Raw genomic sequence first — 119,612 nt, 5'->3', positions numbered from 1 at the left:
AGCGTGGTTCATTGGAAAGAGCACAGGCTGAGGAGTCAGAGGTCATGGGTTCAAATCCCATGTGTGCAGAGCACTATACTAAGTGCTTGGAAGAGTATAAGATAATATAACAGACACATTGCCTCCCCACAATGAGCTTACAGTTTAAATCACTGACCTAAGTGCTTGGGACAGTACACCAGCTGCAAAACACACATTCTTTGCCCTCAAGGTGCTTACAATCAAATGGGGGGGGAGACAGATGGACACACACTGCATAGCGGATAGAGCACAGGCCTGGGAGTCAGAAGGTCATGGGTTCTAATCCTCCTCCAGGAGGCCTTCCCCGATTGAGTCCTCCCTTTCCTTCTGCTCCTCCTCCCCTCCTCTTTGTTCTACCCCCTTCCCCTCCACACAGCACTTGTATATATTTGTACATATTTATGACTCTATTACTCTATTATTATTACTCTATTACTCTATTTTATTAATGATGTATATAGATTTATGATTCTACTTATCTATTTTAATGGTACTGATGCCTATCTACTTGTTTTGTCTTGTTTTGTCATCTGTCTCCCCCTTCTAGACTGTGAGCCCGTTGTTGGGTAGGGATTGTCTCTATCTGTTGCCGAATTATACTTTCCAAGCGCTTAGTACAGTGCTCTGCACACAGTAAGCGCTCAATAAATATGATTGAATGAAGGAATGAATAATCCTGACTCCACCACTTGTCTGCTGTGTGACCTTGGGGAAGTTGCTTCACTTCTCTGGGTCTCTGTTACCTCACCTGTAAAATGGGGATTGAGACAGCGAGCTCCACCTGGGACAAGGATTGTGTCCGACCCGATTTGCTTGTATCCATCCCAGTGTTTAGAATAGTGTCTGGCACATAGAAAGTGCTTAACAAATACCATAATTATTATTATTCTTTACAAACACTGAAGAGGGAGGGGATTATAATAGGTAAATGGTACAACTATGCCAGGATGAGCTACACCATCAATGGTATTTATTGGCCACTTACTGTGTGCAGAGCACTGTACTAAATGCTACATGAATAAATGTGGAGTATAGTTTGTATCGCATACTTTTTAACCCATTTGTTAAGCGCTTACTGTGTGCTAGGCACTACATTAAGCACTGGGGTAAATGCAAGCAAATTAGGTTATAAGCTAATCAGGTTGAATACAGTCCATATGCCATGTGGGGCTCAAAGTCTTAATCTCCTTTTTACAGATGAGGTAACTGAGGCCCAGCGAAGTTAACTGATATGCCTGAGGTCACACAGCAGGCAAGTGGAGGAGCCAGAATTAGAACCCAGGCCCTTTTGACTCCCAGGCCCATGCTCTATCCACTAGGCCACACCGCTTCTCTATACAAAACTACTAATAATGATGGCATTTGTTAAGTGCCTACTATGTGCAATGTCCTGTTCTAAGCGCTGGAGATGATACAAGATGATTAGGTTGTCCCACATGGGGCTCACAGTCTTAGTGGCCATTTTCCAGATGAGGTAACTGAGCCACAGAGAAGTTAAGTGACTCGCCCAAAGTCACACAGGGGACAAGTGGCAGAGCCGGGATTTGAACCCATGACCTCTGACTCCCCAGCCTGTGTTCTTTCCACCGAACCATGCTGCTTAAATGCCAAAGGTGGTTATACTTCAAGTTCAGCCACCGCATGATGCATTTCCCTTAGGGATATAGCTGGTATTGTTTGGTACTTACACCAGGTTACAACCAACCTACAGTACATATTCATTCAGTCATTCAATAGTATTTATTGAGCACTTACTATGTGCAAAGCACTGTACTAAGCACTTGGAATATAACCTGAGAAAACTGTATTCGGAGCTCTGCATACAGTAAGTGCTCAATAAATACCATCAGCTGGTTGATACGGCCGGTATTGTTTGAGGCCTTAACCTTCACAAAAGCTGACCACCCGTAATGCGCCAGTCGCGCACTACAGGGAAGTCAATCCCTCTCCACATGCAGGCCTAGCGGATAGGCCACAGGCCTGGGAGTCAGAAGGTCATGGGTTCTAATCCCGGCTCCGCCACTTGTCTGCTATGGGACCTTAGTTAAGTCACCTAACTTCTCTGTGCCTCAGTGACCTCATCTATGAAATGGGGATTAAAACTGCGAGTCCAGGGAATGGCAGGGCCTGTGTCCAACCCGATTTGCTTGTATTCTCCCCCAGCTTTTAGTACAGTGTCTGGTTCGTAGCAAGTGCTTAACTAATACTATTATTACTACTATGATTATTAGCTGTCAATGAGCTAATTGCATCTCATTCAAGGGAATCGGGGTCCAAAGAGGATCTTTCGAACCTGGACAATTCGGCGAGTCCACCATTGTTTAATGCCTAAATGGATGCCTAAATAGTTACAGTTTGGGGTTGAAGAAGTCTTGCCATAGTTCCCAAGAAAATAGATGAATTTACAAAGATGATTGAAGACAACCGTGATGAGGAGAAGAGTTCAAAGGGGCTCAGGGGTATTCGGAAGCAGTTGGCCTGTTCCGAGGTACTTGAAGAACAGAGAGTTATTTTCCAACTTAAGTAGAACAGATTCTTCCCTAAAATAAAATAAAAAACCCCACTCCCTCCACAGTCAGCAAAACAAGCTTCTACTTCCCCCCACCTCCTGCAAGCACTCATTTTCATATTAGAATTAGTCATTTGATTAATGTTGTGGTGTTGTCTTTCGAATTACTTGAACAAAGATTAAAGAGTAATCTAGAGAAGCAGCATGGCTCAGTGGAAAGAACCTAGGCTTGGGAGTCAGAGGTCATGGGTTCGAATCCCTGCTCTGCCACTTAGCTGTGTGGCTGTGGGCAAGTCACTTAACTTCTCAGTGCCTCAGTTCCTCATCTGTAAAAGGGGGAATTAACTGGAACCCTCATATGGGACAACCTGATTATGCTGAATCTACCCCAGCGCTTAGAACAATGCTCTGCACATAGTAAGCGCTTAACAAATACCAACATTATTATTATTGTTACAGTAAATAGCTGTAAAGGAATTGTTTATAATTTTTCCAAAGGTTTTGGAAAAGAATCTAATTTATATCATGTCAACCTATGGGAAATTGTGCCACATGATGCAGTCATTCTGGATAAAACCATATATTCAAGAAACATAATCCCACAGTAGCATAGGCTACAGTCTCTAGATTGAAGCTTGTTATGAGCAGGGGTGCACATCTATCAACTCTGTTACACTACACTCTCTCAGGCGCTTAGTACAGTTCTCTGCACACAGGAAACACTCAATAAATACAACTGATTGCATCGATGCAAAGCGTGGCGATTGGGTTGCTGTTATTTGTCAAATTGGGAATGCATGGGGAAGACTTCCTGGAGAAGGTGGGATCTTTAAGAAAGGCTTTGAGGTTGGGGAAAGCTGTGGTCCGGCAGATATGAATGGGGAGAGAGTTCCGGGCCCTGGGGAATAGTGTGGACAAGGGGTCGGAGTCAAGATGGCTGAGAGAGGAGTAAAAATCGAGAAAGAAAAGCCCACAAGAGAACAACCATCTCCAGAAGGGAGATGGACTCTTTGTAGGACTCTCCCTCCAGCTGATGTCATGACTCTTCTCACTCCGAGGACTCTCAGAAAGGGGGACCCCTCAATGTGGGGGGAGCAGATGATAGCAATGGGCCATACTCTAGACTTCTAAGAGCCTTATAGACTGTAAGGTCATTATGGGCAGGAAATGAGCCTGTTTACTGTTATATTGTACCTCCCAAGCGCTTAGTACAGGGCTCTGCACACAATAAGTGCTCAGTAAACATGAATCAATAAATGAAGCTCAGGTTGGCTTAGTGGAAAGGGCATGGGCTTGAGATCCAGAGGTCATGGGTTTTAATCCCGGCTCCGCCATTTATCAGCTATGTGACTTTGGGAAAGTCACTTAACTTCTCTGTGCCTCAGTTACCTCATCTGTAAAATGACGATTAAGTCTGTGAGCCCCACATGGGTCAACCCGATTACCTTCTATCTATCCCAGTGCTTATAACAGTGCTTGGTACATAGAAAGCACTTAACAAATACCATCATCTTCATTGTGGGCAGATAAGTCTACCAACTCTGTTCTATTGTACTCTCCCAAGCACTTAGTACAGTGCTCCACACACAGTAAGCGCTCAATAAATACCACTGATTGATAAGACGATGGATTCGAGTGGGTTGGGGGGGGAACTCAGGTTACGGCACATGGTGAAAGCAGTGATACAGGGCTAGCCTCAGGGAAGTGCTGGAGACCTGATTTAGCTTGGAAGCAGGAGTCCGAGACCTCCTCACCATTGGCTTTAAAGCAGTCCATCACCTTGCCCTCTCTTACCTCACCTCACTTCTCTCCTTCTACAACCCAGTCTGAACACTTCGCTCTTCTGGTGCTCACCTTCTCACTGGGCCTTGATCTTGCCTGTCTCACCGCTGACCCCCGGCTCACGTCCTGCCTCTGGCCTGGAATGCCCTCCCGCCTCAAATCTGACAGGCAATTACTCTTCCCCCCTTCAAAGCCTTATTGAAGGCACATTTCCTCCAAGAGGCCTTCCCAGACAAGTCCCACTTTTCCTCATCTCCCACTCCCTTCTGCATCACCCCGACTTGCTCCCTTTGCTCTTCCCCCATCCTCCCAGTCTCACAGCACTTATGTATAGATCTGCAATTTTATTTATTTGTACTGATGTCTGTCTCCCCCCTTTAATAATAATAATAATCTTGATATTTCTTAAGCACTTACTATGTGTCAGGCACTGTTCTAAGCACTGGGCTAGATACAGGATAATAGGGTTGGACTCGGTTCCTGTCCCACATAGGGCTCACAGTCTTAATCCCCATTTTACAGATGAGGGAACCGAGGCACAGAGAAGTGAAGTGACTTGCCCAAGGTCACACAGCAGGCAAGCGGCGGCGTCGGAATTAGAACCCATGACCTTCTGACTCCCAGGCCCGTGCTCTATCCACTTTCTAGACAGTGAGCTTGTTGTGGGCAGGGGTTGTCACTGCTTATTGTTGCATTGTTCTTTCCCAAGTGCTTAATACAGAGCTCTGAGCATAGTAAGCACTTAATAAATGCAACTGAGTGAATGAATGAATGAATGACATAGGCACCATTCAATGAGCAGAGAATGTGACTACCCACTCTGTTCTATTGTGCTCTCCCAGGCACTCAGTACAGTGCTCTGCACACAGTAAGCACTCAATAAATGTGATTGACTGGGCTGCCTGGTGCCCGCACAGACCCCCAGAGGCAACGAAGAGAGTCTCCATGGAGGGCTCAATCAACTGTCAGTGCAGAGAAATGGGTGAGACCCATGAGACACCGAGGACCTTTGGGATCGGGGAAGCTTGCAGCAGAAGGGGGAGAAGCAGCGTGGCTTAGTGGCAAGAGCCTGGGCTTGGGAGTCAGAGGACACGGATTCTAATTCCTGCTCCCCCACTTGTCTGCTGTGTGACCTTGGGCAAGCCATTTCACTTCTATGTCTCAGATACCTCATCTGTAAAATGGGGATTAAGGCCATTAGTTACACGTGGGACAACCTGATTACCTGGTATCTACCCCAGCGCTCAGACCAGTGCTTGGCACATAAGTAGTTAACAAAAACCATGATTATTACTGTTGTTGTTATTACTTTCATTCATTCATTCAATAGTATTTATTGAGCGCTTACTATGTGCAGAGCACTGTACTAAGCACTTGGAATGCACAAATCAGCAACAGATAGAGACAGTCCCTGCCCTTTGATGGGCTTACAGTCTAATCGGGGGAGACGGGCAGACAAGAACAATGGCAATAAATAGAGTCAAGGGGAAGAACATCTCATAAAAACAATGGCAAATAAATAGAATCAGGGTGATGTACATCTCATTAAACAAAATAAATAGGGTGATGAAGATATATACAGTTGAGCGGACGAGTACAGTGCTGAGGGGGTGGGACGGGAGAGGGGGAGGAGGAGAGGGAAAGGGGGGAAAAGAGGGTTTACCTGCGGAGAGGTGAAGGGGGGAGAAGAGGGAAAAAGGGGGAGCTCAGTCTGGGAAGGCCTCTTGGAGGAGGTGAGTTTTAAGTAGGGTTTTGAAGAGGGGAAGAGAATTAGATTACTTGATCCCCCGTGCTCCTGCTCACCTGGCAAAGACCCTAAGAAAAGCAGTGGAGCAACATTTAAAGAAGAAATAGGGGAAGTCACAGAGAAGCAGTGTGGCTTAGCGGATAGAGCACAGGCCTCAGAGTCAGAAGGACCTAGCTTCTAATTCTGGCTCTGCCACTTGCCTGCTGTGTGATCTTGGGCAAATCCCTTCACTTCTCTGAGCCTCAGTTACCTCATCTGTAAAATGGGGATTAAGACTGAGAGCCCCAAATGGGACATGGACTGTGTCTAACTTGATTACTTTGTACCTTCTCCAGTGCTTTATTACAGGGCCTGGCATGTAGTAAGCACTCAACAAATACCATGAAAAGGAAAAAACCTGTAGAAAAGTACCAAGCTGGGATTGACATGGCCCGGGGTGGCGGGGGGAAATGGCTCGGGGAAGCAGTGAAAGGTCCCGAGGGAATCAAATAAGGCATTTGAAGAAGATAAAGATAGTGTGGCCGACTGCCCATTGGACAGGAAAGTTGGCTGCTAGGAAGCTGGATACGTGGAAGTTGGCCAAGGAACAGAGCCAAAATACACAAATGTTTCCACACTAACACTAGAAACTGAAACGGGAAACAGAAGAATCCAAATTGGAATAGTTGATGCCCATTGAGATCCCTCACATAAAAGAGGTTTGGGGGAGGGAAAGAAAACCAATAGAATTCAGGGATGCTACCCAGACTTGCTCATCTCACGTCTCTGGCAGTCAATCAGTCAATCATAAAAATGAATTTATTGAGCAATTACTGTGTGCAGAGAACTGTACTAAGAGCTTGGGAGTGTACAATTCAACAAGAGTTGATAGACACATTCCCTGCCCACAGCAAGCTCACAGTCTAGATCTGAGAGTTTCCCATCAGGTCTATAAAAGGTCTGAAAATGGTGGCTTTCTGTCAGTCAGTCAATCGTATTTATTGAGCGATTACTGTGTGCAGAGCACTGTACTAAGCACTTGGGAGAGCACAATACAACATTAAACAGAAACATTCCCTGCCCACGGAGAGCTGTGTCTCTCTTTGAAGCCTTCTTCTTTCAATCTTCATCCTTCGGCCACTCCCCAAATCCCTGTCCTCTTTTTCACCCCCACAGCTCCAAATGAAAAGTTGGCCCCTCTGGTGGTCCGGCCAGAAACTCCACAGGGTGGACGGGATGGGCTCCTGGAGGTGTGGCATTTTATTGAGCAGCAACATAAATAAACAGCCATAACAAAAACCTTTTGACTGAGAAGAGGACTGTCCTGGAATCCCTTTGCATAGAATTTCCAAACAAACGATAAGGGAGACCTCCCCATCAGGATAAGAAAAGTGATCAAGAAATCTTCGATGAGAATGGGGAAGCTGTAAACAGAGAGTCGGTAGTACGGAGAGACATCATTCAACCATTCTCACTTTTTCAGCAGAAAAGCAGAGAACTGGAGACAAGGTTTAGGGATAGACTGAATGACTGTTTTCTGAATAACTAATTCTAGAACAGGTAAGGAAAGACTCTCTAGACCGTAAGTCTGTTGTGGGCAAGGATCTAGTCTATCAACTTTATTGCAGTGGACTCTTCCAATTGCTTGGAATAGTGGTCTGTACACAATAAGCACTCAGTAAATACCACTGATTGATTGTACTCTCCAAAGCACCTACAGTGCTCTCCTTACAGTAAGTGCTCAACGAATATCTTTTTATTGATTGATTGATTGATTCTACTGTCCCGAGTGCATAGTACAGAGCTCTGCACACAGTAAGTGCTCAATAAATACCACTGATTGATTGGGTCAAATAGGATTTAATTCCAAAGAGTGGAAGGGTGTTGGTCCAGGAGGGTATATGTAGCAGTGATTGCAACTCTACATTTAGGCAACAGAAAACAAAAAAACAAGAATCCCCAAAACAGGGCTATTGAATTTTAGAACAGGGAACTCTGATAAAACGGGAATCTTAAGAAGGAGCTGAAGCTACAAAAATGTGAAATCTGCAAGGAGGCTGTTTAAAATCACTATATTGGTGATGATGATGATGATGATGATGATGAAGAGAAGCAGCATGGCTTAGTGGAAAAAGCACAGGCTTGGAAGTCAGAGGTTGTGAGTTCTAATGCGGCCTCTGCCACTCGTCAGCTGTGTGACTTTAGACAAGTCACTTAACTTCTCTGTGCCTCAGTTACTTCATCTGTAAAATGGGGATGAAGCTTGTGAGCCCCACGTGGGACAACCTGATTATCTTGTATCTATTCCAGTGCTTAGAACAGAGGTTGGCATATAGGAAGTGCTTAACAAATACCATAATTATTCTTATTAGTATCATCAACAATGGATGAGTCTCAATCAAGTCACAGAGATTTTTGGACAAAGAACCTGCCCAGAAGAACTGATTCTAATGACCTGTGTAATCCCCTCTTCTGTTCTCTCATTCCCATCTAACACCTACCTGCTGAGGCAGTGGACCCAGTAAAAATAATACATATGGAATTGGTTAATCGCTTACTATATGATAATAATAATGTTGGTATTTGTTAAGCACTTACTATGTGCATAGCACTATTCTAAGTGCTGTGGTGGATATAGGGTCATCAGGTTGTCCCACGTGAGGCTCACAGTCTTCATCCCCATTTTACAGATGAGGTAACTGAGGCACAGAGAAGTTAAGTGACTTGCCCACGGTCACACAGCTGACAAATAATAATAATAATAATGTTGGTATTTGTTAAGCACTTACTATGTATCGAGCACTGTTCTAAGCGCTGGGGTAGACACAGGGTAATCAGGTTGTCCCATGTGAGGCTCATAGTCTTAATCTCCATTTGACCAATGAGGTAACTGAGGCACAGAGAAGTTAAGTGACTTGCTCACAGTCACACAGCTGACAAGTGGCGGAGCCGGGATTCAAAGTCATGCTCTTTCCACTGAGCCACGCTGCTTCCCATCTGCTTCCCACCCCATCTTTATGTCAAGCACTGTTCTGAGCATCAGAGCAGACATAAGCTCAGCAGTTGGATACAGGTCCTGTCCCACTTGGAGTTCATAGTCTAAGTAGGAGGGAGAGCAGGTACTGAATCTCCATTTTACAGATGAGGAAACCCAGGCCCAGAGAAGTGATTCTAAAAAGTAAGCTCGTTGTGGGCAGGGAGTGTGTCTACCAACTCTGTTGTATTGTACAGAGAAGCAGCGTGGCTCAGTGGAAAGAGCATGGGCTTTGGAGTCAGGGCTCATGAGTTCAAATCCCAGCTCTGCCACTTGTCGGCTGTGTGACTGTGGGCAAGTCACTTAACTTCTCTGTGCCTCAGTTCCCTCATCTGTAAAATGGGGATCAAGACTGTGAGCCCCACGTGGGACAACCTGATTCCCCTATGTCTACCCCAGCGCTTAGAACAGTGCTCGGCACATAGTAAGCGCTTAACAAATACCAACATTATTATTATTATTATTACTCTCCCAAGTAGTACAGCCCTTAGTACAGGGCTCTGCACACAGTAAATACTCAATAAATACCATTATTTGATTGATTGATTGATTGAAGTGATACATGAGAAGGTGGGCAGGGATGCAACAAATGGCAAAGTGTCAGAAATAATTTTATATACAAATCTCAGTGTCATTCAAAATGCCCACAGCACAATACCAGTGCTGTGCCATGATGCCAAGATGAGCAGAGATTTGACAGGGGAACTGGTTGTGATCATCTCCCCAATATTATATAGAGATGATGATGATGGTATTTGTTAAGCGCTTACTATGTGCCAAGCACTGTTCTAAGCGCTGGAGTAGTTACAAGATAATCACGGTGTCCCATGTGGGGCTCACAGTCTTCATCCCCATTTTACAGATGAGGTAAATGAGGCACAGAGAAGTTAAGTGACTTGCCCAAGGTCACACTGCAGACATGTGGCAGAGCAGGGATTAGAACCCACGACCTCTGACTCCCAAGCCAGTGTTCTTTCCACTGAACCACACTGCTTCTCAGATATTTTTTAGGATCCCTACTAAATCTGTCTGCCACACCAGATACCTTGATTATTTTGAATTTATCCAGTGTTTACTTAGATGAGTGCTGGGCACATAGTATGTGCTAAAAAGCCCTACTGTTTATTATTATATTATCATTATCATTCTTTGGTTAGAAGCCTTGCCACTGGTGGCATAGTCCCAACAGACATTCCTCTACTCCTGGCTGTTTTACCCTTTTATTCATTCATTCAGTAATATTTACTGAACACTTACCGTGTGCAGAGTACTGTACTAAGCGAATGGCAATTGAGAGAGTACAATATAACAATAAACAGATACATTCTTTGCCCACAATGAGCTTAGTGTCTAGAGGGAGAGACAGACATTAATATAATTAAATAAATTACAGATATGTACATAAATGCTGTGGGGCTGGGAGGGGGAATGAATAAAGGAAGCAAGTCAGGGCAACACAGAAGGGAGTGGGAGAAGATTAAAGGAGGGCTGGATGAGACTGGGTGTGTGGATGGATGGGGGTTATGTGTTATAATGTAGTGAAATGTGTGCCAGAAAGCCAAAAAGGACTTTGGTGAACAAACAGGTTAACTGGCAGAGTAAAAGAGGGCATCAGAGGAAAACAACTTTTCAGTGAAAAGTGCGAATCCAAAGAGTAGCCAACCTATGAAAAGGAAATTATTCAGACAAAAAAGTAGCTTGAAGAGCACCTGGCCTGGGTGAAATCAAATGTTTTTTAACTATATCAAAAACAAGAAGCCAAATAGGGAATCAGAAGGTCCTCTTCATGATCAGGTTGCAAAATGTACATTCTGAGATATAAGGGTTACAATGATATTTGTTACGTGCTAACTGTGTGCCAGACACTGTATTAAGCACTGGGGTGGATTCAAGATAAGCAGGTTGGACACAGTCCCTCCCATCTAGGGCTCGCAGTTTTAATCCCCATGTTACAGATGAGATAACTGAGGCTCAGAGAAGCAAAGTGACTTGCCCAAGGTCACACAGCAGACCAGTGGCAGAGCCGGGATTAGAGCCTAAGTCTTCTGACTCTCAGGCCCAAAAATCTCAATGAGACTCAATGTATTCTTTGGTTCAGTCATCGTTACGAAAGAAGGTAGGGTGAGCCCCATACCTAAATTATTTTCCTAGGCGTAAAAACTAGAGGAACTCAATCGCACAGTGATGACCTCTAAACTGTGAGCTTGTTTTGGTCAGGGAATGTGTCTACCAACTCTATTATTCTGTATCTCCCAAGTGCTTACTACAGTGCTCTGTACATATTGAGGGCTCAATTAATACCATTGATTGATTGATTGACCACAAAGGATATGTTAGGCCAATTGATAAGCTAGATGTTAATAAATCTCAGAGTCTGAATAGCATCCAGCCAAGAGTTCTGAAAAAAATTTAGAGAGGAAGTTGTAGAAGTCTCGCAATGACATGTAAACAATCATTACAATTGGCCACTGGATTGGAGAGCTGGCCACTTGGATTGGAGAGCTGGAGGCTTGCCATCATATCTCCTATTTACTCATTCAATCGTATTTATTGAGCACTTACTATGAGTAAATCTCGGAACTAAATGCTTATATACATATCCATCTGTAATCTATTTCCACGTCTGTCTCTCCCCCTAATGTGTGAGCTCCTTGTAGGCAGGAATCATGTCTACCAGATCTGTTACATTGTGCACATCCAATAAATACCATTGATTGATTGAAGTGATAGAAGAGAAGGTGGGTAGAGATGCAGCAAACTGCAAAATGCATGAAATAATTTTACATGCAATTCCCACCTAAAACCATCATACCAACAGTACAATACCAATGCTGTGCCATAATGCCAAGGTGAGCAGGGAGTGGATTGCGTAGCTGCCTTGATAGCCACTGTGATCGTCACCTCAGTGTTGCCCAGATATTTTTCAGTGCTAAGTATAGTGCTCTGCATATAATAAATATTTAATGAATATCACTGATTGAGTGATTGATAAAAAGGGATTCAAAGAAGATCCTCCTCTTGTAGACTGTAAGCTTGTTGTGAGCAGGGAAAGTGCCTATTCAGTATATTGAACTTTCCCAAGTGCTTAGTAGACTGCTCTGCATACAATAAGCACTCAATAAATACAACTGATTGCTAAATTATAGACCAGTGATTTTCACTTCTATAACTGATGTATTGATAGAATCTATAATTGAACTTAGTCATCCTTGCGGACTTAGAAAAGCAACCCGTAGGGAAAAAAACACATGATTTTTTAATGGAAAATCATGCCTCATTAATATATGGGAGGTCTTTGAAGAAGTCAGCAAGCATCAGGATCATAAGGATCAGACAGAACACATCACTTCCTTCCTAAAAACATCTCCTAGGCTCCCCCCAGGATATAGAAACTCTTCACTACTGTCTTCAAAGTTCTTTTTTTTTAAAAAAAAAAAGCATTTGTTCACTGCTTACTATCTATCAGGTGCTGTACTAAGTGCTGGGGTAGGAACAAGCTAATCAGGTTGGACACAGTCCATGTCCCACATAGGGCTCACAGTTGTAATCCCTGTTCTACAGCCGAGGGAACTGAGGCCCAGAGAAGTGAAGTGACTTGCCCAAGGTCACTCAGCAGACAAGTGGTGGAGCTGGGATTAGAACCTAGGTCCTCTGACTCCCAGGTCTGTGCTTTATCCAGTAGGCCATGCTGTTTTGCTGTTGCTCTGTTCTCTCACTACACCTCAACTCACACTCTTTGCTCTTCCCAAATCAATCTTCTAATTGTCCCTCTCTTTTAACTTACCTGGTTCCAACCCATTCGTTGCTCACGACTTTGCCTCAGCAGGAAACATCGTCATCCCTCAGAATCAACAGACCTCATCCTGGTTCACCTCTTGGCTCAAAAGTCAGCTTTTCCAGGTGACCCCATGACCCTGATTATTTAACCCCATCAGCCCAACCAGCAGTCCTGTATTTATCTGTATTGATTTTTCATTTATGCTCTTCTGCCTTCTATTTTCCCCTCTCAAGGTCACACCTGGAGAGTTTCCCGTACTCTACCAGTTTCAACTATGGGAGGGAGAGTCAAGCAGAGGCCTACCTATTCCATTCTTAGTTTGGGCAGTGGCTGGCTCATGGAAGGCAATCTGCTACAGGTCAAAACTCATCTGTGCTGGGCAGCAGCAGCATGGGAGAGAGTAGAGGGCAGAGACTCAAGTTTACTGCTCAGAAAGAGGCAATGGTAAACCACTTCTGTGTTTTTTACCAAGAAAACTCTATGGATGTACTACCAGAATGATTGCAGATGGAAGTGGGGCATTCTGGGAGAGACAACTTCACAGCAAAAGACAAGACAAGCCTTCTATTTATATCCAGTCTCTCTTTCTTAACTCCCAGCCAATTTATTCACTCTGTTTGTTCTCATTTCTCAATCAACTGTATTCACTGATCACTTACTACATGCAGAACACTGTACTAATTGCTTGGGAAAGTACAATATAACAGAGTGGGCAGACACAGTCCCCACTCTCAAGGACTCACAGTCTACAGGTGGAAAAAAACATTAAAATAAATTTCAATAGGAGAAATGGGAGCGTATAAAGATATAATAATAATAATGGTATTTGTTAAGCGCTTACTATTTACCAGGTAATGTACTAAGTGCTGGGGTGGATACAAGCAAATCAGCTTGGATGGTCCCTGAACCACATGAGACTCACAGTGTTAATCTCCATTTTACAGTGAGGGAACTGAGGCCTAGAGAAGTGAAGTGACTTGCCCAAGGTCACACAGCGGACAAGCAGTGGAATCGGGACTAGAACAAATGAACTTCTGACTCCTAGACCCGTGCTCTACCCGCTGTGCCATAGAAGTGCTGTGGAATTGGGGGTAGGATGACTTTCAGGTGTCCCACAACACTTATGAAGCGGCGTGGCCCAGTGGTTTGAGAAGTAGCATGGCTCAGTGGAAAGAGCCTGGGCTTGGAAGTCAGATCATGAGTTTGAATTCTGCCTCTACCTCTTGTCAGCTGTGTGACTGTGGGCAAGTCACTTAACTTCTCTGTGTCTCAGGTCCCTCATCTGTAAAATGGGGATTAAGACTGTGAGCCTCACGTGGGACAACCTGATTACCCTGTATCTATCCCAGCGCTTAGAACAGTGCTCTGCACATAGTAAGCGCTTAACAAATACCAACATTATTGTTATTATTATTATTATTATTATTGTTATGTATATAAGTAGCCACACCGACGGCTACCCTGGTGATTTGGTGATAGATTGAATATTTGGGTTGAATGAGAGAGATGAGTCAATCAATCAATCAGTCATATTTATTGAGCATATCCTGAGCGCTGAACTAAGCGTTTGGGAAAGTACAATATAACGGAGTTGGTAAACATGTTCCCTGCCCACAATGAGCTTACAGTCAAGAATAATGCCAAGATTATGGGTTTATGAGATAAGGAGGATAGTGGTGTTTCCTACAGTGATGGGAAAGGCAAGAGGAGGACAGTATGGCAGTGATGTTGGTGGTTGTGAATGCAGAAGTGTTAAGATGATAGGTTATGACCTCCGGGAAAGAAAATTAATCAGAGAAAACAGACTTTCCTCTATTAATTTTTGGACCTTTCCAGCAGCATGACAAAGTAGACAGAGTCTGAGTCTGGAAGTCAGAAGGTCGTGGGTTCTAATTCTTGCTCTGTCGCTTATCTGCTGTGTGACCTTGGGCAAGTCACTTTACTTCTCTGGGCCTCAGTTACCTCATCTGTAAAATGGGAATTGAGACTCTGAGCCCCACGTGGGACAAGGCCTGTGTCCAACCCAGTTATCTTGTACCCAACCCAGTGCTTAGTACAGTGCTTGGCACATAGTAAGCACTTAACCAGTACCATAAAAAAAACTCTGTCTCGCCTCTCCTGCCGTCGACCCCTGGCCCATATCCTGCCTCTGGCCTGGAATGTCCTTCCTCCTCACATCTGCCAAACTAGCTCTCTTCCCCACTTCAAAGCCCTACTGAGAGCTCACCTCCTCCAGGAGGCCTTCCCAGACTGAGCCCTTCCTTTCCTTCCGCTCCTCCTCTCCTCCCCATCGCCCCTACTCCCTCCCTCTGCTCTACCCCCTTGCCTGCCCCACAGCACTTGTGTATATTTGTACATATGTATTATTCCATTTATTTTATTAATGATGGGTATATGTCTATAATTCTATTTATCTATTTTGATGGTATTGATGCCTGTCTCCTTGTTTTGTTTTGTTGTCTGCCTCCCCCTTCTAGGCTGTGAGCCCATTGTTGAGTAGGGATTGTCTCTATCTGTTGCTGAATTGTACTTTCCAAGCGCTTCGTACAGTGCTCTGCAGACAGTAAGTGCTCAATAGATATGATTGAATGAATGAATGAATTAACAAATACTATTATTATTATTATTATTTCAGTACTCTACACCAAGCAGGTACTTTATGAATACAATAGAATGAATGACCGAAAGACAGAAAAATCCCATCAGTGGATCATTTCGACAGTGGAAAAGCCCCATGGATCTGTTTTATCTTGGAGGTTCTGGGATTACTCCCTCATCATCTCATATTTGAGCTCAGTTGTGCATTTAGTAGAAATGGACTAATGTGATTTAACTCATTCCACATTCAGAATGTTATTTTGATGCACTGAGATTCCAAATTATAAGTTCACCTAGACAGTTTCAAGCTAAGCAGTAGGCTGGTAACAGTGAATTCCTTTGGAATTAGAAGTAGGCTCTTATCTACCAGCATTTGCAATGTAGATAACTTTCTTGGTCTAACTTCTTCAGCTTTATTTATTCAGTCTTGGTCCTCATTCATTCATTCAACAGTATTTATTGAGCACTTACTATGTGCAGAGCACTGTACTAAGCCCTCAGAATGTACAATTCGGCAACAGATAGACACAATCCCTGTCCTCCTTGCCCCCACCCCCACACATAGGCTCACGCTTACACAGTCACATACATACCCACCCATACACTCTGCAACACTGAAGGAGATAAACAGGAAGCTAAATTACAGGTAGAGGGAAGCCACAGACTATGGTGAGTGTGGGGTTTTGAGGGTATGAATCACCAATAATAATAATAATAACAATAATGGTATTTGTTAAGCTCTTACTATGTGCCAGGAACTGTACTAAGCACTGAGGTGGATACAAGCAAAACAGGTTGGACACGGTCCCCGTCCCCCATGGGGCTCACAGTCTCAATCCCCATTTTACACCATGTGGGACATGGACTGTGTCCAACCTGACTACCTTTTATCTAACCCAGTGCTTAACAAATACCATAAAAAAGTCAGTCATACTTATTGAATGCTTATAGATTCATTCAATAGTATTTATTGAGCGCTTACTGAGTGGCAAGCACTGTACTAAGCGCTTGGAATGTACAATTGGGCAACAGATAGAGACAATCCCTGCCCAATAACGGGCTCACAGTCTAAACGGGGGAGACAGACAGCAAAGCAAAACAGGACAAAACAAAACAACATCATTAAAACAAAACATCATACAGAACAAAACAACATCATAGTCTGAGCAGAGTACTGTACTAAGTTCTCGAGAGAGTACAATATAGCAAAGTAACAGACATATTCCCAAGCTAATGTGGCCGTGGGGACATGGAAGTGCTGAAATAGTAGTTGGGGGTGGGGGAATAGGGTGGAGAGATGAGAGACTGATCAGGCCTCCTGGAAGAGATGGAAATTTTAATGGGTTTTGAAGAGGCGGGGAGAAGTGGTCTGCCAGATGAGGAGGAAGAGGTTTCAGACAGAAGGGAAGCATGAACAAGAGATCAGTGACCAGGGCCGCCTACTCCACCCTAATTCTTTTCGACCTCTTCGCTGCCTTCAACACTGTGGGCCACCCTCTTCTCTTGGAAATATGATTTGACCTGGGCTTCACTGAAACTGTCCTCTCCTGGTTCTCATCTCTCTCTGGTCATTACTTATGAGTCTCTTTCGCTGGCTTCTTTTCTGCTTCCTACCTTCTGATTAAAGGGGTTCCTCAAGGCTCAGTTCTGGGTCCCCTTTTATTCTCCACCTGCGCCCTCTCCCTAAGAGAATTCATTCACTCCCACAGCTTCAGCTACCATCTGGGTGGATGATTCCCAACTCTACCTCTCCAGCCCTGATCTCTCACCTTCTCTGCATTTCCTCCTGTATTCTGGATATCTCCACTTGGATGTCCCACCAATACCTTGAACTTAAGATGTCCAAAACAGAGCTCCTCATCTTCCCACCCGAACCCTGTCTTCCTGTCATTACCATTGCTATAGACAACATCACCATCCTCCCTGCATCACAAGCTTGGCATTATCTTCGACTTATCTTATTCAGCCAACATATTCAATCCGTTGCCAAATCCTGTCAGTTCTACCTTTGCAACATCTCTAGAATCAACCCTTTCTTCTCCAACCAAAGTGTTCCTACACTGATCTAAGAAGTTCTTATTTTATCCTTCCTTGACTACTGCATCAGCCTCCTCGTTGACCTACCTGCCTCCTTACTCTCCCTGCTCAGTCTATACTTCACTCTGTTGCACTGATCACTCTCCCCTGCTTCAAAGCCTTATTGAAGGCACATCTCCTCCAAGAAACTTTCCCTGACTAAACCCTCATTTCCTCATCTCCCACTCCCAAGTGCCCTGGTACTTGGACTTGCTGTCTTTAGTCACCCCTCCCTCAACCCCACAGCACTTATGTAATATCCTCAATTTATTTAATAATAATAATGTTGGTATTTGTTAAGCGCTTACTATGTGCAGAGCATTGTTCTAAGCACTGGGGTAGATACAGGGTAATCAGGTTGCCCCACGTGAGGCTCACAGTTAATCCCCATTTTACAGATGAGGTAACTGAAGCACAGAGAAGTGAAGTGACCTGCCCACAGTCACACAGCTGACAAATGGCAGAGCCGGGATTCGAACCCATGACCTCTCTAACTCCCAAGCCCGGGTTCTTTCCACGGAGCCATGCTGCATTTATTTATATTAATGCCTGTCTCTCCCTCTAGACTGTACGTTCATTGTGGGCAGGGAATGTATCTACCAGCTATGTTATATTGTACTGTCCCAAGTGCTTAGTACGGTACTTTGCACCCACTAAGTGCTTAATAAATACAACTGAGTGACTGATTCAGCTGGCAGTTTAGTAGAATGAGGTCCTTAGCAGGGCCATTCATTCATTCATTCATTCATTCATTCATTCATTCATTCATTCATTCATTCGTATTTATTGAGTGCTTACTGTGTGCAGAGCACTAAGGCCAGAGGAGGATACTTTAGGGCAGAGGCATGGCCCTTTAGCCTGGAAAAATTTCATTCTCCTCCAGGATCCTTCTCTCCCAGGACCTCTCGGGCAGATGGTTAGTTTTAAATAAGGATAGAAAGGAAAGCTCTTTCAATCACAGCATGAGGGATTTGGTTAAAACTACAAAAGAGTTTTCTGCCATACCACTCTGCCCTCAAGGAGCTGGTGTAGATTAGAGTTCAGCAGAATGGACTCTGCCAGGCAGCGGTGGGCACACCAGTGCTGCTCTGAGCTACCCCTTTTCCCTCCCAGACTGAGGTACCCCTTTTCCCTCTGCTCCCTCTGCTCCCTCTCTGCTTCCCGTCCACCCTCTGCTCCCACTCCCTTACCCCTTCACCTCCTCTCAGATAGGCCCCCTTTCCCTCTGTTCCTCCCCCTCTCCCTTCCCCTCCCCTCAACACTGTGCTCATTTGTATATATTTTGATTACCCTATTTATTTTGTTAATGAGGTGTACAGTCCCTTGATTCTATTCATCGTAATTATGTTGTCTTGTTTTTATCTGTCTCCCCCGATTAGACTGTGAGCCCGTCACTGGGCAGGGATTGTCTCTATCTGTTGCTGAATTATACATTCCAAGCACTTAGTACAGTGCTCTGCACATAGTAAGCGCTCAATAAATACTATTGAATGAATGAATGCTCCTGGGGAGGTGTGGGGTTGGACAAGGTCCAGAGGCATTCTGGGAGTGCTTGAGATTCAGACTTCTTGCCGCCTTGGGGGCTGGATGGGTCCCCTGGAATGAAGTCAGACAGCGGATGAGGAAGAGGCAGGGAAGGGTGAGGGGGTTCTGGGTGTGGAAAGAGTGAGACTGATAATCCCATTGCCCCTAATTGGGGTCCTGACCCCACCTGGAAGCACAACCCACATGGCCCGGTTTGCTCGAGGCTGACGGGAAAAGTTACTGGAATCCCTGCATCTTAGTGATTAATGATAGGATAATTTGCCCCTGGAATTCTGGTTCACGACTTGGTACAGAAGGGCTAGAAGGGTTTCAAACTGGGCAATGCTGGCAGGTTAGTTTTGAGGTGGAACTGTGTCCTGGAGATTGATTGATTGATTGATTAATTGATTGATTGGCTCCTCTTCCCCACTAGCAGCAGCAATCCAGGCTCTGAAAATGGCCCAGGGGCCCCACGGGGGCACTGAGGGAAGAGACGAGACTTGAGGAGTGAAAATCTACACGGGTGTGGAGAGGCTGACATCCACACTCTGGGATGGCCAAGAGATAATAATAATAACTGTGGTATTTGTTAAGGGCTTAACATGTGCCAGGCACTGTACTAAACGCTGGGGTGGGTATGAGCTAAGCTAGTTGGACACATGGGGCTCACCGTCTCAAGAGTAGGTGAGTGGCTTAGGGCTCCAGAAACGGTGACCTGATCTACACAGCAGGATTGCCTGGCACGTAGTAAGTGCTTAACAAATGTCATTATCATTATTATTATTATCATTATTATTATCATCCCTGTCTATGCTAGGTTGGTGCTATAAACTGAATTTCCTTCAGTGAATTTGTCTCCCGAAAGCAGATGTGGCAGAAGGCAGGTGACATGGGGTGAGTGAAGCCTGTCAGCTCCTACTGACTCAAATGTGCCGGTCCCATCCTGGATCCTCTCTTGGCAGTTGGACATGTCAAAGAGGAGGGGAAGGACTGGGGGAGGGGCCCTGAGTGAAAGGAATTCTGGAAATTTTCCTACGGGTATTCATCAAACCAAAAGCCTCAAGGCCACTCAAGCCTCTTTTGAAAAGGGGACGTCATATGGTCCAATAATTTCCTGGCATCTGCCCTGTTGGTTTTGATTGTTTGGAGAATTGGCACTAATGTTTAGTGGCACAAATGTTATCATAATTTTGGTGGTTATATTCAGCAAGACTGCAAACTCAGAGGGCAGTATCTTGTGCTCAGGTTACAAGGGAAAAAAGTTTTCATTCCTTAAACAAAATTGGAGGTGAGCTCAGTAACAGTCTTACGGAAGACAGTTGAAAGCTTCATTTCACTAGGCCCAAGTCATGATGTGAAACTGAGACTGAGTTGTGAGGCCTGGTGGGTAGAGCACAGGTCTGGGAGTCAGAAGGACCCGGATTCTAATCTTGGCTCTGCCACTTGTCTGCTGTGTGACCTTGGCCAAGTCACTTCACTTCTCTGGGTCTCAGTTACCTCATCAGTAAAATAGGGATGAAGACTTGAGCCCTGTGTGGGACAGGGACTGGGTCCAACCGGATTAGTTTTTATCAACCCCAGTGCTTAGTACAGTGCCTGGCACATAGTAAGCTCTTAACAAATACCACTACAGTAGTTCAAATAATAATGTTGGTATTTGTATTTGTTAAGTGCTTACTATGTGCAGAGCACTGTTCTAAGCGCTGGGGTAGACATAGGGGAATCAGGTTGTCCCACATGGGGCTCACAGTCTTAATCCCCAATTTACAGAGGAGGGAAATGAGGCCCAGAGAAGTTAAGTGACTTGCCGAAGTGGCTAGTACAGTGCTACCCTTAATGAAGAGCCTCATTATGGTGATGGGAAGAGGAAGGAGGGGAAAAGAAGTTAAAGGAGAAAGAATAATAATAATAATAATGTTGGTATTTGTTAAGCGCTTACTATGTGCAGAGCACTGTTCTAAGCGCTGGGGGAGATACAGGCTGATCAGGTTGTCCCACGTGGGGCTCACAGTTTTAAATCCCCAATTTACAGAGGATGGAACTGAGGCACAGAGAAGTTAAGTGACTTGCCCACAGTCACACAACTGACAAGTGGCAGAGCAGAGATTCGAACCCATGACCTCTGACTCCAAAGCCCGTGCTGTTTCCACTGAGCCATGCTGCTTCTCTAAAGAAGAAGTTAGAAGCAGCATGGTATAGTGGAAAGAACATTGACATGGGAGGCAGAGGATCTAGGTTCTAATCCCACTCCACCTAATATCTGCTGTGTGACGTTGGGCGAGTCACTAAATTTCTCTGATCCTCAGTTACCTCAACTGAAAAATGGGGATTAAGACTAGGAGCCCTATGGGAGACATGGACTGTTTTGTCTTGTCTAATGCGGCTGAGTCATCTCTGACCTACAGCGACTCCAAGGACACATCTCTCCCAGAACGCCCCACCTCCACCTGCGATCGTTCTAATAGTGGATCCATAGAGTTTTCTCGGTGAAAATACTGAAGTGGTTTACCATTGCCTCCTTCCGCACAGTAAACCTAAGTCTCCGCCCTCAACTCTCTCCCAAGCGGCTGCTGCCCAGCACAGATGAGTTTTGACTTGTAACAGACTGCCTTCCACTTGCTAGCCATGGGCCAAACTAGAAATGGAAGGGGTAGGCCTCTGCTTGACTCTCCCTCTCGTAGCCGAGACTGGTAGAGTACTGGAAACTCTCCAGGCTCAGTCCTGAGAAGGGATGGATTGTCTACAATCTGATTATCTTGTATATGCCCCATCGCTTAATACAGAGCCTGACGCACAATAAGCGCTCGACAAATATCATTAGAAAAAAGAAGCGGAGGAAGGAGAAGGAGGAGAGGAGGGAGAAGGTACACGAGTGAGGCGACCACTTCAGTGCCAAAGGGGCGGAGGAGATGGGTTGGTAGCCCAGGTGCCACATCAGGGGAGCCCCAGGTCGTGAGTGCGATGTCAGAGGGCAACGGCACTGCCATAGTGTCAGGGCTGTAGTGGTTAAAAATTTCAAAGTGCCCAGACCGAGCCAGAAGCTGGATCCGGGGTCCTGGGAGGGGAATGTGATGGATCTGCAACAATGGAAGAGGATCAGAAAACGTTCTAGTTTGGGTGTTCCGACGGAAGGCTGTGGGCCGTCGGCATGTTACACTGTGGGCGCTCACAGTGTGATGTAATGGCGTCAAACCGAGGGGGCGGGGAATTTTTCTCTGCTTTAGGACAGCAGAGTGTCTGAAGCTGACTCTGGGAAGAGGAAGGAGTGGAGGAGGGGGAGGAGAAAGAAGAGAGGGAAGAAGAAGAGGAATCAATCAATCAGTGGCATTTAATAATTAATAATAATAACTGTGGTATTTGTTAAGCGCTTACTGTGTGCCAGGCACTGTACTTATCACTGGGTTGGATACGAGCAAAGCGGGTTGAACACAGTCCCTGACCCACAGGAGGTTCACAGTCTCAATCCCCATTTTACAAATGAGGTAACTGAGGCACAGAGAAGTAAAGTGACTTTCCCAAGGTCAAAGAGCAGACAAGTAGCAGAGCTAGAATTAGAGCCCACGATCTTCTGATTCCCAGGCCTATGCTCTCGAGTGCTTACTATGTGCAGGGCACTGTGCCAAGCTCTTGAGAGAGTACAGTACAATAGAGTCGGTAGGCACGTTCCTTGCTGAGATCACTTCTCAAGGACAAAAACACGTCCACCAGTAAATCCTTAATTAAGCCCCGATTAAGCCCTCTTTTCACTGGTTTGCTCTCCCTTCTGTGTCATCGATGCACTTGAATCTGTGACCTTTGGACATCTGATATTCGCCCCACCCCCAGCCCCGCAGCACTTGTGTACATTCCTTTAAATTACATATCATAAATGATTTATTTATATTAATGTCAGGAATTTACAGGCTAGAAGAAGGGGAGGATGAAGAAGAGAAGGAAAAGGAGAATTGTGTAAAATTGTTAAAAGGCTGGTTTGGGCTGGGTTGAGGGTGACAACAGGTTCCTGGGCTTAGAAGTGGCCCTACCTTTCGCCATCCCAGAGTTATGTGGGTGCTGTGTGGGTGTCGATGGTAACCACCCGAATCTGCAGTCCCCCACCCTTCCTGCTCCCCAGGCCATCGCCCAACAAGCATCCTTTCATTCATTCATTTTCCTTCAAAGCTATCCTGGGTGAAAGGAGTCTAAAATGTAATGGGGGACACAGGAAGCTGCAATTTATTTACAAGTAGTTGGAGCAGGAGGAAGAGCGAGGATATAAATAAGTAGCTGCAATTTTGCAGCAGGATGAAATGGCTGAGTGGGCATTAGCTGTGCATATATAGCTAACTGCTAATGCTATAGGTAATGAGAAGCAACGTGGCCTCGTGGAAAGAGCACAGACCTGGGAGGTGAAGGACCTGGATTCTACAGATGAAAGAACTGAGGCACAGAGAAGTTAAGTGAGAAGCAGCATGGCTTAGTGGATAGAGCACAGGCCTGGGAGTCAGAAGGACCTGGACCTGCCATGTGACCTGGGGCAAGTCACTTCACTTCTCGGAACCTCAGTTACCTCATCTGTAAAATGGGGATTAAGACTGGGAGCCCCATGCAGGACAGGGACTGTGTCCACCTGGACAACTTTGTATCTACCCCAGGGTTTAGAACAGTGCCTGGCACATAGTAAGTGCTTAACAAATACCATAAATTTTTTTTTAAGCTAAATGATTTGCCCAAGGTCACACAGCAGACAAGTGGCAGTGTTGGGTTTAGAACCCAGGTTCTTATAATAATAATTAATAATAATTATGGTATTTGTTAAGCACTTACTATGTACCAAGTACTGTTCTAAGTGCTGCGGTAGATAAAAGCTCATCAGGTTGGACACATTTCCTGTCCCATAGGGGACTCAAGGTCTTAATCCCCATTTTACAGATGAGGCCACTAAGGCACAGAGAAGTGAAGTGACTTGCCCAAGGTCACACAGCAGACAAGTGGCAGAGTCAGGATTAGAACCCACTTCTTAATGACTCCCAGGCCCATGGTCTATCCACTAGGCCATGCTGCTTCCTTGATTGATTGATTGATACTGAGTTTACCCTCTTGTATCAAGAAAGTGGTCCCTGAGAAGACTGGGAGGCAGGAATGGGGAGGATGTCTGGACTGAGACCCCACACACATCACCACTGGGCGCACAGCTCCCCTTGATGTCCAGGCCCTAACCCAACAGTTGTTCCTGGGAGAATGAATATTTCAGATCTCCAAGGAGAAATATCTCTCTCCTTCTGCAATCTCCTATTTCCTCCCCCGTCACCTCAAACTTAACATGTCCAAAACAGTGCTCCTTACCTCTGCGCCCAAACCCTGCCCTCCCCTTGACTTTCCATCACTGTAGATAACATCACCATCCTTCTTATCTCACAAGCCCGTAACCTTGGTGTTATCCTTGACTCCTTTCTGATTCAATCCACATATTCAATCCATCACTAAATCCTGTCAGTTCAACCTTTGCGACGTCACTTAAATCCATCCCTTCTTCTCCCTTCTAACCACTACCACCAAACACTTATCCTATCCTGCCTTGATTAATGCATCAGGCTCTATGCTGACTTTCCTGCCTCCTGTCTCTCCCCATTACAGTCTACACATCACCCTGCTGCTGGAATCATTTTTTTACAATAATGTTCAGTCCATGTTTCCTCATTCTTCAAAAACTTCCAGTGGTATCCCATCTACTTCCACAACCAACAGAATCTCCTTACCATTGGATTAAAAGCACTTAATCATCTTGCCCCCTTCTACCTCACCTAACTGTTCTCCTACTCAACCCAGCCTGCACACTTTGCTCCTCAAATGCCAACCTTCTCACTGTGCCTCAATCTTGTTTATCTCGTCACCGACATCTCACCCACATTCTGCCTCTGACCCAGAACATCTTCCTTCTTCATGTCTGAGAGACGATCACTCTCCTTCAGTTCAAAACCTTATTGAAGGTGCACCTCCTCCAAGAGGCCCTTCCCTGACTAAGCCCTCATTCTCTTTTCTTCCACTCCCTTCTGCGTCGACCTGATTTTCCCCCACCCTCAGCCCTACAGCACTTAAGTGTATAGCTGTAATTTATTTGTATTAATGTCTGCCCCCCCCCCCAGGTTGTAAGCTCATTGTGGGGAGGGAATGTGTCTGTTCCCAGTTAATAAAGTGCTTTGCATACAGTATGCACCCAATAAATACTATTGATTGAATGATGAAGTAATGTCTCCAGGCAATACTTCACAGCGTGGGGGCCTCCATAGGAGATTACCCCAGCTCTACCCTTCAGTAGTCTGTCCAGGAATCCAATCTGTTTGGCTCCACAACCACTGGGAATTCACTACTGCAAGCTGGTCAAATAGCAATAATAACAATAATAATAATGTTAGCATTTGTTAAGCACTTTTGATATGTTAAGAGTTGGGGTAGATGCAAGATAATCAGGTCCCACATAGGGATCATGGTGTAAGGAGGAGGGAGAACAAGTACTGAATCCCCTTTTTGCAGATGAGGGAACTGAGGCCCTGAACTGAAATGACTTGCCCTAGGTCACCCAGCAGACAAGTGGCAGAGCTGGGATTAGAACCCAGATCCTCTGACTCCAACTCCACAAGGCCATACTGCTCCCTGAGCCCCAATCCCGGGTCCTAGACGTAATCCTCTAATTATAGTCCTAGACCTTTCATCTACCTCTGAGTCACTGGTCACTCATTTCAAGAGCTGTGCTCTGAGAGGCCTCCATTCACAGCATTGGTCCACAGCAGGGGCCAGCCAATTCCAAATGAGGCTGGGGCCACCCTGGGGATGCCCAGATTTTTATAGAAAGATGATACAAATGATCTGGGCATCACAGTGAAGTATGGACTAGAGTCAGGAGGCGGGAAGGTAAGCAAGGACACCGATGGAGTAATAGTAGAAATAGGGAAATTGCAGGATAAAAGGGGAAATAGTAGAGTTGTGTTTTTCAAGCTTTTCTTCTGTCCACCCTGTTTACAGTTTCCTCCATTTCAGCTCACTTTTCCAAGGACTGTGCCCCTGCCCACATACATGGTCATTCAGTGGGAGAAGTAGGGTGGCCTAGTGGGAAGAGCTCAGGTCTGGGAGTCAGAAGGATCTGGATTCTAATCCCTCTTCCACCACTTGTCTGCTGTGTGGCCTTGGGCAAGTTACTTCACTTCTCTTTGCCTCAGTTTCCTCATCTGCAAAATGAGGAATAAGAGTGTGAGCCCCATGTGGGACAGGGACAGTGTCCAACCTGATTATCTTGTATCTACCCCAACGCTTAGTACAGTGCCTGGCACATGGTAAGAACTTAACAAATACCACAGTTATTATTAACACAACTGTCAGGAGCAGGAGTGAATTGGGTGCTAAGCAAGCCATTAGTACTATAATTAATTCCTTTCTGCGGGATCTTGGTCCTGAATGAATATAATTACTGCTACTACCATTGACTGGTTAACTGAGAAGCAGCGTGGCCTAGTGGATAGAATATGACCTTGGGAGTCAGAAGGATCTGGGTTCTAATCCCAGCTCTGCCACTTGACTGATGTGTGACTTTAGGCAAGTCACCTAAGTCCCCTGTGCCTCAATTCCCTCATCTGAAAAAAATGGGGGTTAAGACCGTGACACCCATGTGGGACAGGGACTGTGTCCAACCTGACTAGCTTGTATCTACCCCAGAGCTTAGTACAGTGGCTGGCACAAAGTAAGTGCTTAACAAATACCATAAAGGGAAAATAAGAAGATGACCATGAGGTGCATTTTATGAAGTGTTGGAGGTAGGGAGGGTCTAGTTTGACGCATTTGAAGCAGGGAGGGGATTCTAGGAAGAGGGAGTGAGCAATGGGTTGGACACAAGAGAGCTGAAGTGAGAAAAAGCTAGCACGTTGGTTGAGAGGACTAAAGTGTAAGATCTGGAGCTGGAGGGATAGTGGGGAAAGAGAGTGGAAAGCAAGAAAGGAGACTGGTGGTGGAGAGGCCTGAATCCATGGGAAATATAATAATAATAATGTTGGTATTTGTTAAGCACTTACTATGTGCCTAGCACTGTTCTAAGCGCTGGGGTAGACATAGGGGAATCAGGTTGTCCCACATGGGGCTCACGGTCTTAATCCCCATTTTACAGATGAGGGAACTGAGGCACAGAGAAGTTAAGTGACTTGCCCACAGTCACACAGCCGACAAGTGGCAGAGCTGGGATTCGAACTCATGAGCCCTGACTCCAAAGCCCGTACTCTTTCCACTGAGCCACGAATATGACACCTGGCCCCTGACTTGCTGGTCCACCTGTTGGCAGAAATTAAACTTGATTAATTAATTAATTGAAGAATACCTTGATTTTTTAAAATAAACTGCTATTTTTCCCCCCAAGCACTTTATCTCAGTTTTGGCTTCATAACCTCTCTGTGGAATAAGGAAAGGTAGATAGTATTATCCTCATTTTACAGATGCGGAGACTGAGGCATGGAGAGGTGAAGTGATTTGTCCAAAGCCATGAGGCAGGCCAGCGTGGCAGAGCTGAGACTAGAACCCGGGTCTCCTGACTTCCATTCCCATGCCCTTTCTGTGGTCCCACTTGGCGAACCTGCCAGGTAGCCGGCAGCCCATGTTTGGACTTTGTAACTGGAACCTTGGCAATTACCTGAAGCCCGGAGCCTGGAGACTCTTCCTTGGGCTGGTTAGACTCTCTCCGTGTAGGGAGAGAGGCCACCAGGGACCCTCACTGCAACCGCAAGTATGGGAGTCTAGTTCAATGGTTTGGGAGAAGATTTTTCCCTCGGAGCCTGTTTAGAGTCCAATGGGAAGACAAGGGATTGGATTTTCCTTCCTGCCTCCTGCCCCGCTCTGGCATGGGAAATAAAGCTAGAACAGGGGAATGAAGAGCCCAGGCAGTGTCCCTCCTCTCGCTCGCAGTTCACAGCCACGACCTTATTAGGGCAAGAGAAAAGCGGTTCCTTCTACTCTGACACTTTTGTCAAGTGTTCATCCCCATGGGGAAAGAGAGGGAGAGAGGCAGAAGCACGGAGTCGGAGACTTTTCCCTCCCCCTTATGCTTAGGCCCGCACATACAGACAAAGGGACCCGCTCGGACACATGTACATTCACTCACACAAATACATACGAACACACATAAGTATATGCACTCACATGTGATGTTCCACACACACAAACCAGCACATGCACGCACCTACACACAGGCATCCACAGGTGTGTAGGCATCCAGCTACACTTATGAACATATGAGTGAATGCATGAACACATGGACATGCTACATGCATAGAGCATTTGTGTGATGCCTGGACACGCAGCCTCAGATCCACATGAGGCATGGCCAAACATCAGATGTGCTACATGCATGCATGCATGTGTACCCACATGCACAGACATTCATTTATTGGCAGGAACATTAACATGCATACACAGATGTACACACAAGCATACTTGTGCACCCAGGCATGCCCCATACCAAATGCAAAATGTGTACACACAAAAAGCAGAGTTACACATGTGCAGACATAATAATAATGATGGTAGTTGTTAAGCGCTTACTATGTGCTGAGCACTGTTCTAAGCGCTGCGGTAAATACAGGGTAATCAGATTTTCCCACGTGGGGCTCACATTTTTTAATCCCCATTTTTATAGATGAGGTAACTGAGGCACAGAGAAGTTTGCCCAAGGTCACACAGCAGACAAGTGGTGGAGCCAGCGTTAGAACCCACAACCTCTGACTCCCAAGCCCGTGCTCTTTCCACTAAGCCAGGCTGCAGACATACACACACACCAACATGCCCATCGTCACAAATACACATAGGTACACACTCACAATTTCTCAGCGTAGAAAAAGTGACCGTCAAAGCTGAGGTCTGCAGGCCAGGTAACAATTAGTTCCATCCCACTCTCCCACTGTCCTGCTTTGAGTTTGCCAGCTCAGGTCAGCTCCAGTTTTCCAACTAGAACAGACAAGGGCCCAGCTGACTGCTCCACTCTCCACAGAGGGCAACAGTGTACTCTCCCAAGCTCTTAGTACAGTACTCTGCACACAATAAGTGCTCAATAAATATGATTGAATAAATGAATGAATAAAGCACACCTAGTGTGGCCCAATCCGTTCCTTCCCTTGGAAACTGTAAGCTGGTCCTCTAGACTGTAAACTCCTTGTGAAGGGGGAACGTGCCTGCCAACTCTATTTTACTGTAATAATAATAATAATAATAATAATGATGGCATTTGTTAAGTGCTTACTATGTGAAAAGCACTATTCTAAGCGCTGGGAGGATACAAGGCTATCAGGTTGTCCCACATGGGGCTCACAGTCTTAAAGCCCATTTTACAGTTGAGGTAACTGAGGCACAGAGAAGTTAAGTGACTTGCCCAAAGTCACACAGCTGACAAACAGTGGAGCTGGGATTTGAACCCATGATCTCCAACTCCCCAGCCCGTGCTCTTTCCATTGAATCATGCTGATTCTCTACTCGCCCAAGTGCTTAGTACAATGCACTGCACACAATAAACATGCAATAAATACCACGGATCGATTGAAATGGCCAGAAAATGCCCAGAAAGGCCCAGCACACTCAGGTCATCAAGCCTCTTCTCCCTTTTGGGAAGAACAGGGACTAGACTGTAAGCTTATTGTGGGCAGGGAATGTGTCTACTGTTCTATTGCACTCTCCCAAGCACTTAGTACAGTGCTCTGTATACAGTAAGCGTTCAATAAATAGGATTGACTGACTGACAGCTCTGATTGGCTGAACCTGCACCTCACCCTTCCCAGACCAGGCCCTAGGCCCTTGTCTGGAAGCCAGGCAGTGGTATTGGGTGGGGCTCCAGCAGTGCCTCTGTCCCTGAGGCTCCCGGGCTGACTGGAGAGGCCCCAAGAGAGAGGCCACAGCCTCAGCTTTGGGTTGGGTGGGGGCAAGTCTCCCAGTTCTGACCTCAGCATGCCCCTGGCAGACAGCCCCCTGCCTTATTTGGAATCAAGTGGGCAGTAAAATCCCAGAGGCATTCAGGTCCGTGGGCTCCATGAGCTGTCCTCTTCTGCTTTCCCATCACCGTAGACGGCACAACTATCCTTCCCGACTCACAAGCCCGTAACCTTGGCGGTATCCTTTACTCCGCTCTCTCATTCAACCCACATATTCAATCCATCACCAAATCCTGTCGGTCCCACCTTCACAACATCGCTAAAATCTGCCCTTTCCTCTCCATCCAAACTGTTAGCACGTTAGTACAGTCACTCATCCTATCCCACCTAGATTATTGAATCAGCCTCCTTTCTGACCTCCCAACCCTCTGCCTCTCCCCACTATAGAACATACGTCACTCTGCTGCCCAGATTACCTTTCTACAGAAATGCTCTGGGCATATCACCCCCCTCCTCAAAAATCTCCAGTGGTTGCCTATCAACCTCCGTATCAAGTAAAAGCTCCTCAATATTAGCTTCAAAGCTCTCCAGTACCTGGCCCCCTCCTACCGCACCTCCCTTCTTTCCTTCTACAAACCAGTCCTCACATTCCACTCCTCTGCCGCTAAACTCCTCACGGTCCCTCGTTCGCGCTGTCCCGCCGTCGACCCGTGGCTCTCTTCCCCTCTTCAAAGCCCTACTGAGCGCTCACCTCCTACAGGAGCCCTTCCCAGACTGAGTCCTCCCTTTCCCTCTGCTCCTCCTCTCCTCCCCATTCCCCCTTCTCCCTTCCTCTGCTCTCCCCCCTTCCCCTCCCCACAGCACAGTGCATATTTGTATATATTATTTATTACTCCATTTATTTTGTTAATGATGTATATATACCTATTATTCTATTTATCTTGATGATATTTATGGCAGACTACTCATTTTGTTTTGTTCTGTTTTGTTGTCTGTCTCCCCCCTTTAGACTGTGAGCCCATGGTTGGGCAGGGATTGTCTGTCTGTTGCCAAATTGTACATGTACATTCCAAGCACTTAGTACAGTGCTCTTCACATAGTGAGCGCTAAATAAATATGATTGAATGAATGACTCAATCAATGAATGAATGGAATATCACACGTGTTGGTCTTCTTAATTTGTGTGACTTCAAGCGGGACTGAATCCTCTTGGTTGGCCGGGAGGTGGGCGGGGATGAGGAAGAGAGATTCCCTGAGCAAAATCGCAGTCCATACAGACAGAGAGCCCAGGTCCGGGACTGCCAGCGTGTATGGAATGAGAACTCAGCCCTGGAGTGCCAACCTGTGTAGGCAGAATATCCACAGCCCTAATGTGGCAGCCTGTACAGACACACAGCAGCAGTGGTGCCAGTCTCTTGGTCCAAGGCTCCCCTCCACCACCTTGGCCTGGAGCTCCTACCCTAAGGCAATAGTGGGGGCAAGGAGAACACACCGGCCTGTGGAATTGTCACCTGTGCCCGGCCAAAGAACCCGTGGGGCTGGGCTAAGATCCCTTGGGGTTGGCAGAAACCCCTCAATCTGGAAGCGGTGTGGGAGGAGGAGTCATCTCCACCATGGGGGACTCAGGATGAAGGGATGAAGGGACATGAAGGGATGAAGGGACTCAGGATGAAGGGATGAAGGGAGATGCCCTGGGAATCTCCCTTTAGGAACAGAGAGGGCTGGACTGCAGCATGGCTTAGGGGCTAGAGCACAGAATCAGAAGGAACAGGGTTCTAAGCCCAGCTCTGCCACTTGTCTACTGTGTGACTTGGTGCAAGTGACTTAACTTTTCTGTGCCTCAGTGCCCTCATCTGTAAAATGGGGATTAAGATTGTGAGCCCTTTGAGGGACAGGGATTGTGTCCAACCTAATTATCTTATATTTACCCCATTGCTTAAAACATTGCTTGGCATAAAGTAAGTGTTTAAACTAACTCTCTTCCCCTCTTCAAAGCCCTACTGAATGCTCACCTCCTCCAGGAGGCCTTCCCAGACTGAGTCCCCCCTTTTCTCTCTGCTCCCCTTCCCCCCCATCCTCTGCTCTTCCCCCTTTCCCTCCCCTCAGCACTGTGCTCATTTGTATATATTATTTATTAATTGATTTATTTTGTTAATGAGGTGTATATCTCCTTGATTCTATTTATCTTGATGATGTTGTCTTGTTTTTGTTTTGTTCTGTTGCTTTGCTGTCTGTCTTCCCCATTTAGACTATGAGCCTGTCACTGGGCAGGGATTGTCTCTATCTGTTGCCATATTGTATATTCCAAGCACTTAGTACAGTGCTCTGCACATAGTAAACGCTCAATAAATACTATTGAATGAATGAATGAAATATCACAATTATTTTTATTAGAGTGGGGGGGAGTGGAAGGTTCACAGTTGGATGAAGCCCTTATTATTCACCCTTATTATTCACCCCACCCTCTTCCCTACAGCACTTGCATACATAAGCAGTGTGGCCTAGTGAAAAGAGCCTGGGCAGAGGAACTGTGTTCTAATCCCAACTCTTCTAGTGGTCTGCTGTGTGACCTTGGACAGGACACTCACTTTTCTGTGACTCAGTTACCTCATCTGTAAAATGGGGATTAAGACTGTGAGACCCATGTAGGAAAGGGACTGTGTCCAATCTGATTAGTTTGTGTGTAACCAGTGCTTAGTACAGTGTCTGGCACATAGAAAGCACATAACAAATACCATAAAAACATCAGTCATTTCTTTATATTAATGTCTGTCTCATTTATTCATTCATTCATTCAATCATATTTACTGAGCACTTGCTGTGTGCAGAGCACTGTACTAAGCGTTTGGAAAGTACAACCGGGCAACAAATAGAAACAATCCCTGCCCACAACGGGCTCAGAGTCTAGAAGGCTGGCTCACAATCTTCTCCTCTAGACTGTAAGCTCTTTAGTGGGCAGGGAATGTGTCTACAAACTCTGTTATATTGTACTCTCTCAAGCATTTAGTACTGTGCTCTGCACATAGTAAGTGCTCAAAAAATAGAGTGACTGATTGAGACCACAGCCTCAGGGGGAGAGGAAGACCTGTTGACGGGCCTGGAGGCTTGAAGTGCTTTCATGTTTGGCTCTAGAACTGGAATATCATAGAAATAGTGTGCCCAGGTGAAAGATGTCTAGCCACCACACAGAATCCCAACCCCCCAGAAAATAGGATTGGTAGGTGTAGGAGGTTGAGAAATGAATCAGAAGTGCTCCTGAGGAGATATGATTTTAGTAGGGCTTTGAAGATGGGGAGAGTAGTGATGTGCTGGATATGAAGGGGGAGGGACGGAGCCCGTCACTGGGCAGGGATTGTCTCTATCTGTTGCCGAATTGTACATTCCAAGTGCTTAGTACAGTGTTCTGCACATAGTAATCGCTCAATAAATACTATTGGATGAATTGAATGAATGAATGATTGATTGACACCACAACTTCAGAGCAGCAAGAAGGCCTGTGGTTTGCTGTCTCTCAGGGCCTGGAGGCTTGAAGGACTGTCAGGTCCTAGAACTGGAATATCTCAGAAATAGTGTGCCCAGTTGAAGGAAGTCCAGCCTCCTGCTCCACCTCAGGGCAGGGCAATACCTCCTGGCCAGGCGCTCTCTGCCCCAGGACCATTAACCAATTCGCTCTGCGTCGCTTTCTGTCTTGGATCGATGGTGGAGGAAAGATGGGCTTTTCCTAAGGAAAACCAAGAAGAGGCTCTTCCCAGTCTGAGTCTCATCACTTAAAGTAAGAGGGTGGGAATGCCCCCGCCAGTGCCAGCCCCTCCACCCCGGCAGGCTCCTTATGTCGTGTCCTGGGAGGCAGGGAGCAGATCTGAGATTTGGATCTGGGATTCCAATCTGGGATTGAGCCCCATCCTCCTCCAGTCAAGAGGGGCTGGGGAGAAGGCCTCGGGCTTCTCCTGAGAAGCTCTAAAAAGCCCATGCTGAGTCCCAAGACCCTGGTCCTATCTCTCAGGAGAGCTCGTGCCCAAGAGGGTGACAACCTTAGCCAGCATTCAGACCACCCCAGCATTTCCAGATTTCACCGGAAATCTGCCGGTCCAAGGAGTGAAAACCCCAGATACACTTTTATTACGCGTGGCCTAGTGGGAAGAGCACAGGACTAGGAGTCAGAGGACCTGGGTTTTGATCCCGGCATCTTCATGTTCCAGCTGTGTAAACTTGTGCAAGTCACTTTACTTCTCTATGTCTCAGTTACCTCATCTGTAAATTGAGGATTCAGTACCTGTTCTCCTCCCTACTTAGATTGGGAGCACTTGTGTGGGACAGGAACTATGTCCAACCTGATTATCCTGGATCTTCCCCCATGCTTAGACCAGTGAGTGACACATAGTGAGAACTTAACAGATACCACAGTTATTATTATTATTATTATTATTATTATTAACATGCCAGGAGACCGGCATGGCTCTTCTCTGCTTGGCCCTAACGGGTAGCATTTCCCAGAGGGCAACTTTGCCAGACCAGACGGGAATGCGCTGGAAATAAGATTTCTCCATTTCCGAGAAAGGTTGGCAATGCTGCAGCCTGAGGAGAGGAAATGGCGTACCCCAGGGCGGGGGGCTGAGATTCAGGAGTCCTCTTTATGGGACAGGTGCCTGGCCAGGGAGGGATCCGAAACTGATCGTCTGCCTCCTCTCTGGGGGCTTGAGGTTGATAAGGCCAACTTGGGGGCCGTCCACTGATGAGGTATCACAGTGGCCAGCCAGTGCCCCTTCTTCCTGCACAATAGCCCCAACCCTCTATTCATGAGAAGCAGCACGGTGTAGTAGTTAGAGACCTGATCTGGGATTCAGAAGGTCCTGGGTTCTAATCCCAGCTCCTCCACTTGTTTTCTGTGTGACCTTGGGCTTCTCTGTGCCTCAGGTACCTCATCTGTAAATGGGGATTGAGACTGTGAGCCCCACATGGGACAAGGACTGTGTCCAACCTGATTTACTTGTATCCACTCCAGTGCTTGGTACAATGCCTGGCACATAGTAAGTGCTTAACAAATACCATTATTATTATTATTATTAAAAATAATAATTCAATCATATTTATTAAGCTCTTACTGTGTACTAAGAGCTTGGGAGAGTGTAATGTACCAACAGACACATTCCCTGCCCCCAATGAGCTCTCAGTCTAGAGGGGGAGAAAGACATTATTATAATGTCCCCGCTCGGCCACTTGTCAGCTGTGTGACTTTGGGCAAGTCACTTAACTTCTCTGTGCCTCAGTTCCCTCATCTGTAAAATGGGGATTAAGACTGTGAGCCCCACGTGGGACAACCTGATTCCCCTGTGTCTACCCCAGCGCTTAGAACAGTGCTCGGCCCATAGTAAGCGCTTAACAAATACCAACATTATTATTATTATTATTATTATTATTAATAATAAATAAATTACAGATATATACATTAAGTGCTTAGGGCCTGGGAGGGAATAAATTTAATAATAATAATAATAATGTTGGTATTTGTTAAGCGCTTACTATGTGCAGAGCACTGTTCTAAGCGTTGGGGTAGATACAGGGGAATCAGGTTGTCCCATGTGAGGCTCACAGTTAATCCCCAGTTTACAGATGAGGGAACTGAGGCACAGAGATGTTAAGTGACTTGCCCACAGTCACACAGCTGACAAGTGGCAGAGCTGGGATTCGAACTTATGACCTCTGACTCCCAAGCCCGGGCTCTTTCCACTGAGCCACGTTGCTCCTCCAGCCACGCTGAGAGAGAAAGGGTGATGCAGAAGGAAGAGGAAGAAGAGGAAAGATGGGGTTAGGCAGGGAAGGCCTCTTGGATGAGATGGGCTTTGAAGGTGAGAGTGTAATTGTCTGTTAGATTTGAGGAGGGAGTGCATTCTAGGCCAGAGGAATGACGTGGCTTAGGGGTCAGTGGTGACGTAAATGAGATCGAGGTACAGTGAGAAGATTAGCATTAAAGGAATGGTGTGTGGGCTGGGTTGTAGCAGGAGAATAAGAGGTGAGGTAGGACAGGCCAAAGTGATTGAATACTTTAAAGCCAATGGAGAGGAGTTTTTGTTTGTAGCAGAGGAGCAACTCCTGGAACTTTTTGAGGAGTGGGGAAACATGGCCTGAACGCTTTTGTAAAAAAATGATTCAGGAAGGATGATCCAGGCAGCAGAGTGAAACATGGACTGGAGTGGAGAGAGACAAGAGGCTGGGAGGGCAGCAAGGAGGCTGATACAGTAATCAAGGCAGGACAGGATAAGTGATTGCATTAAGGTTGTAGCAGTTTGGATGGAGAGGAAAGGGTGGATTTCAGCAATGTTGTGAAGGTGGAATACAGCTAAAATCCACGATGTTAGAGGTGTGGGGCTGGCCCGGCCCCGGGCGGGGACTGACACAGAAGCAGCAACCGCCTTACCAGGTTGCAGAGATGTGAAGAGAAAGAGTGTCCCAGGCTGTCCAGTTGCTGGCTGTCTGGCTAGCCAGCGGGCACGAGAATCCGGAGTTATTTTTGCAATGCCTCATTCTTTCTGGTCTCAGTTCCATTTCCTCTCCACTATTGTTAAGGATCCCATTGTTTGCTCCAAGTAACGGCCCTTCTGCGGACTCCTTGGGCTGGCAGGAAGACCAGGGGAACAGTAGGCAGTTAACTGCCATTCATCCTGCACAATGAGGGGCTTGGCTGCCATTGCTGGGGAAGGTGGGAGCCGAGACTGGGAGCCAGGGACCTGCTGGCTGTTGCTGGCAGGGAGGAGAGACGAAAAGGGAAGGAGGACCCCCAGGGGAAGCCTTTTCTGAGGAAGTGTGGGCGGAGGGAGGGGCAGGAAGGCCTGAGGCCCACAACCAAAGACAATTCTTTTCGATTTCAACTGTCCAGTTTCTGAGCCTCCTCACACCAGGAGAAATGGTCAGCAAGGCAGAACCCGGCCCCCAGCCCACCCCACCCTCAGCCCCCACGCCCAGCCCGGATTCAACAATTAGAGGCTAAAAGCTGAAGCGAGACAGTTCCCTACCCCAGTTGGACACATGCTAATCGGGCTGGCCTGGTGTCCCACAGAGTCTCTTCAGAGGTGACCGCCCCCGTTGGCAACTGGGGAAACTCAGAGGAGGCCTCCTCAAGCCCCAACAGCAGGATACTGGGAGCCAGGAGAAGCAGGATCCAGTCGAAGAGGGATAATTAGAAAGCGAACACCCCAATCATCCCCTGGAAATGCTTCAGGAAAGCAGGGATCCCTCTCAACTGGACCCGATCCTCATGAGAAAGGCCCAGGACCACCACCAGTGCCAGGAACAGGCAAGAGAAGCCAATTGTCGGGAGCGGCGGTGGTGTTCAGAGACCAGCAAGGACGGGAGCCTCCCTCAGGACACCGATCACGGCCCAGGCGAGAGGGGAAAGGATCCTGGGGCGTGTGAGGGGGTGAGTTTGCCTCAGTGTCTAGGAGCCTGACTGGCTGTGAAGTTCATAGCTCTGGGAAACAAACAACAACTAGCAACAACTAGCAACAAATAAATCCTCCTCAGCTTTGACTTTGATGGTTACCTGCTGAAATAATATTAATAATAATAATAATAATAATGATCATAATTCCAGTGCGTGGAGCCCTTGGGTAAGGAGGGAGGAAATGGGTCACTGCCAGGCAGGGAATTCTCCTGGCTAATGGCCAAGGCAATGATGCCTTTTTCAACTCACCCTGAACACTGCATTCATCTAATGCCAGCCTACTCACTGTACCTCGATCTTGTATATTTCACCGCCGATCCCTTACCCAAGTCCTGCCTCTGGACTGAAACTCCCTCCTGCTTCATATAAGAGACCATGACTCTCCCTGTCTTTAAAGCCTTATTCAAATCCCATCTCCTCCAAGAGACCTTCTCCATCTAAGCCCTCATTTCCCCTTCTCCCTCTCCCTTCTGTGTCGCCTCTGCTCTTCTATTTGTCCCTCTTAAGCTCTTGATATTCACTCTACCCTCAGTACCACAGCACTTAAGTATGTATCAATAATTTATTTTAATGTCTGTCATCCGTCTCCCTGTCTTGATTATAAACTCCTTATGGGAAGGGAACATGTCTACCAACTCTGTTGTACTCACCCAAGTGCTTAGTATAGTGCTCTGCACACAGTAAGCGCTCAATAAATATGACTGATTGACTGATCAGTTAATCACACCATCCCTGCGAGTTAGGTAGATGGCAAGTAATGTTGTCCCCAAGATAATGCCATGGGGGAACAAGAATTTTTACTCTCCCTGCTGCCACGCTCCTAGCTCTGGGCTCATACCAAACTGCCCCCAGCTCAGCTCAACTAAGAACTATGGGAGGTGAGCAGAGAATTGGACAAGTGGAGAATGGGGTTGGGGAGAAGTGGTCAGGGAATGGGACACAGAAAGCAGAAGGCGGAGGGGAGGGGTTAAGCGTAGAGAGCAAGGTATGGAGACTGGGGCAAGGTAGAGCTCTGAGGTAACCCAGAAGTCAGGGAAGATTGACTACTTATCACCTGTCATAATCTACAGCTCAACTACCAGAGGAAACTCACTCTAACTAAACCAACATGGCACAAGGGAAATGAACAGTGTCTCCAGGCAGTCTTCCTGGTGCCTGGGGCAAGGAGGGACCGGTGGATTCGAGATGCTAGAAGGCGGAACCATGTTGGAATCGGAGTCCCAGCTGAGAAACCGGTGGGTATGGGTCAGACAGAGTCAAGGCCTGCTTCAGAGAGTTTTGCGCCTTGAGGAGAGAGTTCAGAGGGCCATGCCACCTCTCCTCGTGACACATGATGCAACCAAGAATGCATGATGACACCATGTGGTGGCCCTTGGATATCATCTAAATAGTCTGTCTAGTCTCTCACTCTGACTCTTAGCCTTCTTCCCTCAGTCTTCCCTTTGCACTAAATTGTTAACCTAGAGGTCAAAGGGTTGAGCTGACAGCATGGCTGCAGGGGCAGGCCTCTCCCTGGGATGAGGCTGAGAGCAGTGAATGCCAGGGATGGAAGGAAACCAGATCTCCAGGTGAGCCCTACAATGGGGCTGAGCAGCAAGGGAAAAACTGTCCCAAAATGGCACCATAGACCCCTCTCCGGACCCCTTAGCGGCTCAACTGTCCACACGCCCAGCCCCCAAAAGCTGCCTGCTCCACTACCTCTGGGCCAAAGGGGAGTGGAGATCCCAGGTTTAGCCAGGCCCTAGATTCCACTCTGTGTGACCCTGCGGCCCCCTACACACTCCTCCTGCCCACCTTCCCCAAGGTGAGAGAGGTCATTCATTTATTCATTCATTCAGTTGTATTCATTAAGCACTTACTATGTGGAGAACGCTGTACTAAGCGCTTGGGAAAGTACAAATCAACAATAAACAGTGATATTCCCTGCCCACAACAAAGAGTCTAGAGGTGGAGAGACAGACATCAATTCAAATAAATAAAATTGCAGATATATACATAAGTGCTGTGTGGCTGGGGGGCGGGGGGAGAGCAAAGGGAGCAAGCCAGGGTGATGTAGAAAGGAATGGGAGATGAGGAAAAGTGGGGCTTAGTCTGGGAAGGCCTCTTGGAGGAGGTGTACCTTCAATAAGGCTTTGAAGGTAGAGAGAGTAATTGTTGGATTTGAGGGAGGGCTTTCCAGGCTTGAGGCAGGATGAGGGCCAAAGGGTCTGGGGTGAGCCAGGCAATAGTAAGGCACAGTGAGAAGGCTAGAACTAGAAGAGTGAAGTATGCGGGCTGGGTGGTAGAAGGAAAGAAAGTGAGGTGAAGTAGTAGGGGGCAAGATGATGAGAAATGAACCCTGCCTCAGCCCCAGCCCCAGAGCACTTATTTACAAATCCATAAATTATTTATTTATATTAATGTCTGGCTCCCCGTCTAGACCGTAAGTTCTTTGTGGGAGGGAAATGCGTCAGTTAAATTGTTGGGTTGAACTCTCCCAAGCACTTAGTACAATGCTCTGCACACAATAAGTGCTCAATAAATACTAATAATAATAATGTTGGTATTTGTTAAGCGCTTACTATGTGCCGAGCACTGTTCTAAGCGCTGGGGTAGACATAGGGGAATTAGGTTGTCCCACGTGGGGCTCACAGTCTTAATCCCCATTTTACAGATGAGGGAACTGAGGCACAGAGAAGTTAAGTGACTTGCCCACAGTCACACAGCCAACAAGTGGCAGAGCTGGGATTCGAACTCATGAGCCCTGACTCCAAAGCCCAGGCTCTTTCCACTGAGCCACGCTGCTTCTCTACTATCTCTACTATCTCTACTATTGATTGATTGATAGAACCCAGATCTCTGGACCGCCCACCCACCCTCCTTTCCCAGATTGGGGAGAGCAAACTGCTCATGGTTCAGAGTTGCTCAAGTTACACTGCTTCCTGCCATTGTGCAGCTTCCTGGTGCTAATCAATCAATCAATCTATCAGTGAAATTTACTGAGCCCTTACTTTATGTAGCACATTGTACCAAGCAGTTGGGAGTGTAACTAAGTTAATGACAAATAATAATAAAGAAAATATAAATGTTGAACAAAGCCAAAATCTTTTTGAGCAGATTCCTTTTTTACTTCATGGGGTGGGAGGGGGAAGGTTGTTAGGGATGGTTGAGAAGAGAGAGGATCTTCCCATTGAAAAAACTAAGACTGGCTTCCAGGCATATGACACAGGGAGATAGGGTGGCATGAATAGCCATCTTGATGAGATCTCTGTGTGTTTGTGGTGGCTATCCTAATGAGCGTTTAGTACAGTGTCCAGCATTTAATACTGTGCTGGAACAGAGTAAATACTTAACAAATTGAGACGCAGCATGGCCTAATAGAGCAAGGGCCTGGGAATCAGAAGGACCTGGGTTCTAATCCTGGCTCTGACACTTGTCTGCTGTGTGATCTTGGGCAAGTCACTTCACTTCTCTGTACCTCAGTTACTTCATCCGCAAAATGGGGAGAAGATTAGCACTAGAGGAGCGAAGCGTGTGGGCTGGGCTGTAGAAGGAGAGTAGCAAGGGAAGGTAGGAGGGGAAAGGTGGTGGACTGCTTTATAGCCAATGGTGAGGAGTTTCTGCTTTGTTTGATGAGAAAGTGGATTGGCAACCACCAGAGGCAGGACCAGTCCAGATAGGTTATGCCTGCTTAAGATGTTGAGGCCCAAAAGGTGGCAGCCAGAAAACCTGAGCACCTGGCCCAGCCTGGGCCCAGCTCCAGCGCCTGGACCTGGACATTTCTGTCAAACAATCTCTCAGGGCTGGTGTGGTCACAGGCTAGACTGTAAGCTGGTTGTGGGCAGGCAGTGTGTTTGCTTATTGAGAGAAGCAGCATGGCTTAGTGGAAAGAGCACAGACATGGGAGTCCGAGGTCGTGGGTTCTAGTCCTGACTCCGCCACTTGTCAGCTATGTGACTTAGGGCAGGTCGCTTCACTTCTCTGGGCTTCAGTTGCCTCATCTGTATAGTGGGAATTAAGAATATGAGCCTCAAGTGAGACAACCTAATTACTCTGTATCTATCCCAGAGCTTAGAACAGTGCTTGGCACATATTAAGCACTTAACAAATACATAACATTATTATTATTGGTCTATTGTACTCTACCAAGCGCTTAGTACAGTACTCTGCACAAAGTAAGCGCTCAATAAATACGAATGACTAGCAGACTACCCTCACCACTGTTTGCTGGCTCTCTTTGTGACAAGTGACCCGTTGACCTTGACCTGCTCTTTCTGGGGCATTTGCTGTAATAACATCAGGCAGTGCACAGCCGATCCACTCCTCACGAGCACTAGGGCACAAACTCAATCTTTGCACTCAGCATAGCTAGGGGGCTTTTCTTGGGGTGAAAGCAAGGCTTTAACACTACAGTCTTGTTTTGTCTTATGCTGCTGAGTCATCTCCCACTCATAGTGAAACCATGGATACATCCCTCCCAGAACTCCCCACCTCCATCTGCAATCGTTCTGGTAGTGTAATCACAGAGTTTTCCTGGTAAAAATATGGAAGTGGTTTACCACTGCCACCTTCCACGCAGTAAATTTGAGTCTCCACCCTTGACTCTCTCCCATGCTGCTGCTGCCCAGCGCAGGTGATTGTTGACTCATAGCAGATTGCCTTCCACTCACTAGCCAGTGGCCAAGCTAGAAATAGAATGGGTAGGCCTCTGCTTGACTCTCCCTCCTGTAGTCAAGACTGGTAGAGTACTGGAAACTCTTCAGATGCGACCTTGGGAGGGGTAACATCAAGGTAGGAACAGAAATACATTTTGCAAAGGGAAGGAAATATAGATAGAGTGAAAGCTGGTGTGTGAGCCTCTCCTTTGAATTCCAACTCCTAGTTTTGATGGAGCTGGGAAGATCAAGGTTCCCACAGAAGCTCAGTTACTCTGGGGAAAGGCCCGGCTTCAGACATTTGGCCACTTCGAGGTGGGGAAAAAGTTGCCTTGCCCCCGTTCTATTCAAACTGTGAACCTCAAGCATCAAGGATAGGGTTAGAGTTGGGTTCAGGTTAGGCTTAGGGTTAGGGTTAGAGTTGGGGTTTGGGTAAGGGTCAGGGTTAGGGTTAGAGTTAGAGTTGGGATTCAGGTATAGGATTAAGGTTAGGGTTAAGGGTTAGTACAGTAATCACTTAACAAATACCATTTTTTTAAAAAAAATGGGGAGCACAGGGCCCTGGCTGGGTGGACATGGGAAAGGAATGAGGAGATTCCAGTTATGGTTTCCTGCAGTAGGTCTGCTCAGAGCTGGGGCAACTGGTTCTATTGCCCTGCCCTCTCTCCTTCTCTGTGGCCTTGCATTTCTTCCTGCCTTCAGGATATTTCTCCTTGGATGTCCTGCCAACCATCCAAGGCTTACTCCAGAGTCAAATCCTCCCCAATCCCCTTCCCACACTTACTGGTTCCAGTTCGGGCTGGACAACCTGTTTTTTTGAACCACCAGCCCCCACATCATGTGCTGTCTTCTGAGGGTGTCAGTCAGTCAGTTATATTTATTAAACACATTGTGTGTAGAGCACTCTACTAAGCACCTGGGAAGAGTACAGCATAACAATAAACAAACACATTCCCTGTCCACAACAAGCTTACAGTCTAGAGAGGGAGACGGACCCATAATATAAATAAATAAATTACAGATATGGACATAAGTGCTGTGGAGCTGGAAGGGGGTAATGAATAAAGGGAGCAAGTCAGGACGATGCAGAAGGGAATGGGAGGAGAGGAAAGGAGGACTTAGTCAGGGAAGGCCTCTGGGGAGGAAATGTGTCTTCAATAAGGTTTTGAAGAATGGGAAAATAATTGTCGGATATGAGGAGTAAGGGTGTTCCATCCCAGAGGCTGGACAAAGGCAAGAGGTTGACAGTAGGCAAGTGAGGTAGGAAGGGGCAAGGTGATTGCCTGCTTTAAAGCCAATCGTGAGCAGTGTTTGTTTGATGTGGAGCCACCATTGCAAGATCTTGAGGAGAGTGTGTGCCTCAAAGTGCTTGCCTCAAGTGCTTCCTATCGGAAGCCGGCCCCTACAGTGCAGGACGAACCACCGGAGGAGTAGATCACCTTAAGTTGGCAGTCACTAGCCAGTTCGGCATGCTTTATTCATCTGCTCAGGGAATCCCGGCTGCTAAGAGAGGCGGTGGGGACAAGGGGATTTGAAAGGGGAAGGGAGTTAACAGTAATTGTGGCATTTGTTAAACACTTACTATGTGCCAAGCATTGTACTCAGCACTGGCTACGAGATAATCAGGTTGAACATAGCCCCTGTCCCACATGGGGCTTACAGTCTAAGTAAGAGAGAGAACAGGTATTGAATCCCCATTTTACAGATGAGGAAACTGAGTCATGGAAAATTTAAGTGACATACCCAAGGTCACACAGTAGACAAGTGGCTGAGCCAGTTTTAGAACCCAGTTCCTCTAATTCCAGGCCCTTGCCCTTTCCATTAAGCCATGCTGCTGCACAAAGGGGAAGTTCAAGGCAGTGAGAAATGAGGTTAGATGAGGGAGAAACCAGCTGGAGCACAAGGGTTAGCTTGAGGGGAGTGAAGAGTGCTGTTCTCCAGCAGGATAAGGTATGTAAGAAGGACAGAGCTAGTGTCTCCAATCAGCTTGAAGCCAATAGCCAGGAGTTCGCACTTGATGCTCATTGTGGGCAGGGAATGTGTCTGTTTATTGTTCTAGTGTACTTTACCAAGCACTTAGAACAGTGCTCTACACACAGTAAGCACTCAATAAATACTACTGCATAATGAAATGAATGAAAGTAGGAATGGGCAGCTACTGAAGATATGGAGGAAGGGTCAGATGTAATAGTAACTATAATAATTATAGTATTTGTTAAGCTCTTAACTATGTGCCAGGTACTGTACTAAGCGGTAGAGTGCCCACAAGCAGATCGGGTTGGACACAGTCCCTGTCCCATGTGGGGCTCAAAGTCTCAATCCCCAATTTAAGGATGAGGTAACTGAGGCCCAGAGAAGTGAAGTGACTTGCCCGAGGGCCACAGCATGGTGCACAGACTGATGAAGGGTGAGGCCGAAGGCTGGGAGACCAATGAGGAGGCCCAAAGAGTCATCCAGTTGGGAGGTGACAAAGTCTTGGACCAGGGTAGTGGCCATTTGGGTGAAGAGGAAGGGGCGGATCTGGGAAATGTTATGGAGGAAGAACTGCCGGAATTTAGCAACAGACTGAATGTCGGTGGGGGAGGTAGAGGACTGACCCCTCCCTGAGTCACAATGAGCCATGCAGTCACTCAGGACAGGAAATGAGGTTTCCGGTAGTATGCCCTTCCTCCTTTCTGAGGGTGGAGCTGTGGAAGGGAAGGGATTCAGGGCAGTTGCAAGGGGAGCTGTTGTGGCTGTGGAGGGAGCTGTTGTAGCTGTGAAGGGAGTTCTTGTGGTTACGGAGGGAGTTGGTGAGTCTGTGGCGGAACTGGTGAAGACAGATCTCCTGCTTTCTCTAAAAATCCATCCCCTCCACCTGCACCTCCGATCCCATCCCTTCACACCTAATCAAACCCTGAAAGCAGTGGGGAACAAGTCATTGGAGAATGAACAGTTGAAGATGGCAGCTAGGGAGGGAAGAAGGAAGGGGGCAGGTGTATATACCCATGATTCTATTTATCTTGACGGTATTGATGCTTGACTACTTGTTTTGTTTTGCTGTCTGTCTCCCTCTTTTAGACTGTGAGCCCGCTGTTGGGCAGGGATTGTCTCTATCTGTTGCTGAACTGTACATTCCAAGCACTTAGTAATAATAATAATCATAATGTTGGTATTCGTTAAGTGCTTACTATGTGCAAAGCACTGTTCTAAGTGCTGGGGGGATACAAGGTGATCAGGTTGTCCCTCATGGGGCTCACAGTCTTCATCTCCATTTTACAGATGAGGTAACTGAGGCCCAGAGAAGTTAAGTGACTTGCCCAAAGTCACACAGCTGACAAGCAGCGTGGAGAAGCAGCGTGGCTCAGTGGAAAGAGCACGGGCTTTGGAGTCAGGGCTCATGAGTTCGAATCCCAGCTCTGTCACTTGTTGGCTGTGTGACTGTGGGCAAGTCACTTAACTTCTCTGTGCCTCAGTTCCCTCATCTGTAAAATGGGGATTAAGACTGTGAGCCCCACGTGGAACAACCTGATTCCCCTATGTCTACCCCAGCGCTTAGAACAGTGCTCGGCGCATAGTAAGCGCTTAACAAATACCAACATTATTAAGTGACGGAGCTGGGATTAGAACCCATGACCTCTGACTCCCAAGCCCGTGCTCTTTCCACTGAGCTACGCTGCTTCTCTACAGTGCTCTGCACACAGTAAGCGCTCAATAAATACGATTAAAGGAATGAATGAAGCATGACCATGTCTCTCCATCCTAAAGAACCTCCTCTCTTGACCCCAGGACTCCCTCCCGTTATTGCCCCATCTCCCCCCACCTTACCTCTCCAAACTCCTTGAGTGAGTTGTCTACAACTGCTGTCTCCTGTTCTTCTCCTTTGATTCTCTCCTTGTCCTCTTCCAATCTGGCTTCTGTCCCCTTCACTACCAAGAAATCATCCTCTCAAAGCTCACAAATGTTCTCCTTCTTGCTAAATCCAATGGCCTCTACCCCATCCTAATCCTTCTCGTCTTCTCTGCTGCCTTCAACACTGCTGACCATCCCTTTCTCCTGAAAACATTATCCAACCTGGGCTTCACTGACATTGTCCTCCCTGGTTCTCTTCTTATCTCTCTGGCTGCTCATTCTCAGTTTATAGGCTCATCCTCTGCCTCCCATCCTCTAAATATGGGAGTTCCTCAAGATTCTGGGTCCCCTTCTATTCTCCATCTACACCCACTCCCTTGGAGAACTCATCTGCTCCCATGGCCTTAACTACTACCTCTATGCAGATAATTCTCAAATCCACATCTCCAGTCCTGATATCTCTCCGTCTCTATAGTCTTGCATTTCCTCCTGCCTTCAAGATATCACTACTTGGTTGTCCTTCCATCACCTCAAACTTAATATGTCAAAAACAGAATCTCTTATCTTCCCCGCTAAACCTTGTACTTCCCCTGACTTTCCCATCACTGTAGTCAGAACTGCCATCCTTCTTGTCTCACAAGTCCATTCCCTTGGTATTATCCTTGACTCATCTCTCTCACTCAAGCCACATGTTCAATCCACCACTAAATCCTGTCGGTCCTACCTTCACAACATTGCTAGAATCATCCCTTTCTTCTCCATCCGATCTACTACTTTGTTAATCCAATCACTATCTTGCCTTGATTACTGCATCAGCCTCCTTTCTGACCCCCCTGCCTCCTGCCGCTCCCCTCTCTAGTCTATACTTCATTCTACTGCCTGGATCATTTTTCTACAAAAACGTTCAGTCCATGTTTCTCCACTCTTCAAGAACCTCCAGTCGTTGCCCATCCACTTCCACATCAAACAGAAACTCCTTACCATCCACTTAATCACCTTGCCCCTCTTATTTCACCTAGCTACTCTCCTACTATATCTCCTACTAGAACCCAGTCTACACTTCACTTCTCTAATTCTATCCTTCTCACTGTACCTTGATCTCATCTCTCTCACCTCCAACCTCTCACCCACATCCTGTCTCAGGCCTGGAGTGCCCTCTCTCTTCATATAGGCCAGACAATTACTCTCTTCCTCTTCAAAGCCTTATTGAAGGCATGTCTCCTCTAAGAGGACCTTCCCTATCTAAGCCCCTCTTTTCCTTTTTCTTCCAGTCCCTTCTGCGCCATGCTGACATTATTCATCCCCTCCTTCCCTGCCCCACAGCACTTACATATCTGTAATTTACTATTTATATTAATGTCTATCTCCCCTTCTATAATGTAAATTCCTTGTGGGCAGAGAATATACCTTTTATATTGTTATATTGTACTCTTCCCAAGAGCTTAGTACAGTTACAGTGCCCAGCACACAGTAAACAATCAATACATGTGATTGACTGATTGATTGATTGATTCCCCTCCCAGCCCCGTTCCCTCTGGCAGGGTCAGGGAAGCAGGCTGGGCTGATGCTGGGTTTTCACTCTGTGGCAAGAGAGAGAAGCCTCTGCAAGGAAAGGTCAAACAGTCAGTCATCCTGAACCTACCACCCAGTGGCCATAGTCTCGTGGGGTCAGCAAGAATACAAGTTTAGGGAGCGGTGACCTTGGGCAAGTCACTTCACTTCTCTGTGACTTCCTTCTAGGCTGTAAGCTTGTTGAGGGAAGAGAATATGTCTGTTATATTGTTATATTGTACTTTCCCAAGCACTTAGTACAGTGGTCTGCACACAGTAAGCACTCAATATGTGCAATTGACTGACTGACTTACTGAGACTCAGTTACCTCATCTGTAAAATGGGGATTAAGACTATGAGCTCCATCTGGGACATGGATTGGGTCCAATCTGATTAGGCTGAATCTACCCCAGGGCTTAGTATAGAGCATGGCACACAGTAAGCACTTAATGATGATAATGATGGTATTTGTTAAGCGCTTACTATGTGACAAGCACTGTTCTAAGTGCTGGGGTAGATACAAGGTAATCAGGTTGTCCCACCTGGGGCTCACAGTCTTAATCCCCATTTTACAGATGAGGTAATTGAGGCACAGAAAAGTTAAGTCACTTTCCCACAGTCACACTGCTGACAAGTGGCGGAGCTGGAATTAGAACCCATGATCTCTGTCTCCCAAGCCCATGCTCTTTCTGCTTAGCCACGCTGCTTCGGCAACGGCCCTGGGTGGGTGGGAAGGGCAAAGGAAGGAGGAGATTTCAGTTCCAGTTTCCTGCAGAAGGTCTGCTCAGAGCTTGGGCAACTGCTTGGATTGTTCCACCCTATCTTCTTCTCTGCAGCCTCACATTTCCTCCTACCTTCTAGACATCTCTACTTGGATATCCCACCGAAACCTGATACTTAACTTGTCTTCTCATCTTCCCAACAAAACTCTGACCTCTCCCTGACTTTTCTACCACTGTAGACAGCACTGCCATCCTTCTTTCTCAAAATCCTGTAAACTTGATGTTATCCTCAGCTCATCTCTCTCATTCAAACTGCATATTCAATGTGTCACCAAATCCCATCTGTTCTACCTTTATAACATTGCTAAAATCCACCCTTTCCTCTCCATTCAAATGCTACCACGCTGAACCAAGCACTTATATCACCCCTTGACTATGGCATCAGTCTCCTCTTTAACCTCCCTGCCTCAAGCCTCTCCCCATGCTAGTACCTTCTTCATTCTACTGCCTGGATCATTTTTCTAAAAAAATCATTCTGCACACATCTTTCCTCTCCTCAACAACCTTCAATGGTTGCCCACCTATCTCTGTGTCAAACATAAACTCCTTGCTATCATTTTTAAAGCATTCATTCAGCTCTCTCCCTCTTGCCTATCCTTGCTCCTCTCTTACTACAACCCAGCTGGCACCCTTCTCTCCTCTAACTCTGGTCTATTTAAATTTGCCTCAGTTTTATCGTTCTCACCTCTGACCCCTTGCTCACATCCTCCCTCCTGCCCCAAACCCACTTTCCCTTTCCATATTCAAAGCTATCCTAAAATTAAGTCTCTTCTAAGAAGCCTTTCCTGACTAACCTCTCATCTCCCCAACCTGTTCTCCCTTCTATGTCTCCTATATACTTGGGTCTGTACCCATTAAGCACTTTAATACCCATTCAGTTGTACTTATTGAGTGTTTACTGTGTGCAGAGCACTGTACTAAGGGCTTGGAAAGTACAATATAGTAATAAAGAGAGATAATCCCTGCCCACAACGGGTTTACAGTTAGAGGAAGGGCTTATTCACCCCACTCCCAGCCCCACAACACTTATATACACATCCTTGTACTCCACTACTTTAATAATAATAATAATAATAATCAATTATGGTATTTGCTAAGCATTTATTTTGTGTCTAGCACTGTTCTAAGCACTGGGGCAGATATGAATTATCTGTAATTTATTTTAATGCCTCCCTCCCTCACTAGATTATAAACTCCTTGAGGGAAGGGATCATAGCTACTTACTCTTTAGAACTCTCCCAAGCCCTTAGTACATTGCTCTACAATCAATCAGTGGAATTTATTGAGAAGCAGAGCACTGAACTAAGCACTTGGGAAAGTACCAACATAGTTGGTAGACATGATCCCTGCCTATAAGGAGTTTACAGTCTACAGGGGAGTGACTGAAATAGATGAGGGATATTGGAAATAGTAGCACATAAGAATATTTACCCGAGTACTGTGGGAGTGCTTAAGAAGCACATAGCCGAGTTCAAAGTCGACACAGAGACGAGGGTAGATAGGGGAAATAAAGAGCTTAATCTGGAAAGTCCTCTTGGAAGAGATGTGATTTTGGAGGGTTTGAAGGTGGGGAGAGGATTGGTCTGTCAGATACGAAGGGGGAGGGAGTTCCAGCTCCAAGGAACAGCAGTGGGATAGATGAGATTGAGGTATAGAAAGTAGTTTGGTGTTAAAGAAGCAGAGTGTGTGGGTTGGGTTATATTAGGAGATCTGTGAGGTTAGATAGGAGGAAGAAACTTGATTGAAGGCCTTAAAATTGATAGTAAGGAGTTTCTGTTTCATGCAGAGGTGGATGGGCAAGCCCTAGAGGTTTTTTAGGCGTGGGAAGATATAGACTGAAAGGTTTTTCAGAAACTGATCCAATCAGCAGAGTGAAGTATGGACTGGAGAGGGGAGAGACAGGAGGCGGGAGGTTGGTAAGGAGACTGAAGCAATAAAGTGGGAAATGATGAATTCTTGGATCAGGATAGTAGCAGCCTGAATGGAAAGGAAAGGGTGGATTCTAGAGATGTTGTGAAGATAGAACTGACAGGATTTCATGACACATTGAATGTGTGGGTTGAGTGAAAGAGATAAGTCAAGGATAATGCCAAGGTTACAGGCTTGTGAAACAGGGAAGATAACAGTGCTGGCTACAGTGATAGGAAACTCTTGGGAAGAACAGGGTTTAGGTGGGGAGATGAGGAGTTCTGTTTTGGGCATGTTGAGTGTGAGGGGTGGTGGGACATCCAAGTAGAGATGTCTTGAAGGTAGGAGGAAATGTGAGACTGCAGAGAAGTAGAGAGATCAGGCTAGAGATATAGATTTGGGAATGATCCACATAGAGATGGTAGTTGAAGTCATGGAAGTGACTGAGTTCTCCAAGGGACTGGGTGTAGATGGAGAATAGAAGGGGACCCAGAACCTTGAGGAACTCTGACATTCAGGGGGTGGGAGGCAGAGGAGGACCTCGCTAAAGAAAGTGAGAACAAGCTGTTAGAGAGAAAAGAGGTGAACCAGAAGAAGACAGCATCGGTGAAGCCCAAGGTTGGATAATGTTCCTAAGAGTAGGGGATGGTTCACAGTGTCAAAGGCAGCAGAGAGGTCGGGGCGGATTAGGATGGAATGGTGGCTCTTGGATTTAGTAATGTCTCACCCAGGGTGCAAAGGTGTCTACCCATCTTAGGCCTTAGAAGCAGCATGGCGTAGTGGATAGCGCATGGCCCTGGGAGTTAGAAGGTCATGGGTTCTGATCCTGGCTCTGCCACTTGTCTGTTATGTGACCTTGGGCAAGTCACTTGACTTCTCTGTGCCTCAGTTACCTCATCTGTAAAATGGGAATTAAGACTGTGAGCCTTATGTCGGACAGGGACTGTGTCCAACCCCATTTGCTTGTATCCACCCCAGGACTTAGTACAGTGTCTGGCACATAGTAAGTGCTTAAGAAATACCATTATTATTATTATTATTACTTGGATCTACCAACTCAAATCAATGTGCTATCAATTCAGAGTCCACATGGGTGAACAATGATAAATACTAATGCAGCTAGAGTTTATCACAGGAAACCTGGTTCCCATTGAGTCCACTTCACATACCTCTCCATTATCCTCTGCCCTGCCCACGTCCAATCCCAGATGACTTAATAATAATAATTATAGTACTTGTTAAGCACTTACTATGTGCCCTTTCCTCTCCATCCAAACCACTACCACATTAGTACAATCACTCATCATATCCTGACTGGATTACTGCATTAGCATCCTTTCTGATCTCCCATCCTCCTGTCTCTCCCCGCTTCAGTCTAAACTTCACTCTGCTGCCCGGATTATCTTTCTACAGAAATGTTCTGGGCATGTCACCCCCCTCCTCAAAAATCTCCAGTGGTTGCCTATCAACCTCCGTATCAAGTAAAAACTCCTCAATGTTAGCTTCAAAGCTCTCCCTTACCTGGTTCCCTCCTACCTCACCTCCCTTCTCTTCTTTTACAGCCCAGCCCACACACTCCGCTCCTCTGCTGCCGCTAACCTCCTCACTATGCCTCATTCTCGCCTGTCCTGCTGTCAACCCCTGGCCCACGTCCTACCTCTGGCCTGGAATGCGCTCCCTCCTCACATCCGCCAAACAATCATCACATCTGCCAAACAATCACACTTTCCCCCTTCAAAACCCTACTGAATGCTCACCTCCTCCAAGAGGCCTTCCCAGACTAAGCTTCCCTTCTCCTCTGCTCCCCTTCCCCTCCCCATCTTCCTGATTCGCTCCCTTTGTTCTATCCCCTTCCCTGACCCACAACACTTGTGTATATATGTACATATTTATAATTCTATTTATTTATATTAATGATGTGAATATATCTATACTTCTATTTATTTATATTGATGCTATTGATGCCTGTTTACTTGTTTTGCTGTCTGTCACCACCCTTCTAGACTGTGAGCCCACTGTGGGCAGGGATTGTCTCTATTTGTTGCCAAATTGTACTTTCCAAGAGCTTAGTAAAGTGCTCTGCACAGTGAGTGCTCAATAAATGTGATTGAATGAATGAATGAACCCAGGTCCTTAAGACTCCCAGGCCCCTGCTCTATCCATGAAGCCATGACAGGGAGTCACTGAGGCACAGAGAAGTTAAGTGACTTGCCTAAGGTCACTAAACAGACAAGTGGTGGAACCAGGATTAGAACCCATGTAATTTTGACTCCCAGACCCATGTTCTTTCCATACTGTGTGCACGGTGTTGGGTAGAAATTGTCTCTATTGCCGAATTGTGCTTCCCAAGTGATTAGACCAGTGTTCTGCACACAGTAAGTGCTCAATAAATACGATTGAATGAATGAATGAATGCTTCTCTACGCTCCCAGAAATCGGGACAGCCAGGCTCCTAGGTCCTAACAAGGTTCTGACAGAAGGTGGAGGCGTGTTCCCAAATCCCACCGCAAGCCCTCAGGCACATTTCCATGGACATTTTACTTATGGTTTTCAGGACTCACCTACAGGGGAGGATCACCTTCACCAAGAAAGCAGGGGGAAGTTTTTATTTTAAAGATAACTTGAAAGTCAAAATATGGAGTTTTTCATGAGACCGTAAGCTTCCGTTGGACTGTAAACTCCTTAAAGAGCAGTAATAGATTTTAATGTCTGCCTCCCCTCTAGACTGGCAGCTCCTCATGGACAGGGATGGCATCTACCAACTCTGCTGTGTTATGTTCTCCCAAGCACTCTCGGCACATGGCAAGCACTCAATAAATATCTTTGATTGATCAACTGATTAACTGTCAGGGACCAAGGATTTTGCTCCTATTGTCTGTCCCTTGATGGATGGGAGGTCCCCATCATAATGCTCTTCACTTGGCACTCTCCTGATAAAATTATTGAATTTTAATTTGATTTCTTACAGTGCTATTTCACTTCAAGATAACGCCCTGGTTTTGCAGCAAGTACAAAGTCTATCTTCTCCCCCTCCACCTTTTAAGTATCTGGGCTGACTTGTTTACAGAGATTAAATCTCCCTTCAATTTAGTATTACTTAATGGCAGATTTCTATATTTAGCACAAGGGGTCTTTTTTGTTGACTACCGTTTGGAAGGCAACGTATTGAAGATTAAGATTTTACATATGTACACAAAAACTCATTCAAAAATCTTTTTATTATTGGTCCATATTTACACTGCTATTTGATCATATAGCTAAAATACTTGTGGTTTTTTATCACTGTTGTTTTCATGTCTGCATTTGTGGGCAATTTTGGTGCAGGATTTTACTTCCTAAGGGACATTATTCTCCATTTTGTACTCTTTTACTACATGCCAAGCACTGTGTTAAGCCTTGTTGTTGACTTAAGCTGTCATAGTAGTTAAAAGTTAATCAGGTTGGATGCAATCCCCGCCCCACATGGGGCTCAAACTCTTAATCCCCATTTTACAGATGAGGTAACTGAGGTTCAGACAAGTCACAGCAGACACGTGGTAGAGCCGGGATTAGAAACCAGGTCCTTCTGACGCCCGGGCCCCTGCCCTATCCGCTAAGCTACGCTGCTTCTCCAGCTTGAAATGCCACCGATGCTGAGAAATGGAGGGATTTGACATGCCTGTTAGGGAGACGACCAATACTCTAACACAGCCAGGGAAATCCGTGTTTGGGAAAATAGCCCACCTCCTCCCCACCAGCACCTGCTCTGTGTCTGGAGCAGAGAACCCAGTAAGAGAGCCTGAGCACCGGCTCACGGTCCTGCTCAGAGCAGGCCTGCTCCTGTGAGCACCTCGAGGAGATGAAAGCATGAAAGCAACTGCTGGAAAAGGAGAAAGCAAAGATCGGCTGGGATCTCAACTCCCCAGACTCTCCGTGGACAGTGCTGGGAAAGCTGACCTGTCACCCAGGAGGGTCTGGGAACTGGGCCGGACGGGGCCAGCCCCAAATTCCTATCCCTCCCCACCCCTGCCCGGTGGCAACTTCAGCATCAGGATGCGGGAGGGCCGGGGAGGACCAGCCCGGGGGCTCACAACAACGCACACACCCCCGACCGGGCCCCATCTCCGTTGGCACAGCCGGCAGCCCTGCTGGGGTCGTTCAGCTCCTCGAAGAGCCCCGTCTCAATGATCTCCTCCTGCCAGGCTATGGGGACCGCGCCGGTGGCAAACTTCTGGAAGAACTTCTTGTCTTTGTCATCAAATTCAATCCCCCGGATTTCTGAAAAGTCGGCGATGTCGGCCACGTCTTTGGCGTACACCACGGACGGGTCGGGCACGAACGGTGGATCCACCAGGCCGGCCTCCAGGCGGGGGAAGTTGATTGTCCTGAAAAACGCATGCTTCCTGGGGTCATCATCCGGGTTTCTGTGGAGGCCAGAGGTGGGAATATCAGTTAAGGATGGGGCTTTTCATTCATTCAAATGTATTTATTGAGTGCTTACTGTGTGCAGAGCACTGTACTAAGCATTTGGAAAGTACAATTCGGCAACAGATAGAGACAATCCCTACCCAACAACGGGCTCATAGTCTAGAAGGGGGAGACAGACAACAAAACAAAACAAGTAGACCGGCCTTACTATCATCAAAACTGATTAATAGGATCATAGATATTTAAACATCATTAATAAAATAGAGTAATAATGATAATAATAATAATGATGTTGGTATTTAAGTGCTTACTACATGCAGAGCACTGTTCTAAGCACTGGGGCAGATACCGGGTAATCAGGTTGTCCCACGTGAGGCTCACAGTTAATTTGCATTTTACAGATGAGGTAACTGAGGCACAGAGAAGTTACGCGACTTGCCCATAGTCACACAGCTGACAAGTGGCAGAGCTGGGATTCGAACCCATGACCTCTGACTTCCAAGCCCGGGCTCTTTCCACTGAGCCATGCTGCTTCTCTAGTAATAAATATACAAAAATATACACAAGTGCTGTGGGGAGGGGAAGGGGGTAGGGAAGGGGGTAGAAAAGAGGGAGGGAATAGGGGCAATGGGGAGGGGAGGAGGAACAGAGGGAAAGGGAGGGCTCAGGCTGCGAAGCCTCCTACCCGTAGGTCTGAGAAGCAAACGGAGAAGTAGCGTGGTCTAGTGGATAGAGCATGGGCCTGGGAGTCAGATGGAACTGGGTTCTAAACCCACTTCTGCCTATGTTTGCTCTGTGACCTTGGGAAAGTCACTTCACTTCTCTGGGCCTCAGTTCCCTTATCTGTAAAATGGGGATTAACTCTGTGAGTCTTATGTGGGACAGGGACTGTGTCCAACCCAATTACCTTATATCTATCCCAGTGCTTGGAACAGTGCCTGGTACATAGTAAGGGCTTAACAAATACCACAATTATTATTACTATTATTATTGTCTCTTCTCCCGAGTTCAGCCCAGCTGAGGCCAGGTCAAGGGCTAGGTCTGTACAGGCTGGAGCTGGAACTGGGGCTAGGGCGAGGGCTGAGGCTGGGGCTGAGATGGGGGTTGGACTTAGGCTGGGAAGGGGCCGGGGTGGAGCTGGCTTGGAGGCTGGATTGGGGATGGGCTGGATCTGGGACCCTGATGGTGTTTGTTCCTGGAAAGAGTGAATAAAGAATGCCAACCCAGGTGCCCAGAGGCCTGAGATTTCTGGAGAAAGTGTGTCTCCCCAAAGTCTTTTCAACTGCCCAGTTCCCTCCCTCCCCAACCCTCCATCTACTCCTCCTTCTCATCATCACTTCAGAGATCTCCCACCTACTATCAAATCTTCCCCCTTTAACCTTTTAAAAACACTTACGGCACTTGTTAGCATTTACTATGTGCCTCGCACTGTACTAAGCACTGGGGTAAATAGAGTATCATCAAAGAGGTCACAGTCCCTGTCCCACATGGGGCTCCCAGGATAAGAGGGAAAGTGAACAGACATTTATCCCCATTTCCAGATGAATAAATTGAGGCACAGAAACAATAAGTGACTTGTCCAAGCTCGCACAACAGTCAAGTGGCAGAGCCCAGGCCCCCTGACCCCCAGTTCTGTGATTTTTCCTCTAGGCCACATTTCTCCTTTTCTAAAGTACTTATTCTAAAAATACTTGTTCCCACTCTTCTTCCCGCCCCACCCATTGCACCATCCAGCTAACACCCAATCCCCTATTCCCATCCCTGTCCAAACTCCTCAAACAGGTTGTACTGACCTGCTGTTTCCCCTTTGTCTCTTCCAACTCACAGTCGGGTTTCTACTCTTTGCTCTACTGAGACCGCTTTCCCTTCGGCCTCCAGTGATCGCCACCTCTCCAAATCGAATGGATCCTACACTAATCTTCCTTTATTGCTACAGCTGCTTTTGGCACTGTGGACCTCTCCCTTCTGGAAAAACTATTCTAACCTTGGTTGTACTGGCACAGTTCTCTATAGGTTCTCTTCTTTCCTCACTAGCCACTTTTTCTCAGTCTCTTTCACTGGCTCTTCTTTTCTTTTTTTTTAATGGTATTTGTTAGGCACTTACTATGTGCCAGATACTGTTCTAAGTGCTGGGGTAGATACAAAGTAATCCAGTTGGACCCGACCCATATCTCAAATGGGGCTCACAGCCTTAATTGCCATGTCACAGGTGAGATCACCGAGGCATAGAGAAATGAAGTGACTTGACCAAAGATACACAGCAGACAAGTGGTGGAGCGGGGATTAGAATGCAGGTCCTTCTGATGGCCAGGCCTGTGCTCTAACCACTAGGCCATGCTGCTTGGTCCTCTGCTTCTCTTTCCCTAAGTGTGGGTGTCCCATAAGCCTCTGTTGTAGGTCCCCTTTCTTTCTCATTTTCCACTCACTCCCTTGGCTTCAAGTACCATTTTTATGGGAATGTCTCCCAAATATCCTTGGCTAATCCAACTTTTCATTTCCTCTGCAATCTCATATTTCCCTGGCCTCCAGGACATCTCTCCAAGGAATAGCTTGTCAGCACCTCAAGTTCAATAAATCCAAAACTGAACTCTGATCTTCTCTCCCAAATAATCTCCACTTCACTTGCCCATCATAATCGATATAACCCTGGCACAACCCTGGCATTATTTTTTATGGTACTTGTTTAGCATTTTCTACGTGCCAGACATTGTACTGAGTGCTAAGGTACATACAAGTTAATTGGGTTGAACACAGTCCCCATCCCAGCTGAGTCTCACAGTCTTCATCCCCATTTTACAGATGAGATAACTGGGGCATACAGAAGTAAAGTGACTTGCCCAAGGTCACACAGTAGAAAAGTGGCAGAGCCGACATTAGAACTCGGGTCCCTCTGACTCCCAGGCCCATGATCTATCACGCTGCATTATCCTTGACTCCTCCTGCCTTTTCACCCCCCATGTTTAATACATAGCCAAATCCTGTTGGCTTGGGAGAGTACACTGTAAAAAGAGTTGGTAGATGTGTACCTTATTCACAAGGAGCTTACAGTCTAGAGGCTTTATTATTACTTGTCATTTATTGGCGTAGGTTATGTAGGCCGCTCCAGCTCTGAAGTTGCACCCCTCGGAGGAGGAACTGGGAAAGGATACAGAGGGGTAGCTGTCTCTGACAGGGTCCTTCAGCTGTGTTCCGGGGCACTACCTCTGGAGGGGGTGGAAGGGGAGGTGGAAAGGGAGTCATCCCACCCAAGGGATGTGGGCTGAGGGAAGAACATCCAGGTTGGATTTGGGAGACTTCCACTGGCCTCCTGTGTGTCTTTGGGCAGGTTATTTAACGTCTCTGGGCCTCAGTTTCCCCCGCCTGTAAAATGGGGAGAATATCATTGGCCTCTCCCTGTCTCACGGGGCTGGGGAGAGGACTGGATCAATCTATGGTATTTATTGAGCACTTCCTGTATGCAGAGCACTGTACTAAGCGCTTGATGAGATCACTTGGAGAAGCGGCGTGGCTTAATGGAAAGAGCCTGGGCTTGGGAGTCAGAGGTCGTGGGTTCTAATCCTGATTCTGCCACTTAGCTGTGTGACTTTGGGCAAGTCACTTAACTTCTCTGTGCCTCAGTTACCTCATCTGGAAAATGGGGATTAAGACTGTGAGCCCCACGTGGGACAATCTGATTACCTTGTATCTACACAGTGCTTAGAACAGTGCTCGGCACATAGTAAACGCTTAACAAATACCATCATTACTATTATCACTGGTGTTATAATACTTTGGGGAAAGTGCCCCATAGATTCACAGTGGGGATTGTTGTCATTGATCCTTAATAGTAATATTAATAACAATAATTATACTTGTTAAGTGTTTACCCTATGCCAAGTACAGTTATAAGTACTGGGGTAGATACAAGTTAATCAGATTGGACACAGTCCCTGTCCCACATGGGGCTCACAGTCTTAATCCCCATTTTCCAGATGAAGTAACTGAGGTCCAGAGAAGTGACTCGCTCAAGTTCACAGAGCACACTAGTGACAGAGCCAGGATTAGAAGCCAGGTCCTTCTGACTCTTAGGCCCATGTTCTATCCACTAAATCATGCTGCTTATAAAGTCTGGGAAGGAGTGGAGGCTGGAGGAGGAGCTGACCCCATCCTGAATGGCTTAAATTCTTGGAGGCGGGATCGACCTTATGGCTCCCGAAGGTCAAACTTGAAAGGGGATGGTGAGTGGCTTCCCCTGCCCAATGAGAGGGATCTGGGGAGGACCTTTATCTGTTCATTTATTTGTTAATATTAATGTCTGACTGCATCCCCTCTAGACTGCAAGCTTCTAATGGGCAGGGAACGTATATACCAATTCTGTTGTAAAGTCATCATGGGCTGGGAATGTGTTTGTTATATTGTTGTGTTGTACTCTCCCAAGAGCTTCGTGCAGTGCTCTGCACACAGTAAGCGCTCAATAAATATGATTGACTGATTGTTGTATTGTACTCCTCCAGGAGCTTAGTATAGCGCTCTGCACATAGTTAGTGCTCAAAAAATACCACTTATTGATTGATTAGTATCATTATTATTAGTACAGTGCTCTGTACACAGTAAGTGCTCAATCAATAAATACCATTGATTGGTTGTTTGGAGAAGCAGCATGGTGTAGTGGACAGATCATGGGCCTGGAAGTCAGAAGGTCATAGGCTTTAATCCTGGCTCCACCACCTGTCTGCTGTGTGACCTTGGGCAAGTCACTTCAATTCTCTGGGCCCCGGTTACCTCATCTGCAAAATGGGGATGGAGACTGTGAGCCCCATGTGGGACAGGGACTGTGTCCAAGCCAATTTGCTTGTATCCACCCCAGTACTTAGTACAGTGCCTGGCACATAGTAAGTGCTTAACAAATACCATAATTATTATTATTATTTATGGATCTTCCTTCTGAAAGGGAAGCTGTTTGAGGCTCACCTGGGACAAAGCAGACCCAGCAAGCTTGGCTTCCAGCTTCCACAAAGGGTGACTTCCCCAGCCCCGTGGGGGCAACTCCCACCAGGGGACAGTTTGGGGTGTCTTCATGTCCCTCCCATAGTGTCATGGGAAGCTGGCCTCTTGCCTCTGGCCCAACCCCCAGTCTTCTAGCCCAATCCCCCTTGCAACTCGGGAGCACTGGCTTCTCCCCCATTCCATCCCACTGGGGGGAACGTGCTGACATGCTCCGGCTAGGACGTTACCCCATGGGTTGTGCCGAGATTACCGGCAGAGACCACCCCCGCACCGCTCCCAGAGGAACGCGCTGCGGAGAGTGGGCTGGCCGACCGGCCCAGCTCCGCTCAGTGCTTGGCACATAGTAGCGCTTAACAAATGCCACCATCATCTGGGAGGACGCTTTCTGACCCAAAGGTTAGCAGGGCTGAACACAGCAGGGTGGGCCAGACCTCTGCGCCTGGCCAGGGCGGACAGGCCGTGCAAGGTCACCCGGGCCCTGCCCAGGTCCTGAGGGGAGGGGGTTGGGGGTGAGGTTGTGTGTCTTGGACCCTGTTCAGACGAGAAAGCGGCAAAGAGCACCCATGTGATACAAAGATACACAATAATGTCAGTGTCCAGCCGCCCCAAAGGTCTCCGTCTTCTCCTGGATGAGAAAACACCTTATATAATCCTTTGGGGTACTCCATGCCGTGCTCAGAAATGCGCCTAGCTTCACGGGTGGGGGGCAGGCAGGCGAGTCCCCCAGCCCTCCCAGGGCTGGCCTCAGGTGTCCAGGTCCCAGCCTCTGTGGCCCCACTGCTGAACCGGTGTGCCCAGTGCCCCTGACCTGGGCAGCGGAACCTATAGAGCAGCCTTCTGCCCACTGCAGAAGGCAGCCAGGGTGGATGGCAACACCCAACAGCTACAGCTGAAGAGTCAATCAGTCAATCATATTTACTGAGCACTTACTTTGTGTGGGGCACTGTACTAAGTGCTTAGGAGAGTAGAATACAACAGTAAAACAGACACATTCTCTGCCCACAACCAGCTTACAGTCTAGAGGCGGAGACAGATATTAATATAAATAAATGACACATATGGACATAAGTGCTGTGGGGCTGGGAGGATGGAAGAATAAAAAAAACAAGTCAGGGTGACACAGATGGGAGCGGGAGAAGAGGGAAGGAGGGCTTAGTCAGGGAAGGCCTCTTGGAGGAGAGTGCCTTCAATAAGACTTTGAAGTTGGGGGAGATTGACAGATATGAGGAGGGAGGGCATTTCAGGCCAGAGGCAGGATGTGGGCGAGAGGTCGGTGGAGAGATAGACAAGATGGAGGTACACTGAGAACGTCTGCATAAGAGGAGCAAGTCAAGCTCTGGGGAGTTATTTCTGAACGGGCCTTCTCCAGATTCGGTATTCCCTTCATTTTGGAACTATCCAGACCACAGAGAGCCTCCGATAAGGAAGGGGTGAAAAGGGAAATGAAGGATTTTCTGTGGGTGAGAACTTGTAAAGTGAGCAGAGCCTACAGGGAGCCCGGCGGTGCTGTCTCTCGGGGGAAGCGCCTGAGTTCAGCGAGAATTGTGGGGTTGATGACGTTGCCATCACTGAGACATCTCAGGGTAGAGGCCTTCCTGCTCTCTGTGATGCCTCAGCCCCTGCTGACCAATCAAACCTGAGAGTAAAAGAGTCTCACCTCAGAGAAGACCAGAGACCAGGGAAACCAAGTCAGCCTTCTGGGCATTTTTACGGCACTTATGTACTTATCTAAAAATTATGTATTATAAATTCTGTATTTATGTTAATATCTGTCTCCCCCTCTAGACTACAAGTTTGTTTTGGGCAGGGAACGTGTCTATCAGGTCTGTTGTACTCTCCCGGGCTCAATAAATACCATGGATTGATTGATTTCACCTCCTGGTCCTTGGGAAAAGACCTCTACGGGGTGACCGGCCCATTGCAGCTGATCTTTGCCCGGGGCTGCCAAGTCCAAAAGGAGTGGGTGCTGCCCTGGTTCCCACCAGCCAGCTGAAAGAACTGGACACAAAGGAGGATTTATAGGGGTCATTGGGGCTCTTCAGAGCCTAAAAACACACTTTGACTAGAATGAAGAATCCACTCAAGTTTAGCCAAAATCCTTCTTCTTCCACTAACTTTTGGAGGATACTGGGACCTTGCACACCATGAGGTTCTTTACCCATGTTGCATTACACTTGTCCAGTGCCCTCTCCTACCTCCGATGAACAATTTTCAGTGAATCAGTGTTTTCTGATAACTAACAAAGTGCATTTCCACCTGGGGGTGGAGTCAAAACTGTCATTCAGCTACAAGTGGACCCGAGGTGGGTAAGGGTCCCCCACTCCCACCACGGGTCATCCTCTTGGGTGGAGACCCCCCCCTCCCCTGCTCCCTGACCAGTCAGTGCCCTGGATATCTGGGGCCCAAAGAGACTCCACCCCAAACAGATTCCAGAGAGGTTACTGTCTTCCTTCTAGGTTGCCTCACTTTCCCTGAGAAGCAGCTTGGGTTTAGTGGAAAGAGCATGGCCTGGGTGTCAGAGAACCAGGGCTCTAATCCCAGCTCTGCCAAATGCTTTCTGAGTGACCTTGAACAAGTCATTTCACTTTATGTTTCACTTCTTTTCTCCCTCTCAGACTGTGAGGCCCATTTTGGACAGGGATTGTTCCTGACCTATTTAACTTGCATTTACCTCAGTGCCTAAAACAGTATATGATACATAGTGAATGCTTAACAAATTCCCCTAAAAAACCCAATCCCCATCCTGCTCCCATAGTCAGCACGGCATAGTGGATAGTAAATGGGCCTCGGAGTTAGAGGTCATTGGTTCTGATCTCTGCTCTGCCACTTGTCTGCTGTGTGGCCTTGGGCAAGTCACTTCACTTCTTGGGCCCTCAGTTATCTCATCTGCAAAATAGGGATTAAGACTGTGATCCCTATGCCGGACAGGGACTGTATCCAACCCAATTAGCTTGTATCCACCCGAGTGCTTAGTACAGTGTCTGGCATATAGTAAGAACTTAAAAAATACCATTATTATTATTATTATAAAGTACAGGCCTGGGAGTCACAATGACCTGGGTTCTAATCCCATCTCTGCCACCTGCCTGCTGTGTGACCCTGAGTAAATTACTTCATTTCCTCAGTTCCCATGAGGGATTAAGACTGTGAGCCCCATGTGGGACAGAGACTGTGTCCCACCTGATTAACTTGTATCTATTCCAGTGTTTAGAGCAGTGCTTGGCACATAGTAAATGCTTAACAAGTACCAAAATTATTATTATTATCATTATTACTAACTGCGGTACCTGTTAAGTGCTTACTCCATGCCACAGGAAAGGGATAAGAGGGCAGGTCAACAGACAAAACCCGGCGAGTCAACTTTCTGGGGCTTTTAGCAGCGGCTGCATCTTTTCTCCATCTGGGAAGTATCACTGAGCCCCGCGACCAAGTTGTCAAGCCAACATCCCAGAATACTGCAAACCCAGAAAGTCTATCCTCTGGCTTGGCTAAAGATAGGTAAAGACCTAATAATAATAATGATGGTATTTGTTGAGGGCTTACTATGTGCCAGGCACTATACTAAGCACTTGGGTGGGTACAAGCAAAGTGAGTTGGACACAGTCCCTATCCCATTTGGGACTAAAGTCTCAATCCCCATTTTACAGATGAGGTAACTGAGGCATAGAGGAGGGAAGTGCCCTGCCCAAAGTCACAGAGTAGACAAGCGGATGAGCTGGAAGCCAACCTACCTGCTCCCAAGTCGCTGCTCTGGTTTCTTGGCCAGGAAGAGTCGGCAGATGTCCTTCGCTTCCTCAGTGAAGCCGGGGTGGTTGAATTTGACCTCGTCTTCCAAGGTCCTTTTCTTGAGCTCCTCTTTGCTGATCTTCTCTTTGAAGTCCTTGAATGGCGTTCTCCCAGCCACCATCTCGTAGATGCTGCAGCCCATGGCGAACCAGTCCACGGGGTAGGAATAGCTCTCCTCTTCCCTCAAGATCTCGGGAGCCATGTAGCCATTGGTCCCAGCCTATGGCAAGGTGAAAGACAGTTGTCATAATCATAACTGGGGAATCTGGGCCGAGGACTGGGTTAAGCGCTGGAGTAGATACCATACAGTCAGATCGGACACAGTCAGACACAGTCTCTGTCCTACATAGGGCTCGCAGTCTAAGTGGGAGGGAGGACAGGTACTGAATCCTCACTTTATAGATGAGGAAACTGAGGTCCAGAGAAGTTAAATGACTTGCCCCAGGTCACACAGCCGGCAGGGGTGTGAGAGGCATGGCCTAGTGGATAGAGCACGGGCCTGGGAGTAAGAAGGATCTGGGTTCTAATTCCAGCTCCGCCATGTGTCTGCTGTGGAAACTTGGGCAAATCACATCACTACTCTGTGCCTCAGTTACCTTATCTGGAAAATGGGAATTAAGATTGTAAGCCCCATGTGAGACAGGGACTGTGTCCAACCTGACTTGCTCGTATCCACCCCAGTGTTTAGAGCAGTGTCTGGCACATAGTAAGCACTTAAATACCACAGTTATTACTATTATCGTTCTTATTATTATAGGTGGAGGAGCCTGGATTAGAATCAATCGATCAGTCACTCAATCAAGGGTATTTACTGAGCACTCTCGGTGTACACAGCACTGTGCTAGGCACTTGGGAAAGTACAATATAAAAGAGTCAGTAGATGCAATCCTTGCCTTTCAAGAGCTTGTGGCCTACAGGGGAAGATAGGCATTAAAATAGGTTAGAGTTAGGGAAGATAGTAGAGAGAGCCAAGCCAAGCTCTTTCCACTAGGCCAGCTAAGGGAGTTGGCCAGCAAAGAGCAGAGCCCCATGGCTACGACCACTTGGGGAGACTGGGGAACCCTCTGGCTCCCTGGATGTAATCCCGGCTCTTGGACACCGTGCTGCTCCGGACTGGTCGGTTTCTGGCACTGAGGCTGCAGAGAGAGGGAGCTGAGGGGAGGGGAAGAGCCACATGAAAGTAGCCACAAATGCTTGTTTTAGCAGGCTGGTGACAGTGGGCAGACCAGTAGGCATTAGGGGTGTTTTGGGCTGGTCTGGGGAGGACCCTTCTCTCTACTCCCCAGCTCCCAGCCTCCGGGAGGGTCACTGGGAGGGCCGGCCTGGACATTTTATTACTTCTGGCAAAATGTTTCATCTCTTTCCATTTAGAAATGACAAAACATCTGCTCTAAAAGCCTGTGTGCTTTTAGATTGGAATTGTTTTAGAACCTTGAGCTTTTTGGGCTGGGAATGTGTATGCTAATTCTGTTGTTCTGTACTCTCCCAAGTGCTTACTACAGTGCTCAGCACCTAGTTGGCACTCGATAAATCCCACTGATTGATTTTTTTCTGATCCGCTTTAAGCAAGATAATAGAGCACGCCGTTAGGCTGGCATTACATATACATTAGGGCAAAAAAGGATTTTGGTCATTCATTCATTCACTCATTCAACAGTATTTAATGTAATCCTTCATGGAGAGGACTGTACTCAACACCTACTTTCTGAAGAACATTTTATTGGGTATCTACAGTGTGTGAGGCTCTATATTGGATGCTTACTATGTGCCAGGTACTGTACTGAACATCTATTGTGTGCAGAGTGCCGTACTGGACATCTACTGAGGGCACAGTACTTTATAAAGCACTTGTGGAAGACACAGTTCTTTTCCTCAATGAGTTTATTCATTCAATAGTATTTATTGAGCACTTACTATGTGCAGAGCACTGTACTAAGCACTTGGAATGTACAAATCGGTTACAGAAAGAGACAGTCCCTGCCCTTTGACGGCCTTACAGTCTAATTGGTTTACAATGAGTTTACAATGAGTTTACAGTCTACTGATCAGTGAATCAGTGAAATCAATGTGGGTATATCCCAAAACATAATTTAGGGTTTGGCAAACACTGGCTGCAAATATCCAAAGTGGGTGGAGAAGGATGAGTTGAGGCTAGAAGCCAGGAGTGGAGTTCCTCATTGTTATCAGGCAATCAATCAATCTTATTTATTCAGTGCTACTGTGTGTAGGGCTTTGTACTAAACTGTTGGGTTCCACGCCCATGAGTGATCTTTGATCATTCTTTCATTCATTCATTCGATCGTATTTAGTGAGCATTTACTGCATGCAGAGCACTGAACTAAGTGCTTGGGAGAGTACAATATAACAATAAACAGACACATTCTCTGCCCACAGTGAGCTTACGGTCTTTCATCCTCTCCAGAGTTCTGGGTCTCCCTTTGTTTTGGGAGAATCGGAACAGGGATATTGGAAAAGCCAAGGTGAAAACCCAGACCCAAGATCCAGAAGCTCTTTAAGTTTGTTTGAAAAAGATTTTGGGGTCCTAGAGAGCAGAAAGCTACACATGAGCCAGCACAGTCTACTGGGGGCAAAGAACGGGCAGATGATTAGATGGCAAGATGGCCAAAAAGAGTTGGCAAGCCGTAACCATAGACCACCTTCCCACAGTGTCCACTTAACTTTTCTGGGCCTCAGTTTCCTCATCTGTAAAATGGGGATAAAGTAGTTCTCCCTTCCTCTTAGCCTGTGATAGTTCCTTGTGGGATAGGGACTGGATCTGATCTGATTATCTTACATCCATCCCAGGGCTTAGAACAGAGTAAGGGCTTAATAAATATCATCATCATCATCATCATTATTATTCTGCAGCACAGGAGGAACACGAAGTCCACAGAAAGGCACAGAGGGCACTTCATCATTGGGTAATAAGGCTGATCAGAAAACACCTCAGGAATTGGAATCTTTTGGAGTGAAAAAGAAAAGGCTAAGAGCCTTCAAAGTCAACAAGCCTGTGAAGAACATACACCTGAGATGGCTGACCAACAGTTCTCCATTACTCCCTAGTTCCAAAGCAGAAGCAATGGGGAGTAGATTGCAACGTGAGGGATTTACGTTAGATTAAAGGACTCATTCCAGGTCAGGTTGCTAAATGCCAGGTGGGTGAATGAGGGAGGGGAGGCGGGACTGGTCTGGGGTGTGGGAAAAATTGGTTGGAATCTCATCTGCCTGGAACATCCCTGGGGTGATCTGACCCTGGGAAGGAGACCCGCAGCAGAGGTGGAGTTAGGGGTACATAATGTGCTCAAAGTTTGTGATAAGGCATTTGCTCTCCAGATGCTGAAACAGCTGCAGGGGGAAACAACGCCCTGCAGGTTTCTCACCGAAGCTACAATTTTCAGCACCAAACTGGTGATAGATGGTTTCTGGGAAACCCAAATTAAGGACATTCAACATGTTTGTCTTTTCTCATGCAAATTCTCTAGGAATTTGTCCAGGATGGCACACCCAGAAGTAGGAGCCGACAGTAATGATGGTGATAATGATGATGCCGATGATGAAAATAATACGAGCTCTGCCAGTTGTTGTGTGACCTTGGACAAGTCGCCTAACTTTGGAGAAGCAGCGTGGCTCAGTGGAAAGAGCTCGGTCTTGGGAATCAGAGGTCATGGGTTCTAATCCCAGCTCCGCCGCTTGTCAGCTGTGTGACTTTAGGCAGGTCACTTAACTTCTCTGGGCCTCAGTTACCTCATCTGTAAAATGGGGAGTAAGACTGTGAGCCCCACGTAGGACAACCTGATCACCTTGTATCCCCCCAGAGCTTAGAACAGTGCTTTGCACATAGGAAGTGCTTAACAAATACCATCATCATTATTATTATTATTCTCCGTGCCTAGTTTCCTCAACTGTAAAATAGGGATATCTGTTCTCCCTGCTACTTAGAGCCCCGTGCAGGAGAGGGACCGTGCCTGACCTAATTAACTTGTATCTTCCCCAGCACTTAGAACAGTGTTTGTCATATAGAAAGGTTTAACAAATACCATTCAAAACATTATAATTTCGGTGTTTGTTAAACCCTAACTATGTGTCAAATCTCTGGGGTTGAAACAAGTTAATCGGGTTAGATACAGTTCCTGTCCCACTTGGGTCTCAGGTATTTGATCTCCATTTTACAGCTGAGGAAACTGAGGCACAGAAAAGGTAAGTGACTTGCCCAAGGTTACACAGCAAACAAGTGACAGAGCCTGAATTAGAACCTCAATCCTCTGACTTCCAGGCCTGTGCTCTACCCACTGGACCATATTGACTCTAGACTGTAGGCTTGATGTGGGCAGAAAATGTACCTACCAATTCTGTTTTATTGTATTCTCCCAAGAGTTCAGTACAGTGCCCTGTACTGGATAAACACAGGCCTGGGATTAAGAAGGACCTGGGTTCTAATCCCGGCTCTGCCACTTGTCTGCTGCGTGACCTTGGGCAAGTCACTTGATTTCTCTAGGCCTCAGTTATCTCATCTGTAAAATGAGGATGAAGACTGTGAGTCCTATGTGAGACAGGGACTATGTCCAAAACTATTTGCTTGTATCCACCCTAGCGCTTAGTACAGTGTCCGGCACAGCGCTTAGAACAGTGCTCAGTGCTTAGAACAGTGTTCAGTGCTTAGAACAGTGCTTGGCACATAGTAAGCACTTAACAAATACCATTATTAAATACCACAATTATCATCATTATTATTATTACTACTACTATCACACAGTAAGTGCTCACTAAACACGATTGATTGATTGATTGATTGATTGACTGATTGACTGACCGTGGAATTAGGGGTATCTTTCAAGGTGTGACAAAACGATATCACCATTAGCAAGAGCTGGAATGGTCAGGAAGGACACCGTGGGCTGGCAGTTTGTTTTTCAGTCGATCAATTGGGAAGCAGCTTGGCCTAGTGGAAAGAGCCCGGAGCTGGGAGTCAGAGAATCAGGATTCTAATCCCACTCCACCACTTACCTGTTCTGTGACCTCATCTGCAAAGGGGATTCAATACCTGCTCTACCTCTTACTTAGACTGGGAGACCCATATAAGACCTGATGATCCTGTATCTAATCCAGCACTTAGTACAGTGCTTGGCACATAGTAAGCACTTAACAAATATCACACTTATTACCTATTGAGCTCTTACAGTATGCAGAGCATTGTTCTAAATACTTGGAAGAATACCTATTTATTTTGTTAATGAGATGTACATCACCTTGATTCTATTTATTTGCTATTGTTTTAATGAGATGTTTATCCCTTTGATTCTATTTATTGCTATTGTTTTTGTCTGTCTCCCCCGATTAGAATGTGAGCCCGTCAAAGGGCAGGGACTGTCTCTATCTGTTACCGATTTGTACATTCCAAGCGCTTAGTACAGTGCTCTGCACATAGTAAGCGCTCAATAAATATTATCGAATGAATGAATACAATGCAGTAGTTGGTAGATAGGATCTCTGCCCTCAAAGAGCTTCAGTATTTGTCCCTGGATGGAGACAAAGGGACGGAGACTAAGGGACTCGTTGGGTGAGGGGGGGATGTCTGTCTTCAGGGGTCCCTGCCCATCACCTCCTTTTTTTCCAGCTCCCTGAATCTGGACTTGGTCTTGGCCGGCACATCACGGATCAGAGCCCCAGCTTGTACCCTTTCTAAGCTTACAAGTGAATTTATCTCTCTCATTCATTCATTCAATTGTATTTATTGAGTACTTACTGTATACAGAGCTAAGCACTAGGGAGAGTACAATATAACAATAAACAGACACATTCCCTGCCCACAACGAGTTTACAATCTATAAGGAGAGATAGGCATTAATATAAATAAATACATTACAGATATTTACATAAATAAATCACACATCATTCCTCAGATGAGAAAACTGAGGCCCAGAGAAGTTGAGTGACCTGGCCAAGGTCACAGAGTAAGCTGCGCAGAGATGGGACCTGAACTCAGGTCTTCCGACTTCCAGTCTCATGCTCTTTCTCTTAGGCCATTCTGTTGTATTCTCCTAAGAGCTTAGTGTGAGATCTAGAGCTTAATAAGTGCTCAATAAATGCCACTGATTGATTGACAAAGCACACTTGTATAGCACACACATCCAAACTGTTGCCCAGGGCTTAGAAGTCAGTCAGTCAGTGCTATTTATTGAGCGCCTACTGTGTGCAGAGCACTGTACTAAGTGCTTGGGAGAGTCCACTATAGCAATATAGCAGACACATTCCCTGTCCACAACCAATTTACAGTCTCCAGGGGAGCTTACAATTTAGGGGGGCTTAGTATTCATTCATTCAGTCATTCATTCAATCGTATTTATTGAGCGCATACTGTGTGCAGAGTACTCCGTATTAAGTGCTTAGGAGAGTACAATATAACAATAAACAGTCCCTGCCCACAACGAGCTTACAGTCTAGAGGGAGAAACAGATATTAATATAAATAAATTACAAACATAATAAACAAACTTTTTTTTAGTACAGGGCTTGGTACATGGTAAGTGTTTAACAAATACCACAGTTATTACTTGTTCCCTTCGCTAAACTAGAGGGAGCTTTAAAGTGAGGGAAACACATAGAGCAGCCATGTTCACTAAACAATGCTGGCCTAGGCAGCATAACTCCTGCAGCCTAAAACCTGGCAAGTTATCCTCTCTTGGCAGGTCCTGGCATTCACATCTTCCTCAGGGAAAACCTTCCAGATCATTTGGAGAAAACCCTAAGGCTCTCAAGACTGGAAGAGACATAGACCATGGGAATCCTCCTTCTCTCCCATTGCCCCGGCTCCCTCCCTCTGCCCTATCCACTTCCCCTCCCCACAGCACTTGTAAATACTGGTACGTATTTATGGCTCTACTGATTTTATTAATGATGTGCATTTATCTATGGTTCTATTTATCTATTTTGACGGGAGTGATGCCTTTCTATTTGTTTTGTTTTGTTGTCTGTCTCCCCCTTCTAGACTGTGAGCCCATTGTGGGGTAGGGATTGTCTCTATCTGTTGCCGAATTGTACTTTCCAAGCACTTAATACAGTGCTCAGCACACAGTAAGCGCTCAATAAATATGATTGAATGCATCATTGGGCAGGGATTGCCTCTATCTGTTGCTGAATTGTACTTTCTAAGCACTTCGTACAGTGCTCTGCACATAGTAAGCACTCAATAAATACTATTGAATAAATGAATGAATGAATGAATTCTAGGTAACACAGAGATTCTTGATGGTGTCCATCCCACCAGCCGCATATCTTAGTGGTTGCTTTGCTAACGAACAGGTCTTTGTTCACGGGTCCTGCTTCATTAAACAACCAAGCAGCTGACATGCCCTGCTTTGTTGACCTGCTGGCAAGAGGTGCCCCTGGCAGTGCCATCTCTGTGTCTCTTGTTTTATTTAATCACAGGCACCAGAGAAGCCAGCTGTAAACTTGGAACAGAGAGGGGAAGGGTCCAGGAAGCAGTCTCCATTTTCTTGCTAAAAGAGTGTGATTTCCCTGGGGCCCTTCTTAAAAAAAGACACAAAACTGCATTTATACTGTGTCAACAGTGTAGTAAGCACTGGGGTACTGTACCTACAAGTTGATCAACATCTACGTCCCACTTAGGGCTCACTGTTTTGTTTCCCTTTAATCCCCAGGAAGCATCATGGCCTAGTGGAAAAGAGCATGGGCGTAGGAGTCAGAAGGATGTGGGTTCTAATCCTCGCTCTGCCCCTTGTCTGCTGTGTGATGCTGGGCAAGTCACTTCACTTCTCTGTGCCTCAGTCATCTCGCTTGTAAAATGGGGATTAAGACTGTGAGTCCTGGGAGGGACAGGGACCGTATCCAAACTGATGATCTTATATCTACCCCAGTGCTTAGAACAGTGCTTGACATACAGTAAGCACTTAACAAATACCAACATTTTACAGATGAGGTAAAAGAGAAGTGGAGTGATTAGCCCAAGGTCACACAGCAAACAGGTGGTGGAGCCGTGTTTAGAACTCAGGCCCTCTGATTCTCAGGACTGTGCACTATCCACTATGCCATATTGCTCTGCCCCTAGAATGACTGGAGGAAAGGGAGAGTGGGGTATGATATATCTATGATTCTATTTATCTTGATGGTATTGATGCCTGACTACTTGGTTTGTTTTGTGGTCTGTCTCCCCCTTTTAGACTGTGAGCCTGGTGTTGGGCAGGAATTGTCTCTATCTGTTGCCTAATTGTACATTCCAAGTGCTTAGTACAGTGCTCTGCACACAGTAAGCGCTCAATAAATACTATTGAATGAATGATATGGGTGGGGGGTGGGAAGGATGTCAAGTGAAAATTAACAGAGCAGAAAAGTCTGACCTTCATGTGATAACCAGAGGGTTTTACCCAAGGCCTCTGCATAAATTTGGACCTGCTTACTCAGGCAGCCAAAATCTTCAGCTCCAACAGTTTCTTTCTCTTGTTATCTCTCCCGACAGCTAAATGGGCCCGGCAGGGACTAACAAGGAAGACAAACGATAGCTGCCAAGAGTCAGTGGACCCTATCAGCTGGGTGGGTGCCAGGGTGCACAGCTCTAACCGTGATGGGGGACAGAGGCAGGCAGTAAGAGGTTTGGTTAGGGGGGCAAGAGGACCAACTTTAATGGTCTTCTATTTGTTTTCTTGTCTGTCTCCCCACTTCTAGATTGTGAGCCCGTTGTTGGGTAGGGATTGTCTCTATTTGTTGCTGAATTGTACTTTCCAAGCACTTAATACAGTGCTCTGCACACAGTAAGCACTCATTAAATACGATTGAATGCATGAATGAATGAATGGTCTCTGAGCCGCTTCTAGGAGAGCTCAGGTCCCAGAGGAAGGGAACAATGATGCTGATGAGTCCTTGAATCCGTAGACTCCTTTTATTTAAATCAGTCGATCAATCAATCAGTCGGTGGTATTTATTGAGTACTTACTGTGTGCAGAGCACTTTACTAAGTGCTTGGAGAGTACAATATAACAGAGTTGGTAAACAAGTTCCCTGCCCACAAGGAAATTCCCCCCGAAGTTTGCACATAAATGATCACATTGTAGCCTAACCAAATTCCTATTATCATACTATTACAATATTGTCCTCCTCTTTCAGATAATGGGACCCCAGAAAGGTTAAGTGATTTGTCCAACGTCTCACAGCAAGGCCTAGAACCCAGGTTTCCTGGCCCATGGCTCTCTCCATTATATACGGCTGCCCACAATGTACAGGAAATGGCACAGTGAGATATAAAACCACTCTAAAGTCCAGCCCAAAGAGTGCAGATTCTGGATGGCTGCCGGTGAGGAGCCGGAAGTGTGTATGTTCACAAGCCTGCCTCCCGTGCGGACCAGCACTACCGTTCCCGCTCCCTCGTGCTTTTGTTTTGTTTTTCATAGTGTCTGTTAAGTGCTTACTATGTGTCAAGCACAGTTCTAAGTGCTGGGGTAGATACAAGCTCATCACATCGGACCCAGTACCAGTCCCACGTGGGACTCACAGTCTAAGTAGGAGGGAGCGCAGATAGAGTACAGGCCTGGGAATCAGAAGGACGTGGGTTCTAATCCTACCTTCACCACTTGACTACTGCGTGATGTTGGGCAAGTCACTTTATTTCTCTGGGCCTCAGTTCGCTCATCTGTAAAATGGAGATGAAGACTGTGAGTCCCATGTGAGACAGGGACTGTGTCCACCTTGATTTGCTGGTATCCACCCCAGCGCTTAGTAAAGTGGCTGGCACATAGTAAGTGCTTAACAAATACCACTATTATTATTATTATTATTGAACGTTCATTTTCACATGAGAAAACTGAGGCACAGAGAAGTAACTTGCCCGAGGCTAAACTGCACACAAATGGCAGAGCCGGAATTAGAACTCAGGCCCTCTGGTTCCCAGGCTGCCCTGTCTCTTCCATCTTGTCTTGCCCTCCTGTCCCCCGCCCTCTCCCCCACACCCTCCCTGCCTCCCCCCAATAGCCCCAAGACTGGCTGTATGTGCCAGGAACTGTACTAAGTGCCCGGGGTAGATACAAGCAAATCGGATTGGACACAGTCCCGGTCCCACATGGGGCTCCCTGTTTTTATCCCCATTTTACAGATGAGGTAACTGAGGTCCAGAGAAGTTATGTGACTTGCCCAAGGTCACTCAGCAGAAAAGTGGTAGAGTCAGCATTAGAACCCAGATCCTTCTGACTCTGAGGCTCCTGCTCTATCCACTAGGCCATGCTGCTTCTCTTCAATCTGGGCTCTGGGCTCCGAATTGGGGAGAATCCCACCACAGCCTGATTTTTGCAGGAAAGGAGCCGTGGGAGTCATGAACCCAACCACCTCCTTTTATCTCAGGCCTCGCTGGCAGCTGTGGGGCACTGGGGTAGAAGTGGGGTGGGGAGGAAGCCGGGGGGCCATGAGGCAGTGGGGCAGTGACTGAAGTGCTGGTGGGTTGTGCAGGACTCAGTTCTATTCTGAACTCAGGGACACAAAGGGTGTGTCCCCAAAACCAGGGGTACCTGTGCTTTGACAGGTGTGTTCTAGTGAACACAAACACGCACAGCACTCCCACGCCCACACACACACACACACACACACACACACACACACACACACACACACACACACACACACTGCACATAATGATCCAACCATTTCTGCCTCATTACTCCCTTACATCCCAACTGGCTTAGAATCTGGATTCTAATCCTAGCTCAGCCACTTGTCTGATATGTGATCTTGGGCAAGTCACTTCACTTCTCTTTACCTCAGTTACTTCCCTTCCACCTCCCCTTCCCTTTCCCCCTCTTTTCTCTCCTCTCCCCCTCCCTTCTCTCTGCCCCTCCTCCTCCCTCTTCCCCTCCTCCTTCCTCTCCCCCTCCCCTTCTCTCACCCCTCCTCCTTCCCCCCCCCCCCCCCCCGTTCTCTCTCCCCCTCTACTCCTCCCTCTCCCACTCCCCTTCTCTCTCCCCCTCCTCTTTTCCCTCCTCCTCCCTCTTCTCCCTCCTCTCCTCCCTCTCCTCATCTCTCTCCCCACTCTCCCCTTCCCCTTCTCTCTTCCCCTCCTCCTCCTCCCTCTTCCCCTCTTCTCTCTCCTCTTTCCTCCCCCCCCTCCCCTTCTCTTACCCCTCCTCCTTCCTCTCCCCCTTCTCTCCCCATCCTCTTCTCCCTCCTCCTCCCTCTCCCCATCCTCTTCTCCCTCTTCCTCCCTCTCCCCCTACTCTTCTCTCTCCTCCTCCCTCTCCCTTCTCCCTCCTCTTTTCCTCCTCCTTCTCCCCTCCTCTCTTCCTCCCTCCCCACTCTCTCCCCTTCTCCCCTCCCCTCTCTCCTTGTGTCCCCTGTTCCGCTCCCCTCCTCTCCCAGGTGGGAGCCCCCCGTCCCCGGTTGCTGGGCGTTGGGGAGGACGGCGTTGCCCGGTCCCGGGCGGAAAACAAAGGGCTGCGGGGCTGCGGGCTGCGGGTGCCCGGCTGATGGAGCCCCCGGGGCCGGGCGGACCGCCTCCTGGCCTGCTCCACAGTTCTCCTGCCAGGCCAAACACAGGCACCACGCCCCGCCCCGCCCAATCATCATCATCATCAGAGAGCTATGATTATAATTTCATTATTATTATATTTGTTAAGCTATAAATAATAATAATAATAATAATGTTGGTACTTGTTAAGCGCTTACTATGTGCAAAGCTGGGGTAGATACAGAGTAATCAGCGTGGCCTAGTGGAAAGAGCCTGGGCTTCGGAGTCAGAGGTCATGGGTTCGACTCCCGGCTCTGCCACTTGTCAGTTGTGTGACTGTGGGCAAGTCACTTCACTTCTCTATGCCTCATTTACCTCAGCTGGAAAATGGGGATTAACTGTGAGCCTCACCTGGGACAACCTGATTACCCTGTATCTCCCCCAGCGCTTAGAACAGTGCTCTGCACATAGTAAGCGCTTAACAAATACCAACATTATTAACCAGGTTGTCCCACGTGAGGGTCATAGTCTTCATCCCCATTTTACAGATGAGGGAACTGAGGCACAGAGAAGTTAAGTGGCTTACTCTGTGTCGAGCACCGTTCTAAGCACAGGGGGAGATTCAAGGTCATCTGGTTATCCCACGGGCTGGGGGGCGGCGGGGAGGATCACAGCCTTCATCCCCATTTTACAGATGAGGCAACTGAGACCTAGAGAAATTAAGCGGCTTGCCCAAGGTCACACAGCACACAAGTGGCGGAACCAGGATTGGAACCCAGGTCCCCTGACTCCCCAGGCCATGTTCTTCCCACTAAAGCACAGGAGGGATGGAGGGAGGGTCTACAGCAGGGACCCATTGGGCCGGGAGCCCCCCGCCCGGGAGACAGGATACCTGGGGTTCTAACCTTGCCTTTGACACTTTTTAAAAAAATTATTTCTTAAGCGCTTACTATGGGTCAAGCACTGTTCTAAGCACTGGGGTGGGCACCACTGGAGTTACTTCCATTCTTCTCGCTGTGCGTGTGATTTCGGGCGGCGCAAGTGGGACCCCCACCCTGCAGGGCAACACCAGGATGAGAGCAACAGGCTAGAGGCTGAAGGCCCCAAGTGGAGTGGGGCAGAGATGTGAGAGGCATGGGTTCTAATTCCACCTCCATTGCTTGTCTGCTGGGTGACCTAGAGTAAGTCACTGAGCTGTTCTGGACCTCAGTGACCTCATCTGTAAAATAAAGATTAAGACTGGGAGCCCCATTTTGGAGAGGGACAGTCTTCAACTTGATTAGTTTGTATCTACCCAGTGCTTAGTACAGTGCCTGGCACTTAGTAAACACTTAATACAATAGAGTGGCCAAGCCAGCATTCTTCTACAAGCTATGTGGGATCCGTGTGGAACCACTGTTCCTGCTTGCTCTGGCCTGGGTCCTGGGCCCTAGATGTGCTGGGAGGGCAGATAGGAGAGAATTGCTAAGAACACTGTGGCCTAATGGATAGGGCACGGGCTTGGGAGTCAGAAGAACCTGGGTTCTACCTTGCCTGCAGTGTGACCTTGGACAAATGACTTAACTCCTTGGGGCCTCAGTTCCCTCAACTGTAAAATGGGGATTAAGACTGTGAGCCCCATGTGGGACATGGACTGTGTCCAATCTGATTTGCTTGTTTTCACCCCGGCACTAAGTACAGTGCCTGGTCCATAGTAAGCACTTTGAAGAAGCACTGGGAGAAGCTGCGTGGCTCAGTGGATAGATAGGCCTGGGAGTGGGCCTGGGAGTCAAAAATTCATGGGATTGTCTCTCTTTATTGCTGTATTATACTTTCCAAGCGCTTAGTACAGTGCTCTACACACAGTAAGCACTCAATAAATACTACTGATTGAATGAATGAATGGGTTCTAATCCCGACTGCTCCACTTGCCTGCTGTGTGACCTTGGGCAAGTCACTTCACTCCTATGTGCCTCAGTGACCTCATCTGTGAAGTGGAGATTGACTGTGAGCCCCATGTGGGGCAGGGCCTATGTCCAACCTGAGTGCCTTGAATAATAATAATAATAATAACAATGTTGGTATTTGTTAAGCACTTACTATGTGCAGAGCACTATTCTAAGCACTGAGGTAGATACAGATACAGGGTAATCCGGTTGTCCTATGTGAGGCTCACAGTTAATCCCCATTTTACAGATGAGGTAACTGAGGCACAGAGAAGTTAAGTGACTTGCCCAGTCACACAGCTGCCAAGTGGCAGAGCAGGGATTCGAACTCATGACCTCTGACTCCCAAGCCCGGGCTCTTTCCACTGAGCCATGCTGCTTCTCATCTAACCAGCAAGTAGTACAGTGTCTAACACATAGTAAGTGCTTAACAAATACCATAAAAAGGGTGGGTAGGGGCCGGGAGGGAGGGCCAGAGAGACATTAGCTCCTCTCCTCTCACAGCTTCATCTCCCTCCCTCCCTCCCTTGATTGTCCTCTGTTTTCTCACCTCTCAGTGTCCTGGGTGGGGCTGGGGTAGGGAGGTGGGGAGGGTGGGCAGGGCAGGGCATGCCTGCTGCCTCTTAGAGAAGGAACACGGCATAATGGATAGAGCACGGGCCTGGGAGTCAGAAGGCCGTGGGTTCTAATCCCGCCCCGCGACTTGACTGCTGTGTGACCTTGAGCAAATCCCTTCACTTCTCTGGGCTTCAGTGACCTCATCTGTAAAATGAGCCCTAAGTGGGACAAGGACTGTGTCCAACCTGATTAGGGGAAGCAGCTTGGCTCAGTGGAAAGGCCCTGGGCTTCGGAGTCAGAGGTCATGGGTTCGACTCCCGGCTCTGCCACTTGTCAGCTGTGTGACTTTCTCTGTGCCTCAGTTACCCCATCTGTAAAATGGGGATTAACTGTGAGCCTCAAGTGGGACGACCTGATTACCCTGTATCTCCCCCAGCACTTAGAACAGTGCTCTACAAGTGCTTAACTGTAAGTGCTTAACAAATACCAATATTATTATTATTATTATTACCTTGGGTCTACCCCAGTGCCCGGCACAGGGTAAGGGCTTCACAGATACCGTTATTATTATTATTTATTATTATTAAAATCCACAGGCGGGCGGGACCACGGTGTGGCCGCGGAAGGGACAGTCCCGTGCATCCGTCCGCCGGGGCCGGAGCTGGAATCACCAGGGAGCAGGACAACATGTGCAGAAATGACTTACACAAACAGATCACTGGCAAAACAAGGCACTTGGGAGGCGCAACGAGCTGTTTTCATCTCCGGAGGGCTTCCCGCGGCCTGCTGAAACAGCACAGATCAGCCGAGGGCAAGGAGGGCCTGGGGACAGGGGGGAGAGGCCTGGGGAACCGAGGGAGCCAGGAGCCCCCTACCCCCCAGCCCTGGAAGCCACGAGGGCCCTTTGGGCCCCCTCCCCCAGCTGGCTGCACATGACCACGACCCCCCACCAAGGAAATTCCTCCATTCAGGCCTCCCCAAAACAACAAACATCAGCTTTCTCCTTGAAGGTTAGGCCACCCCACGCTCTAGACCAAATCGGGGGGTCAAACCCATCGAACCGGTGCCAAACCGGACCAGAGCAGACCCTGAGTGTGCCCAGGGCATGACCCCACGCGGTGGCTTCAAGTGGACGATCCAGAGCCAAGGGGGCGAGGAAAGGGTGGTCAGGGCCTGGTTCCTAAGGGAAAGGAATGCGCTTCCCTGGGGCGTTGGGCTTGCTGAGCAATGTTGCTCCTCTTGAGACTGACCTTCTCAGGCCACGGGGTGGAGGTGGGGGCGGGGGAGGGGCACAAAGGCAGCTTGCTATTACCCCTCACTCTCCCCGCCCCCATCACTGGTATTTATTGAGCACTTATCTGTGAGCTGACCACTGTATTCAGTACTTGTTTCCCTAGAAACAAAAGGGTCAGTCCCTACCCGCAGGGAGTTTACAATCTAATGGGAAAATCAGAGGGGAAAAAGTGGGTACTAGTTCTCTCCACCCCGATGGGGGGAAACGTAATGGTGAATGAGGAGATGCCTGGGGCTTTCTGGAGGAAGGAGCTTTAGAATAATAATTGCGGAATTCGTCAAGCTGTTACTCTGTGCCAGGCGCTGTACTAAGTGCCGGGGTGGATACAAGAAAATCGGGTTGGACACTGTCCCTACTAGACATGGGGCTCACAGTCTCAATCCCCATTTTACAGATGAGGTAGCTGAGGCCCAGAGAAGTTAAGTAACTTGCCCAAGTCACAGCCAACAAGTGGCAGAGCCGGAATTAGAACCCAGGAACTTCCAGCTCCCAGGCCGGTGTTCTATCCACTTTACCATGCTGCTTCTTCTCATTAGAGATCCTCTGCATTATAGGCTGGGTCAATCAATCAATCAATCATATTTATTTCTTTTTAATGGTATTATTAAGCACTTGCTATGTGCCAGGCATTATACTAAGCGCTGGGGTAGATACGAGCTAACCAGGGTGGATACAGTCCATGTCCCACTACCGGTATTAATCCCCATTTCACAGATGAGGGACCTGAGGCACAGAGTAATTAAGTGACTTGCCCAAACTCACATAGCAGACATGAGGGTAGCTGGGATTGGAATCCAGGCCCTTATGATTCCCAGCCTGAGGTCATACTGTTTCTCAACTTTATTGAGTGCTGACTGTGTGCAGAGCACTATATTAAGCATTTAGGGGAGTAATAATAATAATAATAATAATGGTATTTAAGTGCTTACTATGTGCCAGGCACTGTACTATGCATTCATTTATTCATTCATTCAATCAATCTATTGAGCGCTTATTGTGTGCAAAGCAGAGCGCTTGGGAAAGTACAATACATCAATGAACAGTGACATTCCCGGCCCACAAGGAGCTTAATTCTAGAGGTGGGGAGATAGATGTCGAGACAAAGAAATAAAATCACAGGTATGTACATAAGTGCTGTGGGGCTGGGAAGGGGGAAGAGCAAAGGGAACAAGTAGAAGGGAGTGGAAGATGAGGAAAAGTGAGGCTTAGTCTGGGAAGGCCTCATGGAGGAGATGTGCCTTCAATAAGGTTTTGAAGGGGGATGGGAAGAGAAACTGAGGAGGGATGGCATTCCAGGCCAGAGGCAGGATGTGGGCTAGGGGTCGGCAGCCAGACAGGCGAGATGGAGGCCCACTGAGAAAGTTAGCACCAGAGGAGGGAAGTGTGTGGACTGGGTTGTAGAAGGAGAGCAGTGAGGTGGGGTAGGAGGGGGCAAGGTGATGGAGTGCTTCAAAGCCAATGGTGAGAAGTTTTTGTCTGATACGGAAGTGGATGGGCAACCACTGGAGTTTTTTGAGCAAGGGGGGTAACATGTCCTGAACGTTTTTGTAGAAAAACAATCTGGGTAGCTGGGTGAGTATGGACTGGAGTGGGGAAGAGACAAGGGGCTGGGAGGTCAACAAGGAGGCTGATGGAGTAATCTAGGCAGGATAGGATGAGTGACTGGGGTAGATAATAATAATAATAATGTTGGTATTTGTTAAGTGTTTACGATGTGCCGAGCACTGTTCTAAGCGCTGGGGTAGATACAGGGTAATCAGGCTGTCCCACATTCATTCATTCAATAGTATTTATTGAGCGCTTACTATGTGCAGAGCACTGTACTAAGCGCTTGGGATGAACAAGTCGGCAACAGATAGAGACAGTCCCTGCCGTTTGACGGGCTTACAGTCTAATCGGGGGAGACGGACAGACAAGAACAATGGCACTAAACAGCGTCAAGGGGAAGAACATCTCGTAAAAACAATGGCAACTAAATAGAATCAAGGCGATGTACAATTCATTAACAAAATAAATAGGGTAACGAAAATATATACAGTTGAGCGGACGGGTACAGTGCTGTGGGGATGGGAAGGGAGAGGTGGAGGAGCAGAGGGAAAAGGGGAAAATGAGGCTTTAGCTGCGGAGAGGTAAAGGGGGGATGGCAGAGGGAGTAGAGGGGGAAGAGGAGCTCAGTCTGGGAAGGCCTCTTGGAGGAGGTGATTTTTAAGTAAGGTTTTGAAGAGGGAAAGAGAATCAGTTTGGCGGAGGTGAGGAGGGAGGGCGTTCCAGGACCGCGGGAGGACGTGACCCGGGGGTCGACGGCGGGATAGGCGAGACCGAGGGACAGCGAGGAGGTGGGCGGCAGAGGAGCGGAGCGTGCGGGGTGGGCGGTAGAAAGAGAGAAGGGAGGAGAGGTAGGAAGGGGCAAGGTGATGGAGAGCCTTGAAGCCTAGAGTGAGGAGTTTTTGTTTGGAGCGGAGGTCGATAGGCAACCACTGGAGTTGTTTAAGAAGGGGAGTGACATGCCCAGATCGTTTCTGCAGGAAGATGAGCCGGGCAGCGGAGTGAAGAATAGACCGGAGCGGGGCGAGAGAGGAGGAAGGGAGGTCAGAGAGATTTAATCCCCATTTTACAGATGCGGTAGCTGAGGTAACGAGAAGTTAAGTGACTTGCCCAAATCACACAGCTGACAGGTGACGGAGCCGGGATTAGAGCCCATGACCCCGACTCCTAAATCCATGCTCTTCCCACTGAGCCAAGCTGCTTCTCTATCATCAGGTCCCACGTGGGGTTCACAGTTTAAGTAGAAGGAATAACAGGTATTGAACCCCTACTTTGCAGTTGAGAGAACTAAGGCCCAGTGAATTTAAGTAACCCAAAGTAATCCAACAGACAAATGGCGGAGCCTGGCTTAGAACCCAGGTCCTCTGGCTCCCAGGCCCGGGCTCATTTCCCTAGGCCACACTGTGTCTTAGTTCAGTATTACAGAGTTGGTTGAACTTTGCCCACAAGGAACTCATGCAAGAAACCAGGAGGTTGGGAGTTTGATTTACTGTAATTTCCCACCCAAACCCTGTTGTCTCTGACTTTCCCATCACTGTAGATGGCACCACCATCCTTCATGTCTCACAGGCCTGTAACCTTACCATTATCCTTAACTCCTTTCTCTCATTCAAACCACATATTTAATCCACCACTAAATCCTGTCAATTCCATTAATAAAATCCGCCCTTTTCTCTCTATCCAAACTGCTACCATGTTAATCCAATCACTTATCCTATCCTGCCTGGATTACTGCATCAGCCCCCTTGCTGATCTCCCAGCCTCCTGTCTCTCCCCAGTCCAGTCTAGTCACTCTGCTGCATGGAACACTTTTCTACAAAAACCTTCACCATATTTCTCACTCCTCAAGAACCTTCAGTGGTTGCCCATCCACCTCCACATCAAATGGAAACTCCTCACCATTGGCTTTAAAGCAATCACCTTGCCCCTTCCAACCTCACCTCGCTACTCTCCTACTACAGCACAGCCCCCACACTTCACTCCTCTCATTCCAACCTTCTCACCTGTACCTCCATCTTGCCTATCTCACCATGGTCCTCTCGCCCACATCTTGTCTCTGGCTTGGAATGCCCTCCCTCCTCAAATCCAACAGATAATTACTTATTGAAGTCACATCTCCTCCAAGAGGCCTTCCCCGACTAGACCCTTTTTTCCTCTTCTCCCTCTCCCTTCTGCTTCACCCTGACTTGCTCCCTTCATTCATCCCCACTCCCAGCCCTACAACACTCACCCAAGCGCTTAGTACAGTGCTGTATACACAGTGAGTGCTCAATAAATATGACTGACTGACTGATGCAGAGAGACCCAGAGAGACTGTGAAGGTTTTTGAGGAGAGGAGAGATGTGGGCTGAGTGAAGCTTCAGGAAGATGATTATGATGGTATTTTTTAAGCACTTATTGTGTGCCAAATACTGTTCTAAGCACCAGGGTAGAAACAGGGTAATCATGTTGTCCCACGTGGGGCTCACAGTCTTAATCCCCATTTTCCAGATGAGGGAAGTGAGGTACAGAGAAGTAAAGTGACTTGCCCAAAGTCACACAGCTGACAAGTGGCAGAGCTGGGATTAGAACCCACGCCCTTTGACTCCCAAGCCTGTGCTCTTTCCCCTAAGCCACACTGCTTCTCGTAGACAGATCATCTTCATCTCGGGTAGCAGCGTTTAGTATCTACTGGAGAAGGGGGAGAAGTTGGAGCAGGGGAGGCCAGAAAGGAGGTCAATGCAATCGCCTAGCAGGGGCAAGACCAAAGCTTTTACCAGGGTGGTAACCATCTGGGGGGAGAGGAAGGGGCAGATCCAAGAGATGATGTGCAAGGACCAAAAAACCAACAGGATTTGGCAATAGACTGAATGTGGGAGTAGCGAGAGCAACAGCACAGAGTTGAGGATAATTTCGAGGTTGAGGTCTTCTGGGATGGGGAAGATCTATTCATTCATTTATTCATTCAATCATATTTATTGAGCACTTATTGTGTGCAGAGCACTGTACTAAGCGCTTGGAAAGTACAATTCGGCAACAAGTAGAGACAATCTCTACCCAACAACAGGCTCCCAGTCTAGAAAGGGGGAGACAGACAAGAAAACAAAACAGGGAGACATGCATCAATAGCATCAATATAAATAGATGGAATTATAGATATATACACATCATTAATAAAATAAATAGAATAATAAATATGTATATACATACACAAGTGCTGTGCTGTGGGGGTAGAGCATAGGGAGGGAGTCAGGGCGATGGGGAGGGGAGGGGGAGCAGAGGAAAAGGGGCTCAGCCTGGGAAAAGATCTATCACTTATCTGCTCTGTGACCTTGGGCAAGTCACTTCACTTCTCTGAGCCTCAGTTTCCTCATCCATAAAATGAGAATTGAGACTATGAGCCCTAAATGGGACAGGAAGGCTGTCAAACCTGATTTGCTTGCATCCACCCCAGTGCTTAGTACAGTGCCATAGTAAGCACTTAACAAATACCGTTATTATTATTATTAGATTATAAACGCCTCCCTCTAGATTGTCAGCACCTTGTGGGCAGGCTAAGTGTCAACCAACTCCGTAGTATGGCACTGTCCCAAGAATTTAGAACAGTGCTCTGCACACAGTAAGCACTCAGTAAATATGATTGATTGATTGATTGTTGCCTGAGGTGGGGAAGGGGCTAGAGAAAGTACATCAGAAGCAAAAGACCTGCTCCCTGCCCTGAGCAGGAGAAAAGAATAAAGCTACCTTTGATAATAGCAAGAGTATGGAGGCATCAATGGATGACTGAGTGAATAAATACAAACTTAAGTGCTAAGGATGGTTGTTAGAGTCACAGGACCTCAGGAGGAGGATATTAATCACAAAATGCTTCCCGGAGGAGATGGTTTTTCCGAAGAGAGCTGGGGGAGTGCTGTGAAGCTAATGGCCGAAAGTTTGTGCTGGATGTAGCAGGAGATGGGTAACCTTAGGAGGTTTTGAGGTCTGGAGAATGATGTTTTAGGACTATATTTGGGTCAGCAGAGTGTAGTTTAGACTGGAGAGAAGAATGAAGAGGCTAACGCTATCATCTAAAGAATAGATGATGAAAGTCGAACTAGCTTGGTGGCTGTTTGGGCGAAGAGGAAAGGTGGCTCTGGGAAATGTGGAAGACATAAGACAGCGTCGGAAGGCAGCAAGGAGGGAAGGATGATAGCCAGGTTCTGGGCTTCCAGGGCAGGGAAGATGGATGGCGGGGCTGTTGACCACCGGAAGGAAGCTGAGCGGTTCAGTTTTCTCCAGGTTGGGTTTGTGGATTCACGAGCACCTCCAGGAGGCTTCCCACTCTCGGACTTTGTGGATTCACGAGCACCTCCCAGTGGCTTCCCACTCTCGGGCTCTCAGCTCCCTCTTTGCTAGGATCCTCACAGAAGCAGTTCTTGGCACCATTCTGCCACCCCTGGAACCAGCTCTGGCCAAGAGGGATACGGAGCAAAGCCAAGCCCACTGTCATACCAATCCTAGTACAGAAATGGCTGGCATGGGGGGCCTTCCAGAGCTCTCGGAGTGCTGTGCTGACTGGTTATCCCCTGGATCTTGGGATGAAGGTGAGGAAATGGACCAAATGGTTTCCAATGCTTCAGGGTCCCAGGCAGAGGGTCACTGCTCTCTCAGCCTCCCCGGACCTGAGTCACCTGCCAAGAAGCAGCATAGCCCAGTGTATAGAGCACAGGCCTAGGAGTCAGAAGGATATGGGTTGAATGAATGAATGAATGCATGAATGAATATGTCTGCTTATTGTTGTATATTACCTTCCACAGTACTTAATACAGTGCTCTGCACACAGTAAACGCTCAATAAATATGATTAATGAATGAGTGAATGATCCCAGCTCTACCACTTGTCTGCTGTGTGACCTTGGGCAAGTCACTTAACTTCTCTGTGCCTCAGTTACCTCATCTGTAAAATGGGGATTAAGACTGTCGGGACAGGGACTGCGGCCAGCCTGATAAGCTCATATCTACCTCAGTGCTTAGAACAGTGCTTGGTACATAGTAAGCGCTTAATAAATATCATTATTATTACCTGGAGAGCAGGCTTCTACTGTTTTCTGAAACAAAGACCAGCAGGATCAGTGTGGTGGGGTACAGGAACTCCATTCATCCCCACCATTTTTTTGAATGGCATTTGTTAAGCACTTATTATGTGCCAGAAACGAAACTAAGCACTTGGGTAGATACTAAGCTAATCAGTCCACATACAGCTCACAGTCTTAATTCCCATTTTACAGATGAGGGAACTGTGGCCCAGAGTAGTGAAGTGATTTTCCCAAAGTCACACAGCAGACAAGGGGCAGAACTGGGATTTCAATCCAGGTCCTTCTGACTTCCAGGAGGGGGCTCTTTCCGCTAGGCTGGCCACCCTGGTTTTCTGAGTTCTTCTGATCCCCTTTAGCTTGAAAGAAAAACAGGAGACTCTCCCAGTGTCACTTCACAGTCTTTTTTCCAACTCTGTCCTCTTCCATCCCAGGGAAATGTCAACCCCCAGGGTGCGGTTATGCACCTGGTGAGATGCACACCTGCTAAGGATTATTTCCATGGGTGAAGAGGCGGGGGCTGCTGCCTCCCAGTGGAGGGATGGGTGGTGGGCAGCTGGGTCAGTCAATCATATTTATTGAGCGCTTACTGTGTGCAGAGCACTGTACTAAATGCTTGGGAGAGTACCAGATAACAATATAACAGACTCATTCCATGCCCACAATGAGTTTACAGTCTAGAGTGTGGTCCCATAGCTACTATTATTATGGTACTTATTATTGTGGTCCCATTATTATTATTATTATTAGTATGGTACTTGTTAAGCGCCCCTCTCGGGATCACACCTGGAAACTATCATTCTCGGCTACGGGAAGGAGAGTCAAGCAGAGGCGTACCCATTCCACTCCTAGCTTGGGCAGTGGCTAGCGAGTGGAAGGCAATCTGCTGCAAGTCAAAACTCACTCGTGCTGGGCGGCAGCAGCACGGAGAGAGTCAAGGGCAGAGACTCAAGTTTACTGCGCAGAAGCAGGCAATGGTAAACCACTTCCGTATTTTTAAGGAGAAAACTCTAAGGATCCACTACCAGAACGATTGCAGATGGAGGTGGGGCCTTCTGGGAGAGATGTGTCCATGGTGTTGCTATGGGCCAGAAATGATTCTACTGCATACGACAAGACTTGTTAAGTGCTTACTGTGTGCCAGGCACTGTTCTAAGCACTGAGGTAGATACAGGCTAATCAGTTTGGACACAGTTCCTGCCCACATGGGGCTCACACTCAAACCTCATCATTTTATAGATGAGGTCACTGAGGCCCGGAGAAGTGAAGTGACTTGCCCAAGTCATACAGCAGACATGTGGTGGAGCAGGGATTAGAAACCAGGTCCTTCTGACTCCCAGGCCTGTGCTCTATCCACTAAACCATGTTGCTTCTCCAGAGTGCAAGCTTATTATGGGCAGGGAACATGTCTGCTAATTCTGCTGGACTGTACTCTCCCAAGTACTTAGTACAGTGCTCTGCACATAGTAAGTGCTCAATAAATACCACTGATTTTTTTTAAGGTACTTGTTAAAAACTTACTATATGCCAAGCACTGTTCTAAGAACTGGGTAGGTACAAGTTAATCAGGTTGGACACAGCTCTTGTCCCATATGGGGCTCACAGTCTTCATCTCCATTTTACAGATGAAGTAACCGAGGCCCAGAGGAGTTAAGCGACTTGCTCAAGGTCACACAGCAGACATGTGGCGGAGCCGGGATTAGAACCCAGGTCCTTCTGGCTCCCAGGCCTGTGCTCTATCCACTAAGCTATGCTGCTTTTATGAATTGATTGATTGATTGATTGGTCTGGACTTCCTTGGAGAAAGAGGGCCAAGCAAGTTCTTTGGGCTGAGACAGCTGGAACACAAGTCCCTAAAGGGGACTGGGCCAAAACTGAGCTCCTCATCTTCCCTCCCAAACCCTGTCCTCTTCCTGACTTCCCTATCAGAAGCAGCGAGGCTCAGTGGAAAGAGCACGGGCTTTGGAGTCAGGGCTCATGAGTTCGAATCCCAGCTCTGCCACTTGTTAGCTGTGTGACTGTGGGCAAGTCACTTCACTTCTCTGGGCCTCAGTTACCTCATCTGTAAAATGGGGATTAAGACTGGGAGCCCCACGTGGGACAATCTGATTCCCCTGTGTCTACCCCAGTGCTTAGAACAGTGCTCGGCACATAGTAAGCGCTTAACAAATACCAACATTATTATTACTATCACCGTGGATGGTATGACCATTCTTCCCGTCTCTCAGGCCCGCAACCTTGGTGTCATCTTTGACTCGGCTTTCCCGTTCACCCCACACATCCAATCCGTCACCAAGACCTGCCGGTCTCACCTTTATAATATCGCCAAGATCCGCCCTTTCCTCTCCACCCAAACGGCTACCTTACTGCTACAGGCTCTCGTATTATCCCGGCTAGACTACTGTGTCAGCCTGCTCTCTGATGCCCCTTTCTCCTCTCTCACCCCGCTCCAGTCTATTCTTCACTCTGTCGCCCAGCTCATCTGCCTGCAGAAATGCTCTGGGCATGTCACTCCCCTTCTTAAAAACCTCCAGTGGTTGCCTATCGACCTCCGCACAAAACAAAAACTCCTCACTCTAGGCTTCGAGGCTTTCCATCACCTTGCCCCTTCCTACCTCTCCTCCCTTCTCTCTTTCCACTGCCCACCCCGCACGCTCCGCTCCTCTGCCGCCCACCTCCTCACCGTCCCTCGGTCTCGCCCATCCCGCCGTCGACCCCCGGGCCACGTCCTCCCGCGGTCCTGGAATGCCCTCCCTCCTCACCTCCGCCAAACTAATTCTCTTCCCCTCTTCAAAACCCTACTTAAAGCTCACTTCCTCCAAGAGGCCTTCCCAGACTGAGCTCCCCTTTCCCTCTGCTCCCCCCTTCACCTCTCCACAGCTAAACCCTCTTCTCCCCCCTTTCCCTCTGCTCCTCCCCCTCTCCCGTCCCATCCCCTCAGCACTGTACTCGTCCTCTCAACTGTATATATCTTCATCACCCTATTTATTTTGTTTAATAAGATGTACATCACCCTGATTCTATTTGCTATTGTTTTAATGAGATGTTCTTCCCCTCGACTCTATTTATTGCCATTGTTCTTGTCTGTCCGTCTCCCCCAATTAGACCGTCTGTTACCGATTTGTACACTCCAAGCGCTTAGTACAGTGCTCTGCACATAGTAAGCGCTCAATAAATACTATTGAATGAATAATCACAATACTAAACCCCTGTATGGGACAGAGATGGTGTCCAATCTGATTGGCATATTACTTGGCACACAGTAGGCATTAAATAAACACCATGATGACAAGAAGAGTGGTTAAGCTGGTCCATTCATTCAAATGCATTTATTAATAATGATAATGATGGCATTTAAGTGGTTACTATGTGCCGAGCACTGTTCTAAGCGCTGGGGTAGATTCAAGGTAATCAGGTTGTCCCACGTGGGGCTCACAGTCTTAATGTCCATTTTACAGATGAGGTAACTGAGGCACAGAGAAGTCAAGTGACTTGCCCAAAGTCACACAGCTTATTGAGTGCTTACTGGGTGCAGAGCACTGTACTGAGCGCTTGGAAAGTACAATTTGGCAAGAGATAGAGACAATCCCTCCCCAAAAACGGGGTCCACAGGCTCTAGAGTGAAAATCAGACCTGAGAATTCTGCTCCTTGTTATTGGGGGGCGGGGGGCTGAGCTGAGAACCCGTAGCTTCTAGAGTCGATACCTGAGCTGAGTGGGCTACATTTTACCTACAGGTCACACTGGCCTGTAACCTCCGAACCCTGACCGGTGGTTTCCCCTTCTTCAACTCCCTTCTGCAACTCCCTTCTGCATCACCCTGACTTGCTCCCTTTATTCATCTCCCACCCCACACGACCTTCCACCCCTACAGCACTTATGTACAGATCTTATATACATACCTTATGTACAGATGTGCCTTATTGAAGGCCCATCTCCTCCAAGAGGTCTTCTCAGACCAAGCCCCACTTTTCCTCAACTCCCACTCCCTTCTGCATCACCCTGACTTGCTCCCTTTACTCTTCCCCACTCCCAGCCCCACTGCAGATCTGTCATTTTATTTATTTATATTAATGTCTGTCTCCCCCTCTAGACTCTAAGCTTGTTTGGGGCAGGGAATGACTAACAGGGGGTGTGGAGTACAATCCTGCCAATAGGCCTCGACCACTGCCTCCCTGCGCCTTCACACCCAGAGCCACTCCAGCAAGAGAATAGATCTGGGACTTCAAACGATGGATTTACTTTTGTCCACTAATTAATTTTTATCCTGTAATTCCTTGTTATGTCAGTTAGAGTGTAAACTCCATAATAATAATTATGGTATTTGTGGAATTATGGTATGGTACAATTATGGCATGATTAATTATATTCATTAATCAGAGAAGCAGCCTGGCTGAGTGGAAAGAGCACGGGCTTGGGAGTCAGAGGTCGTGGGTTCTAATCCCAGCTCCGCCGCTTGTCGGCTGTGTGAACTTGGGCAAGTCACTCAACTGGAGACGCAGCATGGCCTAGTGGCAAGAGCCCGGGCTTGGGAGTCAGAGGTCGTGGGTTCTAATCCCGGCTCTGCCATTTATCAGCTGTGTGACTTTGGGCAAGTCACTTCACTTCTCTGTGCCTCAGTTACCTCATCTGTAAAATTGGGATTAAGACTGTGAACCCCATGTGGGACAACCTGATTACCTTGAATCCATCCCAGCGCTTAGAACAGTGCTTGGCACATAGTAAGCACTTAATAAATACCATTATTATTATTATTCTCTGTTGCCTCAGTAACCTCATCTGTAAAATGGGGATGAAGACTCTGAGCCCCATGTGGGACAACCTGATTACCTTGTATCTACCCCAGCGCTTAGAACAATAGTAAGGGCTTAACAAATACCAACATTATTATTATTATTATTATTATGGTATGTGCCAAGCACTGTTCTAAGTGCTGGGGTATTCATTCATTCAAATCAATTGTATTTATTGAGCACTTACTGTGTGCAGAGCACTGTACTAAGTGCTTAGGAGATTCAAAGTAATCAGGTTTTCCTATGTGGGGCTCACAGTCTTCATCTCCATTTCACAGATGTGAGATAAATGAAGCACAGAGAAGTTAAGGGTCTGGCCCAAGGTGAATCCCAGCTCTCCCACTTGTCAGCTGTGTGAATGTGGGCAAGTCACTTAACTTCTCTGTGCCTCAGTTATCTCATCTGTAAAATGGGGATTCATTCAATAGTATTTATTGAGCGCTTACTATGTGCAGAGCGCTGTACTAAGCACTTGGAATGTACAATTCGGCAACAGATAGAGACAATCCCTGCCCAATGACGGGCTCACCTAAGTGATTTGGCCAAGGTCACACAGCAGCCAAGTGGCAGGGCTGGGTTGAGAACCCAGGACCTTCTGACTCCCAGGCCTGTACACTATCAACTACATCATACACCTTACTGAGTTCTTGGAAAAGACCACAGTAGCACAAGACATGTTCTCCATCCATGAGCACTTTACAGTATAATGGGGGAGGCCGATAAAAATATTTATAGGATCAGACAGGGAGTAAAACAAATAAATATGTCAGGATCAACTATCATCATCATCATCAACAGTGAGCACTTACAGTATGCAGAGAACTATATTGAGTACTTGGGAGAGTATAAGTGCTTGGGAAGCAGCATAGTGCACGGGCCTGGGAGTCAGAAGGTCATGGGTTCTAATCCCGGCTCCACCATTTTTCGGCTGTATGGCCTTGAGCAAGTCACTTCACTTCTCTGTGCCTCAGTTACCTCATTTGTCAAAAGCAGATTGAGACTGTGAGCCCCACATGGGACAGAGACTTTGTCCAACCTGATTTGCTTGTTGCCAATATAAACCACCCCAGTGCTTAGTACAGTACCTGGCACATGGTAAGCACTTCACAAATGCCACAATTATAATACTAATAATAGTTATTATTATTATTACAATACAACAGAGTTGGTAGACATATTCCCTGCCCATAGCGAACTCACAGTCTAGAGAGACTATCAGAATAATCAACTGTACCACTGAATATACATATATAATAATAATTATGATATTTGTAAGTTTTCACTATGTGCCAAGTCCTGTACAAAGCACTGGCATAGACACAAGATAATCAGGTCACAATCTAAAGGGGAGGGAAAATAGGGATTGAATTGCATTTTGCAGTTGAGGGAACTGAGGCACAGAGAAGATTGCTGAGAAGGAGCATGGCTTAGTGGAAAGAGCCCGAGTTTGGGAATCAGAGGTCGTGGGTTCTAATTCCAGCTCCACCATTTAGCTGTGTGACTTTGGGCAAGTCACTTCACTTCTCTGCATCTCAGTTACCTCATCTGTAATATGGGGATTAAGTCTGTGAGCCCCATGTGGGACAAGCTGATTACCTTGTATCTACCCCGGCACTTAGAATTGTGCTTGACACATAGTAAGCACTTAAATTCCATCATCATCATTATTATTATTAAGTGACTTGCCCAAGGCCACACAGAGGGTATGTGCTCAGAGTCAAGACTAGAACCCAAATCCTCTGACTCCCAAGCCCGTTCTTTTTCCACTAAGCCATACTGCTTCCCATGTATACAGGGAATGTAATAGAGGTTAGATTTTTGTAAATGCTAGAGGTAGCTGTTGGACTGATACAACACCAAGTGTTGGGAATTAATAATTACGGTATTTGTTAAGCTCTTACTATGCGCTAGGCACTGTACTAAGTACTGGAGTAGATTCAAAATAACCAGGTCGGACATTGCCTCTGTCTCACATGGGATTCACAGTCTAACTAGGAGGGAGAACAGGTATTCTATCCCCATTTTACAGATGAGGAAACTGGAACAGAGAAGTTACGTGACTTCCCAAGATCATACAGGAAGCAAGAGACAGAACCAGGATTAGAACCCAGGTCCCCTGACTCCAGGTCCCATGCCCTTTCCATTAGACTTCACTGCTTCTCATGAATCCTACTTCCTCCAACTACCCTAAATAATCCGTAAAGACGAGTTGGAGGCACAAGGATTTTAAGGAGGCTTTGAAGGTAGGGAGGTCTGAGGTGTGGTAGATTTGAGGGTAGAAGGAGGGAGTTCCAGACAGAGGAATTCAACTCAATCATATTTATTGAGTGCTTACTGTGTGCAGACCACTGTACTAGGCCTTGGGAGAGTACAAAATAACAATAAACAGATTCCCTGTCCACGATGAGCTAGGGATCAGATATGGTTTGGGTCAAGAGCAGGATCCAGCTAATGAGGGGAACTAGGAGGAGCAAAGCATGTGAGTTGGAGAGTAGCAAGTAAAGCAACCCAATATATAAAATGGGGAAATCTGATGGAGAAGCCCCGGGTAGGGGAGTTTCAGGGAAGACCCTGAATCAATCAATCGTCTTTATTGAGTGCTTAATGTGTGCAGAGCACTGTACTAAGCACTTGGGAGAGTACAGTATAACAGAGTTGATATCCATAATTCATTTTAGTGTCTGTCTCCCCAACTAGACTAAAATCTTGTTCTGGGCAGGGAACATGTTTACAACTCTTATACTGTACCCTACCTAAATAGTCCTTAGAGTCAGATTGGTATGGGGCACAGTGATGACTCAGTCAATTAATCAGATTTATTGAGCACAAAGCACTGTACTAAGGCTTGGGAGATATAACACAACAATATAATGGACACATTCCCTTGCCCACAACGACCTTACAGTCTAGAGGGGCAATAAATAATTTTTAAGCACTTAATATGTGCCAGACACTACTGCTTCTACTAATTATTATAATTACGGTATTTGTTAAGCTCTTACTATGTGCCAAACACTGTACTAAGCACTGGGGTGGATATAAGCATATTGTGTTGGGCACAGTCCCTGTCCCATACGTGGGGCTCACAGTCTTGATCCCTATTTTACAAATGAGGGAACTGAGGCACAGAGAACTTAAGTGACTTACCCAAGGTCACACAGCAGACAAGTGGTGGAGCTGGGATTAGAACCCATGACCTTCTGACTCCCAGGCCCATGCTCTATCCATTATGCCATGCTGCTTCTCCACTGGGTTAAATATGAACTAATCAGGTTGCATGCTCAATCATTTAATCAATCAATAAATGGTATTTAAGGAGCATTTACTTTGTGCAAAGCACTGTACTAAGCACTTGGAAGGGTACAGTGTAAGAGCTGTAAAGATGTTCCCTGCCCACAACAAGATTTTAGTGTAGTTGGGGAGACAGACATTAAAATAAATTATGGATATGGACATAAATGCTGTGGGGCTGAGGGTGGAGTGAATAAAGGGTGCAGATCCAAATGAAGATCTTTAATGGAACATCTATCCGGGGTGGGTTACTCATTCACCTGCCCGGAGACAGGGGACTGGTCTGATTGACCTCTCAAAGTTCCATCCAGCTCCAGGGTCTCTACACTCAGCAGCAAACCATTTGTCTAGAAGGCAGGTGTGTGGCTTTATCGTAGACCCTGTTCCTGAATTCTCCAAAGACACAGCACTGGCTCTAGAATTTTCTTCTCTGTGCCTCAGTTACCTGGTCTGTAAAATGGGGATTTAGACTGTGAGCCCCATGTGGGACAGGGACTGTGTCCAACCCAATTTGCTTGTTTCTACCCCAGTGCTTAGTACAGTGCCTGGCACATAGTAAGTGCTTTACAAATACCACATTTATTATTATTATTGTTATCATCATTACCAGTCTCATTGCCAGCTAAGCACTGGTAAGTGGATTTTAGGAGTTCTGTCCAATCGAGGAGCAGCGTGGCCAAGCGGAAAGAGCACAGGCCTGAGAGTCAGAAGGAACTGGGTTCTAATCTTGTTACCACACGTGTCTGCTGTGTGAATTTGGGCAAGTCATTTTACTTCTCCATGTCTCAGTTACTTCATCTGCAAAATGGGGACTCAATACCTTCTCTCCTTCCTACTTAGATTGTAAGCCCTCGGTGGGACAGAGACTGTGGCCTGATTATCTTATATTTTCCCCAGTGCTTAAAACTGTGCTTGACACATAGTAAGTGCTGGACAAACACCATTATTATTATTATTTTATCATGACAATAATAATAATTGGATTTTAACAAGCAGGTATTGACCATTCAATGACCTCAGGCCAATTCCAATTAAAACCATCTGAAATGAGCTCCCCAAAAACTATCCCAAGGCTTTTTGAAGCCTCCAAATCTCCAGGCCTACTGCTCCTTTTCTCAAACCACAGCTAAGCAGTCAGCTGAGGACCAAGGAGGTCAAGAGAGAAGGTGATCGGATGGAAGAGCAGCAGTATGCAGCGGCAAAACTATAAGCCTAAAATCCAGGACCCCCGATTCCGCGCCCTAAGATATAAGCCCCAAACTGCTGGGCTCTAGTCTAATAACCTAACAAGCTTTCCTGAAGGGATTTAAGTGGGCCGTGGGTGGTGTGCACCGACAGCCCGTTCCACAGTGATGCCTTTCTTCCTCATTCCTCACAGTGGGTCCAGAGTGGAGTAAATCATAGCTGGGTGGAGGTGTTTCTTCCCACTTCACGCCCATGGACCCGGCCTCTCCATCCACCCGGCTGGCCATTCTATAGATGGTTCAGCCAACCGTTCTGATGTTCGCTCCTCAGTCAGTGCTTCCCGGCAGGGCAGGAACAAAACTCATTGGAAAGTTTCCAAGCCTTGGGTCCAGAGACCCCAGCATAAATTTGTTTTCCTTTTTTCTCAAAGGTATTCGTTAAGCGCGTATTATGTGCCAAGCACTGTACTAAACTCTGGGGTAGACACAAGCTAATCCCTATTCCGTATGGAGCTCACAGTCTAAATCCCCATTTTACAGATGAGGGACTGAGGCACAGACAAATGAAGTGACTTGCCCAACGTCACTCAGCAGACAAGTGGTGGAGGCGGGATTAGAGCTCATGACCTTCTGACTCCCAGGCCCGTGGCCTATCCACTAATAATAATAATAACTGTGGTATTTCTTAAGCACTTACTATGGACCAGGCACTATACTAAGCAAATTGGGTTGGACACAGTTCCTGTCCCGCATGGGGCTCACAGTCTAAATTCCCATTTTACAGATAATGTTGGTATTTGTTAAGCGCTTACTATGTGCCGAGCACTGTTCTAAGCGCTGGGGTAGACATAGGGGAATCAGGTTGTCCCACGTGGGGCTCACAGTCTTAATCCCTATTTTACAGATGAGGGAACTGAGGCACAGAGAAGTTAAGTGACTTGCCCACAGTCACACAGCCGACAAGTGGCAGAGCTGGGATTCGAACTCATGAGCCCTGACTCCAAAGCCCGTGCTCTTTCCACTGAGCCATGCTGCTTCAAAGCAGATAAAAGGCACAGATGAGATGAGGCACAAAGCAGATGAGATAAAAGGCACAGAGAAGTGGAGTGACATTCATTCATTCATTCAATAGCATTTGATGAGCGCTTACTAAGTGCAGAGCACTGTATTAAGCGCTTGGAGTGTACAATTCAGCAACAGACAGAGACAATCCCTGCCCAATAATGGGCTCACAGTCTAAATAGGGGAGACAGACAGCAAAGCAAAACAGAATAAAACAAAACAAGCAGTCTAGCGCAGACCTCATCAAGATAAATAGAATCATAGAGATAAACACATCATTAACAAAATAAATAGGGTAATAAATAATATATAGAAATATACACAGTGCTGAGGGGAGGGGAAGGGGGAAGATCAGAGGACGGGAGGGGGAATGGGGAGGGGAGGAGGAGCAGAAAGCAAGGGGCCGCTCAGTCTGGGAAGGCCTTCTGGAGGAGGTGAGCTCTCAGTAAGGCTTTGAAGAGGGAAAGAGAGTTAGTTTGGCCGAGGTGAGGAGGGAGGGCATTCCAGGACAGCGGGAAGACGTAGGCCAGGGCCTATCGATGGTGGGATAGGTGTGAACGGGGGCCCGTGAGGAGGTGGGCGGCAGAGGAGCGGAGCATGTGGGGTGGGCAGTAGAAAGAGAAAAGGGAGGTGAGGTAGGAGGGGGCAAGGCGATGGAGAGCTTTGAAGCCAAGAGTGAGGAGTTTTTGTTTCATGCGAAGCTTGATAGGCCACCACTGGAGGTTTTTGAGGAGGGGAGTGACATGCCCAGAGCGTTTCTGTAGGAAGATGAGCCGAGCAGCAGAATGAATAATAGACCGGAGTGGGGAGAGACAGGAGGAGAAGAGATCAGAGAGGAGGCTGACATAATAATCCAGTCAGGATATTATGAGAGCTTGTATCAGCATGGTAGCCGTTTGGATGGAGGGGAAAGGGTGGATCTTGGCGATATTGTGAAGGTGAGACCGGCAGGTGTTGGTGACAGATTGGATGTATGGGGTGAACGAGAGAGCAGAGTCAAGGATGACACCAAGCTTGCCGTCCTGTGAGACGGGAAGGATGTTCGTGCCCTCCACAGTGATGGGAAAGTCAGGGAGAGGACAAGGTTTAGGAGGGAAGATAAGGAGCTCAGTTTTGGACATGTTGAATTTTAGGTGGCGGGCAGACAACCAGGGGGGGACGTCCTGGAGGCAGGGGGAGATACGAGCCTGGAGGGACGGGGAGAGAACAGAGGAGGAGATGTAGATATGGGTGTCATCTGCATAGAGATGATAGTTGAAGCCGTGGAATGAGTTCACCAAGGGAGTGAGTACAGATAGAGAAGAGAAGAGGGCCAAAACTGACCCTTGAGGAGCCCCTACAGTCAGTGGATTGGAGAAGGAGGAGGAGCCCGCGAAGGAGCCCAAGACCATACAGCAGATAAATGGCAGAGCCGGGATTAGAGCTCATGACCTTCTGATTCCTAGGCCTGTGCTCTATCCACTAAACCATGCTGCTTCTCAGGACTTAATTGACAGGCCCAAGGATACACAGCAGACATGTGGCAGAGCCGGTATTAGAACCCAGGTCCTTCTGACACCCATGATCGATCCACTAAGCTGTGCTGCTTGTGCCAGGAACTATACTAAGCGCTGGGATAGATACAAGATTATCAGGTTGGACACATTTCATGTCCCCCATGGGGCTCACAGTCTAAATCCCCATTTTACAGATGACGGAATTGAGGTACAGAGAAGTTAAGTGACTTCCCCAAGGTTACACAGCATACATGTGGCAGAGCAAGGATTAGGAGCCATGTCCTCTGACTCCCAGGCCTCTTCCACTAGGCCACACTGCTTCTTTAAGTGTCTTTAGCAGCACAGATGCTAAGATCTCTCTCTTTGCATCAAATGGGGAGGGGCAGGGAGAGAAAGCCAGGATTTTCCTTGTTTGATGTCAGAAGACCCGGTTCTAATCACCACTCCACCACTCGTCTGCTGTGTGACCCTGGGCAAGGCACTTCACTTCTCTGAACCTCAGTTACTCATCTGCACAGCACACTTATCGATGTGTGACCTTGGGCAAGTCACTTTGCTTCTCAGCACCTCAGTTACCTGATCTGTAAAATGGGGATTTAAGACTGAGAGCCCTACGCGGGACAGAGATGTGTCCTACCTGATTATCTTTTATCTACTCTAGTGCTTATTATAGTGCCTGGTATATAGTAAGTGCTTAACAAATACCACAATTATTATTATTAGTGCTTGTCTTTAAGGATGGGGCGGGTGGCAAGAGGTGGGGGGAAGATGACTTCTGATCATTATTAAAAAAGAAAAGACCCCAAAATGCATCCACAGCCCTGGGCACATTCTCTCCTCTGGCCTAGGACAGCCGCAGTCAGCTGAGGAGCAACCAGGCTGCAGGGCTGGTCAGTGCTGTGGGTCAGTCAGTCAGTCAATTGTATTTATTGAGTGCTTACTGCATGCAGAGTACTATACTAAGCGCTTGGGAGCGGACAACATAACAATATAACAGACACTGTATTTCCTGCCCACAACAAGCTTAAAGCCTAAAGGGGGAGACAGACATTAATATAAATAAATTACAGATTCGTACATAGGCGCTTCCCTCTCAGGGTCACACCTGGAGAGTGTCCAGTACTCTACTAGTCTCGACTTTGGGAGGGAGAGTGAGGCAGAGACATAACCATTCCATTCTTACCTTGGGCAGTGACTAGAGAGTGGAAGGCAATCTGCTACAAGTCAAAACTCACCGGTGCTGGGCAGCTGCAGCACGGGAGAGAGTCGAGGGCAGAGACTGGATTTTAGTGCGCGGAAGAAGGCAATGGTAAACCACTTCCGTATTTTTACCAAGAAAACTCTAAGGATCCACTACCAGAATGATTGCAGATGGAGGTGGGGCCTTCTGGGAGAGATGTGTCCATGGAATCGATATGGGTTACAGTCGATTAGACTGTAAGCCCGTCAAAGGGTAGGGACTGTCTCTATCTGTTACCGATTTGCACATTCTGAGCGCTTAGTACAGTGCTCTGCACATAGTAAGTGCTCAATAAATACTATTGAATGAATGAATGAATGAATATGGGTCAGAGGTGACTCAACAGCATAAGACAAGACAGGACATAAGTGCTTTGGGACTGGAGGGGTGATGAATAAAGGGATCCAGTCAGGGTGACCCCGAAGGGAGTGGGAGGAAGAAAGGAGGGCTTAGTCAGGGAAGGCCTCTTGGAGGAGATGTGCTTTCAATAAGGCTTCGAAGGCAGGGAGAGCAATTTTCTGTTGGATATGAAGAAGGAGGGTGTTCCAGGTCAGAGGCAGGATGTGGGCGAGGGGTCGGCAGCGAGATAGGCAAGACCGAGGTACAGTGAGAAGGTACTTCAGTGGAGAAGCTGTGTGATTTAGTGGATTAGAGCACGGGCCTGGGAGTCAGAAGGTCTTGGGTTCTAATTCCAAGAGAAGCAGCGTGGCTCAGTAGAAAGAGTGTGGGCTTTGGAGTCAGAGGTCATGGGTTCGAATCCCGGCTCTGCCACTTGTCAGCTATGTGACCGTGGGCAAGTCACTTAACTTCTCTGTGCCTGAGTTACCTCATCTGTAAAATGGGGATTAACAGTGAGCCTCACGTGGGACAACCTGATTACCCCGTATCTACCCCAGCGCTTAGAACAGTGCTCGGCACATAGTAAGCGCTTAACAAATACCAACATTATTATTAATTCCGACTACGAAACATGTCTGCTGTATGACCTTGGGCAAGTTGCTTCACTTTTCTGGGCCTCAGTTACCTCATCTGTAAAATGGGGATTAAGACTGTGAGTCCTGTGTGGAACAGGGTCTGTGTCCAATCCAATTAACTTGTAGCTACCCTAGTGCTTAGAACAGTGCTTGGCACATAGTAAGAGCTTAACAAATATCATTATTATTATTATTATTAATAATAAGGTTGGCATTAGAAGAGCCCATGTTGGCCAGATTGAGGGTCTGGACCAGGCCCGTCTTGGCCTGCCCAGTGTTCAAGGCCACACAGGTCCATAGGGAGTGGGGAGGTGGGGGGGCTCTCCCTGGGAGGGGAGGTGGATCCCAGGTCTGAGTGCCCTATTGAGCCTTTTGTCAGGGTTGAGAAACTTCCCCTCTCCCCCCAATCCTGGCTCACCCAGTGGCCTCCCTCGCCGGAGTGTGGGATGGGCAGAAGCCCAGCATCACATGGGCCGGAGCGGCCGGTGCGGGTAGGGGATGGTCTGAGGTCAGACAGCCCCCAACTCCACTGGACACCACAGAAGAGGGGGCAGCGGTGGTTTCAGGGGGCAACTTGTGGAGAGCGGCAGCCACAGCTGGACCAGTTAAGTGGGTGGAAAGTGAAGCTGTGGGGTGTGGAAAGGAGCCGACTTCTTCCCCATGTCCTCCTCCAAACCTGGAACTCCCTCTCCCTCTATAGATGCCAGACCCCCACCCTCTCCAACTTCAAAACTTTAATCCCTGGATTAAGTCCTCTTTTCCCTGGCTCGCTCTCCCATCTGCATCGTTGATGCACTTGGATCTGGGACCTTTGATCTATGCCCCCACCCCCAAACCCAGGGCATTTATGGACATATATTTAAATTATGTATTATAAATTACTTCTTTACTCATATTGCCGGTCTCCCCATCTAGACTGAAAGCTCGTTATGGGCAGGGGATGTGTCTGTTAATTCTGTTGTATTGTATTCTCTCAAGTGCTTAGTAAGCGCTCTGCACATAGTAAGCACTGAATAAATACCACTGATTGATTCATTGAACTGTTACCTGTAGCTGCTATTTTTGCTGAATTTCTACCTGTCGGTCTCTCCCTGTGTGTTTTCCCTTCCACTCATTCATTCATTCAATAGTATTTATTGAGCGCTTACTATGTGCTGACCACTGTACTAAGCGCTTGGAATGTACAAATCGGCAACAGATACAGTCTCTGCCCATTGACGGGCTCACAGTCTAATCGGGGGAGACGGGCGGACAAAAACAATAGCAATATAATCAAGGGGATGAACATCTCATTAAAACAATAGCAATAAATAGAATCAAGGTGATGTACATCTCATTAACAGAATAAATAAGGTAATGAAAATATATACAATTGAGCGGACAAGCACTCCCCATTAGGTTGCCAGCTCCTTGTGGATCAAGACCATGTGGAGGTCAGCTTGTTCTAGAGGAAAGACTATGGAATTGGGAATCAGGAGAACTAGGTTCTAATCCCGGCTCCACCACTTGTCTGCTCTGTGACCTTGGGCAAGTCACTTAACTTCTCGATGCCTCAGTTTCCTCATCTGCAAAGTGGGGATTAAATACCCGCTCTCCCTCCCTATGAGCCCTGTGAGGGACAGGGACACGGTCTGATTTGGTTTTCTTATGACTAGTACATTGCTTGGCACATAGTAAGCACTTAATAATTATCATAATTATTATGACTATCATTATTGTTATTTTTGCTATTATTATCTCTGAATCTCTGTCTTTTACCTTCCACACGGTTCAGCCCAGTGCTTTGCCCACTGTAAGCCCTGATCAGTATCAGTGTGGATGTTAACACTGCTTAGGTGAAAGGAGCTGGCTCAGTGCTTAAAACAGTGCTCGGCATAGAGTAAGCGCTTAACAAATACCACTATTATTATTACCGCCATCAGGGAGCAATCCTACAGGTAGGATGGGTCCAGGGGCTCTCCAGCCCAGCTCCAGACTGAGAAACATCGTGCTTGCATTCCAATCAATCAATCAATCAATCATATTTACTGAGCGCTTACTATGTGCAGAGCACGGAGCTAAGCACTTGGGAGAGTACAACAGAATGAGCAGAGCTCCATTTTGACGCTCTTTCATTCCTTATATCATCTATCATGAGAAGCAGTGTGGCCTAATGGCTTAACCTCTCTGTGCCTCAGTTTCCTCATCGGTAAAATGAGGGTTAGATATCTTTTCTCCGCCTACTTCGACTGAGCCCCATGTGGGGCAGGGACCGTGTCCAACCTGATTATCTTGTATCCACCTCGGCATTTAGCACAGTGCTTGGTGCAAGGTAAGTTTTTAACAAACACCCCAATTTTATTATTTGAAATCCAGGGGCTTTGCGGCAGCTGGCCCTCCTACAGAGTCACGGCCCAGTAGCAGTCAAGACTTTTATTGAGCACCCGCTGGGTTCAATACACTCTCCTAAACCCTGGGAAAGCACAACAGGAGCACAAGATTTGGTCCCTGCCCACAAGGAGCTTACGCTCTAGCGGAATGTAGCCCCAAAAGATTTAAAACTGCAGCCTGATCCATGGCCTGTCCTGCCTCCGCTGTTGCTCTGCAGTTGTGCGGCTCTGATACTCAACGTGGCTCAGTGGAAAGAGCCCGGGCTTGGGAGTCAGAGGTCAAGGGTTCTAATCCCGGCTCCTCCGCTTGTCAGCTGTGTGACTTTGGGCAAGTCACTTAACTTCTCTGGGCTTCAGCTACCTCATCTGTAAAATGGGGATGAAGACTGTGAGCCTCACGTGGGACAACCTGATTACCTTGTATCCCCCACAGCGCTTAGAACAGTGCTTTACACATAGTAAGCGCTTAACAAATACCATCATTATAATTATTATTATTATTATTGTACGCATTTGGAAATCAATCTAAACACCCAAAGGTGGTGACCCCAGTTGGCACCTACATATCCCAGCAGTCTCTGCAGGGCAAACATAACCCAGCCCACAGCGTCTGAGAGGGGGTTGGGGAGGGGATGAATGGGGAAGTCAGGGCTGGGTTTGGGGAAGAGATGCTGGGAAATAATAATAATAACAATAATAATAATGATAATAACAATAATAATGATGGCAGTGGAAAGAGCCTGGGCTTCAGAGTCAGAGGTCATGGGTTCGACTCCCGGCTCTGCCACTTGTCAGCTGTGTGACTGTGGGCAAGTCAGTTAACTTCTCTGTGCCTCAGTTACCTCATCTGTAAAATGGGTACTGTGAGCCTCACGTGGGACGACCTGATTACCCTGTATCTCCCCCAGCGCTTAGAACAGTGCTCTGCACATAGTAAGTGCTTAACAAATACCAACATTATTATTATTATTATTATTACTATGTGCAAAGCACTGTTCTAAGTGCTGAGCACTGTCCTAAGTGCTGTAGCGAGGCCACAGACCCGAGATTGGCCTCCATGGTCCTGGCCTCTTTGGCCTTCGAGTCAGTCCTCCCCTGTCCCAACTTCCATTTCAGCACTTCACTGTCCCCTAATCCTTGAGTAATCAAATCCCACCCCCACCCCTTAGCCCTTAGGTACTATCTTGAAATTTGTTGCTTTACTCCTATCGGTATTTATTTTAGTGTCTGTCTCCCCCCACTAGGTTGTAAAGTCCTTGAGGGCGGGAATCACGTCTACTAACTCTCCTGTACTCTCTGAAGGGCGTAGTACAAGTGCTCTGCACAGAGTAAGCACTCAATAAATACCATTGATTGATTGAAATTGTCCAGCTTCTGCACCATGAATGATCAATTGGGTCCCGTGGCCCCTGAAGCATAGGGAACGCTAGCAAAGGTCATCTGCCATGAATCCTTACCTTTCAGAAGCCCCTGGAACCCACCCTCCCACAACCCTGTCCTTGTTCACTGAGTCATTCATTCATTCAATCATATTTATTGAGCACTTACTGTGTTCAGAGCACTGTATAATAATAATATTGCTATTTGTTAAGTGCTTGCTATGTGCAGAGAACTGTTCTAAGCGCTGGGGTAGACACAGGGGAATCCGGTTGTCTCACGTGGGGCTCACGTGGGGCTGCATTCATTCATTCATTCAATCATATTTACTGAGTGCTTACTATGTGCAGAGCACTGTACTAAGTGCTTGGAAGTTACAATTAGGCAACAGATAGAGACAATCCCTGCCCAACAACGAGCTCACTAAGCACTTGGAAAGTACAATTCAGCAATATAGACAATCCCTGCCCACACCGGGCTTACAGTCTAGAAATGGGGAAACAGACATCAAAACAAGTACACATGCATCAGTAGAAATAAATAGAATTATAGATATATATACACATCAAAAGAAGCAAGCAGGCATCAATATAAATAAGTAGAATTACAGATACGTACATAAATACACAAGTGCTGTGGGGCGGGAAGAGGCGGGTAGAGCAAAGGGAGCGAGTGGGGGCAAAGCGGAGGGGAGGAGGAGCTGTGGAAAAGGGGGGCTTAGTCTGGGAAGGCCTCTTGGAGGAGGTGACCCTTCGGTAGGGCTTTGAAGGGGAGAAATATGATTGTTTGGCAGATTTGAGGAGGAAGGGCATTCCAGGCCAGAGGTAGGATGTGGGCCTAGGATCGGCAGCGAGAGAGGTGAGATTGAGATACAGTGAGGAGGTTAGCGGCGGCAGAGGAGCGGAATGTGTGGGCTGGGATGTGGAAGGAGAGAAGGGAGGAGAGGTAAGAAGGGGCAAGGTGATAGTGAGCTTTGAAGCCAAGAGTGAGGAATTTTTGTTTGATTCAGAGATTGACAGGCAACCACTGGGAATTTTTGAGGAGGGGGGTGACATGCCCAGAACGTTTCTGTAGAAAGGTAATCTGGGCAGCAGAGTGAATAATAATAATAATGGCATTTGTTAAGCACTTACTATGTGCAAAGCTCTGTTCTAAGCGCTGGGGAGGATACAAGGTGATCAGGTTGTCCCACGTGGGGTTCACAGTCTTAATCCCCATTTTACAGATGGGGTACCTGAGGTCCAGAGAAGTTAAGTGACTTGCCCAAAGTCACACAGCTGACAAGTGGCTGAGCCGGGATTTGAACCCATGACCTCTGACTCTCAAGCCCGGGCTCTTTCCACTGAGCCACGCTGCTTGTGGGGAGAGACAGGAGGCTGATACAGTAATCCAGTCGGGTTAGGATGAGTGATTGTACTAACGTTACAAACGGTACAAATGGTAGCGGTTTGGATGGAGAGGAAAGGAGAGTCATGGGGTAGCAATAATAATTATTATTAATAATAATAATAATGGTACTTTAAGCACTTACTATGTACCAAGCACTGTTCTAAGTGCTGGAGTAGATACAAATTAATCAGGTTGGACACAGTCCCTGTTCCACCTGGGGCGCACACTCTTCATACCCACTTTACAGATGAGGTAACTGAGGCTCAGAGAAGTAAAATGACTTGCCCGAGGTCACACAGCAGACACATGGTGGAGCCGGAATTAGAAACCAGGTCCTTCTGACTTCCAGGCCTGCGCCACGCTGCGTCTCATGGAGGGCAGGATAAGCCGAATTGCTCCCTGCTCCGTAATAACTGTGGTATTTGTCAAGCGCTAACTAGGTGCCAAGCACTGTGCTAAGAACTGGGGTGGATACAAGATAATCAGGTTGGACGGACCCTGTCCCACATGGGGCTCACGGTCTAAGTAGGAAGGAGAACAGGTATTGGATCGCCGTCTTCAGATGAGGGAACCAAAGCACAGAAATCAAATACGATTCAAATATGATTGATTGAATGAATTAAATGACTTGCCCAAGGTCTCACCTAGCTGGCAGGTGGCAGAGCAGGGATTAGAACCCAGGTCCTCCGACTCCCAGGCTGGTGTGCTTTCCCCTCAGCCATGCTGCTTCTCATGTCAGTGTCGGTCTGCTGGGTCTAACCGATACATCTGCCCCATGACCAGTCTCTTGGGGATAAAGCATTGAAAAGCAGTGTGGCCTAGTGGACAGAGCACAGGCCTGTGAGTCAGAAGGACCTGGGTTCTAATTCTGACTCCACCACTTGTCTGCTGTGTGACTTTGGGCAAGTCACTTCAGTTCTCTGTGCCTCAGTTAACTCATCTGGAAAATGGGGATTAAGACTGTGAGCCCCATGTGGGATAGGGACTGTGGCCAACCTGATTAGTTTGTGCCTACCTCAGATCTTAGTACAGTCATTCATTCATTCAATCATACTTATTGAACACAGTGTATGCAGAGCACTGTACTAAGCTCTTGGGAGAATACAAGACAAAAATAAACAGACACTTTTCCTGCCCACAGCAAGCTTACAGTCTCGGTGGGGGGAGACAGACATCAGTACAAATAAACTACAGATACGTACATAAGTGCTGTGGTGCTGAGAAGGGCACGTAGTAAGCGCTTACTGAATACCATTAAAAACAAAACACGCAAACAACAAACATAAAACATTAGACTAGATTCTGATGGAGGCTGTCGGTCCTGGGTTTGCTAGCCGGATTGCCAAGATAAACCCTTTGCCATTCTTTCCCGGCCCTTCTGGCCTCTAAGCTGTAAGCTCAATGAGGGCAGGGACTGTGTCTGTTTTTTTTTTTTTTTTTTGGTATTTGTTGAGCGCTTACTATGTGCAGAGCACTGTTCTAAGCGCTGGGGTAAACATAGGGGAATCAGGTTGTCCCACGTGGGGCTCACAGTCTTAATCCCCATTTTACAGATGAGGGAACTGAGGCACAGAGAAGTTAAGTGACTTGCCCACAGTCACACAGCTGACAAGTGGCAGAGCTGGGATTCGAACTCATGAGCCCTGACTCCAAAGCCCATGCTCTTTCCACTGCGCCACGCTGCTTCTCTGTTTATTGCTGTACTGTACTCTTCCAAGCCCTTAGTACAGTGTTCCGCATACAGTAAGAGCTCAATAAATACAACTGAATGACAATGACTCTGGAGCTTCTCTCAATCCTGGAGCCAGGTCTCTTCACTGTAGAGGAGAGGAAAGCGTAGAGTAGTCTTCCCTTTCCCAGAAACTCACCACCGTGATGTTGCAATCTTTGACTCCTTGCTGGCTTTTAACTCACATTCCATCTGCCTCTAAATCCTGCAGGCTATAATACTTCCTGTATACTCCCAAGAGGCCATTGAGACCTCCCCGTTTCCAATCTCTGCCCTCTCCACTCTATGCGTCACCCTCCCATTCGTATGACCTTATAAAATGTCACTAGGCAGACATCTTTCAACTCCTCCAAAACCGCGTACTTCTGCATCCAGCAGAAACCCCTGACCGCTGACTAGTACGCTTCTTACACACCCACTCTCTTCTCTCCTTACTTCCCAGCTTTTGCTCTTCAACTCCTCAATCAACCAATGGCATTTTTTAGAGCACTATACTGAGTCCTTGCCTCCCAAGCTCATCTTTTAACCCTGCATCATCCTCTCACCTCTCTTTTTTCAAATAATTTCTTATGGTCTTTGTTAAGAGTTTACTATGTGCCAGGTACTGTATTCTCCATCCGCTCACCCTTTAACTGATGACTGTTGCTCTGGCTGGAATTCACACCCCTTTCAAATCCACCAGATTTTCAAATTCTTCCTGAAAACCCATCACTTCCAAGAAGCATTCTCTGATTAAACTCCACCAGTTCATGACATCTGCAAAGCCACCCTCGGCCTCATATCTATCTATCTATCTATCTATCTATCTATCTATCTATCTATCTATCTATCTATCTATCTATCTCGGTTCATTGAAATCTAGCTATCTATATATAGGTTTGGGGGCTTTTTTTAATGGTATTTGTTAAGCTCTTACTATGTACCAGGAACTATAATAAGCACTGGGGTAGATACAAGCTAATTGGGTTGGACACACTCCCTATCCCAGATGGGACTCACATTTTTAATCCCCATTTTACAGATGAGGGGACTGAGGCACAGGAGGTGACTTACCCACGGTGAGACAGTAGACGCGTGGCAGAGCCAGGATTAGAACCCTCTGACTCCCAGGCCTGTGTTCTTTCCACTATGCCATGCTGCTTCATAGCGTTATGCAGATTGCTGTTATATAGATTGCTTTGTTTATACTATTTTAGTCCAATGTATCTATTTTATCTATATTTTGCCTGCTGCTCTGACTGTATGCATATAATTTATGTTTGCCTGAACCCCATTAGATTGTAACCTATTTGAGTGCAAGGCTTTTAACTTTCTCTCCCTTTAACTCTTTCCTAACAAAAAGCTCACAGTCTGGCTTATGGGCTGACTGAATTAATAAATAAGCGAAACACAATCCAGTCTGACAGGGATAGAACCCACAGACAGGAAAGGGGAGGTTAGTTAGACAGGGAAATGGAAAACTGTAAGACAAATAAATCCAGATCAGTCAGAGAGGAAAATGCAGAGTGGATAGACAGAGAAACAGAGCAATTGGACAGGGAAACAGAGCAGACAAACCATGCAGAAGTCCCGGCCACACTATTTCTGCTCCTGAATTGTCCCCAAATGTGGCCCTGGGGTCTGAGGGATTCAGTAGTCAAAATCCTCTAGCCTCGAACCTGACATTCATCCAAGCCCCATTTCACCCATTTAATGTATTTTAATGTCTGTTTCCCCCCTAACAATAATAATAATAATTGGCATTTGTTCAGTGCTTACTATGAGCCAAACACTGGACTAAGCTCTGGGGAAGATACAAGATCATCAGGTCCCACAAGCGGCTCGCCTTCTCAGGAGGAGGGAGCAAAGGTATTGAATCCCCACTTTGCAGACGAGGTAACTGAGGCACAAAGAAGTTAAGTGACTTCCCCAAGATCACACAGCAGGTAAGTGGCAGAGGGGGGTTTAGAAACCAGATCCTCTGACTCCCAGGCTCTTGATCTTTCCACTAGGCCACGTTCTTTTTCTCTAGACTTTTTCTCTAGATTGTACTGTACTTTCCCTAGCATTTAGTACAATGCTCTCTCCAGAGTAAGCACTCATAGTAAGCTGATATCTGGGCTGGAAGGGAGGGGAGAGACAGAGTTGGGGGTCGGGAGGAGAGATAGGAGTCTCCTCCTGGTGCCTGAGTGGAGCGGCAGGGGCACAGGACACCTCCTGATCCGTCCCAGCTCCATGGTCACTGGTCCCTGAATGGCTGGACCCTGTCTAGAATCCCTACGGCTAGAGAAACGCATTAATCTGATTAACTTGTATCCACCCCAGTGCTTAGAACAGTGCTTGGCAAATAGTAAGCACTTAACAAGTACCGATATTAGGATCAGAAGGACCCGGTTTCTAATCCCGGCTCCACCACTTGTCGGCTGTGTGACCTTGGACTAGTCACTTCACTTCTCTGGGCCTCAGTTACCTCATCTGTAAAATGAGGATTGAGACTGTGAGCCCCATGTGGGATAGGGACTGGGTCCAACCTGATTACCTTGTATTTATTTCAGCGCTTAGAAAAGTGCTTGGCACATAGTAAGTACTTAACAAATACCATAATTATTATTATTATTTTCTGTTCCTCATTTTCCTCATCTGTAAAATGGGGATTAAAGACTGTGAGTCACAGGTAGGACAGGGACTGTGTCCTACCTGATCTATGTCCTACCTGATCTACCCCAGTGCGTAGTATAGTGCCTGGCACATAGTAAGTACTTCACAAATGTCACAATAATAAAAATAATAATGATAATTAAAAAGCTATTTGGACCAACAAGACACTTGGGCTAACAAATGGCCCTCTCCCAGACCAGAACCCTTTGAGCCCATCTGAACCTGCCTGAACCCATCTCTGGACCAACCTAGAAGTGGCTCCAGGCTTACTTTGAGGTGCAACTGCTCCATTGAGGAGGTCTTAGCTACTGTAGGAAGAGGCAGTACCAGGAGTTCTGGGGGACACACCGTCCATGCATGGAGCTGTGATGCTCTGGCCTAAAACCTCCAAAGGGCTTGGGTTTTAGGGTTTAGGGGTCAGTCCAATCATGAGCCAAACCTCCCTCTGGCTTGGGCCTGTGGGCTCCATGGGTTGGCCTGGCCCTGCACCCGGACCACCAGGCCCCAGATCCCCATCTGGCCTTCCTCCCGGCTCTGGATCTAGGGTCTGAGCAAACGTGCAGTTGGATAAACCCCATCAGATCCAGGCTGAGGCGGGTGGGGAGAGACGGATCCTTCTCCTCGTGTCGGAGTATAGTGACAGGAAGCACAGGACACCTTCTGACCGGTCCCAGCTCCTTGGTCACTGGACCCTGAATGGCCGGACCCTGTCTGGAAACCCTGTGGCCAGAGAGACCCATTGAAGGTGGATGCTTTTCTGGAAAGTTCGAAGCTGCCTCGGCCGGGGAGAAAGATTGCTTTCTCTGGCGCCAAGAGGCGGCGGGGTGGGAGCTGGCCTGACAGTGGCCAGCTCAGAACTGAACCAGTGGCATTTTCCGGCTCCCAAAACACCAGCGACGGCTGCCTCTTCCCGTCTTTTGGGACCCCAGATGTCACGGGACCTCACAGCCGTGGAGCGGGGCTTCCGGGGATGACCTCAGGCCAGTGCAGATGGCCTGAGACCAAGGACCCCCTCTCCCATTTCTAATGGGACTCAGTTGGAGAGGGGGGAAAGGGTGACGAGGAGCAGCCAGCCCAAATCTCTCAAGGCCCCAGGTCTGTGGCAGAGACGCCTCTTGGCTCAAGTGCCTCAGAGTCAATCGATCAATGGTATTTATTAAATGCTGTTGTAAGCACTTATTTATTTATTTATATTAATGTCTGTTTCCCTCTCTAGACCGAGCTCACTGTGAGCAGGGAACTTGTCTACTAACTCTGTTGCACTGTATTCTCCCAAGCACTTAGTACAGTGCACACAGTAAGGCCTCAATAAATACAACTGATTGACTGGAAGAGTTCAACAAGACAGAGTTGGTGGATACCATCAGTGCCCTCGAGGAGCTGATGGTCTAATGGAGCTGGTTCAAGGCCTCCGTGGGACCGGTGGGAGTCCAGCCTCTTGTCTGTCTACTCCGATCCCAGCAGTTCCCAAACGCACATGCCCCGGGGTGGCTGTTCCTTTCCCGGTCCCGGCCCGCTAAACCCAGGCCTTCCAGCTCCCTTCTCCCATCACAGGTCAGTTGGCCACTGTCCTTCCCCTTGGGGCACTGGACTGTAAGCTCACTGTAGGCAAGGAATGCGTCTGTTGTTTTGTTCTTTTGTACTCTCCCAAGTGCTTAGTACAGGGCTCTGCACTCAGTAAATGCTCAATAAATACGACTGAATGACTGAGTGACTGGAGCCAGCATCCCGCCCGCGGCCTGCAGGGGGTCAGTTAGCCAAATCCCTTTGCCACCTGCCATTTGGAACCAAGTGACCCCATAAGAAGTCTTAAGGAGCAAGCCAATTCCTGGGACTTAAGACTCTATTGACCATGTAAATAGAACAACTCCTCCCGTCCGCCGTGGCCTGCAGCGCCCCCAACCCTCCGTCCCCCGAGTCCCCCCGCCGGGGGCCGTGCCGGGCGACTCACCCTCTGCACGATGGACTGGCCATCTCTGATCTGCACGGCCAGCCCCAGGTCCGAGAGCCTGCAGTTTCCGCGGTCGTCCAGGAGCACGTTTTCAGGCTTCATGTCCCGGTAGACGATGCGGATGGAGTGCAGGTGCAAGATGCCGCAGGTGATCTGGGCCGAGTAGAAGAGGACACGCGCCGGTTCCAGGCCCAGCTCTCCCACGTGGTAGATGTGGTACTTGAGGTCCCCGCCGGTCATCAGGCTCATGACCAGGCACAGGTGGGTCTTGCTCTGGTAGGCGTAGGCCAGCGTGACGATGAAGGGGCTATTCACCTTCTCCAGGATCTCCTTCTCCAGCAGGGCCATCTTCTCTCCGCTCTTCTTCTTCAAGCGCTTCTTGTCCAGCTTCTTGCAGGCGTACATCTTGCCCGTGTTCTTCACCTGGATTGCACAGACCTGCGGGGGCAGGGAGAGGGCGGGGGCATTGGGGAGGAGGGAAGTAGGAGCACCGAGTGGCCGCCGGCCAGGAGGGGAACCGAGTCCGAGGGCAGACAGCTGATCTGGGCCCTCGCTGATCTCCTTGTGGCTTCCCCGCTCTGAGTATCTCCTATCGACAGGGCAGCCCCGGGTAGAGCCGGTTAAGCTGCTTCCAGGACCGGAGGCCCTGTGAGAAGCCATCCTCTTGGTGGATGGGCCAAGGGGGCTGGGTGGCTACCACTCTCTCCCTGTGACTTTGAGCCCTGGCTGGTCAGCCTGGGAAAAGACAACTCTTTTTTATTTTTTGGTATTTGTTAAGCGCTTACTATGTGCCAGGCACTGTACTAGGCACTGGGGTAGATAGAAGCTAATCAAGTTGTACACGGTCCCTGTCCCATATGGGGCTCACAGTCTTAATCCCCATTTTCCAGATGAAGGAACTGTGGCCCAGAGAAGTGAAATGACACTCCCAAGGTCACCCAGCAGACAAGTGGCTGAGCCTGGATTATAACCCAGGTCCTTCTGACTCCCAGGTCCTTGCTCTATCCACTAGGCCACACTTTCCTCCTCCCTCCGGCCGCTGCTTCCTGCCCTGTCTGTTGTCTTCACCTCCCGCCCCTCTGGGGTCCCACCCCCCCATTTCCTGTCCCTCCCAGCCCCGCCCTGACCCCACCCCCCCATATCTCCCCTCCCAGGCACCCATCCCCTTCTCGGCCCCAGCCCCCATACCTCCCCGAAGCCCCCCTTGCCCAACACGCGGAACTCGTAGAAATACTTGTCGGTCACGGGCTGCTGCTCGAAGACCTTCCACTGCAGGAACTGGTCGAAGAAAGGACTGGCCTGGAAGGCCTGGAAGGGCTGGTCGCGGAGGAAGGCCAGCGTCTCGGCCTTGGCCAGGGCCACCACAGCGGGGCCCTCCGCAGCAGGGGCGGTGCTGCTCTGGCCCGCCAGCTTGGCGCTCAGGAAGGGCAGCGGGCCCTCTGGGACCCCAGCCCGCGAGCAGTCGGCCAGCAGGGCCCGCAGCCTGCTCTCCTTGGGCTCGCCCTCCTCGGCCAGCTCCCAGTCGGACACCTCGGCCAGGAAGTCGGCGGCCGGCTGGTAGGCGGGCACGGTGGCCAGGAACTCGCGGAACAGGCGGCGGCCAACGGGCTGCCGCTCGCACAGGCTGTCGAAATCAGAGGGCAGAGCCTGGCGCAGGGTGGTGCAGTGCTCCCGGCCCGGCAGGGCCAGGCTGCGCCGCCGCTTCTGGATCTCCTTGCTGTCCCCGTCGGACGGCTTGCGGGCCTGGAGGTAGGCCGTGTTGGCGATCAGGTTGTCCAGGCCACCCATGTCCACCATGGCTGCGGCCTTGGGGGCCCGGGGCGGGGCGTCGCCGGGAGCGAGGGGGCCGGCCGGAGAGCTTCACCGACCCGGAGAGCTTCACCGACCCGGCGGAGCGCGGGTCGAGGCTGGGGCTCTCGCCCGCACTGGCTGCCATTAAATAGCGCTCAGGGGATTGTCCCTAAATCCCCGGGTTGTGGCCCGCTCGGGGCGGATTGTAAGAGGTTTCGCCGGTAAGGAGCTTTGGGATAGCTATCTATAGTCCTGCAGGAGGCGGCTCCAGCTACCCCCCCGGCCCCTGTCCACCATCAATCTTGACCAGCTTCCCCAGTCTTGACCAGCTTCCCCAGCCCCCACCTCTCCTCTCGACCGTCCCCAGGCAGCCACCTGACTTGCCCTTGGCCCCAGGACCCCCTGTCTTGGGATTGTCAGATTGACGCCTGCCTCTCGGAGCCCCCTGGGCTGGGAACCCAGAGACGGGAGCGGAAGCTCATTTAGACCGTGAGCCCCGAGTGAGACAGGGCCTGTTTCTGACTTGATTGTCTTGTATCGGCCCCAGCGCTTAGTCCAGGGCTTGACGCAATAATGAGTGCTTACAAATATACAGTTGTTATTACTATACTCTTATGAGCAGCTAGACATCATTCCCACAGACTCCTACATCATTCCCTGCCTCTGCTCCACACTCCACCCCAAACCATGGCAGGGCTTAGTACAGTGCCTGGCGCATAGTAAGCTCTTAACAAATACCATAATTATTAGCAAGGTCAGACTGGTGGTGAGGGAGCAGGGGGAGAACCTTAGGGCAGCGGGGAAGGCTGGGGACATAGGATGAGGGATTGAGGAAGGGCCTGGGATTTTTCCCCCTGGCAGTTTGCAGCTTGGACCATACCCCATGGACCGTGCTTTGGCTCAGAATCACCCCTGTCTGCTGGCCTGGGTTTCTCTCTTCCAGGGGACTGAGCGGTTGCCAACGGAGAGCAGGCCAGTGTCTGAAAATAACAATTCTTAACCCTAGCGGGAAGCCCGCCCCTTCCCTCCCCAGGCAGATACATTGGCAGCGTCGACCACTGGCTCCACGTTTAGAAATGGGCGGCAGAGCCCTTTAGCAAAGTCTCCGTCAAACGCCGTGATCCCTGTCAAGTCCTCTTAGCCTCAGTGCAAATCCCCTGGAGCCTCACAGTCCTCAGCCACTGGGGTTGCCGCCTGATCCCCGTCCGGACCCTGGCCCCAGCTGTGACCCCCCGCACAGGGTGGGAGGTGAGGACGGGGATCTGGGGTGCTGAGGATCGACGGTATTCCTCGTGTCTGTTCCAGGCCACCGTAGATCCAGATTGCCAGGGTTTGGGTGATTCCACTGCTTTGGGAAGAAGTATGGCCTAGTGGAAAAAGCATGGGCCTGAGAGGCAGAGGACCTGAAGTCTAATCTCGGCTCTTCCACTTGCCTGCTGTGGGTGAAGTCTCTTAACTTCTCTGTGCCTTGGTTTCCCTTACCTGTCAAATAGGGATTAAGATCCTGTCCTCCCTCTTATTTAGTCTGTAAACCCTATGTGGGACAGGGATCGTGTAGGATCTGATTATCTTGGATCTATTCTAGAGTTTAATACAATGCTTGGCACATAGTAAGCATTTAATAGAGAAGCAGCGTGGCTCAGTGGAAAGAGCCTGGGCTTTGGAGTCAGAGGTCATGAGTTCGAATCCCAGCTCTGCCACTTGTCAGCTGTGTGACTGTGGGCAAGTCACTTAACTTCTCTGTGCCTCAGTTCCCTCATCTGAAAAATGGGGATGAAAACTGTGAGCCCCACGTGGGACAACCTGATTCCCCTGTGTCTACCCCAGCGCTTAGAACAGTGCTCTGCACATAGTAAGCGCTTAACAAATACCAACAAATACCAACATTTAATGAATACAGTGATAATTTTCATTAACATTATCATTATTATTATTTTATTATTATTCAAGCAGGGAGCTACCACAGGTCTATGATGTGGCAATTCAATGTTCTGCTGACAGCTCAAGCTTAACATGTCCAAAACAGATCTTCTCACTCAAACCCTGTCTTCCCCTGACTTTGGTATTTGTTAAGCACTTACTATGTGCAGAGCACTGCTCTAAGCGCTGGGGTAGATACAGGGTAATCAGGTTGTCCCATGTGAGACTCACAGTCTTAATCCCCTTTTACAGATGAGGGAACTGAGGCACAGAGAAGTGAAGTGACTTGCCCACAGTCACACAGCTGACAAGTGGCAGAGCCAGGATTCGAACTCATGACCTGTAGACATTCATTTATTCATTCAATCGATCATATTTATTGAGCACTTACTGTGTGCAGAGCACTGTACTAAGCGCTTGGAACATACAATTCGGCTATAGATAGAGACAAACCCTCCACAAGCCTCTAACCACGGTGTTATCCTGACTCGGCTCTCTTGTTCACCCCACACATTCAATCCGTCACCAAAACCTGCCGGTCTCACCTTTATAATATCGCCAAGATCCGCCCTTTCCTCTCCACCCAAACGGCTATCTTATTGTTACAGGCTCTCATAATATCCCAGCTGGATTATTATGTCAGCCTTCTCTCTGATCTCCCTTCCTCTTCTCTCTCCCCGCTCCAGTCTATTCTTCACTCCGCTGCCCGGCTCATCTTCCTGCAGAATCGCTCTGGGCATATCACTCCCCTTCTTAAAAACCTCCAGTGGTTGCCTATCGACCTCCGCACGAAACAGAAACTTCTCACTCTAGGCTTCAAGGCTCTCCATCACCTTGCCCCCTTCTACCTCTCCTCCCTTTTGTCTTTCTACCGCCCACCCCGCACGCTCCGCTCCTCCGCCGCCCACCTCCTCACTGTCCCCCGTTCTCGCCTATCCGGCCATCGACCCCTGGGCCACGTCCTCCCGCGGTCCCGGAATGCCCTCCCTCCTCACCCCCGCCAAACTAATTCTCTTCCCCTCTTCAAAACCCTACTTAGAACTCACCTCCTCCAAGAGGCCTTCCCAGACTGAGCTCCCCTTTTCCCTCTGCTCCCTCGCTCCCCCTCTACCCCCCCTTCACCTCTCCTCAGCTAAGCCCTCACTTCTCCCCTTTCCCTCTGCTCCTCCCCCTCTCCCTTCCCCTCCCCTCAACACTGAACTCGTCCGCTCAACCGTATATATTTTCATTACCCTATTTATTTTGCTAATGAGATGTACATCACCTTGATTCTATTTGCTATTGTTTTAATGAGATGTTCATCCCCTTGATTTTATTTATTGCTATTGTTTTTGTCTGTCCGTCTCCCCCGATTAGACTGTAAGCCCATCAAAGGGCAGAGACTGTCTCTGTTACCGATTTGTACATTCCAAGCGCTTAGTACAGTGCTCTGCACATAGTAAGCGCTCAATAAATACTATTGAATGAATGAATGACTCATCTCTCTCATTTCTGTCACCAAATCTTGTCGATTCAACCTCCACAGCATTGCTAAAATCTGCCCTTTCCTCTCCATCCAGACTGCTTTCACATTAATCTGGGCGCTTTACCCTATTCTGCCTTGATTACTGCATGAGCCTCCTTGCTGACCTTCCTGCCCGCTGTCTCTCCCCACTCCAGTCCCTACTTCAGTCCGGGCAGCTGCCTGGATCATTTTCTACAAAAACACTCTATGTTTCCCCACTCCTCTGAAGAACCATTAGTGGTTGCCCATCCACCTAGCATCAAATGGAAATTCACCATTAACTTTAAAGCACTTAATCACTTTGCCTCCTCCTCCCCTACTCCCTGATTTCCTACTCTAACCCAGCCCGCAAACTTTAATCCTCTAATGTCAACCTACTAGCTGTATCTCAATCTTGCCCACATCCTGCCTCTGGCCTAGAATGCCCTCCCTCTATATCTGACAATCACACTCCCCACCTTCAAAGCACATCTCAAGAGGCCTTCCTCGACTAAGCCCTCATTTTCTCTTCTCACCCTCCTTTCTCCATTTTTGCACTTTATTATTATTCTTATTGTATTTGTTAAGCAGTCACTATATGTCAAGCACTGTTCTTAGCATTTGGATTTGCACTCTTTATCTACCACTCCTTCAACCGCACATCACTTAAGTCCATGAGAAGCAGTGTGGCTCAGTGGAAAGAGCACGGACTTGGGAGTCAGAGGTCATGGGTTCTAATCGCAGCTCTGCCACTTGTCAGCTGTGTGACTTTGGGCAAATCACTTCACTTCTCTGTGCCTCAGTTACCTCATCTGTAAAATGGGGACTAAGACTGTGAGCCCTACTGGGACAATCTGATCACCTTGTATCCCTCCAGCGCTTAGAACAGTGCTTTGTACATAGTAAGCGCTTAACAAATACCATTATTATTAAGTCCATAGACAAAATTGATTTATTTATATTAATGTCTGTCTCTCCCTCTAGACTGTAAATTTGCTGTGGGTAGGGAACATGTCTACCAACTCTATTGTACGGTTCTCTCCCAAGCACTTAATACTGTGCTCTGAACACTGTATGTACTCAATAAATACAAATGATTGATGAAATCCAAACTAAATAACTGTCTTCTGAAAATTCATCTTGAAACATCACAGTCCAGGGAGACTGCCAAATTGCTCTTGCCCACAGTTTCCGGCTGAAGCCTGGGAAGTGGTTAGGAGGGCCAGCCCACAGTTCTTCTCAAGACTTATGCAAGCCTCTGTCAGTGGAACCTTAGGCAAGTCCCTTCACTTCTCTGCGCCTCAATTCCCTCATCTGTAAAATGGGGATTGAGACTGTGAGCCCCATGTAGGACAGGTACTGTGCCCAACTCGATTTGCTCATATCCACTCCAGTGCTGAGTACAGTGCCTGGCACATAGTAAGTGATTAACAAATACCATCATTATTGTTATTGTCATTATTATTATTAAGCCTCCCGTCCAGCACAAGTGGAGTTTCCTCCGCGGCCAATTCCCGGGGAGAGTCACTGGTACTATTATTTCCGTGAGCGGAGCCGAGCTAGGCTGGGTTATTGAACTGGAGGCCAAATACCAGGGAGGGAGGAAAAGGAGCTCTGGGATAAGAGGCTACTTTCACAGCTACATCAAGACCTTTCCTGTTGCCTTTCTAAAGGAGGAGCAGTGTGGTCTAGTGGATAAAGCACGGGCCTAGGAGTCAGAAGGACCTGGGTTCTAATCTCGGCTCCACCACTCATCTGTGTGACCTTGGGTAAGTCACTTAACTTCTCTGGGCCTCAGTTCCCTCATCTGTAAAATGGGGATTGACTGTGAGCCTCATGAGGGACAGGGACTGTATCCAAATTGATTAGCTTGTACTCACCCCAGTGCTTAGGAGAGTGCCTGGCTCATAGTAAGCGCTTAACAAATACCATAAAAAATGATCCCATCAAGTGTGTGCATGTATTCACTTTAGTTTATTTTGTTGCTTTTTTAAAAAAAACTGTATTTGTTTAGCGCTCACTATGTGTCAAGCACTGCTCTAACTGCTGGGAAAGCTGAAATTCAGAAAGGTTGAGCAACTTTTGTGAGATCATACAGTGGCCTGGGGCAGCATGAAAACTTAGCACAACTTTCCAAATAGCAGGGACATCATCACTGGTAAACCAGCTCTGATTAGGGTAATCTGCAATAAATCTTTGTGTCAAACCCGATACAGGAGGCTAAAGTGTTAGCTTAGGAAACAACAGGGGTCTAGTGGAAAGAGCAAGGACCTGGGAGCCAGAGGACCTAGGTTCTAATCCTGGCTCTACCTGTCCGCTGTGTGATCTTGGGCAAGTCACAACTTCTCTGTGCCTCAGTTACCTCCTCTTTAAAATAGGGGTTACATCTTACTCTCCCCTAGACTATGAGCTCTATGTGGGACTGGGATTGTGTCCCATCTAATTATCTTATCTATCCCAGCGCTTAGCACAGTGCCTGGCATACAATAAGCGTTTAACAGATACCATTTAGAAAAAAAAAGAGAGCTCTCCAATAACAAGGACTAGGAATGCAGTCCAGCTCACCAGCATGGAAGCACAGTGCTCATTGTTTCTTCAATCATTATTAACATTTATTGAGCACCTAATTTGGGCATAGTGCTGTGCTGGGGACATAGGAGTGTACAAAAGAGAGACAAATTGGAGGCCGACTTGAACAGCGATAGACACATCCAATTATCATTATTTTTTTTTTTACTATTATCCACCCCAGTAGCTGGGATTTTATCATCTTTATCTGGAATGAAATGATGCATATAAAAATGCAGTTTCATATTAAAAGCAAAAATGTTCTTCAGCACAAAAGGAAGATGATGTATGAATGAAATGGGGCATCACAAAAAAGGTGGCCCCGTTCACTGGAATAATGGCCAACTGTTCCAGGAAATAATGAGGAGATGAAAAGCCAGGGTGAATTTGAAGCAGAGTTCTCCCTGGCTTCTGGATTTTGGCCAATAATGTTCAGCTGCAAGAGGTCAGGAATGTAAACTCGTTGTGAGCAGAGAACATGTCTACCAATTTTATGGAAGCAAACTCTCCCATGGGTTTAGTACGGTGCTCTGCATACAGTATATGCTCAATAAATATGTTTGAGTGGAGGAAGCAGACGATGGTGATGATCCAGAACAGGGGGGCAGTCAGGGCAAGAGCATAGAGAGTCAAGGGGGGTGTTGAGTGATGGGCACAGTGTTGAAGGTAAGGACCATTGCATCTAGGGATGGAAGGATTTATCGCAGAGGCCAGGAGAGCTACAGTCACTGTAGGGAAGGATGGAGGGATCCAGAATCAGGAGGTTTCCGTCGGGGCAGAGGATGGTTTGGGAAACAATAATGACAATAATAATAATGATGGTATTTGTTAAGTGCTTACGATGTGCCGAGCACTGTTCTAAGCGCTGGGGTAGATACAAATTACACAGGCTGTCCCACGTGGGGCTCACAGTATTAATCCCCATTTTATAGACGAGGTAACTGAGGCACAGAGAAGTTAAGCGGCTAGCTCCAGGTCTCACAGCAGACAAGTGGCGGAGGCGGGATTAGAACCCAAGTCCTCTGACTCCCAAGCCCATGCTCTTTCCACTAAGCCACGCTGAAAGGGAAGGGGTGGGGATGGATGACAGGTTAAGAGGTTACAGTCATTCTTATAGTCTGCAGTCAGGCCCCCTTTCCCTACTCCTCAAGAACCTCCAGTGGTTACCTATCCACCTGCACATCAGAAACTCCTCACCACTGGCTTAAAAACCTCACCTCACTACTCTCCTACTACAAACCAGCCCATATACTTCGCTCCTCTAATGCCAACCTTCTCACTGAACCTCGGTCTCATCCATCTCACC

General features: G+C 47.6%; 1 protein-coding gene and 2 non-coding genes across 3 annotated transcripts; all 3 read right to left on the bottom strand.

The window, feature by feature from the left end:
* Positions 1 to 21,641: 21,641 nt before the first annotated feature.
* Positions 21,642 to 21,779, bottom strand: LOC114817188. The gene has a single exon (XR_003765026.1). It is a non-coding gene; the product is annotated as a small nucleolar RNA SNORA7 (small nucleolar RNA).
* A 20,200-nt stretch (positions 21,780 to 41,979) lies between these two features.
* LOC114817776 lies at positions 41,980 to 42,117 on the bottom strand. Its single transcript, XR_003765631.1, has one exon. It is a non-coding gene; the product is annotated as a small nucleolar RNA SNORA7 (small nucleolar RNA).
* Positions 42,118 to 54,013: 11,896 nt separating this feature from the next.
* On the bottom strand, positions 54,014 to 112,341 carry GRK7 (G protein-coupled receptor kinase 7). Its single transcript, XM_029073661.2, has 4 exons — positions 111,733 to 112,341; positions 110,545 to 110,982; positions 63,188 to 63,462; positions 54,014 to 54,466 (listed from the first exon to the last, which is right to left on the bottom strand). Exons 1-4 carry the CDS (start codon positions 112,339 to 112,341, stop codon positions 54,130 to 54,132), a joined length of 1,659 nt encoding a protein of 552 aa, XP_028929494.1. The 3' UTR covers positions 54,014 to 54,129.
* Positions 112,342 to 119,612: the final 7,271 nt, after the last annotated feature.

This window comes from Ornithorhynchus anatinus, chromosome 1 (assembly GCF_004115215.2).
Source record: "Ornithorhynchus anatinus isolate Pmale09 chromosome 1, mOrnAna1.pri.v4, whole genome shotgun sequence".
Lineage (NCBI taxonomy): Eukaryota > Metazoa > Chordata > Mammalia > Monotremata > Ornithorhynchidae > Ornithorhynchus > Ornithorhynchus anatinus.
This window is presented reverse-complemented; position numbering and strand designations above follow the sequence as displayed.

What these genes read in the sequence shown, in the direction of transcription:
- GRK7 (XM_029073661.2), bottom strand. Translation starts at nt 112,341, where the DNA reads ATGGTGGACATGGGTGGCCTGGACAACCTGATCGCCAACACGGCCTAC. An exon ending in GCAAGGGGGGCTTCGGGGAG is followed by an intron (nt 110,983 to 111,732) that starts GTATGGGGGCTG and finishes CTGCCCCCGCAG; the next exon opens with GTCTGTGCAATCCAGGTGAA. An exon ending in GCCAGTCCATCGTGCAGAGG is followed by an intron (nt 63,463 to 110,544) that starts GTGAGTCGCCCG and finishes ACCTTGCCATAG; the next exon opens with GCTGGGACCAATGGCTACAT.